Genomic DNA, 144,179 nt, shown 5'->3' on the forward strand with positions numbered 1-144,179 from the left:
CAGCTTTATTGCCAAGTATGCTTACACATACAAGGAATTTGTCTTGGTGACAGGAGCTTCCAGTGTACAACGATACAAAAACAGCAGCAAGACATAGATAATAATACAAAAATAAAAAATAGTTATACACATACATACACACACACACACACACACACATACATACATACACACATACGTAGTGCAATCTTATACAAATCTGTTATCTGTTATGTACAGTGTAAATACAAATCTGTTATGTACAGTGCAAATGTTTTCTTGTTTTTTTCCCAGAGGAATGAAATGGCAGAAGAGGTTGGATGTGTTGGATAAATATATATAAAAAAAAGACTAAACTGTGTATTGCACATAGTTATTGCTCAATGGGGCAATTTAACTGTTCATGAGATGGATAGCCTGAGGGAAAAAACTGTTCCTGTGCCTGACGGTTCTGGTGCTCAGAGCTCTGAAGCGTCAGCCAGAAGGTAACAGTTCAAAAAGGTAATGGGCAGGGTGAGTGGGGTCCAGAGTGATTTTCCAGCCTTTTTCCTCACTCTGGAAGTGTATAGTTCTTTAAGGGGGGGCAGGGGGCAACCAATAATCCTCTCAGCACTCTGAATTGTCCTTTGTAGTCTTCTGATGTCTGATTTTGTAGCTGAACCAAACCAGACAGTTATTGAAGTGCAGAGGACAGACTCAATGACCGCTGTGTAGAACTGTATCAGCAGCACCTGTGGCAGGTTGAACTTCCTCAGCTAGCAAAGGAAGTACAACCTCTGCTGGGCCTTTTTCACAATGGAGTCAATGAGTGTCTCCCACTTCAGGTCCTGTGAGATGGTAGTGCCCAGGAACCTGAATGACTCCACTGCTGCCACAGTGCTGATTAGAATGGTGAGGAGGGGTCAGTGTTGGGGTGTTCCTCCTAAAGTTCACAATCATCTCCACCGTTTTGAGCGTGTTCAGCCCAAGGTTATTTTGACTGCACCAGACAGCCAGCTGTTCAACCTCCCTTCTGTATGCAGACTCATCATCATCTCGGATGAGGCCGATGACAGTGGTGTCGTCTGCAAACTTCAGGAGCTTGACAGAAGGGTCCTTGGCAATGCAGTCATTGGTGTAGAGGGAGAAGAGTAGTGGGGAGAGCACACATCCCTGGGGGGGCACCAGTGCTGATTGTACAGGTGCTGGAAGTGACTTCCCCCTGTCTCACAAGCTGCTGCCTGTTTGTCACAAAGCTGGTAATCCACTGACAGATAGACATGGGAACAGAGAGTTGGTGTAATTTATTCTGGAGTATAGCTGGGATGGTGCTGAAAGCCGAACTGAAGTCCACAAAAAGGATCCTTGCATATGTCCCTGGTCTGTCCAGATGTTGCAGGATATGATGCAATCCCATGTTGACTGCATCATTCACAGACCTGTTTGCTCGATAAGCAAATTGAAGGGGATCTAGAAAGGGTCCAGTGATGTTCTTCAGGTGGGCCAACACCAGTCTCTCAAATGATTTCATGACCACAGACGTCAGGGCGACAGGTCTGTAGTCATTAAGTCCTGTGATTTTTGGTTTTTTTTGGGACAGGAATAATGATTGAGCGTTTGAAGCAGCATGGGACTTCACACTGCTCCAGTGATCTATTGAAGATCTGTGTGAAGATGGGGGCCAGCTGGTTAGCACAGGATCGAAGACACGCTGGTGAGACGCCATCTGGGCCTGAAGATTTCCTCGTCTTTTGTTTCCGAAAGACGTGGCTCACTTCATCTTCACAGATCTTAAGTGCAGGTTGAGTAGCAGGAGGGGGGTTGCAGGGGGTGTTGGTGTTTGTGTGAAGTGAAGGTCAGAGTGGGTGTGGGGTGTGAGATTGGGCCTTTCAAATCTGCAGTAGAACACATTCAGGTTGTCAGCCAGTTGTTGGTCCACCACAGGGTTGGGGGTAGGAGTCCTGTAATTTGTGAGTTTTTTCATGCCACTCCACACTGATGCAGGGTCGTTAGCTGAAAACTTGTTTTTCAGCTTCTCAGAGTATCTTCTTTTAGCCACTCTGATTTCCTTGTTCAGTGTGTTCCTGGCCTGATTGTACAAGACTTTATCCCCACCCCTGTAAGCATCCTCTTTGGTCTGATGAAGCTGCCTGAGCTCTGCTGTAAACCACGGTTTGTCGTTGTTGAACTTTAAATAAGTCCTAGTAGGAGTGCACATATCCTCACAGAAACTGATATATGATGTAACAGTATCTGTGAGCTTGTCCAGGTCTGTGGCTGCAGCCTCAAAAACACTGCAATCCGTGCAACCGAAGCAGGCTTGTAGTTCCCACTCTGCTTCATTGGTCCATCTCTTTACAGTCCTTACTACTGGCTTGGTTGATTTTAATTTCTGCCTGTAGGTTGGAAGAAGATGAACCAGACAATGATCAGAGAGTCCCAAAGCTGCTCTAGGGACAGAGCGATATGCATCCTGTATTGTTGTGTAGCAATAATCCAGTATGTTCCTGTCTCTGGTGGGGCATGTAATGTGCTGTTTGTATTTGGGCAGTTCTTGTGTGAGATTTGCTTTGTTAAAATCCCCAAGAATAATAATAACTGAGTCCGGGTATTGTTGATCTGTGTCTGTGATTTGATCAGTCAGCTGTTGCAGCGGCGCATTCAAACACGCGTTTGGCACGATATACACACTCACCAGAATAAACGAGGAAAACTCCCGTGGCGAGTAGAAAGGCTTACAGTTAATAAAGAGTGCTTCCAAATTAGGACAGCACATCCTCTTTAATGTTGTTACATCTGTACACCAACTTTCACTGATGTAAAAGCATGTTCCACCGCCTCTTGTTTTCCCCATAACCCATTAACTAAGCTGGAAGCCCGGCAGATGTAACGCGCTGTCTGGAATGGCTTCACTCAGCCAGGTTTCTGTGAAGCACAAGGTAGCAGACGTTGAAAAGTCCTTGTTTGTGCAGGTGAGGAGATGTAGTTCATCCGTTTTGTTAGGAAGAGAGCGGAGATTCTCCAGATGAATGCTCGGCAGTGTTGTTCGTAAGCCCTGCCGATGGAGTTTGACCAGCACACCGGCTTGTCTTCCTTGCCTACGTCTCCTGAACAACAAAGCCACACCTCCAACTAAAATGTCTAGCAAAATGTCTGAATATTCAAAAACTGGGAAAAGACTGTCTGGTATAAGCTGTCGAATGTTCAGCAGTTCATCTCTGGTAAAACTGACTGGACAAAAGAATAATAATCAGAGGCACATCAATGTGTCACATGTGTGAATTGTTTACAGACTGATCCGTCAAAAACTAAAGATTTCTAGCATTTGCCTTGTGCCCCTGCGTTACAAACGGGATAAATCTGCCTCCGAATGGCACTTCGAAGGGAGAACAATTTCCAGTAAAAATGAATTAAAAGGTGAGTTCCAAATAAACTTTAAAAAGATGAATTATTGCTTTAATCCGACTGAAATCAGATTTTTGCATGTTGAATGCACTCTTTGTATCACATTTGGCCATTATGTTCTTTGATGTTTGAACAACCTATAGTTTATTTCTCACTGGATACAACTGAAAGACCTTATTCATGCTAGCGCCATATTTGATTTTTAATGGGAACGACATTAAGGCTGTGAGGGATAGACTTACAGTCTGTTTTGTATTACAGTTTAAAGTGTTTTTGGATCTTTCCAGGGACAAAAAATTGTATACTGAATGTTCTTGGACAGATATTTTATCAAAGAACTCCAGACAACATGAGTTGTGGAAAATAAGTTGTGACCTAGGAGCTTTATACAGCTCAATACCATTCGTGCCATTGAAGAGATGGTAAGTCTATCCCTCACAGCCTCGTTGTCCTTCCCATTAAAAAATGGTCAATGGTCCCAGAGCACTCTCTATCATCCATAATAACAATAGTGCAAAAATAAGTTTCACATGATTGCAATTAAGGAATTCTGTAATCCAGTGATGGGAACTGGACCTTGATCCCTGTTTAATGTGGAGATAAAACAGTCTAGTGAAATTCAGCCTATATCAAATGGTCTAAAGTCCTTTGCACACCAAACAATTTCTCACTAAGATGAACATTTTGAAGAGAAGAAGGCCTTGGACGTAGGGTAGGTTTGTTGGGTGGGGGGGGGGGGTGGTGGTATTGAACCCTGGTTGTATGGTATGTCTCAATGGGAACAGAGGAATGTCTTGATAGGAATGCAAGAACAAGAGGCAATCAAAAGGATCCAGTGTCCAACTGCAGGGGGTAGCAGGGAGAAGTCCCTGCCCTCTGCCCCATCACCAGAAGTTCCGGGATTAATGGGGCGAAACATCCATGATAGGTGGCTCCCGGCTGGACAACTGAAGGCACCAGCAGAGGTGCGGCAGGCAGTAATGCCCAGCAGGTTTAGACATCCACCTGTGCATCTGAGTGAATCAAAAGTGAATTCCTATGAAGCCAATTCACACCTGAAGCGAACATTCGCACACTGACCAAGCAAGATTTTTTTTTTTATGGTGATTGTGTCCATTTTTTTTCTTCGCCTGCCAATGAAATACCTTGACCAATAAAATATGAGCTTTTGATCAAGTGTCAGGAGCTGCTGCAGTTACCAAAACTAGTGCAACTGGTGACAGTAAAGCACCGAAAGCTGCTTTGACCACCAACATTAACTGTTGAAGTAACTCAAGATGCTTTTCTCCACCTACCGTACCATGCTAAAATTGCTTGTCGATCAACACTACTTATTGTAAAGGTGTGAATGTGTTAACGCTGATCATTCGCCTCTATGTGAAAAGGTCTATTTGCATAATTGTGTCGCATTTGGTGTGCAAAGGCCTATTGAATATCAAATGGTTTTAGATCTGAATAATTTGTATATGAGAGCCTTCAGCTCATAACTGACGGCCTCTAGCCGTATATTATGTAGGTGGATTTTTGTTAGTTTGAGCAGCCATTTCAAGGAGACCCTTGTATTTGACTGTTACTCTGCACAGGAGGTTAAGGAAAGTTGTGCCTTTGCACAAGACCAGAAGGGTACTATTTTAACACTCATGATATCACAGGACATAGAGACACTGAGGAATCAGGACAAACCATAAATCCAGCAGTGGAGTGTGTGTGAGTGTCTGTGTTGGAGAGATGCTGTAGAATGATAAAGTGCCCACTGGCCAGTCCAGAAACACTCCTGTTCTATTAATGGGAGGGGAAGGCACAGGTATGTCTGAGTTTACACGGTTGTGCTAGACAATGGATGTGTTATCACAACAGATTAAACTCCAGGACTTGTCGTCGGATCCGAACACACAGTCAGGACTCTCTCCTTTCCTGCTGATTCCTTTATACATCACTGCCATATAAACCCTCATCCCTCTCCATTCAGCCTCCCAGTAAGAGCATACACACAGACTCTCTCTGCATAGCAACTGAGGACAGTACTCATCAAATCTCTGGATGATCAGGGTAGGACAGCTACTCACTCATGTACGTCACCTGTCTGTTGTCCTCAGGCAGAGAGAGATGAGTCTGTGCTGTGTTTTGGTGACGAATGATGACTTCAAGGAGGCATGTACGAACTGTGCGGAATAGGCTGAGCTGGTTAAGGTATGTTGTTAAGTGCTGTGACCAGAGGTGAGCATAGAGACCTGTTTGAAAACCATGAAACCCACTCTATAAACATAGCTGAAGTTTACTGCTATTTCAGGAACACATCATTAATCTAGAAGACCAAATCAAGAAAGAATATGATAAGCTGCATCAGTTTCTGTGAGAGAAGGTGTTGAAATAAATATGGGTCTTGTGGAAAGAATTGGAGTGTGAAGATGTGACAATCAAGGACAGAATGGAGGAGTTGTCTAATCAGATATCAGGTCTGTCTGAGAGGATTACAGCTGTCTTTCAGGACATGGAAGATGAAAACATCACATTTGTCCTGGTAAATGCTTACACAGGGTGTAATATTGGATAAGCATGACTCAAGGGGACCAAAGTCAGTAAGTGCTGCAATGAAGAGCAAATGAGTGTGATAATTTCCATGATGTTTGCTGACCCGAAATATTATTGTATTTTGTATTTCTCTTTCATAAATACACTGAAACCTTCTTTTTCCGATTTGTATTAAACCTGTAGTTTTACTTCTTCAGGGATCACAAATGTAACAGAACCAGCTGTGATCTAATTTTATAGTTCTTGTAGCAGAAGAACTCTGAAGTTGGTGGTCTCTTTTTTCAAACATAGAGGTTCAATGAAACCCAAATGTTTCATCATGTTTCATCATGTTTTTGACTCCTACACTTTCCAGTATCATATATGCGTTGAGAAATATCAACATCAGTCATTCCGACAGTGGTCTTCACAACCTGGGCAGAATGCAGAACCTTCTGGAACTGCATAGGTAATATGCAGAATCAGTTGTTTGTGAAGCTCTGAGAGTAACATATATCAACTGCATTTCACACTAAACAATATACAAAATGTTCAGATTGACTTTGCTCAAGTTTGCTGGCAAATAAATTTTCTGATTGGTTTGTTGTGGTTTAGGGCAGACACTAATCAGTAACATCTGAACATAATGAGCTTCAAAGCATCACCAATACATATTCTGGCATTCTCTGACATGGCATTCGATTTTGTTCAGTAATCTATGTTTAAAGTTCCAGTGACTCTAGACCCAAACACAGCCTCCAGTAAGCTGCTGGTGTCAGAGGAACAGGACAGCGTACACTATGTGGATTAGAACCAGGATGTGTCTGATAATCCAGAGAGACTGCATTTAGGACTCCTAGCCTCACAAGGCTTCAGCTCTGGTCTACACTGCTGAGATTTTGAGGAGAGATTCTGGGAGTGGTGGGATAAACAGTTAACCTAAAAGTATTTTCAAACTGGATCCTAAGAAACACTTTTGGTGTTTCTGTTATATGAATGTTGCATACAAGAAATGCAATAAAGAATAGTGAATACGATGAGAAGCCACATATATCATCAGTGTGCAGCTGGACATTGAAGAATGGGAACTGAGATTCATCAATCTCTTCAGAGTTTGTGCACCTTCACTAGTGGATTTCCTGAGAAGGTGTTCCCATATTTTTATACAGGAGATTCGTAAAGACAATGTTATATATTTACTTTGGAAACCCTAACCCTGGGGTGCACCAAGACTGGCTAGGGGTGCTGCAAAATGTTCTGCTCAGTTTAATATTTTAATAGCCACCAGTTAAAAGTACTGGCAGTAACGACTACTGACTCAATTCCGTACCCGTGTGCTGTTTGTCTATAGCCAGAAGCTTTTTAAACACTCACATGTTTAAATGTCGTATGTGTGCGTGCTCTCTATAGAGCGCTTGTTTCTCTTGGTGAATGCAGCTGCGCCCAAATGCACTTCTTGACGCAATATAAATGTAAACACAGACGTTAATGTGTTATGGGAGTGTCAACAGATGGTACAAAAATCCGCGCCATCTTGACATGATATTAATGTACAGTAAGCCATTAATGTGATGTAGACAGGACAAAAATCTCAAAATATCAGATATGTGCAATGTGTAAATACAGCTTAATAGACATGCTACAGCAGTTATAAGCCTATTGTTAATATTAATCAAACAACAATATTGACAAGAAAGAGAGAAAATCACTCACCTGACAGGGTTGTGCAGGGAAGAGACGAGAAAGTGAGGATCCAAATGCAGAACTTTAATAATCAACAACAGAAGAGGAAACAACGATGAAGATAACACAAACTAAACAGCAGTATGCCGGTAAATAACAAACTACATACAATCAAGAATCAACACAGGAGCAAAGAATAAGAGGGTATTTATACACTTGGGATAACAAGGAGAAGAGGAACACCTGAGAACAAGAACACCTGTAAAGAACAGGAAGACAGACATAAGAGGAAGACGCAAAACTTCAAAATAAGAGTCTTTTCAATGTCCTATGTCCTTGGGGAAAAAATAAGAATAATGTAACAGAGCAGAAGCTCAGGGGGCAGAGCCGCAGAAGGCAGAGGCTCAGGGGGCGGAGCCACAGGAGTCTCAGGAGGAGGAGCCGCAAGAGGTGGAAGCTCTGTGGGCGGAGCTGCAAGAGGTGGAGCCACAGGAGGCTCAGGAGATGGAGGTACAGGAGGCAGAACGGGTGGAGTCGCAGTAGGCTCAGGGAATTGAGTCTCAGGAGGCGGAGCCACAGGAGGAGGAGTGGAGCTGCTGGAGTCCCAGAAGGAGGAGCGGGTGGAGCTGCTGGAGAAGGAGCGGACAGAGCCGTTGGAGAAGGAGTGGGCGGAGCCGCTGGAGAAGGAGCGGGCGGAGCCACTGGAGGAGGAGTCTCAGAAGAAGGAGCAAAGAACAAGAGGGTATATATACACTTGGGATAACAAGGAGACGAGGAATGCCTGGGATACAATTGGGTAGAGAACAGGAAGACAGACATAAGAGGAAGACACAAAACTTCAAAATAAGAGTCTTTTCAAACTAAGAGTCCTTGGGGAAAACATAAGAATAATGTGACATCACCATCCTTGGCTAGATAATTTCAGAAGCTTTAAGCCCAATAAATGTCAAGAACAAGTCTGCTTTTCAGTCAAACTCTAAATGTATTGAATCTTTATTAATGTATATTAAGCTTTATCTAATAATCACACAGTAAATTTAGGTTGTTCTATTTTTCATTTAATTACTTTTTTAAAGTTTTATATCACAATTTTTAAATGATTAACTGCTGCTGTTCCTAAAAATACTTAAAGCACTGTTGACTCAGTTCTCTATTTTATTACTAGCTCTTGAATTACTTAAAAAAGTTGAAGCAATGTTTAGGAGAAACACTTGACGGCTACATAACTTTAATTTAATTTGTTAATATTTACAGTATATCAATATTAAACATTTTAAATAATTAAATGGAGTGTTTTCAAACGCATATTTTTTTTTTACTTTGTCACTGGTTGGGGTGCCGTGAGGGAAAAAACACTATAAAGGGGTGCCACAGTTTAAAAAAGTTTGGGAACCACTGCTCTAGACTAAAGACTCATCTTATCAGCCAGGCATACACCTAATTTATCCCTCAACTCATAGTTATGCTGCATTAGTCAGTTCTGCCGGAACCAGAAACACTTCTCATATTCTATAACTTTGCTTTAAAGTGAATGGCATCTATGCTTATATTACATTATTCTATTTGTTTCCCTGTCTCAACCTCGGGATATACATCCCAAGGCAAGGGCGTAGCCAGGAAATTACTTTTGGGTGGGCCTCAATAAAAATTGGATGGGCCAAATTTTTCTCAAATATTTGTTCTCCAACTTTTCTGGAAAAGTTGATAGGTGGCGCATTCAAACAATTCTTTCACACTTTCAGAAAGCAGAATTTATGCATTTTTTAAACTATTTTATAAATGTATATTTGAAGTCAAAAAATAATCACTAATATTCTAGGTGGGCCTGAGTCTAATTTGGGTAGGCCCACCCCGGCCCACACTTGGCTACGCCACTGTCCCAAGGTTACCAAAGTCTGCCAGATCCAGCTTCAGTCCAGACCGATGTCCCACTCCCACTGCTATGTGTGTTGCTGAGTGATGACTACTAAGTGCAGCCTGTGACAACCAGACAGCAAGGGGCGCTTTGATAATCACTGACTGCATTTCAATCTTCCACGATTGACTTCACAGAGGATGAACTGCTACCAACTCTTACATTAAGACCAGGTATACTTCACTTTCCACTGTCTGCACCTCGGGCTTAGGATGGACTTCCAGTCAGACTATGAGGCACACCTCGCTGACCTCCGCCAGCATCTTTTTGGTCATAGGACTAATTACACTCTCTTATAATAGAATACATAGATGATAAATTAATACCAACTAAAGTCTTAAAGGAATAGTTCACCCCCTCAAAAAACTAAAATAAAATTCTCTCATCATTTACTCACCTTATGCCATCCCAGATGTGTATGACTTTCTTTCTTCAGCAGAATACAAATTAAGATTTTTAGAAGAATTTCTCAGCTCTTTTGGTCCATACAATACAAATTAATGGGTGTCAAAATTTTGAAGCTCCAAAAATTAATGTCTCCAGAAGTGATTTGATAGAAGTGTGGGTGAGAATCAGAAAAAATTTTAAGTAAATTTTTCCTATAAATTCTCCTCCCTGGCTCTGTTTTGGCAGCACGAGGGGGACCTACACAATATTAGGCAGATGGTTTTAATGCTGTAGCTGATTGGTGTGTGTGTGTGTGTGTGTGTGTGTGTGTGTATATATATATATATATATATATATATATATGCATTTTCTTCATTTAGAAGATTTAGCTCATACATCGATATACCGGTTAAAATGGTATACATGTAAACGTGTCAACGGGTTACGGGTGCAAATATTTGAGTATTGTTTATGACACGGTTATGCAAAACGTCTGTACCGCATGGTACAAAATGTGCACAGAGGTTGCACTCAAAATAAACATTATTCGACAAGGATGAGTGTGAGTTGTAAAATTTCCGTTTTGGTTATTTTTATCTATCATTAGTTGCTTTTGCATTATTTCTGCATTGAAAAGTACCTGTTCTCATGGTCAAGAAGCTCACTCTCTCTCCCTCTCGTGCACGCACACAAACACTGAAAGAGTGAAGCCATCTTGCATTTTAAACATGCAACTACTGTATATGTAACATTTTCCCCCAAAGGCTACTGTATATCTGAGTTTTGATGATGGATTACAGTGACGAGCTGACCTACAGATTTCTTCAACACAGATACATCAGGTATGTACATGGATTTTATAAGGATATTGTTTGTCTCACCACAAGCGAACCGCTCCAGAGTTAATTTGCAATCAGATCGAGACCGCCTCATCCAGGTCGTCTCGAAGCGATTGTTTTTGTGCGGATCTGAGTGCAATTTCCGTGTTCATGCCTATACGAACCAAACCAAGGTAGAAAACACATCAGGTTCTGAAACTAATGCTCCAATCGAGCCAGGTGTGCGATTGATGAGTAACTTTACCTTGTTAAAGCATGTGATTGTGTATTTCTCCCCTCAAGGCTTGCTGTAGAATGTTTATGTCCAGATACAGCTTTCAGTGAGTGAAGAAATTACGTTAAAAAAAACAGGTCTCAATAAAAACTTTCTGATGTCATTTTAGTGTAGGAAAAATGGCAGGAAAAACGCTTGTGACAGAATCACTATGAATTACAATCAACAGATTTGATGATATGCAGTGTGATGAAAACGTTCAGATCAGCTCGTCGTCTTGTCAGTTCCTCAGTAAAAGAAGAAGCTCATTGGTTACTCATTGATTTATTTCCATTGTTGGAACCATTAACTCAGCAGGAAGTCCTGACAGTCAAGTGATTATAGACCTCCAACTGACAGACGTTAATGCGCACTTCGTCTGGCCAGGGGATTATTTTTATGAAGCTCACACCTGAAAATGATTGGAAAAATCGGCTAGTGTGGCGCTGGCTTAAAATGCCTCCCTGAGGGTCATAACTGAAAGTGACAGTGTAGAGGATGAGTAAGATGCTCTAAAATGACCAAAGATTTTTGTTTTACTTTTGATATTGTTTAGTTGCCTCTGTGTCTTACCGACAATTTTACTTACTACGTTAACAACTTTAGATGACTTTGCTTTGTTACGCTCTGGATTCCGTACCACATGGTCATACTGAAAGACATAATGCTTTCCATGAGATTCTTGAAAACCATTCCTAAAATGTCTTATACTAAAGTGATATAACCTCCTTATAAGATGCAGTCTCGGCATTGCCTTTTTTTTTTTAAAACATAATCTGTATTCTCAGTAAAATTAAGATGACTCTATAAATGTTCCCAGATATTTAAAACTACAAACTATTTCTACAGGGTGCACACCAAGTATTAAGGGTAGCACCTGTTCAGGGATTTCCCACTTATTGCTAGAAAAAAACAATTCTTTGGTTTTATTCACATTAATCTCAAGTGCACTCAACCGACACCAATTCTGGAGGGAATTTACATGGTTACAATAAATATTATTCCTTTCTGTTTCTCCTTTTTGCAAAAGACCGACAAGTGCCATGTCATCTGCATATTTATATAGACTCAAATGTGCATCTTGAATTTTAAATTCATTAGTGTACAATGAGAATAGTAAAGGTGACAGAATGTATACTTGTGGTGCACCTGTGTTGAAAATAGTTGTCTTTGTCAGTTTACCATTAACAAACACTCTTAGTTGATGATTGGAAAGAAAATCTCTGATCCACCAGATGAGACCACCATTAACCATTAGATCAAGTAATGTCTACATTGTTTTGAAGGCTGAACTAAAATCTCTAAATACAATTTTAGCATAGTGTGTGGTCTGCTATATATGTTCAGCAACTGAGTTACTTAAAAGTTAATATTGCACCATTAGTAGTACCTCTTGCTCTTTTATATGCTAATTGGAGGGGGTTCAAATATTTGCCTACAGAGAACATTAAATGTTTTATTAAAACCATGTCCATGCATTTGCATAAAACAGAAGTAAGTTCTATGGGTTTAAAATCATTTAACTGAGTGGTGCCAGGTTTTCAGTAAAGGAACATTTGATAATTTCCATGAGCTGGGAACTGTGCTTTTGTTTAACAAAAGTTGAAACAGCTGGGTAAAAACCCCGGTCAACTGAAAAACGCAGTCCTTTAACACTCACCCCTTCAACCCATCTGGGCCTGGTGCCTTTTTTGGCTTAATACTGGAGAGGCTGGCTCCGATTCCCTGCTCTTTAAGAATAATGGGCTCATATGTTGGAAATTTAAGGCACACCTTATCACATTCAGTAGTGCACTTCCCACTGTTAAACCTGCTGTAGAATATATTCAGATCTTCTGCAGAAGATATCTTTGATTACCTTCCCATGCCTGCTTTGCATTACCCATACAAAACATACTTTCAATCTTGTTCTTATGTTCAAACTTAGCTTTCTTAATTTGTCCCCTGAGTTCCCTTCCTTTTTTTCTCTCTAACCAGATCATTATCACCTTTGAGAAAAGCAGCCTTTTTCTCATTAAGACATATTTTAAGGTCTTTAGTGAGCCACATACTGTTGTTTGGATACATTCGGACTGTTTTTGTTTGAACGCAATTGCTTTCACAAAAACATATATAAGACGTAATGGTGCGAGTGATACCACACTCACAGAGGCATGAGACCCACTTACACAGATAATTACAACATATTTACTGAATTTGTCCCTCATTGTGCCCAGTGGAGCTCAAGTGCCCCCTACTGGATAAAGAGTTTCCTGTTATTGAATCACCATGGCTTTCAGTCCATGTGTGTTTGCTTTGAAGTGTGTTTTTGCAGGGCTTTGATATTTAATACGTCAACACAGTAAAAAAAAAAAACATAATTTATGCATTAAACCAAAGAAATAAGACAAATTTTAACTGATAAGTCTTTATTGGCTTGTTAATTAGTATTTCAACAAATAATTTCTCTCTTAGCAATATTTTTATCCAACACAACAGTTCATTGCCTGAGAGTGATTACGAATGCAGAAGTGTGCTATTGAACAAAAGATACAGCATTTAGCTGGTTTTGTCAGATGTAAGGTGTCAGGGCACCTGACCTGATCTGGTGCAAATGTCTCATTATCATACTGAAGTACTGTTTCATTTTGTATAAGAAGAGTTGCTCCATTTGTCAATCACAGTCATTCTGTCAAATCAATCACTGTGGAGGGATAGAGGAAGGGTTGGACTGTTTTCTATGATGGCGTTAGTCTCCGTTTGACAAATAGATGTCAATTTGTGGTTTATGGAAGAGTAATTACATCTCATAACTGAACACACTGGTTTTTTACCACCGCAGTGGGTAAGGGCCAATCACCGCTGGTGAACGTTGTTATACGGTGGTTGAAGGGCAGGGGAGAGAGTGCCTGCAAATTACATCTTTATTGTGCATTAAACTTAAAAAAGTGCATCACTGGGGGCCTGGGTATCTCAGCAAGTAAAGATGCTGACTACCACACCTGGAGTCGCAAGTTCCAATCCAGGGCGTGATTGAGTGACTCCAGTCAGACTTCCTAAGCAACCAATTGGCCCGGTTGCTAGGGTGGGTAGAGACACGTTGGGTTAACCTCCTCGTGGTCGCTATAATGTGTGGTTCTTGCTCTCGGTGGGGCGCGTGGTGAGTTGTACATGGATGCCGCGGAGAATAGCATGAGCCTCCACATGCGCTAGGTCTCCGCGGTAACGTGCTCAACAAGCCACGTGTTAAGATGTGTGGGTTGATGGTCTCAGATGCGGAGGCAACTGAGATTCGTCCCCCGCCACCCGGATTGAGGCGAGTCACTACACCACCACGAGGACTTAGAGTGCATTGGGAATTGGCCATTCCAAATTGGGGAGAAAAGGAAAAAAAAAAAAAAAAGTGCATCATTGAACACAAAATAAAAATGAAACTCTTTGTAAATATCACAAAATACCCCCAAAAAATAAATACAAAACTTTTTGCATTGGTTTTACATTTCTGTCTGTTATTGGACTATACAGCCGATCTTGTCTGTAACATGTACAAGTCAAGGACTAAAAATATTCCAGATGTCAGATTCTGTTAATATTGTTAAACTGTTAATATCACTAAACTGCAATATATTACCAATGCACTGACAATGTTTTAGAAGAAGAAAAATCTTGTTGAATAAAATCTTGTTTTTAAGCTGCGTGTCAAGAAATGGAAGTGCTGATACCAGTGGAAGCACTTTTATAATCACCTATTTTCAAACGCATCTTATATATACACTGTATATATGAGATAAACAAGCCATCAACAGAATAAATATATTACATAACTTATAACTTATATCTACAATGAAGTGAACGCACAACGGAGCTTGAACAGCTGAACTTGTAGAAAGAGTATGGTGAGGATTGCCCTGTGCGTGAGCCCCGGTAAACTGAAGAGCTTTTTAATAACCTACTTTCAAAAGCATCTTATATATAGCCTATATATGAGCTTAATCAGCTAAATCAACAAGATTACTATAATATTATAACTTAATATGTGATTCAATAAAGGCAGCGAATGCACAACGGAGCTTGAGTTCTAGATAGAGTGCGTAAACGGGTCGCAAGCCCTTTCTTTTAATGTTGTTTGCACAGGAATAAACTCTCCTGTGCGTTAGTTTGTTAAGGAATTTAGGAATTAATCTCAGTAACTGTCCTGTTATTTGACACTTTCATTAATAGATTAAATTAATCATAGCTAATTGTAAAAGGTGAAATTCTACAATGACATCTGAAACTGAAAACTACTGTGTATAAATGATACAGCATCCAGGCCACTAGGTGTCAGTGTAAGTTAATATAAGCCACTTCAACATACTTCAAAAATTACTGAGTGCACCTTTAATTAAAGTGGATGGGGGCTGGGGTTGTCAAGCTCCAAAAATGACAAAAAAGCACCTAGAAAGCATCTTAAAGGGATAGTTCACCCAAAAATTAAAATTCTCTCATCATTTACTCACTCTCATGGCATCCCAGATGTGTATGACCATCACCTTCTTTCTTCTGAAGGACAAAACAAAGATTTTTCAAAGAATATCTCTGTAGATCCATACAATGCATGTGAATGATGACTAAGGCAGCATAAAACTAATTCACATGACTCCAGAGGTTAAATGTACATCTTTAGAATATGATAGCTGTGGGTGAGAAACAGATCAATCTTTTAAGTCCATTTTTACTATAAATCTCCAATTTCACTTCCACAATCTTCTTTTGTTTTTTGAAGATTCACATTCTTTCTGCATATTGCCACCTACTTGTCTGGCTGGTCAAAGGTGGTGATTTACAATAAAAAACATTGAACAGTGTTTCACCCACACATATCACCTCGCTTCTGAAGATATGGATTTAAACACTGGAGTCGTATGGATTACTTTTATGCTGCCTTTATGTGCTTTTTTGGACCATCAAAGTTTTGGACACCATTCACTTGCATCATATGGACCTACAGAGCTGAAATATTCTTCTAAAAATCTTAATTCTGTTCTGCAGAAGAGAGAAAGTCACATCTGGGATGGCATGGTGGTGGGTAAATGCTGAGAATTTTCCTTTTTGGGTGAAATATTCCTTTAAAAGTAGTTAATATGACTCCAAGGAGGTATTCCAAATTTCAGTCATATGATACCTGTGTGAGGAACAGACTGAAATTTAAGCTGTTATTTACCAAAAATCTTCCCCTCTAGTTTAGCACTCAAATCTCATTTGTGTACACCGATCTGCCACAACATTAAAACCACCTAATATTGTGTAGGTCCCCCTCGTGCCACCAAAACAGCGCCAACCCACATCTCAGAATAGCATTCTGTGATTATATCACCACAATTGTACAGAGCGGTTATCTGAGTTACCGTAGACTTTGTCAGTTCGAACCAGTCTGGTCATTCTCTGTTGACCTCTCTCATCAACAAGGCATTTCCGTCCACAGAACTGCCGCTCACTGGATGTTTTTTGTTTCTGGCACCATTCGGAGTAAATTCTAGAGATCAGCTGTTATAGAAATACTCAAACCAGATAACCGCTCTGTACAATTTGTGGTGAGAAGAATATCATCACAGAATGCTATTCTGAGATGCGGGTTGGCGCTGTTTTGGTGGCAGGAGGGGGACCTACACAATATTAGGCAGATGGTTTTAATGTTGTGGCTGATCGGTGTATATAGAAATTAGGCGTTATATTGCATCAATGATAACCAAAAACCAAATACACTTGCAAATTTGAATATGCAAAAGTCCAAAAGAGATAAAGGAGCTACGGTGGATGTTCTTGATTCTTTATGGTGTTTTTTTAGAACCTGACAATATCTGTTGCCATTCACTTTCATTGTATGGAGAAAGAAAAAAAAGCAGTGTGAACATTCTGCAAAATATCTCCTTTTGTGTTCCACAAAAAAAAAAAAAAAAAGAAAAAAAAAAAAGGAAAAAAAAAATGATGTCAGAATTTTTATTTATGGATGAACTAACCCTTTAAATGTAATAAATTAACTGCATTTGCAAAATTACAACAGTGTAACCTCCAAAGCAAGTATTTTTAGCAATTTTGTTCAAAACAGATAATTATCTCATATAATATCATGGCACTGTTAGTCACATTAAACCTGTAACTAACCGCTCATCTAAAAACTGTAACAGATCAACAGAAAAGCACCACAATCTTTTGCTCTTCCACCATGTTCAGGGAAAGGAAGAGTTGTTTTATTTACAGTGAAGGACATGCAGGATCCGTTCATCACACATCCATCCTCATGTGTGTGCTAAGATATCACTCAACATTAGTGCCATTTACCCTGATTTTCACATCAGTAAGTACACAAACACCATAGACAGTGTAAATTCTTATTACGGGAGTGTCTTAAATATCAGTTCAACTGTTAGTTTTGCAAGTTTTCACCCTCCGATTGAAGATTCACAAGACTGGAGATCAGGCCATGGCTGCGGTGACATTTTGTCACAGAAACGAAAGTGAAATTAAAACTAAGTGCCCAAAACTAAACTTCTGCACTCAAAAAGCAAATACTGAATGTGCTCCTACAAAGCGTCACAAATTGTTGCAGTTCACATGTAAAAAAAATTGAACGAATTGAATACTGAACTTGCATTTACAAATATGTGACACGTCAGAGCTGAGCTTGGTTGTGTAGGAAGTAAGTAATGAAAAAACGAGACAGCTGGAGCGACACAATCCACTTCCCTGTCTGACTCGGCCCGCCGGTCTCTGAGGGTGGTTTGTGTGAGTTTGCTGGTGTCTCATTTGGCTGTACTGACACCCTGCGTCTCTTCCTCCACCACTACAATGGGCAGATTGTTGAACTGGCTGTTCGCATCCAACTCAATCTCCCCCTCGTCCTCCTCCGCTTCGCCCTGCACTACCTCCTCGCTGCCTTCCACCACGGTTCTTACAACGTCTCCCTCAAGCTGCAGCTCCATGACGCCCATGTTGTGGTCGGCATCCGCTGGGTTGATCTCGATCAGGGTGGTGTCGGCTTGGTTCTCGTCCTCTTGCACCACCCTAACCACACCCTCTTGCATCACTACCGTACCCGCGACCACCTGACCATCTTGGGCTACACCGTGCGTAGTAGCCTTCTGCGCCAACTGAACTAGCTCTACCGGACTCATCACGGTCCCCAGCTGTCCGTGGTCCTGCACTGCCGTGGCGCCAAATAGCGTGAGCCCAGAGGCAGGGTGGAGCGTGATAGACTCGGTTTTTCCATCAGAAACTGCGCCGATTCGTGTGAAGAGCTGCGAGCCAGCGGGCAGAGCGTGTAGGGTGACGGTGTTGGATGGTTGAGAGAGGCCGGCAATGGTGAATGACTGGCCGATGGAGGAGAGGGTGATCGGGGAGAGGACAGTGAACTGTTGGGGCTGGAGGGCGAGAGGTTGGGCTATGGATGTGCTGAGCACAGTGGTGGAGGCGGGCCGCTGCAGGCGGGGTCGTTTGGGAGCACGTTTGGCTGGAGGGGTGGAGGGGAGAACCAGACCGCTGAGGACCTGTGATGAAGACAACCAGCTGAGAGAATTCTGCCGCTTGTGTTCCTCCACCTGCTGCTCCAATGCTAAATATAAACATTAGAGAGTGCCTGTCAGTAAGTTTAAATGGAGAGTTACAAACCAGCTTCTGTCTAAGTATATGTGAGGAAGGATATCAGCTGAGGACGTGTTAAATGCACATCACACATCACTATACCGAGCAACGCTGGTGCAAGAGATGTAAAGAATATGCTCACCAAAGGAAATTTCTGCAGAGATAAGCAGCTATGATAAATGCATTATACTAAAAGCAACTTACACGTGATATTAGGAAAGATTGCTTTCAAATCAATTGCAAACCATTCTGGAGTTCACATGAAATAAACCCCACACCACCATTTTTCCGGCGGCTTGGGTGCGGTTTCTTGGTGTACACTTAGGTTTGGAAAACAGCGTTTGCTCCAACCAAGGTAACCAATAAAGTTCAAATCAAAAGCTCTAGTGTGAAAACAAACCCGTTTGTCTCCTCACTCACTTGTCAGTGTTCTGAGGACCTGTGTCTGCTCAGGGTCTGTCATTTGCCTTCGAACATTCAGAATGTGTTTGATGGAGTCGAGCAGGTCAAAGACTTGTGCCAGGTTACTCAGAACTGCAATCTCTGGAGGACAGACAAGATTATGACATCTCATGAACACAAACAGCAGTCTACTACATATACAGACTCAAGCATGACATTAAATAGTAGGGTGACCAGATGTCCCGATAAAACCGGGACAGTCCTGATTTTACAAGCCATGCCCCATGTCCCAACGACTCACAGTCAGGACATCTTTTGTACCCAATAATTAGTCTTTGCTTTAGTTTGATTACTTTAAATAAGAGTTTTTGACAAGGCTGCTCTTCGTGCTTATTTTATCATGAGAACAAAAGAATCGACTATTCACAATTTCAAGGGGGTAACTTTCTCCAAGCAGCCCACTGCGCTAAAGTTCCCTCACCTCCGCCCCCTCCCACCACTGTTGTTGTAATCTGTCTGCCCAAGAAAAAAAGTCTCCTCACCTGCTAGAAGCCAAAATAGAGGACGATTGGGTGTTATGTTAATAGTACCGCACAATAGTCTATCAGTGGGCAGGACTGCTTTATGTTACTTATACGAGTGAGTGATGAATTAACATGGCGTAATGCAAAAATACAGAGCGGCATGTGTCCAAACAAGTCAAAATGAAAACAAACAAGTTATATAACCTTATTCATGAAGCGCCATATTTCATTTTTGGCAGGAATGAAAATGGGGCTGTGAGAGACAGACTTACAGTCTCTTCAATGGCGTGCACAATATAAAGCTGTATAAAGCTCCCACATATAATCCCACCCATGTTAAGGCTACACTAAACTGCAGTGGAAAAGCAAGCTCAGAAAAGTAAAGCGAGCAGAGTCGAGTCGAACCGTAACGTGCAGTAGAAACGTGCCGTAAGTCTATCCCTTACAGCCTTGATTTCATTCCCGTCAGAAACAATATATGGTGCTACTGTGAATGAGGTCTATTAAGGGGTGTAACATGAAGCAGAGTAAGACTTTACATTGTAGCAGAGCATCGTTGCAATTTGCCGCAATATTATATAGATTTCAACCAATGTGCAATGTATTGCATTGTATTGGGTGTGCGTGTGTTGGCTTACAACAGCTTTGAATGTGACTCCCCCATGAGTCTTTTGTTTGTAACTTAACTGACTTGAATAATTATGACTTCACATAAATGACTTACTATCTCATTATTATTACTTTTATTTGAATTATTACTTTAAATCTCATAATTATGATGTTGTATCTCACTAATTATTTTTTGATCTCATAATTGACTAATTTCATAAATATGACTTTTTGACCTCATGACTTTCCTCATAATTCAGACTTTAAAAAAATAATGACTTAGTTTTTCAGAATTATGACTTTCTATCTCATAAAAATGACTGTTTTAAATGATTGTTTTAAAGAATTACATATTGTGCAGCTGTTATTCATTTATGAATAATCTTTTCTTATGCGACCGTAAAGTTTAACATAAAGAGAGAATGATCAATTGAGATGAAGTACCTTTCATTTGTAAAGCATTTAATTCACTGAATTGTCCAAAATAGGCATTACAACATTTATTTATTTTAGTTATGTAATATCTATATTTTAATAACAAAACTATTTAATAACAACCCATTTTTTTGTATTTTATTGTTTTTCAGTACATTTTATAAACAATAACTGAAACAGGTTTTATCCTCAGTGCACTCAAAAATCAAAAGACAAACCGATTTTTATATATATATATATATTTCATGCTTTTGGTGGTTCTAGGTACATAACTTGTCCACTCTCTAATTTAACTATAATGTATACTTAATATTATGTGACATTTTTTTAGCTATATATTTCTAATATAAATATCTTAATTATTAAGGGTTTATAAACATTCCTATATATCTCGTGACCTGGGATAAATCAATTTATATTTACTTATTTTCTCAAACATGTACTATTTTACCAATAAGTCATAAATACCATACTTAATATTTCATCTATTGCTGTTTCCTCTGTGTGGTGGTGTTGACTTCAAGCAGTTTTTGGTACTCTGTTTAAGCGCTGTAATGAACAAACAATTTTTTCATTGAATTTCTATCAAAAATAACTATATTGTGATGTATAGCGTTGCCATGATAATTCATACTGCCCACCCCTATCCAAAGTGATTTCAAACTGAAAATTGAGAGGTGACAATGAATTGGCATCTATTGTGTATAATATATTTGGATGTACTGACCTGCGTCCTGTAGTGAGCTCTGGTCAGTGCGCAGCTGAACTCCTCTCAACAGACCCAACAGCTCAGAGCGGATATTAGACACCACCTCCCCCATCAGTCCCACCTCAGCGATGCCCCTCCAGAAACTCAACGTCTCATCTGTTGGACAAACACACAGACATACTCATTAGCCACTTTCACACATGAAACCTGTTAAATTGCAGTAAAATTGACGGTTTACCTTTTATGTGTGCTCACACATCCAACGGCTTCCTTTCTTTTCTTTTATTGCTGCCATTCACACATCGTCACCAAAGTGCCATTACATGACAAATGTGATCTCATTTGCCAGAAATGATGTTTAAGCAGCTGTGTGGAAGAAGGCTAGTTATTATGACCTTTTAATGTCATAAATATGACTTGATATCTCATAATTATGGCTTTTTATCTCATAATTATGACTTTTATCTGAAAATTGACTTTAATAATTATGACCATCTCATAAATGACTTTTTGATCTCATAATTATGTTTTTTTATTATGACTTTAAATCTCATAATTATGACTTTATTTCTCAAAAGTATGACTATTTTCTCAAAATTATGACTTTAAATCTAATAATTATGACTTTGTATCTCATTAATGACATTTTGATCTCATAATTATGACATTAAATCTAATAATTATCACTCTCTCATAAATGACTTAATATCTCATTATTATGACTTTCTCAAAATTATGACTTTAATCTAACAATGCCATTGTATCTCATAAATATGACTTTTCGCCTCATAATTTTGACTTTTTAATTTAAAAAATGTATTTAACTTAGTATTGGTATTTACTATATAACTTAGTATTTCATAATTATGACTTCAATAATTTTGACTATTTATCTCATAAAAATTATGACAGAATCTCATGATTAAGTCTTACCAAAGCACTTTTTTTTTCCGAGTGGCAGAAACAGGCTTCTATACTGAAGTGCTTTCATTTCAGCATCTGTTCATTTAAACATTTCTTTCCAAAACATAGATAATGACATTTTTCAACCATGTCACAGGCTTACAAATAAACAGTGTGGATTAACTGCTTCAGCTCCTTCAGACGTTTGTGATTGGCTCAAACTCTTTGACAGCAGACTTCTTGTGTCAGAGCATCCAATGTTCAAACCATTAATCTTACAGAGCATCATTACGGAACTTTTCCGGCAACATTACAACTTAAAGAAACAGTTCACCCAGAAATTATTATTCTGTCATCATTCACTCCACAATGATGTTCCACACTTCTTTCTGACTTTCTTGCTTCTATTTAAGTATTTCGAAAACAGGTCCTGTTCGCACATAACCTCTAAATGACAAAATTCTGTTAAATGTACAGAAAAGGTTGTATGTGTAGAAGTGCCTATTAATGGAGTGAAATCATGAATAATGTTTGTTGGGCATCACTGACCACATGACCTTCTGAATGTTGTTTTATTGGCCCTGATGCTTACCTGAGATGACAGATGTGATTCTTTTTTCTGGGGTTTCTACAGTAGCTGTGCTCCACTCCACCGTACCCATCACATCTTCTGTCTTCTCCTCCACCACAGTCACCTGACCTCCGTTAGTCACAGAAACATGCCCTACATGACAAACACAATGAAATCATAAAAGCAAATGCAAAAACACCTTCTGACAGCAAACTTCCAGTGCAGATATGCAAGCATGGGTGTGTGTGTGTTTGTGTGTGTGTGTGTGTGTGTGTGTCTAACCCTGAGCTGTGTTGGGTGTGTTGACTCCACTGCTGTCCGGTGGGAAGCGTGTGTTGTTAATGAGCAGGTCAAATTTGGTGCTGCGGCAGGTGTTTGTGCAGAGTGTACTATGCTGATAGAAATCCAGCTGACCCGAGTCCATCATCTTCCTACACAATACACACACACATAGAAACCTTTCAGAGATTTATATGACTAATCCTCAGCTGAAGAATATTTGTTTTCATTGAAAAACTTAAAAGGGGTCATATCATGACAAACTGAATATCACTTGATCTGTAACTTTCATCCTGTAACTTTCAGAACTCAAAACTGACACTCCAGGCCAAAAAGAGCATTTATTGAAATTAAGCTGCAAAAATGACTTCTTCTGAACTCCATAACTTTGTGACATCAGATAGGTTTGAATAGGCTGCAACTGAAGGACAGGGCAGTGCCAACTGTATTGTACCCGAAAGCAAACCAACATCACTTGAGTAAATGCAGCAAAGCATTGTTAGTCATTTCACATGCAAAGAGGCTGTTTACTATGGAGCCGCTTAGAGGACAGTGAGGGAATTTGTTTTCTGAAATAGTTTTACGTTCCCTCATAAAAAGTTTTGCGTTCCCTCGCAATACCTTTATCCATCCCTTACAAATTTACCATGATTTTACTACAGTAATCACATTTTAACCATGATATTCATAGTAAACCCATAATAATAATACAGGAAAACCAAAACTATGGTAATACAAATCATAGTCATTCTGCAAAAATATGGTTCCTACAGTTTTATTATAGCAACACCGTGGTTAAACCATGGCTTTTAAAACTACCAAATAATTTTCCACCAAAAAAATTTTCTGTGTTTGTTTTTGTAAGAACCATTTTAAAAAACCATGTATGAAAAAAAAAAAGTTATTGTGAGGGAACAAAACTTTTGTGAAGGAAACAAAACTTATTGTAAGCGAACTCAAACTATTGCGAGGGAATGGCAACTTTTTGTGAGGGAACACAAAATTATTGGAAGGGAATGCAAAACACTGCCAGGGAACAAAACTTTTTGTGAGTGAACGGAAACTACTGTACGAGAACACAAAACTTATTGTGAAGGAACAAAACTTTTTGTGAGGGAATGCAAACTATTGCAAGGGAACACAAAACACTGTGAAGGAACAAATCTTTTTGTGAGGGAATGCAAACTATTGTGAAGGAAAGTAAAACTTTTGTGAAGGAACACAAACTATTGCAAGGGAACGCAAATACTGAAGGAACAAAACTTTTTGTGAGGGAATGCGAACTATTGCGAGGGAACACAAAACACTAAAGGAACAAAACTTTTTGTGAGGGAACTAAACTTTTGTGAAGGAATGTAAAATATTGTGAGAGAACACAAAACTGACTGTGAGGGAACAAAACTATTGTGAAGGAACGCAAAACATTTTGTGAGGGAATGCAAACTATTGCAAGGGAACACAAAACACTGTGAAGGAACAAATCTTTTTGTGAGGGAATGCAAACTATTGCAAGGGAACACAAAACACTGTGAAGGAACAAATCTTTTTGTGAGGGAATACAAACTATTGCAAGGGAACACAAAACACTGTGAAGGAACAAAACTTTTTGTGAGGGAACTAAACTATTGTAAGAGAACACAAAACTTATTGTGAAGGAACAAAACTTTTTGTGAGGGAATGCAAACTGTGAAGGAAAGTAAAACTTTTGTGAAGGAACAAACTATTGCAAGGGAACACAAAACACTGTGAAGGAACAAATCTTTTTGTGAGGGAATGCAAACTATTGCAAGGGAACACAAAACACTGTGAAGGAACAAAACTTTTTGTGAGGGAATGCAAACTATTGTGAAGGAAAGTAAAACTTTTGTGAAGGAACAAAACTTTCTGTGAGGGAATGCAAACTATTGTCAGGGTTAGAGAAAGGGTAGAAAATGAATTTAAAAAAAAAAAAAGAATATATATATATATATATATATATATATATTTATATGACTGTTTTAGATTATAGGTGGACCTCAGGAGAATAAAATTAAATGATAAGTAAATGTATGATATGACCTCTTTAAAAGCAAAACTTGGTGAAAGTTGGCAATGGTCTCTAGCTTGACCCAGAATGCTCTTTACCTGAGCATAACCCCTCCCATCCTGATCGCTCGCTTCCAGTCCTTCAATGTGGCTTTACCAGACATGTGCACAAACTGCTTTGGACTGATCAACTGATCCTCATACTGAAAAGACATTGAGACAGAGAACGCCAGATTAAACAAAATATCAACTGTTAATCTGCAGCGTTAAACTCTCACACCCCCCAAAGACTCCAACCTTAACACATTTGACATTGATTCCAGGGCAGACAAACTTCTTGAACAGAAGGATGGCTTTACTCTCGCCGCATGTAATGGGATAACCAAGCTCCAAAACCTCGCCTTCAGTAGACGCCTCATCTGAAAATAACACACACACACATACCAATCAACAAGAAATTTTTGTGTAAATATTGCATAAGGTGCAGTTAGTAACATGAACTGAAGCGTAATCCACAGCTTGAAGAGCGCTGACAAATTTGAGCCGACAGACCTTTCAGCATTTACATTTGCATGTAACAGGATAATTGCAAAGAAACTACAGTAGGATTACTGTCTCATACTTATGGTGAGAATTAAAGACTGTTTAAACTAGGTTGTCACATTATTTGAAGAATATGTGAGTGGTGTTTGTCGCCACAATGCTAGCTAGGGTGTTCTGGATAGTTGCTAGGTGGTTACTAGTGCATCCTAAGTGGGTTTAGCAAGTTGCTATGCGGTTGCTCAGGTGTCCTATAGGGTTTTTAACGTGTTGCTATATGCGGTTAACTTGAGTCCCTCCTTCAATGGAAGTCTATGGTTTTTTTTTTTCCTGCCAGGCAGAAAGCCCAATTGCTTTAGAAGTAAGTAATACCACACCACTCCTTGAAAAGCTGCATGATTTGAGGTATTATTCATGTCTGTAGCACAAACTGTCAGGACAAGTTATGCACAGAAGTTTTATACTCAGGCATTTGTTCACTAACCCCAAGTATGAGCACTAGTAATAGTGATACTTGACTTAGCAATCACTAATAAGCATAAGGGCACGTTTACCTTGTGTCTCCACTGCCACAACCGCAGCATCCGTCTCACTGCTTTCATCTGCAAGCCTACAACATAAAACATCAGTCTATGATATGAACCTCCAGCTGTTTACTCACAAGATACTGCCATAGACTTTTATGTCCAATTAAGTGAATGCATGTATGATATAAACAATTTGATGGTAAAGTATTATTATATGGTCTTATCTAACACGTCTATGCTGGGATGTGTTGATGTAAGTTGTCTAGTTTTAGTTTCTATTTGGATAGTTTACCCAGCTGTGATGGGCTGCAACTGCAGAATCACTTGAGTCTTGTTTTGTTCATCAGGCTCAGCATCCTCTTCCTCGTTACTCTTCATCACCACTATGTCCTCCGCAGACACAGTGACCTCTGTCTCTGCCATAGCCCGCTCTCTCCTGCACATTGGGGGGGGGTCATTTCAATTTATAATGAATTGTCAGAAGTACTATAACAAAGAAAAACATAAATAACACTTAAGGTCTATTCACACCAAGAGCGACTAATCACACAATTTAATATAGTAAATAACATACAAATGTACTTGTTTAGCACTATGTTTACTCAATTTCACATTAAACTTGAACTTTGTAAAAAAAGAATCTATAAAAAATATGTTGTATTTTAAATGGTAGATAGCAGTTCCTTCTGATTTCTGCTTTAGTCATGCATGTTTGCACATGAAGAAATTGTTAATATATTAGGAAGAAAGAAATAACAGTACACACAGTAGTCCAGCAACCATGGATGGCATGTCCACATTAGCAAATGCATTTTATCAAAAAAATACAGAATCAAACCAGTTGTACATACAGTGAATAGAGAATAAGACATTTACTTATAGCACACGTGAAGTGCTTTTACTTTGAAGTTGCACTCACGCGCTCGTGCAGATGCAGCGACCAGCAATCTCCTGACAGTTTAAACAGCCTGAATCGCCTGCTTGGATTGTCACGGACTGACCGTCATGATTTGTGAATCAGAAGAACTTTTTATCCTGATCCTGAAGTTTTTTATTCTGGCTGAAAGAATACGTGCTTCAGAGGAAGATATTAGATGAGAGCTTGACGGTAAGAAAACGTTGGATTTTCATGAGGTTCGTGAATTACATCTGTTTAAATGAAATATCTGCATATTTGCAGATGGTATATAATAGAAGTTTTATTGATATTTGCCTTTTATCATTAGAAAAGTTACAGGAAACTGTTGAGGAGAGGCTGATAGAATACGTGCTTCAGAGGAAGATTTATGAGCGTTACACAGGATGCTGGATCTGCTCAAGTTTTGTGAGGTTTGTTTATTGACTGATTGATAACTTTATTGATCCCCCTAGGGGGAAACTCACACATTACAGTAGAAACACAACCCATAATTAATATAATAGATAAAAAACAAGAACAAAGCAAAAACAACAGATAATAAACACTATTGCACCAACCCAAGCATTGCATCATAATAATATTACACCAGTAACAAATCAATCATGTATAATATTAAGTGTACAATCTTATAGCAGATGGCAAAAAATAATTCTGTAACACTCTTTTGAGCAGCGTGGATGAATTAACCTTGCACTGAATGTGCTGCCCAGAGCCTGTCTCGTGGAGGGGATGAGAGTTAGCCATCCTCTCGTCTCCTGTTTGATCTATAAGAGGCAGAGAGCATCCCACAACAGAACTGGCCTTTCTAATTAACTTAAGTTTGTTTTTTTCTTTTTCCAAGATACCTCCCCCTCAACATACCACAGCATACAAAATGACAGATGCTACAGTTTCATAGAAAGTCTTTAACAGTACCTGACACACACCAAAGGATCTCAGTCATCTCAAGAGATTAATGCGACTTTGACCTCTCTTATATAAATAGTTTGTGTTATCAGACCAGTCTAACTTGTTATTTAGATAAACACCCAGGTATTTATATGATTTCACAGTCTCAATGTCCATCCCCTGAATGTTTACTGGTATTATATGATGTGTCTTCCTTTGATAATCCACTACAATTTCCTTTGTCTTACTTATATTAAGCTGGAGGCAGTTCAGCTGGCACCAGTCTACAAAGTTCTAAATCAACTCTCTATATTCACCCTCATTATGTTCAGAAATACATCCACAAACTACGGAGCCATCTGAAAATTTCTGAAAATATTACTTCTGTTTAAATGAGATATGCACATATTTGCAGATGGTACATGATATTATTATTTTTTATTATTTTATCCCCTTTTCTCCCAATATGGAATGCCCAATTCCCACTACTTAGTAGGTCCTCGTGGTGGCGTGGTTACTCACCTCAATCCGGGTGGCGGAGGACAAGTCCCAGTTGCCTCTGCTTCCGATACCGTCAATCTGTGCATCTTATCACATGGCTCGCTGTGCATGACACCTCGGAGACTCATGCTACTCTCCGCGATCCACGCACAACTTACCATGTGCCCCACTGAGAGCGAGAACCACTAATCGCGATCACAAGGAGGTTACCCCATGTGACTCTACCCTCCCTAGCAACCGGGCCAATTTGGTTGCTTAGGAGACCTGGCTGGAGTCACTCAGCATGCCCTGGATTTGAACTCACGACTCCAGGGGTGGTAGTCAGCGCCAATACTCGCTGAGCTACCCAGGCCCGATATTAGTTTTTTTTATATTTGCCTTTTTATCATTAGACAAGACAGTTACAGGGAACTGTTGAGGAGAGAGAGGGAGAATGAAACACACGAGCACTTTAACATTATGAGCTCAAATGCGTCTGCCGTGGGTATCTCTGATATGCGGACCGTTTAAATGACACTGTGTTGCACACCGGTCTATTATTGTAGTAACACGAAGGCATGTAACAACAAACCGGACCGTGACTTATCGTGTACATGTCTCAGTCGCTTCACATGCAAGCAGGCGATTCTCAGCACCTTCAAGAAACAAATCAGCCAAACGGGAAAATGTATAGGCCGATGCCAATAATTATAAAATTACGAATATTGGCCGATTTATCAGCCTCTGCGATATATCGGTCGACCACTAGTTGTGACAATAATATGAATTCATAATAAAAAAAAATAAATAAAAAAAAAAAAAAAAAAAATATATATATATATATATATATATATATATATATATATATATATATATATATATATATATATATATATATATATAAACGTTTTCATACCATTGATGGTCATTTTGAGAACTTTAATTTTTAAATATCAAACCACTCATTATATATTAAATGTATTTGTTTTGTGTATTTGTTGTGTCAACAATAGATATTTAATGCATAATGTGTTTGATATTCTCTGATTAACAATAATAATTTGGGGCACCAAGATGAGCCGTCACTGACAACACCAGGTTATAAATATAGTGCATCCGAAATCTCTTGATAGCAATTCCATAATTGTGTCAGTGAATCCCTTCCACAACTATGCAAATCACAGCAGATGCCCTTTTTAAACCCCTTCTTTCGCAACGGAACAACCTATTAAAAGGGTCAGGTACATTAATGTGGGTAATTTATAGAGTAGAGCCTAGACAATGATAAAAGACAGAGCCAGTAGGCCTCATTGAACTGTATTATTAATTCTCTTCTTTTTTTTCTCCCCAATTTGGAATGCCCAATTCCCAATGCGCTCTAAGTCCTTGTGGTGGCGTAGTGACTCGCCTCAGTCCGGGTGGCAGAGGACAAACCTCAGTTGCCTCTGCGTCTGAGACCATCAATCCGCACAGCTTATCACGTGCCTTGTTGAGTGCGTTACCGCGGAGACATAGTGTGTGTGGAGGCTTCACGCTATTCTCCATGGCATCCATGCACAACACACCACGCGCCCCACCAAGAGCGAGCACCACATTATAGTGACCATGAGGAGGTTATCCCATGTGACTCTACCCTCCCTAGCAACCAGGCCAATTTAGTTGCTTAGGAGACCTGGCTGGAGTCATACAGCACACCCTGGATTCAAACTCGTGAACTCCAGGTGTGGCAGTCAGCGTCTTTACATGCTGAGCTACCCAGGCCCCAAAATTTTAACCGTACATGTGTTGAAGACCACTCAGACCTCTTTCATCTTTGTAAAGAGGAGTGTTAATCTTCTCTCCTATCATACAACACTGTTATTAATTCTCAATTAATTCATTCTTCTTAATGGTGAAAGAATTTAATATTAATTTAGATTTGTACCCAAAGACAATTTTTGACAATCAGTGAATGCTAATTTCCCTGATTAAACTGATCAGGTGAGTACAAATTTTATGAAATTATTAAATATTATTCAATAAAATATTATGAAATAAAAATGTAAGGTTTGGTTCACATTAATTTATAATAAATTAATTCACCCCCCACGGTCATCTAAATATGAAATTAAACAAAATAACATTAAAATAATATTCAAAATCTGTTTAAAGTTGACCCCACATCAATTTAATATGATTTTAGAGTAGAGCCAATAAATATACCAACTATACTAATTTGGTAGAAGATATTCATGGTACATTTTTGAGGAGCTGGACTGTGATATTCTATGGTTGTACCATGGTAGTATCTGACATAATGATACCATCATACCACCACCACCACCACAAAAATGCACAATGCAGAACATGATTTCTGCCAAAACACCATATTTACAACAATACAACTGCGGTAACTTGGCATTACCCCCAACTGTCATCTGAAATTAAACAAAATAACACAAATACCTTCGAACTGTTTAAAGGATATCACACAGATTTATTTAGATTTTAGAGTAGTAGCAATAAATGTAATAACATTGCTATTCTGGTAGAAGCTATGGTTACCATGGTGAATCTGATCTCATTACTGTATCATCAAAGCACCAACACTTACAAAAAAAATCACCATACTAAGCACGATCTCCGTGTAAATCCCATATTATTTACATTAGCACAGAGGCAACTTTATATTAGCCACCACTGTCATCTGAATACATAAAATAAACAAAATGACAAATATTATTAAACCGTTTGAAGGAGAGCCCATATTCATTCGTGATAAAGCAGTAACCATGGTAGTTTGGCAGGAAATCTGGTTACCATGGTAAATGTTAAAGGGGTCTGTGATGTTCGGTGGCAACGGAGTTAGCACATTAGCTCTCCGTGAAGCGCCATTTCACTTCTGTGCTCTATGCTAACACTGCATCACTTCGCAGTCTGTTTGTCTGTGTGAATTACTGTGTTTACAAACAAATATCACATTCGCAAACACCTCACGCGTCTCGTCTAACTGATGATAGTGTTCGGCGAGTCGGGCGGACTGTTTAGAAGTGACGCTCTGGCGTCGCATCGCGTCGCGTCGCGGTGTTCTGTTCTCATGACGTGAGCCCGTGCGGCGGGACGCACACAAACGAGCGGACGCTCCTGCGCCATTCGAGGGGGGCTGTCGATGCTGTCGACGCCTGAACCGCGGAAACTTCAAGCCAACGTTCCGGTGAAGTGCAGCACAGGTGTCCGCGCCTCAGTTACGTTTTAGAGAATGAAAACGAGCTGGATCGGCCTTACCGTTTAGATCTCCGTCGGTGTCATCCGTACATAGTGAGAGGCTTTGATTGAACATGCGCAGTTTGTTGAGCTAGACTTCCTGCTGAAACTCGTCCCTGGTGCAGCTGAAGCCATGAGAGACATGACTGCAACACACAAACACTGAAACTATCAAACACAGGCTCGTGGGAAACCTTGGGGAGTTTTAAATGAAAGTCACGGAAATGTGTAAAATCGTAAAACGTGCTGGACATTTCTATAGTGACATTTAGTATAGGGGTTCTATTCATATAGAAGATCATAAATAGGTTATAGATTAGTCATTTGGAATTGGACATATTTGCACATATAAATGGAAATCTGCCCCAATTTCTACAAAATGATTCAATAAAATACCCAGTATTGAATGATGAACAACTGAAAAAATCATGAAAATTCATTGGTCAGAGTTAATCAGTATATATTTATTTTGTTTTATTATATTTATTTATTTTTACTTAAATCAGTATATATATTTTTATATCATTTGCACTACTAAAAATGTGAAAAATTTCTCAAGGATCTGTCATTCACTACTGTTCAAAACACAGTTACAGATATCTACAATGCATTTCTACTAGTTGAAATTCCAATTCTAAATCGTAAAAACTGCTAGAAATTTATGTGACATTTCTGTAGTGTAGGGCTATTCATACAGTATATATATATATATATATATATATATATATACAGTGTAATTGAGTCAGGTTTGTAGGCCTCCTTGCTCACACACGCTTTTTCAGTTCTGCCCACACATTTTCTATCGGATTGGGGTCAGGGTTTTGTGATGGCCACTCCAGTACCTTGACTTTGTTGTCCTTAAGCCATTTTGCCACAACTTTGGAGGTATGTTTGGGGTCATTGTCCATTTGGAAGACCCATTTGCGACCGAGTTTTAACTTCCTGGCTGATATCTTGAGATGTTGCTTCAATATATCCACATTTTCCTTCCTCATGATGCAATCTATTTTGTGAAGTGCACCAGTTTTGATGGCAGTTTTGGAGCATTGGTTTCTTCCTTGCTGAGCAGCCTTTAAGGTTATGTCGGTATAGGACTCATTTTACTGTGGATATAGATACTTGTCTACCTGTTTCCTCCATCATCTTCACAAGGTCCTTTGCTGTTGTTCTGGGATTGATCTGCACTTTTCGCACCAAACCACATTAATCTCTAGGAGACAGAATGCATCTCCTTCCTGAGAGGTATGATGGCTGCGTGGTCCCATGGTGTTTATACTTGCATACTATTGTTTGTACAGATGAACGTGGTACCTTCAGGAGTTTGGAAATTGCTCCCAAGGATGAACCAGACTTGTGGAGGTCCACATTTGTTTTCTGAGGTCTTGGCTGATTTCTTTTGATTTTCCCATTATGTCAAGCAAAGAGGCACTGAGTTTGATGGTAGGCCTTAAAATACATCCACAAGTACACCTCCAATTGACTCCAATTAGCCAATTAGCCTATCAGAAGCTAACTGGCTAACTGTCTAAAGGCTTGGCATCATTTTCTGGAATTTTCCAAGCTGCTTAAAGGCACAGTCAACTTAGTGTATGTAAACTTCTGACCCACTGGAATTGTGATATAGTCAATTAAAAGTGAAACAATCTGTCGGTAAACAATTGTTGGAAAAATTACTCGTGTCATGCACAAAGTAGATGTACTAAACGACTTGCCAAAACTATAGTATGCTAATATGAAATCTGTGGAGTGGTTAAAAATTTTGTTTTAATGACTTCAACCTAAGTGTATGTAAACTTATGACTTCAACATATACACACTAATTCCAAAGATTGGTAATTTTTGAGCAATCACGGAAAGTCACGGAAATGTGTAAAATCGTAAAAAGTGCTGGACATTTCTATAGTGACATTTAGTATAGGGTTTCTATTCATACACAAACATACACACACACACACATATAAATACAGTTGTGCTCAAACGTTTGCATACCCTGGCAGAAATTGTGAAATTTTGGCATTGATTTTGAAAATATGACTGATCATGCAAAAAAACTGTCTTTTATTTAAGGTTAGTGATCATATGAAGCCATTTATTATCACATAGTTGTTTGGCTCCTTTTTAAATCATAATGATAACAGAAATCACCCAAATGGCCCTGATCAAAAGTTTACATACCCTTGAATGTTTGGCCTTGTTACAGACACACAAGGTGACACACACAGGTTTAAATGGCAATTAAAAAATTAAAGTTTAATTTCCCACACCTGTGGCTTTTAAAATTGCAATTAGTGTCTGTGTATAAATAGTCAATGAGTTTGTTAGCTCTCACGTGGATGCACTGAGCAAGCTAGATACTGAGCCATGGGGAGCAGAAAAAACTGTAAAAAGACCTGCGTAACAAGGTAATGGAACTTTATAAAGATGGAAAAGGATATAAAAAGATATCCAAAGCCTTGAAAATGCCAGTCAGTACTGTTCAATCACTTATTAAGAAGTGGAAAATTCAGGGATCTCTTGATACCAAGCCAAGGTCAGGCAGACCAAGAAAGATTTCAGCCAAATCTGCCAGAAGAATTGTTCAGGATACAATGCCACAAAATGCCCGGTTACAATATGTCTGACAACACCTTGACACGCCTCACAGCTTGTAATTTGGAGTAGCGAGACCAAAACAGAGCTTTATGGTCACAACCATAAACGCTATGTTTGGAGAGGGGTCAACAAGGCCTATAGTGAAAAGAATACCATCCTCACTGTGAAGCATGGTGGTGGCTCACTGATGTTTTGGGGGTGTGTGAGCTCTAAAGGCACGGGGAATCTTGTGAAAATTGATGGCAAGATGAATGCAGCATGTTATCAGAAATTACTGGCAGACAATTTGCATTCTTCTGCTCGAAAGCTGCACATGGGACGCTCTTAGACTTTCCAGCACGACAATGACCCTAAGCACAAGGCCAAGTTGACCCTCCAGTGGTTACAGCAGAAAAAGGTGAAGGTTCTGGAGTGGCCATCACAGTCTCCTGACCTTAATATCATTGAGCCACTCTGGGGAGATCTCAAATGTGTGGTTCATGCAAGACGACCAAAGTCTTTGCATGACCTGGAGGCATTTTGCCAAGACGAATGGGCAGCTATACCACCTGCAAGAATTTGGGGCCTCATAGACAACTATTACAAAAGACTGCACACTGTCATTGATGCTAAAGGGGGCAATACACAGTATTAAGAACTAAGGGTATGCAGACTTTTGAACAGGGGTTATTTCATTTTTTTCTTTGTTGCCATGTTTTGTTTTATGATTGTGCCATTCTGTTATCACCTACAGCTGAATATGAATCCCATAAGAAATAAAAGAAATGTGTTTTGCCTGCTCACTCATGTTTACAATGTAATTACTAATTAAAATTAAAAAATAGAATTAAAACTAAAAATTTGCACTTTGACAAGTCTAAATTTAATTGAGTTGATATCTATAATTAATATGCTGCACGTGATTTAATGCCGAAAGGGTTTGCGATACAAACACATAAAACACAAAAGACTATTCTCAGACGTCCATAATAATACAGTGTTCAGTATATGGGGTTAACAATGGTGATAACTTACAAAACCTAATCCAATGTACATGACTACAAACATCTTGACTCAAACTTCTCCTACCATCAAAAATTCTGCATCTAAAATCTCTTGATAATGATATCAGCGTTGTAACTGTTCCCCTTCCTCAACTATGCCAATTACAACATAACGTTAAATGAAATGACCGGAGACCATATGAAAACAGTCAGAGCATCTCAGTGATGGTGACAAAGCATTTAGGTTTCTTAAATTTATTAAGTTTATTAAAGCTGCGATTTATTTTCATACACTTCACAGTTTCAAAGTTTTTTAAATAGATGATCAGATTGTATTAGATTATTAGCATATTTGTCGATTAATATGGTAAAAAAAAAAAAAATCGCAAAAAATCATTGTCAGTTTGTTTTAAAGTGAAGGATCATGGGATTTGGGCGGTGACGGTAAAGATTGACAAGCACCTGGGCCAATAAAAGTCCCCGACACGCTGTCTGGTGTCTTCTGATTGGCTAGCTGTGAGAAACACGACATGAATTACAAAAGTGATATCATTCAGTACACACCGATTGACATTTATTTAACGATTGTTAAGATAAACTGTTTATAATTATTTATTTATTTATTCTACTGTACTGAAAATTTTGAAACTACAATTTATTCAGTTATAAAGGGTTTATACAGAGTATGATCTCGAAATAAATGTCCAAATCCATCTGTTTACACAGTGGAGGAAATCAGTGTTTGATTCATGTTGCATTGCTGGTCTTTTAAAACATACGAGAACACAGATATAGTCCTAATTTTATTGAAACATAAATGATGAAGATTTTATAACAAATACCAAATCACAATGCAAATATATTGACAGTTTACAATGTACATCATAACTATTGGTTTTAGCATTCATTACCGTTTTGATTCAACATCTAAAATGTGCAATACATCTTCCTTTGCCCATTCAGGTCTGTGATGTCCCTAAACACTTCATATACAGACTATAAATATTCATATGATCTAAATGAACAGTGAGGTGACACAGTGCTAACAGTACTGAAAATCCTACTGTTGAGCTGAAATGTTTTATTCTATTTCTATAATCATATATAATTTACACTGACTGGCTATTTAACATTTTTCCCATTTATTTCCCTGCAGCCCCTTTCCTCAGACTTGGGTCATTCAAACAGTTCTGTGATGACCACAAGGGGGAGTGTAAAATGTTTTATGGCACCTCCATATTAAACAAGTTTTGGGTGGGGAACAAATTCAATTTAAAATGATTATTCAACATAAATAGTATTCAAGGAGCAATGTGCAGTTAAAATATGCCACATTTCTGCATTCAGTGAATGCAGTTACTATAAAAACTGTGATAAAACCCTACAGTGACCAGAACACAACACCAGTGTGGCTGTCATGCCATTTCAATCCAATCTTGAATCTCTTATTGTATAATTATTATTGATTGTCTTAAAACACATGGATCAGGAGGAATATGGTGTGTTACACATTTTACACACATTTCATTTACACATTGGACGTGCTGATTTTAAGGGAAATCCACAGGGCCCCTTACAGGACAGGCAGGGAATTTATTTTCTGAAACAGTTTTGCATTCCTCACAATTATTGTGACCACACACAAAAAAAAGGTTCCTACAGTAATGGTTACAGCTGGATAACTATAGTAAACATATATATATATATATATATATATATATATATATAACCACATATTAACCATGGTGTTACTATAGTAGACCTGCTGAAGTAATCATGTTTTTGACTTTATTGATTAGGATTTTTATTACCATAGTTTTGGTTTTCCTGTACTATTACTATGGTATTACTATGAATATCATGGTTAAAATATGGTTACTGTAGTAAAACCATGGTAAAATTTGTGCTTACTATGGATTAACATCAAATACTGTACCAAAGTTCAACTATGGTTACGGTTCACTAATAAAATGACTAGTAAGATTTATTTGCTAACAGTTTTTCTAAGTAAATTTGAATGGTATAAAATTCAGTTCCCTATCTGTCACTCACTCGACATTGTGTCGATGTAGTGACACTAGGGGTCACTCTTGGGAGCCCGAGACACCTCTGGTCTTTGATAAAAGGCCAATGAAAATTGGCGAGTGGTATTTACATGCAAGAAAGCAAGTAGAGGCTCCCCGCCTCGGTCCTTTTACACACGGGTATGAGGCCAGCGCGGCTAGCACAGGGGGCGATTTGGGGACCCCAATGGGACTGCCTCCGCCGGGTATCCCCCCGCGGACCTCCCATTCACCAGCACGCTCGTCTGCCCCGATCGGGCTTCTGGATGAGTCCGCCGGCTTGTCTCATGGCGAGTTCGACCTCTTACTCGAAGCCCGCGAAAGTGATGAGCTCCCGAGCGCAGCATCGGAGAGCGGGTTCATCCAGTCGGACGCGGAAGCCTCAGCAGGGCTCCTCCCTTCGGGGACGATTGCCCAGTCACAGGCTGACGCGGAGATGATGACATGCTTTCCCGGGCAGCCGTGAGCGTCGGCTAGAGTGGAACCCTCCGCTCTTCCCTGAACCCTCGCTGCTCGATGATTGGCTTCTGGGTTCGCAGTGCAGTTCAAAGCCACGCCCCGCCCCCGTTCCTTTCTTCCCGGAAGTGCATGAAGAGCTGGACAAGGTCGTGGGAGGCACTTTTTTACTGCCCGGTCCCAATCTTTTCAGCTTCCCCGCCCTCACTACCCTCAATGGTGGGGCAGCCAAGGGCTATTCCGCAATCCCCCAGTGGATAAAGGCGCTCGCGGTGCACCTATGCCCGCAGAGCGCCACCACCTGGCGCGGGTGCCCAAAACCCCCTTCCAAAGCCTGTAGGTTTACGTCGTCTCTGACGGCCAAGGCCTATGGTGCCGCTGGACAAGTGCACACTATGGCTCTCCTGCAAGTCCGCCAAGGCGCTAAAGGAACTGCACGAGGATAGTTCCGCCCCGAGATTGATGCAGGAACTGTGTTTGGCGACCGACCTCGCTCTCCGAGCGACGGAGGTCACGGCGCGGTCTCTCGGGTGGACGATGTCCACATTAGTGGTCCAGGAGCGCCACCTTTGGCTCAACCTGGTCGAGATGGGTGAGGCTGACAGGACACGATTTTCTTGCTGCCCCCATCTCCCAGGCTGGCCTATTCGGCGACACCATCAAGGACTTTGCCCAGCAGTTCTTGATGGTGGAGCAGTAGACGGAGGCTATCAGGCATATCCTGCCCCGGCGCGGCTCAAGATCCCGCACCCCGTCTGCTCATCGCCAAGGGCGTCCCCCTGCCGTGACTACACCAGCTCCGCCGCAGCCCGCCCCTTCGGCCAGGCCCCGGCATGGAGCCCACCGCAGGAAGCAGATGCCACCTGTCTTGTGGCTGCCCAGAACCCGTGAAAGGCTTCAAGGCGCCCTTGAGACGGGCGACCCAGGGACGACGAAACTCACTGCTCTGGAGCTGGTAAGCAGATCTCTCCATCTTTTTGTTACCTTTGCATTTAATTGCGCTGCATGCCCAAGTGGCTGCAGTACTCAAGAGTTCAGCAAGAGTGGTTTCCTTGTTCCCTGGGTCACGTATCCGGTGTGCACGGCCATCATCACGACCACCGTCCACCACTCTATTTGGTAGGTTTGGCACTCCAACGGCGGTCTCCCGCCCCTGAGCGCCCAGCTGTGGCACAAATCCGCCCCCGATGTGACAGTCTTCATGGGTCACGAGGACAGGCCTCTTCCTCCCCTGTCCCAGGCTGTTCCGGGGGTGGTCACAAGGAGCCAGGTAAGTGCTTCGATGTCCCTAGCCTCAGCACGGCCACGACATGGTGTGGCACCTTGAGCTCCGCCCCACCGCGAAGCCCCACCTGCCGGTACATCCGACGACGTTGTCCCTTTGGTCCCCCTTGTGCGGAACTTGGACGCGTGGCTTGCGCTTTCCAAACCGTCGCGATGGCTGGTCCGGACCATCTGACTCGGCTAAGCGATTCAGTTCGCCAGGTGTCCGCCCAGGTTCAGCGGTGTCCACTTCACCTTGGTGAAGGACGAAAACGCTGCTACCTTGCGCGGAGATCGCTACCCTCCTACGGAAGGGCACGATAGAACCTGTCCCTCCGGCCGAGATGAAGAAGGGGTTTTACAGCCCCTACTTCATCGTACCGAAAAAAGGCAGTGGGTTGCAGCCAATCTTGGACCTGCGAGTACTGAACCGGGCTTTACACAGACTCCCGTTCAAGATGAGGACGCAAAAACGCATTCTGATGAGTGTCTGGCATCAAGATTGGTTCGCGGCAGTAGACCTGAAGGACATGTACTTGACATGTACACGTCTCGATATTTCCTCGACATAGATCCTTCCTGCGGTTTGCATTCAAGGGTCAGGCATATCAGTACAAGGTCCTCCCTTTCGGCCTGTCCCTGTCTCCTCGCATCTTCACGAAGGTAGCATTTGAGCCTTTGCAGTCAGCCGAGCTTAAGGCACTCTCCTTGAAGACTGCCCTCCTGACTGCGCTCACTTCCATCAAGAGGGTAGGAGACCTGCAAGCGTTCTCTGTCAGCGAAACATGCCTGGAGTTCAGTCCGGGCTACTCTCACGTGATCCTGAGACCCCGACCGGGCTATGTGCTCAAGGTTCCCACGACCCCTTTTAGAGACCAGGTGGTGAACCTGCAAGCGCTGCCCCAGGAGGAGGCAGACCCAGACCTGTCGTTGCTGTGTCCAGTGCATGCTTTACACATCTATTTGGATCGCACACAGAGCTTTAGGATCGCTGAGCAGCTCTTTGTCTGCTTTGGTGCACAGCAAAAAGGAAGCACTGTCTCCAAGCAGAGGATCGCCCACTGGCTCATTGACGCCATAACTATGGCATATCACGCCCAGGACATGCCGCCCCTGGTAGGGCTACAAGCCCAGTCTACCAGGGGTGTAGCGGCCTCCTGGGGCATGGCCAGGGGTGCCTCTCTAACAGACATTTGCAGAGCAGCAGGCTGGGCAACAACCAACACCTTTGCAAGGTTCTACAACCTCCAGGTGGAACCGGTTTCGTCCCAGGTAGTGGCACGCAATACAAGCGGATTAGCCCGGGATAGCCGGCCGGGTGTATCGCTTGCACATAGCGCCTTCCACCTTTTTTTGAGCTGAAGATGTGCACCATTAATTCCCAGTAGTGTTCACAAGTTTTGTTCCCTGGTTGACTTCCTCCGAGCCCTGTGGCAGTCGAGTTTTCGGAGAGACTCTCTGCCAGCCCAGTACACGTGCTAAGAGCCCTGTTCTGGGGTAGGTGCTCCGCATGTGGCGGTTCCCTGTAAGGCTAACCCCATGCAATATATATCTTCCGCTAATGCATTCCTTTTGGCAAACTGCGTCTTCCTTGGGCAGAGCCCCTCTGCCCCAGTCTCCATGTTCGTAGTAACTCCTCCCCATTGGGTAGGATCTACCTTGAAGACTCTCCACATGGTCGGAAAAACCATGTGACGTATTCTTCCACATAAATATCCCCCCCTCTCTTTGGGTGAGGTGTGGTCTCCGCTGCGTCTTCCCCTTGGGAGGGACACCCCCCGACTAGACCTGGCGGCCCAGTCGGATAATCCCCCTTCTTTTTTAGGGAGTGGAAAAAGAGAAGGGGGAAAAGAGGCCACAACTGGGCTAAGCCCGTCTCTATCTCTTGAATAGTCGACTTGTCCCCAAAGGGCTGTTCGACACTCATAACTATTTTGGGGGAGGTTACGTGTCGACCTGGTGTGCTGGCTATGAGGCACACAGTAGTCTGCCCACCACACACCGCCAGTTCACGTAACACAGTTCAGCCAATTGTGGCATTTCGTATAGGGACCCCTAGTGTCACTACATCGACACAATGTCGAGTGAGTGACAGATAGGGAATGTCATGGTTACTTGTGTAACCTCCGTTCCCTGATGGAGGGAATGAGACATTGTGTCCCTCCTGCCACAACGCTGAACTACCAGCTGAAATGGCCGGACCTTATATCGGCTCATCAGCATAAAACCTGAATGAGTGGTTGCATACCAGCTCCTTTTATACCTGTATGTCCGGGGGAGTGGCATGCAAATACCACTCGCCAATTTTCTTTGGCCTTTTATCAAAGACCAGAGGTGTCTCGGGCTCCCAAGAGTGACCTCTAGTGTCACTACATCAACACAACATCCCATTCCCTCCATCAGGGAATGGAGGTTACACAAGTAACCATGATGTAAAATCTGCTTAACCTAATGACATAATATTGATTATAGTGAGTGAATTTAACATAAACATTTCAGTTAATACAGTACAAATCTGATGTACATGGTATTTAAATAAATTAAGCATAATTTCAATTAACATTTTATTAGAACATCTTATATTTTGAACTGTTCTTATAAACATGTTTAATTATGTACCATGTGTCAAAAAGAAACCTTCCACCGGGAAGCTTAATGCTTGCTATGTAATCTACTAGACAACATCACCTTGCATTTTCAGCAGTTGAATTTAGATAGAGCTGCGCACGCTCAACTGAACACTTGGTGCACAAAAACAAGATGACGGTAGCAATCAACCAGTAATTGTTTTGATAATGAATGGGTCATTTTAAGTAGAAAATGAACTTCAGACATCACACAATATGTTACCTAATGTAACAACCAAATCAACAATAAATGCAGTGTAAATAAACATGCAAACAGTGAAACCATGCAAGCTGATTAATTATTCAAGCATGCTGGGTACACCAGCTTCGAAAAGTTAAGTAAAATGTACTTATTTTATTTACCTGTGAAATTTACTCAAATTAGCAAATAAATATGAAAATGTTTTATATTTTAGGGCTGATGCATGATGCATTGTGAAGATAACAAACAATCATAGATAATATTTACTTATAAGCTAGAACATTCATTTTTACATGTTTGAATTGAGAACAAATGTTGAATTTACTTAATATATTCAAGTTCATGTTTTAACTTATTCAATGTAGAAAGTACATAATCTTTTCTGCTACATTTACTTCACAACAAAATATTTATTTTTCAATGTAGTAAAACAATGGTGTGAGTGATGGATAAAGGTATTGCAAGGGAACGCAAAACTATTCAAATAAATACATCGTTTTATTCCCTCCCTGTCCTCTAAGGGCTCCATGCAGAATTCTGCAGAATGGATGTAAATACTCTACCATACTGCACTCATATTGGTAGCTCAAAGCATCATCAAAATATTTAATAAACAAACACACAAGGAGCAGGAGAAGTGGAGAACTTTGTGAGTGACAGCCATTAGAACACACAGGTTCTGTACAGGCCTACAAGTAAATCCTTGAAGCTTTTGGCAGTTTGTACATAAAATGTGAATGATTAACAAAAGATGCATTTGGCTGAATTTTAATTTTGATGTCCTAGAACAAAGAAAGCTTTCCTCTCTTTCATGCTGTCTCAACTTACTCTTCCTTGAATTATGTATGAAAACAAAAGAGACTTTACAACTGTGTTTATAAAGGCTGCTGACCTGCGGTTAATCCATATGAACCATTTGCTTCAACCAAAGCCTCTCCTGTCATGTTTAAGTACATTGTGCCCTGCTGCTATGTACAATATGTTCATCTATACAGAAATATATGCAGTAAAGCCAACAGCACAAGACAAAGCTCAGACACTCAGCTATGCCGGGTGTAAGATCTCTTTATGGTCTGTAATAGTGGCATAACAGGAGAATGCTGGTGTGATGAGATGTCTCCTGTAATGACGATCTTATTCCTGTGACCTCTGACCTGCTCTGAGGAAGCACATGGTCCAGGGTTCATATGCGGTGCCTGAGACACAAAACTACAATGCCGCTACAATACTATGGTGTTGTGGGTGGCTGCCGGGTCATTTCCTATCAGTTGATAAGGTGCTCGGAGCTTCTTCTTTTTTCTTTTTTTTTCTGCTTTAATTAATTATGAGTCAGAATAATTTTATTTTTGAAACAGCCTTTACCCCCCCCCCCCCCAAAAAAAAGATATGATAAAATATTACAAAATATTACCTACTTATACAAAAACAAGATGACATTTTAAAATAGGCTGGATTTACAATTATTATTATTATTATTTTTATTTTTTTTACAGATTATTACATTGTTTTGGTGATTTCTGCAGAACTTGGGCTGCACCAACTAAGTGGTATTAATTAAGTAATAGAGTGGAATTTTATTATTTCTCCTGGCAGGATGAGAAATGTGGGTAAATCAGAGAATATTGTGCTAAATTACATTTGCAGACCCATTTATTAGTCAGAGAGAAGCTTTACTCTTGTCCTTTTCCCCAGAAATTACCAGCCGATAACCAACCTGCTCTTAGGCACGAAACTCTACAAGTTCATGAATGCTAACACTTCTAGCTATGTAAGCTCAATTTTGCAGCCTGATCTCATAAAAATTACGTGACTGTGGCAATATTTTTGCAAAATGAAATTACGAGGTTCATTACATGTATGGCGGCAGTTCCGAGCTGAAATGTCCACTGCGTGGCACTAAAAGTGAGTAAAATGTTCTCCCAAAGGTTAATGCTCTATCAAGATTTGAATCAACAAAACCGACCTCCCTATTCTAATCCTTAAACCTCAAACTAACCGATAGTGTCATGAAAAACAAATGTGAGTGGAAAAACACAACTGCTAAAGCAACTATGTCATTTTGTGGTGCTTCTATGACACTTTCGGCTCATGTGTCGACTCACATGCTCTTTAGGACTCATACCTAAGCTACCTCACAATTTGATTGCACTCAAACAAGCTTGTAAATGTAGTTGGTTATGTAAAGCAAATGTTAAAGTGTATCGCCTTACAAGTCATGCGCTATAGTAAAAGTGTTTAGATATCATAAGATAGCAAAAAGTGTTTATGAACTAAAAATCTGCCATTTTACTAGTGATTTTAGTGAAAATTAATCAAATTTGTTTGCCGCCTCTAGTGTTCATTTCACCAGGAAACTGCCGCTATATGTACAACAGGTTAAAATAACTTTGCAAAATATGTAGGTATAGTAACGTGTTTCTATGAGACCAGGTTGCAAATTTGTGTGTCACTATCTAACTCTGACTCATTTTCATCTCGCTTAAAGGGTAAGACCAGCCTGATCTCATGAACATTACGAGACTGTGGCCACATTTTTGCAAAACAAAATTACGTGCTTCATTACACGTTTTGCTGCAGTGTCCAGCGGGGGGCGCAAAAAGAGAGTGAAATTGTGTCATAATCAGATAAGGTTTTTAAGGTGAATAGTAGATGGAGGTTTTAATGAGTAAAACGTACCTCATTAACTTAAACTTTAACCTAAACCTAAGCGATAGTGTCCAAAAACAAAATGAGATACGAAAAGCCGATTTCTGAAACAACCACGTCATCTCGTGTCGCTTCTATGACACTCTCATCTCAAGGGTCAGCTTGCGTGCTTGACTGATGTTAAACTGCGGATTTCAGAGTTCAAAATACAACGCTCTATCAGGTGAGCTACCGCACAAGCTAATCACATTGAAATAAGTGTGTAAATGTAGGTGAGTCTGTAATACAAATGTTAAAATTTATAGTTTTTCAAATTATGCGTTATAGTAAAAGTAATTTGATATCATAACATAGCAGTGTGAGAATAATAAAGTGAAAAATAAGTATTTATAAAGTCATAATCAGCCATTGTACTCGTGATTTGTGTGAAAGTGAATAAAACGCACAGTTGTTGTAGCGCCTCTAGTGTTCATTTCACCAGGAAACTGTGATGAAACGTAGAACAAGGCACGTTAAAGTCAGTTTGCAAAAATGTAGTTATAGTGACGTTCATTCTATGTGACCAGGTTGCAATAGACAATATAGTTAAGACTGTAGTCACTAGATTCCTTCAAGATATTTTCTCTCAATGTGAATTTGCCACAGTGATCATGGTTAAGTGAAATGGAACAAGCCAAATAAATAATTACAAATTATTGGATGTACGTGTTTCCTAAAATATTAAAATCACTGTGCGTGAGAATGTGGAAAGAAGAGACAGAGCTCAAACTAGACTGAGAAAACCCACTGACAAATGAAAATGTTTAGCCAAACATTACTGTCCACAAGACTGCTGCAAGCTTTTTTAACCACTGGTGACATCTGAACATGGGATGGCCTTCCATAAAATGAAGCAGGGCCAGTCCATTCCAGTCCAAATATACTACACTGATACTTAATCACTTATCACACTGGAAGGAACATCTCTGAGTGGCTTGCGTTGAGAGAACTCATAACCTCATACAGCAACAATAAGGTAAGTGCAATTGGTGAAAATAGACCAGAACCTGAGGCAGTGACCATGACGTGATGCATTCAGGCGCATACACACTAGAAACAAGCTCTGATGGAGCACTTGACAAATAGGAATGCGTAAACTCCATTTTCAGAGAATGGAAAGAACCGGGTCAGTTTGGAATCAAGAGGGAATATGCATTGGATTTCCAAAAGCACAACCGGACCCATCTGTCTGAAATTCTCACTGGTCAATGGCCGCATCACTTCCACAACACTTGCGTTTTTCCTCTACGTCCTTCCGACACACCATCCCCATTGAACTCAATGGATTGGCAACGTTCTCTGACGCAACTCTAGTGTGTAGGCGCCCTTAGTGAAAACCGAGGTGAGCAACAACCGACAGATACACAGGTGAGAGATTACTGGTGGATTGTGGGAGTCAACAGTTGCAGCTCTTCTCTCGCTCTGCCTCCTCCTCAGCTGGGTAAAGAACTTTAGCGGTGAGGCCGCTTTTGACCCCATCCCAGCCGTCACGGGTGGAGATCTCCCCCATATTCATCAGCTCATAGATGTCCCGTGTGAGCAGCTCGAAAGCGCGTTCCACATTGCTGTTGCACTTGGCCGAAGTTTCCACGTAACGGATGCCGAGTTCGGCCGCCAGCAGCTCCGCCTCGTCTCGCGACACCTTGCGGTCGCGGTTCAGGTCGCTCTTGTGGCCAATCAGGATGTAGACCATGTGATGGGGCAGGATGTGCTCGCTGACTTCTCTGTGCCATTCCCGCACGTGATCGAAGGTCTTCCTATTAGTCAGGTCAAAGACTAGGAGGCCGCCCACAGAGTTGCGATAGTATGAAGTGGTGATGGACCTGAGCAGATGAAGAACACAACTTTTAGAATGTTTGGAGTGTTCCGGGTTCAAAACAAGTAAAGCTCTTTGATTACCACAGCAAATAGGGTAACACTTAACAATAATGTTCCCTTTGTTAAGGGTTTATAAAGGGGTTCGTTAATGAATTAGTCATTTACAAATGCATTATAAATCATTTATATGCAGCTATAACAACATGAATAAAAAGGGTGACATTCATGCAATATGCCAAATAGTAAGCATTTTAACTTTTTGTAAATCCTTAATAAATACACTTATTTGAACTTGTTTATACTTATATCAAAAACATAAAATGTCCTAATTCATGATTTATGTCACATTGCAGCCAAAATGTATTATTTTTCCTGTCATGCTGATATCAAAAGAATGGTGCTACTCCAAGTGCTGTCCCAAATTAACTAGTCCTAGTGACCTAAAGTCCTCTGCAGAAACACTTTTCAGATCTTCATTGTCATTCACAGCAGATATCATATAAGAAAGCTTGATGACCATTAAACCATACTGAAATGTATATAAATATGTTACTAATGTCAGGTTTCCAACTGCATAATTAATGCTTCGCAGATGTCCACTTTACATTAAGGTATATTTTCATAGGTTAATAATGATTAATAAGTGTTATTATATCATAATCGCATATCAATGATTTATAAAAACACTTGTAAATAGCTTATTAGTCATTAACAAACATCTTTTTTAAACTCTTATCAAAGAGTACATTAATGTAAAGTGTTACCAATACTTCTGACTCATCCCCTAGTTGGTAAAAACAAGGATAAATTGTGTTTACAGTGATGTACTTATAACGTAAGTCTATGGGGCAAGAAGAGTGTTAGGGTTGCTCCGATACCAAAATTTTGGCTTTGGTACGATACCAGCCCTGGTACTTCGGTATCGATACTAAATCGATACTATAATCAACAAATAAAAAGCCTCAGATTTTTGATGAAATGACACAGAAAATGACGATTAGAAGAACTGCATAAAGTCTCACAGAATTTATGTGTTTTCTGTTTGAATTTTTCTGGATTGCATGTTAAATGTTTTCATTAAATGTCATGATCAAATGGTGTTTAATCAAATTGATACATACAGCTTTAATCAAATAAAAATATCGATATTTTTTGAGTTTTTTTTTTTTTTTACAAAAAATTGCAATTTTATTTTTGGTCAAATAAAATGCTGCAAAACAGAGCTTCACAGTATTTATGAAAACATTAATAAAAGAAATCTGATTACCGTGGCACAAGGCTGCTTGCGTTTGTGATATTGCGTACAGATAATAATACTACTAATAATAATACAACCATTTAATACTACATAATTATTATTATTGCTACTTTTTGAATATTACATGTTTATACAGTAGTTATATTTTTCTGTCTTCAATTTCACGCATCCAGTTGAATAGAGCGTTCGTTTAAGCGGGACTTTGAGTTCTTCCTGTTTTTGATGGGTTAGTTATATCAAGCTTCCCATTAGTGCTGGGATACTCCTGTTGTGACTCTCAAGCTGAAATCTCCGAGCTGCACCGCAGGAGTTCATTTAAGTGTTAACAGCTGTTTATACTGTAAACACACTGCGTGAAAATCAAGCACCAGCAGTGTGTGTTGAGTTTGTGTGTGTGTTTGTGAAGCAGATGACAGAGCGGCACCTCTTGTTCATTCTGTAGCGTGCAGCGCATGTGACTGTATATTATTAAATTACATCCTTCTGCTGTTTAATGATCACACTTGGCCATATCCAGAAGTTTTTTCAAATCGTCATTGATTTCATCTCAAAACTGTCACATCTCATATCATTTTGTTAATGACAGCATACGACGGTAATATGGTACCAAAATTAACAACAAGATGATATCATACTGTTTACATTTTTTTGGTATTGCGATACTTTTTTAGTACTGGTAAACCACGCAACCCTAGAGAGTGTAAAGGAATTTTTTGGGTTCATTACAAGTTAGGCTCCATCGACAGCATTTGTGGCATAATGTTGATTACCAAATTTCTTTCAAAAAAAAAAAAAAAAGGGGGGGAAAAAGCAAATATTGCTGTAAAAGTAAAGCACTTACAATGGAAGTGAATGGGAGCAATTTTTGGAGGGTTTCAAGGCAGAAATGTGAAGCTTATAATTTTATAAATGCACTAACATTAATTCTTCTGTTAAAACTCATGTATTATTTGAGCTGTAAAGTTGTTTAAACCATTGTTTTTATGGTCGTTTTAGGGTTTACAGCATTATGTTGTCATGGCAACAAAGTTGTAAAATTGTCTATAACTTTACACAGAAAAAGTTAGTAAGTGATTTTATCACACTAAAATCATGTTTACATGGATATTGTTTATGTCTTGTGTCTATACTTTTGACTTTTTTTTTAAGTTGTAATGAATTATTGTCGTAATCAACATTATGCCAAAAATGCTTTCAGTGCATGCCCCTTTTTGGTATCCCTAACACAGTTGGTAGATTCAGGAACAGACAGCGGAGGCGACTTCTGTTCATTGCCTGATCAGGCACAGATATTAGCCGAAACGGATGATCTCTTAAAAAAAAATTGAATCCAGAACTTGTATGTCCATTTTAAGTGTGCATGCATAGTGTTCTGTGACATTATAAGAGTAAATCATAGTACATTGGCTGTCTGACTGTATCTGAAACTATATCCAGAAATAGATTTTGGCCTGTCGTGGAGGTTTGTTTCAATATCATGTATGGTCTTTTTCATCTGAAAAGCAATAAGAGGAATGTTTTTTCTAGCCTGAAGGCCAGCAGTTCTTCAGAATATAGGGCAAACAGGTCAGAGACTTCAGGGCCGATGACAATACAGCTAAACACAAGCTAACCACAGAATCCAAACAGGTGATGCATATTAGATGAGCTGGAACAAATCAATGGAAATCAGCTTTTTTTATGTGTGGAACTCATTCATAAACACTCTACAGGCCTGTGTGCATGCATGATTGAACTGAATTACATGAACCCCAGCAGGGAATGATGACAAAGAAATGCAAACACATAAAAAAAGATCTTTGATTCCACTAAAAATAAAGGCTGCCCTACAACACAACCCTACACTACACCATATTACACAACCACTGGCATCAAATGCATGTATGCACACTTGCTATCATATTTTCATTATTATTTCACAGTGCCATTATGAGTTTAATCGTTTGATGCATAGCACTTGGTGCATGGGGATGGTTAACCAAAACAGTCAGCAGATGGGACATATAATAATAATGATAATAATAATAACCTGAATCGCTCTTGTCCGGCTGTATCCCACAGCTGTAGTTTGATTTTCACCCCCGGTTCGATGTCAAGCGAACGGGCGTAGAAATCCACACCGACCGTCGGGTCCGCGACATCGCTGTATATGCCATCCGTGAACCTCTTCAGTAAAGATGATTTGCCCACCGTCGAGTCGCCCAGTAGAATGATCCTGAACTGGTATTGCCATAAAGTATCCATGGCATGGCGAGTGTAGAGCTCCAGACAAAGCGCACGGCACACGGTGTTTACATTGAGTATATGGAAGAGCGAGAGCGAGAGAGAGAGAGGTGGATGTGCTGCTGCAGTCATGTGATGACGGTAAATGTGAACTGATTCTCACATATCAAAGCTCAGTGTCTTTGACTAATGTGTAACTACTGGAAATAAACTCAGTTTCTTCGTTCGACTTGGAGGAAAGCAATCTGTGTTGCAAAATATATGCAATCTGGTACGATTACAATTTACATAACTAAAATTATAGTCAGTAACGTAACATTTTGGATTACAAAGTAATCTAATCTGATTGCTTTTGTATCACTTTTGGATTACTTCTGACAAGTTGTTTATTTTATTTTTATTTATTTATTTTGACGTCACCTGCATTTGATTAGGATAAGTTTGTACCATTTTAAAATAATGTTGCTTAAATGGGTTAAAAAACGTAATGGATCAAAATATGAGAATTGATGTGTGTGTGTTTGTGTGTGTGTGTGTGTGTGTGTGTGTGTGTGTGTGTGTGTGTGTGTGTGTGTGTGTGTGTTTCACTCACTATTTTTCTGTTTCTGAGAGAAAAAATAAAAGACACTTAAAGGAATATTCCGGCTTAAACACAAGTTAAGCTCAGTCGACAGCACTTAATGACATAATGTTGATAACCAAAAAATAATAATTTCGACTCGTCCCTCCTTTTCTTTAAAAAATAAATAAATACTGAGGCATTTACAATGGAAATGAATGGGGCCAATTTTTGGACAATAAAATACTAAATTTTTCAAAAGTATAGCCACAAGACATAAAGGATATGTGTATTAACATGATTTTAGTGTGATGAAATCACTTACTAACCGCATCTGTGTAAAGTTATAACAAATGTACAACTTTGTTGCCATGACAACATAATGCTGTAAATCCTACAACGACTGTAAAAATGACAATTTAAAGAAATTTACAGCTCAAATAATACATGAGTTTTATCAGAAGAATTAATGTAAGTGCTTTTATAAAATTATAAGCTTCACACTTCTGTCTTTAAACCCTCCAAAAATTGACCCCCATTCACTTCCATTGTAAGCGGTGCTGGGTAAGTTACTCTAAAAAAAGTAATTAATTACTAACTACTAATTACATCTTCTACAGTGTAATTAGATTACTGTACTAATTACTCCATCTGAAAAGTAATTGCATTACTTATTACTAATTACTCTCTAAAACCCGTATCAACCTCGACCAGATGAAAAATACAAGGATAGACATGAAACTGTTCTTTTAATTCTTTCAAACAAATCATATACAATCAAATAAATTATTCATGAACTGGCCAAAGAACTTAAGCGTTAAAGTAGAAAACAGATATTTTAACATTAGATGTTAAATTTTGATTTTAAATACACTATTGTTTTATATAGAATTGTTCTAGAGTCTATATAGAATTTAACACAATTACTTCAGAAGTAACTGTAATTCAATTACTGAAAAATTAAGAGCAATCCCTTACTTTACTTTTTTCAATGAAAAAGTAATTTAATTACAGTAATGAATTACTTAGCATTACACCCAACACTGATTGTAAGTGCCTCACTGAAACCTCTATTCTTGCTTTTTTTTTTTTTTTTTTCAAGAAAAGGAGGGACGAATCAAAATACATTTTTGTGGTAATCAATATTATGCCATAAATGCTGTCAATTGAGCTGAACTTGTATTGAACCTGGAATATTCCTCTAAAATGTTCTTAGCAAGCAGCATTTTCGGCATTACAAATCAGACCACACATCAGATCAGTTGTATTTTCGATCAGCGTCTCAAAATGTTGTCACAAATGCAAAAGAGAATTTATTTAAATTTTCGAAGCCGAGTACAAAATACATTTGTGAAACTAAAACTGACTTTACCACATGCAATCGTTTATGTGTGGAGTACTTCAGTATAATATCTTTAGAGTAATTATGGATGGTGATAGTATCAGGTCTGTGTGTGCAATAGCCAACAATAACATTACAGTAATAATTATATCATATGTAAATATTTATACTGTACCTGTGGATTTCCATTGAAAATATGATACAGGTCATTCACATTTAACCATTGCTGAAGTCTAGCTCACAGCTGACTGGTTTGTGATATCTGTACATCATTTAAAATGTTCACTTTGATGCTTCCAGCCCAGCCCAGCAAGCACAGCACATTCCCCTAATATACACATTGTGTGTATGGTTCCCATATGGTTACTTTTTGTTTTATTGTATAATCATAATCAAACATTCTCAGAACTGTATATGGGATTTGAAGGCATTAATAAACCAATTAATTTAAATATTAATACTTTTCACAGTTGAAAATGTTTAGGCTCTATGACATGTTTTTTTTTATTTTTTTTTTTTATGAACTTTTAATAAAAAAAAAAAAAAGGATAATTAATAATCTGTCTATCAATAATGTATCAAAAAGGAATTGTCATTAACCAAAAGCGTGGCAAGCTCTGTCTGACTCTCTTCTAATTTCTAAAATTTCTGAGACTGGCTGGTCTAAGTCAGGGCAAGTCACAGTGCTGTAGTCTGCATTTCCTCTGTCCATGGTGCTGAAATGGATGAACCATTGGGGCAGCAACTGCTTCATCACACTTAACTAAATTTGAGTAGTCAACCCAAGATTTGAAACCACCTGTGATTCACAATACGCTATATATATATATATATATATATATATATATATATATATATATATATATATATATATATACACACACACTACCGGTCAAAAGTTTTGAAACACTTGACTGAAATGTTTCTAATGATCTTAAAAATCTTTTGATCTGAAGGCGTATGCTTAAATGTTTGAAATTAGTTTTGTAGACAAAAATATAATTGTGACACCATATTAATTTATTTCATTATAAAACTAGAATTTAATTATAAAAAAAAACGTTTTTGAAATTGATGACTTGGACCAAATAATAAAGAAAAGCAGCCAATAAGTGCCCAACATAGATGGGAACTCCTTCAATACTGTTTAAAAAGCATCCCAGGGTGATACCTCAAGAAGTTGGTTGAGAAAATGTCAAGATTACATGTCTGCAAATTCTAGGCAAAGGGTGACTACTTTGAAGATGCTAAAATATAACACAGTTTTGATTTATTTGGATTTTGTTTAGTCACAACATAATTCCCATAGTTCCATTTATGTTATTCCATAGTTTTGATGACTTTACTATTATTCTAAAATGTGAAGAAGAAAAAAATTATAATAAAGAATGAGTAAGTGTTTCAAAACTTTTGACCGGTAGTGTGTGTGTGTGTGTGTGTGTGTGTATATATATATATATATATATATATATATATATATATATATATATATATATATATATTTTTTTTTATTTTTTTATTTTTTTTTAAGGAGATAAAGAGCTTAATGGGGCGATCTAAATCAGATGACTAGAACTCCCCCTAATCCCATTAACCGAATCCACACTGTGATTTCCAGTATGGCATTACCTGCAAAAAGATGGAATCTGTGCTCTTTACATCCACACATGGTTTGATTTCTGACTGTATAGTTTATTTGGGCCAAGGTTATGATTTTCAGCCATTGCAAATTGCCTTTGCAAATTTTTTTTAGCAGCATTTTATCTATAGCTAAATAATAGTATCTTACAGTTTCCGCATTTATCAACTAGTCTTGTCAGTTTAAACATTGTAAAAGGATAAATGTAATAGGTTCATTTTAATCTCAAAAAAGCATAATAATAATTTTAAAAAAGCATAATGAGAGCTTTTCAAGTAAGGATTCTGAATAGAAATTAACAATTTCTAAGAAATGAACAAAAACGTAAGAATGTACTTTAATGCTTAACTTTACAAGTCGTGTTAGTTGATAAAAATTAGATATTTATCTGATTGTATAAGATATATATCAGAAAAAAAGAATAATTCTATTTTCAAAATCAGAACTACATATCCCATCAAGCGTTGCGGCCGCGCCACCTCATTCAACCAATCAGCGTCAAGAAGCGCTGTATAAAAGTGACGCGTCACGTTAGCTCGTTCTCCTTCTCAACGCATTTCAATTCGGACAGTTGGGTGAGTGTCTTCACAATCCTTAAACATCGAATTCCGCGTTTTACTTTTAAATGGTCTGTACTCGTAAATTAGCGTATTGGTTGGTTCAGCTTTGTTTTCGATTAACATTATTGACTTACAGAGCAGAATAATATGAATTTTAATCGTGAAATCGCAGCGTGGCCTGGGCTGGGCTCGTCGACTGAAAGAGTCTCTTAACTTATTCTCTCACTAAAATGTGAGTTTTATTACGAACACTTTGGAAATCGTGCTTTAAGCAAGCTACTTTTTGGTCGTTTTTAACTTAATGCAACACTATTTTTAAAGTTTTTTTTTTTTTTTTTAATACTCATAAAAATGTAGTGCAATGTGGCACTTCATTCAGTGCCTGTCATGAAACTACAGAGTGATTTATCCACAAACCAGCCATAGTTCTTATTCCGAGGCTACTGAAGATATACAGTGGCTCCCTTTATAGTAACTTTGCTTCAGTTCCACTCGGTCCCCGAATGTCTTCTCTAGTGACACCCTGAATTCAACTTGTATTTGTTTTTCAGGTGTTTGCAGAAGTAGGAATGGTGTGTCCAACCACAATGACCTTCCATCACCCATTGCTGCATTGGTAATGTATTTCTACACAACTTTACACTTAATTGGTACATTTGAATTTGTTACGTCGCACAAATGTGAAGTAGTTAACCTGCACATGGCACAATTAGGTGTTATTTGAACATGTTGGTTCGCTACCAGTGGTTGACTATAAAACCTGTATCTACTAATCGTAAATATCAGGATTGGTAAATTCACTGGGTGTGGCCCTGATCGAAGTCGTTCCTGTTCATCCATAACCGGCACGGTCAAACAGGAGCCAACAGCAACACTTTTACCGACGGTCGCTGAACAGTTCACCTGTAGCTGTCCCAGCAACATTAAGGAAAAGGACAATCACACCTTAACAGTTTATAATTGTTCCTCTTATGTAGCCCTGTCTGACTGTCACATGCTCCTGCAGGTTTGGCATCACCATTTAGGTCGACAATGTCAGAAGGATGAGTCGCCTCAATTTAGTAAGTTGGAAGTTATTTTAACTTGATTGCTTTGGACTGTTGTGGCGATGGGTTGATTTGGTAACTTTGATTTATCCTGAATCACAGGTGTGATGCCCTGCAGTCAATGCATCCCTTGAAATGGGCTGAATGAAAGAGTATAACATAAGGTTGGTAGTGTTTTTTTGTAGCTCCTTTTGCTTTCAAGCTGGCTGTGATGACAATAACTTGCCCTATCTGAGAGAGTTTCTCTGTAATGAGACCATCATAACCTCATTTCCTGAGCCAGCTGTAATTCTGTAACTTGCTCATTTAACCTAGTCTGTCTTTAACATGTTTAATTTTGCCTCATCAGATGGTGCTCTTCCTCCAAAAAGATGGCCCCTATCACCAGTAGTGAGCCAACTGTTATGATTTGAAGTGTCTTGGCATGGGTACGAAGGACCAGTGCTCTCAGAGGTGCACTGGATTCACAACTACATGCTTAATTAATGGAGAGACTATGACTGCCCTGTTTAGCTGTCTGTGGTGGTCACTCGACTATCCAACAAACACTAACCACTGAAGTTGGCTTGCAGTCTCAATGTGTCCCTCTCATTAAAGGTGCTGGTCACTTCTGATTACCCATGGGACTGGTTGCATGAGCCCAGGTATGTCTACATAAAACATAACCATGTAACTGCTACTTCCTGATCAAAGATGATTATTTGTAATGGTGACTGCTGGATGAAACTTGCGGATATGGGACTGAGATCAGTACTTGTTTAAGTTTGATTACTCTGTGTATGTGTGATTGCTAACTGTAGCTTTTTTTTTTTTAAGTGCCCATCTGCTCCCTGATGGAGTTTTGGTCCTGGTGTGGATGATGCAAGTGAAGATGCACCCATAATCGCCCAGAAGTTAATGTCTTGAGGAAATTGAGTTTGTTTGTGGATCTGTAATTATTCTGTGGTTAAGCCAATAAAAGTTTGCTGCTTTATCAAGCTGAAGTGTGGCACTCAATTTTATCTCTAGGTCTCAATAAGAATGGTACAGAGCATCTCAAATACTTCATTTATATACCAAGTTTACCATATCCCTGACTTCTCAAAACCAACAGTTTTGCATAATGGTAGTTGACAACTATGGAACATTCAGGGGGGGGGGGAGAAATAAACTCTAATACATGGGGTTGTCAATTTGTAACCTGGAATTTAAACCAAAGGGTTCCTACCTGTTGGCCTTTCCATGTGCTTTCTAATACTTCTAGATATGAACACTGGTTCTTGAACCCATTTTGACTAGTCTTTAACCTTTTCCCATAACTGAGAACCCTAACTTCAGTGGAGTTGAAAGTAATTATGGCCAGTTACATCTAGAAAAACACTTTCCCTTAATATACAGCAGAAAAGCATTTCTTTCCCCCCATCAGTTGACCAAACGTGATTTTCATGTAATGGGCAAGCTGACAAGCAGTCAGCATTAATGGTATAAATCTTAATGTACCAATTTAAAAAATGCATTAATCGGTGCATCATTTAAAATAAGGCCCTGAAAGCATAGGCAAACAATACAATTGCTGGAGCGACCACATCTTTAATTACACTGCTTTAATCTTTGGTCATTGAGCAAAGTTTGAAGTCTGCAATCTCAGAGTCTGGAGAACTGCTGCCACTCTGGTCACTGTATGTGTCTCTGTGAAGACAAAATCCAACAAAATCCTTATTTTTCTCCTCTGATACAAAGCTTGCTATACAAAGAAAGAACAATCTACAGGGTCCTTATTTTTCAGAGACATCACCCAGTTTTTATTAGGACGTACTTCTGGCTGAGATATTTGAGCAGGACTTATAAGATAACTGCACATTATGAAGCTCAGGGAACTCTGGTCTGTACCGTGGTGAAAGCCGACAGCCTTTCTGGAGGTAACTTGGAAGTCTCCCAGCAGCAGCCAATAGCAGGCCAAAGTACGGTGGAGAAGGTTTAATGGGTCTGGATGTGAACTCTGGGTGATACTGAACGCCAACAAAATATGGGTGATCTGTCACAAGAAAGACTGGGTGTCAAACTGCGGTTTTAAAATGCAGGCTCAGAACAAAGTTACAGTTTTTAAATTATCCATGTTGGGAAACTGTACTTTTGTATAGCAGAGACAATCAAAAGTCAGAATGTGATATCTTCATTGGGTTACTAGCTGGCAAACTGGCAACTGGGTAATGTTACTCAGTGTTGCTCCACCTGACCTGAGAATATTTCAGCAACCTCGTTCAGTAGTCAGGGCACCGATGAGGCCATTTCTAGGGCAGTCTCAATCGCAAAATCATGTATTTATCAGATTTCCTATTGTATGGCTGTGCTTGGAGTCCATATATCCCTAAGAAACGCATCCACTAACAAATTCAATTGTAAAACATGACCTTTTTTTTGCCTCAGAATGCAAATAATCGTAAAACAGGTTAACTGCGATTTTCTTTCCTCAGACATTAATCTTACCTTGAAAAACTCACACCGTGGCATCCTTTAATCAAGCAGTGCAGTTACTGACTGGTTATTCATGACAATGTGTAGTTAAAGATACAGAAATTTTATTGTAGCAAGTGGAAATTTATGAAAGAATAAGATGTCAGCACTTTTCATGAGATTTTTTTTTATTTAAAATGTACAATATTTAGGATAAATTATTGCATTTATGCCTTTTACAAGAATTGTATTAAATTTATTTCTGATTTATGTCATGTCTGCTCTATAGAAACTAAAAATGATCTTATTGTTAGGCAACAGACTGCTGAGGACAGTATTTATATACAGTTCTTATTTCTAAATTATTCTTCCTCAGAAATACTGAAAAAATCGTAGCGAGGAATCGGAATCGAAACAGTTGTATTCCTTACGTTTCCCATCCTTATAGATGCCTAGTCAACCATCATGACCCATCCCTACACTCCATCAGATCTCAATTGAGTGTTTGTGTTCAATTCTCTCACGTACCATCCAACTCAATGACCTCCATCCTCTCGCCCTCCACATCCTGACCCACAAACCTGAAGCCCTTCTCCTCAAAGTGCTGCTTCAGCTCTGGATTCACCTGAACAGAAGAAAAAACACCTACTTCATGCAAGCTGTTATAGCCATGTGACAAAATTAAGCATGTGCAACCTCCACTGATTGAGAAGTGCATGATATTATTAATTGTAAAAGCTGTGTTTGGAACACTTACTCTATACTGCACATTACACACTTTAAAAAAAAAATAAGGGTAACACTTTACAATTAAGTTCTATTCATTAACATTATCTTACAATACAATAACGTGGAGATCTACCTCAAAACGATGCCTGTGTCTTTCATCTACATAATCTACATCACCGTAAAGCTTTCCTGTGAGATAAAATCAAACATACAATTAGATAACATTACTATTACAACATTTTTGTATTTTTTTTTTTATATTGTTGGTATGGTTAATTTATTTCTCTTACGAAGTATGCTATTTTTGCTCTTGAAAATGGTCCGTCTCTTTCCCAACCGCATAGTTCCCCCCATTTGCCCTGGATTGTGCTCAGGCATGTCAATTACCTGCAACCAATCAAATATATTCAATTACATCCCGTTTCTCCTGATTTATGGATTTGATTCAAAACTGAAATGCAACTTGTAATCTACACTTACATGACCTACTACTTACCACAGGGTGCTTTGATTCTGGGTCAAATTCCGTAGAGTTTGCATCTGCGGTAACACATAACAGTTACACTTTGTTTAACATCAAGGTAAATTTTGTACATTGAATTAATAAAAGGCTTGATATGTACCTGTCCAGCCCAACATGTTCCTGGCAAATTCACACACAGCCAGCTGCATCCCTAAACACACGCCTGAAAGACGAATGGTACCGTTAACGTTTACAGAAGACTTAGGATATTAGGATTTTAAAGAATTAAAATCAATGTGATCATACCCAGGAAAGGTTTCTTCTGTTTTCTGGCCCAGTTGATGGCGTGAATCTTGCCCTCCGTCCCTCTCACTCCAAAACCTCCTGGCACTAATACACCACTGGAGACATCAAATACAACGGCAATAATATTCGCTATACACCAAGAGGAAACATTTATATAATGTACACTATTGGGGTAGAGCATGAGGCATTCATGCAGATTAAAATTGTGATAACGGTGAATAATTTACGTTGAACGGGTTTTGCTCACACCTGTTATGATGTTTAATGACCCATAAAACATTAAGGGATTTAAATCACATTGCAAGTTGTCGGCTGATTAAGCGTAATCATTTTAGATTGTGCATGTAGTGCAAGGGCATTCATTGGGGCCATAAAAATAAAAAAAAACAGTGATACTCACTCTGCACTGCACAGCTTCTGCCAGGCTTCATGATACTTCACTGGCTCTTCCCGTGCTGTGTTAGGCTCCAAATCTGCAGAGTCAATATACTAGAGAATGACAAGAGAGAAAAAGAGGTGTGTTGATTAAAATGGATATATATTGACCGGATTTCTACTTTTGGGTGATCTTTTATTCAAGTTTGTGGCCTTACATGACAATATGGTTATGAAACTCTCTATGCCTACAGCAATGTTTCTGAACTGGTGGGTCACAGGTCTGCTCACAGCAGGGAAAGAATGCAATGGTTCTTCCACCGTTTTGGCCCACTGAGGCAAATTTAATGATATTCATCTTGCATTCTGCACTTTATGTAAGGGATGATGTACAGTCAGCCGGTTGTTATCACAAAATAAACCCTGACAGGGAGATCAGAACCCCGACATGAAGCGGAGGACTTTTGGATCAGCCTGAAAGGGTTTATTTTGCGATAACAACCGGATGACTGTACATTATCCTGCTTGTTACAAGGCTACCAACCAAGTAAATAACTACATGGACATAAAATATTGATTTCTGTTGGTAATGACTCCTCATTTTCCAGCTTATTACAAAATAACTGGCCAAATAAACAAATAAATGGACATAAAATTTTGATTTGAGTTTAAATAATTATGTGAGAAGAAATCGGTGAACAGATAAAATCCACCTTCGGTTTGCGTCAGAGTTCTGTCGGCGTTTATTTAGTAATTAATGAACATCTGACTGCTCATTATGCATCTTATTACAAGACTACTTGCCAAATAAATAAATGCACATGAAACATCGATTCGAGTTGAAATTATTTTATTAGCTTACTTGTGTAGAACACAAAGTGATCCGAGGAGCAGGAACGATGGCTCGCAAATACGAAACCCAGATGAGCGGTCTGATACGTAGATGTGCGGTTGTTACAGAGAAATATCAGACCACAAGATAAAGGCATTGAACAATCAGAATGGAGTATTCCTGAAAGCCATGTAATAAACACTCAATATGCTTCAGCACGAATGAAGCACGGTATTCACGCCAGTCATCACAGAACACTTCTGCCAATGATCTGCTCAGCTTTAAACTACTGTATCTCTGGGGCAAGTGCACGTCTACCGGGCTTCCCTCGATATTGCGGCGCAGACCACAAAACTGATGCAACCCATTTGATATTATTATTTTAGAAAGACTAGCTACAATGACCTAACCAGAGTAACAATGAGCCATCCATGGTCTTTCCTGTGCATAAATGGCTTTGCACTGTAAATACAAGAGCAAGTACATTAAGGGCTTTAAAGTCTAGACCTCCTAAACTTATGAACAAATTTCTTACTACATGTTCTGCTTAAATGATGCTTGATATTAGGAAATAAACTGGATAATAAATATAATAGGCTTATATAAATAAATAGGCTTATAAACTTGAAAAAGGAGGGAAGAGAAAACTTCCTGAATCTTTTGTTGTTGACAGAATAATGTCACTTAATACATGACCTTATACTTGAAGACCATGAACAAAACTATATAAGATAAAAGAAAATGTGATCCAGACAACATTAAATATAGGTTGTTTTTTTTTCTATGTTGGGTCGCTGCTTTTGAGAACTGCTGACATACAAAACAGTCTCCCAATAGCAACACCAACCAAACGAAAACAAAGACAATGAAATATGATATCTTCAAACTGTGCGTTAGAAGTATTAGCTCACCTTGACCTCTAGTTTGTGGCTGATGGCGAGAGCGGAGTGCTCCAGGGCTTTGATCACAGAGGCGTACGAGTCGGAGAACTTGGTGTACTTCCCCACCAGAGCGATAGAGCAATGCTCCAACATCCTGTCTGATCTACAACACAAAACCCAATCCAGACAACAAGTCAAAACACATTCAGAAGGGCACAAAAGTTAACTTAACTTTGTGGGTCAAATATTACCACATTCAATTCCCCGATACAGGCACAAATGAGTTCTTAAAGCTATTCAATTTACAGTGTGGAACTCTGTATCTTCTCCCTGAAGGAAGCAGTTCATAGTGTGAGTACAAGAAGTGAGATGAATCACAAACAATTTTCTTCACCTGGCTAAGTATGCACTGCTCATAAAGACTGGAGCTTATGGTACTCTTTCTGTCCCATCATTTTCATTGCTGTCTGTACTAAATGTAGTAACTTTGATTTCAGCTTTACAGAATGATTCCCAAACCATAAAGTTATTCCATACCTGACTGATATTGTAAACTCAAAATAGCAGTGTCGTCTGAGTATTTAAAAATATAATTCTGCGAGTGCCTGCTTGAGCACTCATTTGTAAAAAGTGTAAAAAGGACTGGTGAACTAACACAGCCTTGTGGAACACCCATACTGATAATGTTTTGTTGTGACAGACTGTGATTTACTTTCACACACTGCTTTCTATTTGTTAAAGAAGAATACCGTTTGATAATTGATGCGTTTACACTCAGCTGCTCCAGTTTTCTGGTCAACAAATGAAGATGAAATGTATTAAAAGCAAAGCTAAAACCAATAAAAAGTAACCGAGCATAAGCTCTAGGATCCTCCAGGTGTTTTAAAATCAAGTGCATAATGCTATTAATGGCATCCTCAGTGCCCCTTCCTTGTATAAAAGCAAACAGTAAAGAATCAAATTTACATCTGCCTTTAACATAGACACCACACACTGCTCAAAACAATTCATTACAATTGACAACTTGACAAATTCAACCAATTGAATTTAGTGCAACAGGTCTAAAGTCATTGTTTTCTGATGGCTTTGCTTTCTTTGGGACTGGTATAATAACTGCCTTTTTCCAAAGGCTAGGAACAGATTGGGTGTCTAAAGATTGTTGAAAAATGGGGCACCATGCCAAGGTCAATTCATCTGCACAACTTTTTAAAATAAAAGCTGAAATTCCATCAGGACCTGAAGATTTCTTAGAGCAGCTGTTTTTAAAAAGGTACTTAACCATAATTTGGGTCAATCAACTCATTATCACTCTTATCCATGTCCAGGATAGAGTCCTTTTCCTTATTGCTGCTCTCTAAAGTAAAATCACAATTAGTTAAATAGCTCATAAATCTGTTCTTACATAAACAGTCTAATTGAATTGAATGGTGACAATTTACACATAAATGGTTCTGCGTACAATAAACTCGTTCTGCTCATATTTCAAGAATAAGGCCCAAAGTTGTGAGTTTTGATCTGATAAACATGAATCCATAACAATTCCAAATCAATGTCTGAACTGATCCTGAATGTGTTTCTATCATTTAAACACATGCTAACCTGTCTGACATCTCTTTCCACTTCACGAGCATTCTTCTGGGTCTGGTTTCGATGGGCAAGTCTAGTCTGCGACAGAAGTATCCCACGACACCCTGGTCCTCTAACAGCAGAGGAACTCTGTAGATGGACGAGACGTCATGGACACAGATCACCTGCAGAAGATAACACTTGTTAGAGAGCTTTTTTTTCCACATGACTGCAAATGTTATTTGTTCTGGGGAATCATTTTATTCCATGGGACTTTAACCCCTCACGTCTACTGAGGAAAGAATGTTTCAAACCAACTCAACAGCTGCTAGTCAAGCGTCTCTCTGGTGGTTTGAAATCAGACATTCCTGTGGGATCCAGACTCACCTGTTCAGGTTCCACATGACAGAACATGGAGATCTTCTCTTTAACGGAGTTATCCAGTGGAGTGGAGCATCGGCACATTATCTGGAACAGCAAGCACAAGAGAACACTCAAGACATACTCATGCTGTTGAATCTGATTACCTTTATTTCCGGGAATAAAGTCACACCTGAATACAGTAAGTTGCACTTGGTCAAAATCACATTGTTGAGAGAAAAAAAAAAAAAAAAAAAAACACAAGTTGCACTGACAGAGATTGCATGCAATAGGCACTAGGACCCAGGAGCAGCCGCTCAGAATCAGATGTCAAGACGCGCTTCGTGAAGATCCCCAGTATTTGGCCTTGTTTTAATCTGGAGCATTTGCTTTATGTAATCATGTGTAACAGTTTTTCATATCCTGTATATGTTTCATGAAAAAAAAAAAAATGCAATACATAAGCCACATCTGTTTATATGTAACTATGCTGTATACAAATAAACAGCTTTTAGTCTGCGTTTAAAACAATATGCCTGCTGTATTCTATTCAATCATTAACATTAGCAAACGTCTATCTGTGGATAATTCTGATATTTGCAAACCACTTTGCTATGCATTATCCGGTTCAGTGACTGAATGTTTTACTGAGAGTGTGATGAAACCTCATTTTGTGGGCATGGGAGGAGTTGCATTTGACAGCAGTCTAGAGTTTGTTAAAACAATAATGATATGATGGGACAGAATTTTCGAATACTCTTTATATGCTTCTTTAAAATGCTGCTACCATCTCGATGACTGATGTTTTCATCGGTTTAGGAGTAAGCATATGTGTTTTGGTGTGCAGCATGTTTGACCAGCCAACATCAATTATGTCTTAATTATGTATATATTGTAAGCTGCTTCAGATAGTAAGTTTCCAGACCTTGCAGAAGATGAAAAATAAAATAAAAATATAAAAACGCAAGTTATAGGGCCTGGGTAGCTCAGCAAGTAAAGACGTTGACTACCACACCTGGAGTCGCAAGTTTGAATCCAAGGAGTGCTGAGTGACTCCAGCCAGGCTTCCTAAGCAACCAATTGGCCGGTTGCTAGGGTGGGTAGAGTCACATGGGGTAACCTCCTCATGGTCCTATAATGTGGTTCTAGCTCTCTGTGGGTTGTGTGGCGAGTTGTGCTAGATATCGCGGAGAATTGCATGAGCCTCCACATGCGCCAAATCTCCGCGGTAACATGCTCAACAAGCTACGTGATAAGGTGTGCGGATTGACGGTCTCAGACGTGGAGGCAACTGAGATTTGTCCTCCGCCACCCGGACTAAGGTGAGTCACTACGCCACCACGAGGACTTAGAGCACATTGGGAATTGGGCATGCCAAATTGGGCACAAATTTGTCCGTTTGTGCTCGATTTGTGCCGTTAAAAGAAACACTGTAACTACTTCCCTTCCTTAGATATAGCAAGAAACCTTTCGGGAGCAGTGACGTCACACTCCATCCCATGTGATCCAAATCACTCCAGACCAGTGTTGTTCATTTGTGGCTTCAAAAGAAACATCATGACATATTCCTTTGTATTTAACAAGATAGCTTTTGGGAGCCGTGAAATCGCACAGCCTAAACACCATGACAATCACTCTCACCTGTCTCTATTGTTTGTGCTGTGTTTGGTATTGTTGAAGCATAAATATTTGGCAAAGAGTTAATTATTCTCCCCATCAAACTCCAAATTCAAAAAAAAAATTTTTTTTTTGTTTGTGCTGCAAATTATGATTTGTTTATAGGCAATGAGTGACACTGCTGAACAAAGCTGTACATAATGTTTATATAGGCTAATTATTCAGAATTTTCTTTCACAAGTAAACAGCCACAGTATTCAGCTCTGAATTTGCTTTTATTTGTTTTCATTCTGCTAGAAGCTGGCGCAACTTGTGTTGACTGTGTTTGTGTAATTGCATAGGCCTATATAGTAGCTAATATTACACACAGCGCAATGTTTGAAAACATGTTAGGTGCCGTTCACATGCTGGAATGCGTTGTTGCGCTAAAATGACACGCAGCGCCACAAAAAAGCAAAACATAGGTGTCCCGACTTGAGACGTACGTTTAACAGTTTAGGTTCTTTTAACACAACATGGCCTCCATAAAAGCAAACAAAGTCAAAGATGTCTATCTAGCACACGTTTACATTGAAATAATTTATAAAACAGCGCGGACGGTGCTCAATGTGAACGGCCCCTCAGTGTAAGACTGGAACTCTGTAGAAAAGTTTGATCACACTTGCCTATTCTTTATTATTTGTTACTGCACATTTTAGATTTTAGTAACATCATCAAAACTAAGAAGTAACACAAAAGTATGGAAGTTATGCAGTGACCAAAACAAATTAAATCAGAAACATCTATCTGAACTTCTTCAGTGTAGCCTTTTGTCTATTCCAGCTCTGCACACAGTTAATTTTCTCAGTAACTTCAGGTGCATCCTGGGATGCTTTTTAAACAGTATTGAATGATTTCATATGCTGGACACTTGTTGGCTACTTTTCTTTAAAAGAAATTATATTAATTAAATAAACAAATGGTTTGTATAGACATCTATAATTAGGCAATTTATTTTTGAGTACAGAAATAATCCCAAGTGTTTGACCATAAGCCTTTAGATCAAAAGGTTTGAACATTATGACAAAGAAACTTAAGTGTTCTTTGGACTGGTTGTGTAGGCTATAATTATTTTACAAGTTTTTACTTGTAAATTTTACCATTTTCTTTTTTTGTTTTTAGTATTGTATCTTGCTAGGTTTTGCTATTGCTGTAGATAAATCGAGGATAACTGAGTTTCAAGTTTTTAGTTTAAGTTTTTAAGATTAAAGTAACATTTTAAAGTGATTTTAGGACAATTTAGAAATTTTACCAAACAATTTGGTCAAATTAGCTACAGAAAAAGTGACTAGCTGAAAGGGGAGTAGTTTGCATCCCTGGTTTAAATATTAGACCAAATCTGATATTTCCTGACAGAGAAAGAGAGATGTGTTTGAGTCTGATGGGGTGAAAACTTAAATCTTTGCCAAAAATATATGCTTCAACGTTACCAAAAACAGCACAAACCAGAAGCAAGCAGGAATGATAGAGACAGGTGAGAGTGATTGACATGGGGTTTAGCCTGCTCCAAAAGCTAATCTGGTTAAATACAAAGAAAAGAATGTGTTATGATGTTTCTTTTAACAGCACAAATCGAGCACAAACAAACGACATCGGTTCGGAGCGATTTGGAGTGACGTCACTGCTCCCGAAAAATGTCATGCTATATCTAAGGAAGATAGTTACAGTGTGTAACAGGTTCAAGGAATGAGGAAGCAGGAGACAGTGAATCCAACTTAAAATGTAAATTTTTTTAATAATAAAAACACGTTCGCTCAATGCGCAATCATCTCAGGTGAAAACCCTTACCGCTTCCTCTCTGCCCAGACTAACGCTAGACCACGCCCTCGCCTCCACACCGTATTTCGTTTAACGACACAAATGAGCACAAATAGAGAACAAACGAACAACACTGGTTTGGAGCGATTTGGACTTCATGGAGTGGAGAGTGACGTCACTGCTCCCGAATACAAGCTGTTAATATTTCACAGAAAGGGAAATAGATACAAGATTAATTTTAACGGCTCAAATAGAGCACAAACGAACGGCACCGGTTTGGAGCGATGTGGACCACATGGGGTGGACAATGAAGTCACACAGCCAAAATAAATTACATCTATTATCTCAAACACTGAACCAGCACAAACATTCATTTTTGTGGCAAAAATCAGCACAAACGAATGGTATAGATTTGGTAATGACTTTATTCTATGGGGTGCCAACTTCACAGAGGTGCCATGCACATCTGTTTTTTCAACATCTCGCACAGGAGCGCTGCGTTTTTAGACACTGTGAATGTGAAGAGTCAACTTTTAAAGTGTGCCTTAAGACAACCGTGTTCTGTTATGCTGTGTTTAGATTATCTAGTGCAAGAACATGGTTGGTATGAATGGCCCCTAAGCAGTGCGTTTAAAAACAGTCAAGTTCAATATAGCAAAGTGCACATCAAGATCCCTGTGGTCTGTTTCTGTCACGCTCCATCTAATGTCCTGTTTGAACAGCCCCTTCTGCAGCACTGGGCCAAAGTTCCTTTCAAGGCAAGTCAGTCCACTCAGCGGGGATCTTTGGAACGTTCTCGGGCAGTCTGGGCAACTATTTTTCCAAGTAAACAAGCAGCATACAAGTACAACTGCTATCTACTTGAATGGGGAAAGACTGAGATCTCCAAAACGATTGGTCAAGATTATGATCAACGAACATATTTCAAATCAGCAATAAAATCTGACTACACTGGTACCATAAATTGTTCTTCTTTATCTCAGACCACACTAAAAAAAAAAAAAAACGTTATTTTCCCACCTTGTCTAGCTAATGAGCATGTGCATTCTAGAGTTGACTGACGGCGATGTCTGTATCTAAAAGGCTCTTTTACCTGTAAGGCAGGACTTCCTTTCTACATTCGCTGCCCTTCTGATCAGTAACCCAGAGCCTTAACCGCTGAGCTACCACTGCTCCAATAAGCACACAAGGGGCTGGCAATGTGTGGAAATCTGTGATGGATGCATGTACAAATTCTTCGGAAACCTGCAGTTTTCTGCAGATTTGTGTCTCAAATGAACACAGTTTTTAGCTTGTTTTGGATGTGCAAGCCTATTCAGTGAATCTGGAATGCAGTTGCCCTAAACATGTTTTTTTTTTTTTTATGTAAATATTAAATTCTCTACATACTGAATGCTATTATTCGAAATAATCGCGATTACAATATCATGGGAAATAATAATTATGATTTTTGTCATATTATTACTTTTTATCAATAATAACTATTTATATATCTTGCTGCTTTGCTTCACAATTATTAAATGTAATTTACAGTGCTGTGAAAAAAGTATTTGCCCCCATCCTGATTTCTTCAATTTGTGTATTTTTTATTCTAAATCGTTTTAGATCTTCAAACGAGATAGAAAAACAAAAGGCAGCCAGTGTAAATAAAATACGGTTTTCAAAAATAGATATTGTTTTTATTGAAGCAAAAAAAGTTAACACCTATACCACCCACGTGAAAAACTAACTGCCCCCTTAAACTTAACAGCTGACTGTGCCACCTTCAGCAGCAACAACTGCAACCAAATGCTTCTGATAACTGGAGATCAGTCTTTCACAATGCTGTGGTGGAATCTTGGCCCACTCTTCTTTGCAGAATTGCTTTAGTTCAGCACACTGGAAAGTACTGAAAAGTATCGAGCATGAACTGCCCATTTAAGGTCCTGCCACAGCATCTCAATCGGGTTCAAGTCAGGACTTTGACTAGGCCTCTCCAAAACTTTAATTTTGCTTCTTTTGAGCCATTCAGAGGTGGACTTACTCTTATGCTTTGGATCATTGTCTTGCTGCATAATCCAGTTGCGCCTGAGCTTCAACTCACGGACTGATGACCGGACGCTCTCCTTTACGATTTTCTGGTAGAGAGCAGAATTCATGTTTCTCTCAATTATTACAAGTCGCCCTGGCCCTGAAGCAGCAACGCATCCCCACACCATCACACTACCAACGCCATGCTTGACCGTAGGTATGATGATCTTTTTGTGGAATTCTGTGTTTGATGTAACGGGACAAACAGTTCCACTTTCGACTCATCAGTCCACAGAACATTCTCACAAAAGGTTTGAGGATCATCAAGGTGTGTTTTAGCAAAATTCAGACGAGCCTTAATGTTCTCCTGGGTGAGCAGTGGTTTTCGACCTTGCCACTCTTCCATGGATGGCAGTTTTGGCCAGTGTTTTTCTAATAGTGGAGTCATGAACAGTGACCTTTATTAATGCGAGAGAGGCCTGCAGTTCTTTACATGTTGTCCTTGTCTTTTTTGTGACTTCCTGGATGAGTCATTGCTGTGCTCTTGGAGGAATTTTGGAACGTCGGCCACTTCAGGGAAGGTTCACTGCTGTTCCAGTTTTCTCCATTTGGAGATAATGGCTCTCACTGTGAGTCCCAGAACCTTTGAAATAGGTTTTTAACCCTTCTCAGATTGATGAATTTCAATCACCTTTTTCCTCATCATTTCTGGAATTTCTTTTGACGTTGGCATAGTGTGCTACTGGCTGAGACCTTTTAGCCAACTTCATGCTGCTAACAAAAATTTATATTTAGGTGTTGGTTTGATTGAACAGGGCTGGCAGTAATCAGGCCTGGGTGTGTCTAGTCCAGCTGAATCCCATTATGAATTCAGTTTCATAGATTTGGGGATTTAGTAACTAAGGGACAAATACTTTCATACAAGCCCAGTTGATATTGGATAACTTTTTTGCTTTAATAAATAACATTATTATTTAAAAACTGTATTTTGTGTTTACTTAGATTGCCTTTGTTTTATGTTAGATTTTGTTTGAATTTTTAAAACAATTTAGTATGAGATATACACCAAAATAGAAGAAATCAGGATGGGGGCAAATACTTTTCACAGCACTGTAAATTTAAGCGGACAAGGCTATCAGTGGCCCACCAACCACTATCTGAGCTTTTGAAAATTCAGTTGTCTAGCCCATATCTGCACTAAAAGCAAAGAGCAAATGAATCAGCACGACAAAAATAAAACACTGCCATTACAACCAACAATGCTGTCTGCACTTAATACACATCACTCAAGCCCAAACAAAGCAGCAGCAACTGAATTCTCGAACAAGTGTGGATTGTGGTTGGCAAATCAAGTTGTGTGGGGCCAAATTTGGCCCCTGGATGGGACTTTGAGTATCCCTGATAAAGTGTCTCACAACTGTAAAAATCCAGAGATAATATTTGAGTGTGGCTGAATTTATTCACGATTTGGAACATGCACAGAAATTGTAACTTCATGCTGATCAGCTCTGAAAAGCATGACTCACCAGGTCAGGTGACAGTCCCAGTCCTCTGAGCTCTCTCACACTGTTCTGAGTGGGTTTGGTTTTCTGTTCTCCCGTCGCACTGGGCTGAACATCAGAGACAAGACCGTATATGTCACTTACATAACCACAGTATGTTTACATATGTGATATATGCTTTATGTGTGTGTTGGTGTGAACACACACCACGCTCACCTGTGGCACCATACTGACGTGAATATTACAGAAATTCTCTCTCTTCACTTTAAACTGGAACTGTCTGAATGCCTCGATGAAAGGCATGCTCTCTATGTCTCCTACTGTACCACCCAGCTACACAAAGACAACCTCAGATTAAAAAAAAAAACATCACAAGTTAAATCAATATTTCATCACCTGAGGTGTCCATTTCTTTTCTTACCTCAATGACACACACTTGTGGCTCAACATCATCATCATCTACAGGAACTTTGGCTTGACGCATCACCCACTCCTGAATAGCATCAGTTATGTGCGGCACCACTAAAACAAATGAATATAAATGAGAAAACAGTGACATGCCAACATCTTTCATGTGCCGGTGCATGTCATGATTTTGTGTACAAGATTTAGTGCATAAAGTGGGGCTTATAAAGGGACAGTTCAAGTGGTCCCTCGTGTGACGTATTCGCATCGCCATGATACAGACACAATCTCACGTTCACCACTCGGATGAGACATCCAGGATAAGCACAAACACACCATTGTGAGTAAAGAAACAGATAAATACAGATCTAAACCAAAAGCAACAAAGCTTCAGTACAGTGTTCCTCCTCACAGCGCTGCTCTTCCGGCTGCGACTCACGTGCGTCAGTTCTCACGTGTTTCAAATGCCATTTCGATTATGGCAATACGCGCATAGCACTGCAGAACAGAAGCATGATTTAGAATAAAAAAATAAATAAAATAAATTTAAAAAAAAAGGAGGACTTAAATATTTAGCATTTTCGCACCAAAAGTGATCTTGTCGCTTAGAAGACATTAATTGAACAGCTGGAGTCCTATCGATGACATTTATGCCGACTGTCTGATTTTTGGTGCTTGAAAAAAAGAGAACTTGCCATCCACTTGCATTTTAAAGGACTTACTGAGCGAGGATATTTTTCTATTTTTCTTCAAATGTGTTCTGGTGAAGAAAGAAAGTCATACACACCTGGGATATCAGGAGGGTGAGTAAATAATGAGAACATTTTCATGTTTGGGTGAATTATCCCTTTAACTGTAAATGGGGAATTATCAGTTATCGGAATCGGCTACAATGATCTGTGAATTATCGTAACGCCTATAAATGAGCTTTGAATTATTGGTCTTCGAATCGGCAGCCTCAATGAGTTGTAAATTATCGATATCAGCCACAATGAGCTTTGAATTATCATATCGGCCACTATTAGGGCTGGGTATTGATACAGATTTCCCAATTCAATTAGATTCAGATTCACAAGCTCCATACTCGATTCACTATCGATTCACATGGGTTTATTTCAGTTATAATGTCCCTTTTGCTTACATATAAAATCTCCCAGCTAATGCTGCTAATTATACAGGGGACCTTTTAACTAGGTACATTAGGAAAATATTAATTTTACTAATTATATTTTATTACTTTTGAATCATTTGTCACATTTTGGCTTTTTAAAAATGAACAAATAAGTGTTCAAATCAATAAGATATTATATTTTATATATTATTTTTGTTACGTTTATTTTTAAATTGCATAATTTGCACCATTTACAAGTATTTACATTGATTTGTTGAACACGTGCTTAAACTGGTACTGTCTCTTTAACAAAATTGCATTTCTGTAAACTATTAGACAGGTTGAATTACATTTGTCTTCAAGTCATAATGCAAAGGTCCCCTTTGGTATGGAAGTACCTTAGAGTCATAGAAAAGATTTATCCAAAAGACACAAGTTCTCTCACTTCGTATCTGAAATATATGCGTTTTTTCAAAATGGCCGCAGACAATACACCAGACCCCATATCTTTGCTTCTGTTATAGCAATAATGACAAAATTGGTGTCAGTGTGTACATTTTTGTGGTCAAGGAATCCAATTATATCGGTTTCAAGGCTAAAAACAAAAAACAAACAAACAATAGTTTTCTCCTTACCATGACAACTGGGGGTCAAATATGCAAATTGCATTCAAATTTAAAGTGTTATCAGGGTGACTTTCCATATCTTTTCCTTTAAAAACTTTACATTGACAATCAAAAAGTTGAGAGAGCAAGAAAAAAGCATGAAGAGTCTGTAAGCCCAGTAAAAACACGACACATGAACAGTGGTGCTAAGTCCACCACACAGGCTTTACCCACACCCTCAACATCATCATGTGAACCAGTCAACACACCGTGTCTCTTCTGTGGTGAAGTGGGCAACAAAAAGGAACTGAGGAGGTCTACCACCCTTGGATAGAAAAGTGAAAGAATGTGCTCAGGTTGTGGGTGACAAGCATCTAATGGCTCAACTAGCTGCTGGTGACATGGTCGCTACTGATGCCGTTTATCATCATGCATGCCTGACTAGGCTCTATAGAAAAGCAGAAACTGCTGGATGTGACATGACTAAAAGTAACACAACTCCAGTCATCAGAGCACATGTCCTCAATGAGTTGCTTGAATTCATCGAAGATTATCGTGGCTCAGGAGAATCACTGTCAATTGCTGACTTGGCAGCCCTCTAAGACAAGCGCATTGCTGGTCTGGGCTTTCCAGACATCAAATGAAACACCACACACCTTCGGGTGGATACTGAATGCCTGATTCCAGACATCAAATCAGTAAGAATGAATTGTGGCTGGTCCCTTGTTTTTGATGATGACCCGAGCAAAGCCCTCCATGGAACATGCATCATCATTCAGCAGCACTTCCTTCAGACAGCCAACAAAGTGAGAATTTCACTGACATCCTACATCCAGCTGAGATGGGGAAGCAGCAGGTGAAATCCTTGCCAGCTTGCTACACAAACATGGATCTGGATGTTTCACTGCCAACTGATGAGGTCTTGTATGTTTCTGCCCTGAATACCAACAGTCATCCTCATCCAGCCTCCCGTCCTCTCAACAACGTCATTGAAGGCTACCAGTGGTTGGAGAGTCAGAAACCTTCTATTGAAAGAGAACCTTGAAGCCGGAGAATGGATCTCATGGGCTGCATATTATGCCAGCATCACAGAACCTACTTCATTCCCCCCAGCCAAATCGTACATGTTGACACTATTCACAGAGTCCCCTGCCAGCCACACTATGGCTTGGTATGCAATGAATGTCTTCCGCCAAGCAATCAACTACCTAAATCCAGGTCAGACACCATCTCATGGTAGCTGATCAACCACTCTTCACACTTGCCAAGAAACTTCAGTGGAAGTACCCCCAGACAGAGCTTGGTGAGGACTCCTTCCTGGTAACACTGGTGCCAATGCATACAGAGAAGATGCTGTGGAGTGTGTCTGGTGACTGGCTGGATGGCAACGGGTGGACCACAGCTCTTACCAATAGTGGTATCTCGACTAGTGGCAAAACTAAGTCTTTCATTGGTGTTCACCACATCTGCAGAACCCGGTAAATGCATCAGGTGTCTGTAGCTGCCCTCTATGTGATCATGAGGCTTACGATCAGTACGTGGAGAAGCCAATAAATGATGATGATGATGAGCTGAGTGACCTCATCCCTCTGCCCTTTGATGAATGGCTCAAGACACTGTGTGCCTCACAACCCCAAGCAGATTTCCGGTTCAAGTCGATGGAGCAGGATCTTCACATTCTTCAAGTAAGACATGTTGTTCAATTCATAGGTCTCATTCACTCCTTTGTCCAACATATATTCTTAACTCAAGAGTAGAGCTCCTCCACATATTCCTAGTTTTTCATATAAAGCGCTTTTGTTTTGTTTTTTCAGTTTGTCCTGTTGCTCAGGAGACTTCTCCTTCTACATGGAGACACTTGATTTTCTGATGCCATGGGTATTTGCACTGGTTCATACCCATTATGCCTGGAACCTGCCCATCCATCTCCGTGATATGGCAGCACTAGAAGAACAACATCCTGCTCTGTTTGTGGTGTTTCAGAGTGGTCTCTTCATGGGGCAGAAGTAAAGGCAAGCATTCTCCAAGGTTCTGCATGACCAGATGCATGAGCAACTCATTGATTGGCTCAAGAATCATGGTGGCATCATAAAGAACCTGGACAACCCAAACTGAGAAGTACACTTTGGCCTTAACTGGAACTTTTCACTATGAACAACCCCAAACACACTGGGGACTCCTTAAAAATAAAATCAAAATTAGATTATAATTATAATATTATCTGTGAACTAATCACCATCAATATTTGCCAAAACCCAATAGTTCCAAAAGCAGATATCAGAGCAGACTAATCTGAAAAACATTAATCGGTTAACCTCCAATGTATACCGTATCGTAAGGTAAACTAGTTGTCAACAGCTGGCCCCACTCTTACCCTGTACGGTTTTGCCCAGGTAATCTCCTCTACGCTCTTTGTTAATAACTGACTGGTAAATCTTGCCAGTGGTCAGGTTGTTGTCTTTGGTGAGCCGGATGTCCAGAAAGCGTTCATAGTTTCCTAGATCCAGATCAACTTCTCCTCCATCATCCAACACAAACACCTCACCTAGACAGAACAAAATGCCAGATTACAATCAGACTACAAATGCTATGCCCCATCATATAACAAAAATAATGGTTAGATACTGAAATACTTCCATTATGGTAAGTTACAATCATAAGACAGATACTAATACCACTCACACGTATGGTATCGTTTAACCATAATATTCTCAGAAGAGATGAAAGGGGTGTATGATCAGTCCTGTGTGAATTTACCATGCTCATAAGGTGAGAAGGTCCCTGCATCTATGTTAATGTATGGGTCGATCTTGATGGCTGTGACATGTAGCCCACAGGACTTGAGAATGGTGCCCACACTGCTGGCTATAATGCCCTTTCCAATGCCAGAAATAACACCACCCGTCACTAGAATATACTTCATACTGCCTTTCAAATGCTGCAAGAACAAATGAGATGAGATTGATAGAATGTTTTTAATATTACTGGACAAAACACACTTTCATTATATGGAAAAGAGTGGCCATTCCTCAAAAAAAGGGAGGCCACATTCACAGGTTTTTGTTTGAACAAACAAACACATTTCGTTAACACATTTATTTTGCTGCGTGTTAGCCTTCTGTCAAAAACGCTCCAAGTGGATGCATTTGAAAACACAGTCTTCGCATTGTAGAGTGGACAGGGAAAATTGAGATATTTGAAAAACAATGAAGTATTTGTTGTCATGTGCCACAGTCATGTGATCCATTCAACCCAAATCAATCAAGATGGCGGCCCATGTTGTAGCGCCATTGTTGTGCTTACTATCTACTTTGATAGCGCTGTTAATGTAACTTAGTACAACCTTCGCATTAAATTCCTGCAAAGGTGACGTGAAGTGTTCTCGTAACTGCTGTCTGGCAGTGGAACACAAGGGAAAATGATGCAGGGCCATGCTTCTAAGGTTTTTTTTTTCCCGTAAGGGGATTTACATTTAAACTCAGTTTTTCACAATTTTTCAACATTTAATAGTAGAAAACAATCCCTGTCTTAGGTCGGGTAGGATCATTATTTTTGGAATGTGAAATGTCAGAAAAATAGTAGAGAGAATTATTTATTTCAGCTTTTATTTCTTTCATCACATTCCCAGTGGGTCAGAAGTTTACATCCACTTTGTTAGTATTTGGCAGCATTGCCTTTGAATTGTTTAACTTGGCTCAAACATTTTGGTTAATCTTCCACAAGCTTCTCACAATAAGTTGCTGGAATTTTGGCCCATTCCTCCAGACAGAACTGGTGTAACAGAGTCAGGTTTGTAGGCCTCCTTGCTCGCACACACTTTTTCAGTTCTGCCAACACATTTTCTATCAGATTGAGGTCAGGGGCCTTGTATTGGAGTGGCAATTACCTTGACTTTGTTGCCCATTTTGCTACAGTTTTGGAGGTATGCTTGGAGTCATTGTCCATTTGAAAGACCCATTTGCAACCAAGCTTTCTTCATGGCTGATGTCTTGAAATGTTGCTTCAGTATATCCGCATAATTTTCCTTCATGATGTCATCTATTTTGTGAAGTGCACCATTCCCTCCTGCAGCAAAGCACCCCCACAACATGATGCAGTCACCCCCATGCTTCATGGTTGGGATGGTGTTCTTTGGCTTGCAAGACTCACCCTTTTCCTCAAAATATAACGATGGTCAGTATAGCTAAAAAGTTCCATTTTTGTTTCATCAAACCAGAGGAAATTTCTCCAAAAAGTATGATCCATATGTACTTGCAAACTGTATGTCTGGCTTTTTTATGGTGGTTTTGAAGCACTGGCTTCTTCCTTGCTGAGTTGCCTTTCAGGTTATGTCGATATAGGACTCGTTTTACTGTGGATCTTCACAAGGTCCTTTGCTGTTGTTCTGGGATTGATTTTCAATTTTGCACAAAGTACATTCATCTCTAGGAGACAGAATGCATCTCATTCCTGAGTGGTATGATGGCTGTGTTGTCCCATGGTGTTTATACTTGCGTACTATTGTTTGTACAGATGAACGTGGTACCTTCAGGTGTTTGGAAATTGCTCCCAAGGATGAACCAGACTTGTGGAGGGCCACAATTTTTTTTTTTTCTGAGGTCTTCAATGATTTATTTTGATTTTCCCATGATGTCAAGCAAAGAAGCACTGAGTTTGAAGGTAGGCCTTAAAGAGGCCCCATTATGCTTTTTGGAATTTTACCTTTCCTTTAGTTTGTAATATAGCTGTTTGTGCATGTAAAAGGTTTGCAAAGTTTACAAAATTAGTACCAAATTATATTTTTTTATGGTATTTTAGTAACGTATATGGTATATTGCTATAAACTATGGAATTCAATAACACTAACATCAAAATGTACCTTTTAACATACGTAGTCATCATTTTAGATTCAGACATCATATTCATGCATCTGATCCATATACAGGAGTGCACATGTGCAAACAAAGGCAACGTTTACATACTATACATCTATAAATGCTACAAACACAGCAAAGAAAACGCTCGCTTTATTTATTTGTCATATAGTTTAAATACTCTTTTTGTGTTTTTATATGGTCCACACACAGACCACAGACTTGTTGATCTTCCCAAAGCAAAGCTAAAAAATGATACGAGGAGCAGACTTTAACTTACCTGATTAGTTGACGTTTAGTTGTCTGTGCGCGGTGTATAAATACTTTACTGGCCTGTTAAAACAGATAACAGCACTAGTCTCTAAAAAAACAAACGCGTTATTGTAAAGCGATAATAACAATGTTTTAAATCATACTTATGCTCCTGCATCAACACGTGGTGCTCCCACGTACGCCAGCGCAACCGGATACGCGCGCTCAGAGCGACATCATGATGAATATTAATTATGTGACGTAAGGTTCGACCAATAGGCAGGCGCTTTTCACACGATTGCAGGGCGTTATTTATTTTTTTCCCACCCATATTCCGGCAACTCCCGCCAACGAAAGTTGTCTGACGACACCAGCTTGACGACACCTTCTGATTGGATGGTTATCGATTCTATAACTTCTGGCACTTTGTCGTTTTGACAGTAGAACAACTATTTGTATTTTTCTTTTTATTAAAAGTAAATGGCTGAATAAATGTACTGGAAAGAAAATAGTTAGTTAAATGTGACATATAACTTTGTCCTGAACAATGAGTGAGTTGAATCAGATTTATTTATTTATTTTTTGGCAAACCGATTTTGCCTGGCTCCCACATCTACAGTATGGTTTCATTGTATGCCAAATATAAGAATATAAAATATCAAGGTAACCACCACTTCCCATGAGAGGATATGTATTTTTTTGTAATTAACTATTTCAGACTTTTCTGAGAATGCTGTGGAAAAGAAATACATTATTGTGAAGAGATGGAATGTGAAGTATTTCAGGTTTAGATAGAAAGAAGACTGTATGGAAATGTTTATTTTTATAAGGGGAAAAAATCAGATCAAGTGCCTATAGTTACAGAATCACCCATTTATCTAAATTTGAAGCCAGGCAGCAGTAATGTCACCCACATCTATCATATCACTTCTGAAGACATGGATTAAACCGCTGCAGTCTTGTGGATTACTTTTATGCTGCCTTTATGTGCTTTTTGGAGCTATAAAGGTCTGATCACCATTCACTTGCATTTTATGGACCTACAGAGCTGAAATATTCTTCTAAAAATCTTCATTTGTGTTCTGCAGAAGAAAGTCATACACATCTGGGATGGCATGAGGGTGAGTAAATAATGAGAGAATCTTCATTTTTGGGTGAATTTGTTCTAACTATTAATTTTAAATATTATTCTTTTTAATAAGCATGTAATTGACATGACTTTATTTGCAGAATTATTTAATGATAAGAAGTTAAATAAAAGAAGTGACAAAGGATGTCACATATTGTATATTGTGCTGTATGGAATATACTGTATTGTAAATAGGTCTATCAGTTGTATAGGACAGAAGAGAGTAAACACACACACAAACACACACACACACACACACACACATGTTCATACACTGGAATCTGCGATATTACATTGTCCACTTTATAATATTAAACGACAAAACTGTAAACAGCTGATTTAAATGCACGTGATAGTTTTGTCTAGTCTAATATTAGCCATTTAAAATTCGCACTGAACGGGGGCCTGGTTCAGCAAGCAAAGAAGCTGACTACCACGGAGTCACAAGTTTGAATCCATTGCGTGCTGAGTGACTCCAGTCAGGCTTCCTAAGCAATCAGATTGGTTGCTAGGGTGGGTAGAGTCACGTTGGGTTAACCTCCTCGTGGTTGCTAAAATGTGGTTCGCTCTCGGTGGGGCGCGTGATGAGTTGTTCGTGGATGCCGAGGAGAATAGCATGAAGCCTCCACACGCACTAGGTCTCTGTGGTAATGCACTCAACAAGCCACTGAGAAGATGCACGGATTAATGGTCTCAGACGTGGAGGCAACTGAGATTTTTCCTCTGCCACACGGATTCAGGCGAGTCACTACACCACCACAAGGACCTAGAGCACATTGGGAATTGGGCATTCCAAAATTGGGAAAATTTTTATTTTATAAAAAATAAGAATTTGCACTGATCTTCGAACTTAGTGGCTGTTTGTTTTTTCTGCTACTTATATGATATAATGTCCCTCTGTTTATGGTTATTAAGGCGATATGAATGACTTCTCAACTGGCCAATCACAGACCGCTTGTAAGTAGCTCTTAGTAGCCAATCCAAACGCAGGAGGCAGGAACAACTAGAATACGGGTGGGGAAAAAATAACACGATTACAGGTAACCTCCATGGCTCTTTCATTGGAGAGAGCGTAATGTGAAAAATGTATCTTTGTTTAATACTTTTGATATATGTTTGTGATGCCCTTTTAATAATTTGTTTTAGTATGTATTTGTCCTGTTTATGTTGAAAGTCTATTTGAAAGTTTGAATTGTTGTAATAAATGTTCGGAATATTCAATACAAAAATTAAAAACAAGGAGTGAGCGTTACGGCAAGGTTCTTTTATTCCTTTAATAACAACCTCGGCGACTCTATGATAGGACAGAGCATAATGGTCAACTAGCGTGTTACCACGGGGTACTAGGCTTGTTCGAGATACCAAATGCCTCGCCTTGAAAGTAGAGGAGTCAAGTACGTGCTGTCAAGTCGGATATGGCGTCCGATTAAGCTAAAAATTACGACTTTACATCACGCACTCGTCTCACTGAATGCAACTTCTGCGTTTGCCTTCACCTCATTTCACTCACTCATCTGAATGAACGGGTTTTCTGCACCTCCTCTGTTGCGTTTGAGGAATCTACGGCAAGTCTGATGTCTTGCCAGGACATGGATTTCACTGTTTAAACTTGCTTATGCTGAATATGAATCAGAACACACCACTACATTCATAGGATGGATTCCTTCCACCCATTTAAGAGGGATTATAATTGCTGTCATTTAAATGCCAGCATTGAAAAGTGAGGCCCATGTGTGTAAGATATGGGCTTGAAGTATGGACCCCAAATGGGTTTGTCCACGGATTCTACGTTGGCTCTATCTTGGTTTGCCCATGTGGATCTCATGGAGAATCTGAGTGGGCTTATTGTAGTGCCCAGCTGGGCAACCTACATCAATACCATTTTGACAGAAGCCTGGCCCCCCTATGTGCCCCTCCACTCATAGCCCCCCACCCCGTGTTGGACAATATAACACTCACTGCTGGTGGAAACAGTTCAGTGAAATTAGGTCATGGTACAACTCCAAGGTTTGTTTTAGAAAGAGGTATCAGGCAAGGTTGCCCGGTCTCTGTGTATCTCTTCCGTATTGTTGCTCAAGCTTTTTGTCATTTTATTAAAGATAGCGGACTGGAAGGAATTTGTGTTGCTGGTAGAGGTATACTGATTAGTCAACTCACGGATGACACAGCCTTGTTCTTAAAAAAACTCTGGTCAGGTTCAACTTGCAATTAAAACGATTCAATTATTTTCTAAAGCTTAATGTTTGTACCTTCGTCTTCATCTATTGATAGTATTCCTGTTAAAGAAACTGTTAACTATTTGGGTATTATTATTTCCAAAAGCGAACAGAATAGATTTTCTTTTAACTTTAATCCCGGCATTGAAAATATAAAAAACAAATGTAATCTCTGGATGCTATAAGAGACTTGTCCCTTAGCGGTCGAGTTCTTCTGTCAAAAGCAGAAGGCATTTCAAGACTCACTTACATTGCTTCTTCAATACATTTAGACAACAAAACAGCTAGAGTTATTGACCAGCTACTATTAAATTTTTTATGGAAAAACCGTGTGCACTATATTCATAAATCTGTGGTCTTAACTCTTATAAAAATGGTGGCATTGATTTATTAGATTTTTACATTTGGAATAAAACCTTCAAAATTATTTGGCTAAAATACTGCTTAAAAAAATACATCCTCTATGTGGAACTTAGCACAACAGTATTTAAAAAAAAAAAAAAAATTGGTTTGACAAAGGGATATTTTTGGTTCGTCAGCTCTTAAACTCTCAGGGATATCTCATGACTTAAGATCAATTTATTTTGCACTTGAAGTTTCCTGTGACCCCCCAAGGAATTTTCTCTTGTAGTTTGTGCCATTCATTCAGGAGTTATTTCTTTATTCAGAGGTGTAACAAATCTACCTGACTTGCCCTTAATCAACCCAGCTGATACTGTGTTTGGTAAAATCAGTTTTTTACAAGTCAGAAACAAAAACAAAGCAATTCGCTCTTTGATTCAAAGGAAGGTGGCCACTAAATCATATACTATTGTTTATTGGACCAAATTTGTTAGTGACATTAATTGGGAAAATGTTTGGTTATTACCTCAAAAGTTTTTTGTCATAAAGTAAAATAAATGTATTTTAGTATAATACACAAATTTAATCCTGTTAAACATTTTCTTTGTAAGTTTAAGAAGGATATTGATGTAAATTGTTATTTTTGCTCTTTGCAACTGGAAACTGTGCCCCACCTTTTCTGGCATTGTAGCTATACGAAATGCTTGTGGAAAGAGATATCTATGCTTATAATTAAAAGACTTTGTTTTGCTCTTTGAAAATGGGGTGTGGGGGAAAACAGGTACTTCAGGGGGGCACAAGGGGCAAGGGGAGCAGAGGAACAAGGTAAAGTCAGGGAGGCTTGGAACCAAGGCGGAGCCGGAGGGATGGAGAGCCAGGGCGACGCTGCAGGCTCGGAGGACCAAGTAGACCAGAGCAGATCAGGCGGACGGCCAGGAGACCAGAGCAGATCAGGCGGACAGCCAGGAGACCAGAGCAGATCAGGCGGACAGCCAGGAGACCAGGGAGACCAGAGCAGATCAGGCGGACGGCCAGGAGACCAAGGAGACCAGAGCAGATCAGGCGGATGGCCAGGAGACCAAGGAGATGACATCAAGGTGGGGACTGGGTCAGAAGTCCTGAGAGGCGGCCGCAGGGCTGAGACAGGGTCAGGCGGCGGAGCCGCTGTAGGAGGAGTCTCTGGGAGGACAGGCGGATCCGCAGGAAGAATAGTCTCTGGGGGAGCGGGCGGAGCTGCAGGAAGAATAGTCTCTGGGGGAGCGGGCAGAGCCGCAGGAGGAATAGTCTCTGGGGGAACGGGCGGAGCCACAGGAGGAATAGTCTCTGGGGGAACGGGCGGAGCCACAGGAGGAATAGTCTCTGGGGGAGCGGGCGGAGATGCAGGAGGAATAGTCTCTGGGGGAGCAGGTGGAGCCGCAGGAGGAATAGTCTCTGGGGGAATGGGCAGAGCCACAGGAGGAATAGTCTCTGGGGGAACGGGCGGAGCCACAGGAGGAATAGTCTCTGGGGGAGCGGGTGGAGACGCAGGAGGAATAGTCTCTGAGGGAGCAGGCGGAGCCGCAGGAATAATAGTCTCTGGGGGAGCGTGCAGAGCTGTGGAAGACTCTGGGGGTGGAGCCATGAAAGACTCTGGGTGCGGTGCCGTGGGAACAACCTCCATGGTCGTGTACACGGGATGAGACTTAGGAACAGAAACTTTTCTTCTCCTTCTCCTCCTCCGGATGGCCGAAGTTGACAACGCTGGCTCTGGGATGGCCGAAGTTGACAATGCTGGCTCTGGGATGGACAAGGCTGGCAACGCTGGCTCTGGGACGGACGAGGCTGGCTGGCAACGCTGGCTCTGGGACGGACGAGGCTGGCTGGCAACGCTGGCTCTGGGATGGACAAGGCTGGTTGGCAACGCTGGCTCTGGGAAGGACGAGGCTGGCAACGCAGGCTCTGGGACGGACAAGGCTTCTAGCTCGTTGGCCATGTCAGGCGTGGGCTCGTTGGCCTTGGCAGGCGTGGGTGTTGGCTCATTGGCCATGGCAGGCATGGGCGTGGGCTTTGGCTCATTGGCCGTGGCAGGCGTGGGCTTGTTGGCCGTGGAAGGTGTGGCCGTTGGCCATGGCAGGCATGGGCATTGGCCGTGGCAGGCATGGACGCAGACAATTTTTGAGGTAGGGTCTTCATGGACCAATGCACCGACATCAGTGGCAGATCATACAACTTGGAGACAGGGGCCGTGGAAGGCTTCGAGACAGGGGCCGTGGAAGGCTTCAAGACAGGGGCCGTGGAAGGCTTCGAGACAGGGGCCGTGGAAGGCTTCGAGAAGGGAGCCGAAGACGAAGGTTTTGGCCTGGGGTTCCTGCCATAATCCACTGTATAATGGGAATCGCAAAGTTCCAGAGCCTTCTCCACATATTCGCCGAGCATCCAGTGAGGATCAGCTGGAGGCATCAGTTCCCTCAGTGCTCTATTCAGACCGGCCCGGAAATAAACCACCAGAGAGCGGTTTGGATAGTGCACTTCATTTGCCAGCTCTAAAAACTCACGGACATGATCCTCAACTGGACGGTCCCCTTGTTGAAGGAGTAGAATACTGACAGCCACTTGATCCATTCCTTGGTCAGTCTTTCTGTGAGGAGGCAGGTGAGGAATGAGAATCTAAATGCAGCTTTTTATGGAAACCATAGATAAACAAAGTACTCAGAATAAAACTAAACAAAACACGGGAAACACAGAATGTGACAACATGTGTAGACTGACAAAGAAACCAGGGGAAACAAGGGCTTAAATACAAATGGGCAAACAAGGAAACGAGGAACACCTGGAAAAACAATCAGGGGAAAACCAATCATGAAAAGAAACTACAAAGGACTACAAAATTAACAGGAAACAGGAACGGGGAACTAAACAAGAATTTCAAAATAAAAGTCAAAGCAAAAACACAGGGAATACGTGACAAGGTAACGTTATCTTAGAGATGGAATCCAGCAAACGGCCGACTCCCAGCACAACACCGACTCCTACACAAACTCAGAGTAAGCCAAAAAATCAAATAAAAAATGTACTGAATCCCGTCTGGCTAAGCGGGAACATGATCGTGGTCGAGCGAAAACTAGAGTGAACATCAGCAGGACATTTGATTCCTGGAGGGACCTTCGTTCGGTTTTGGGGATCAGAACCAACCTTGAATTGGCGTTCTTCTTATTGGACAGGTAAGCTTACATAACTGCAAAGCATGTGAAATATAGTGCCATAAGGATTGATCTGTGTAATTTTAGCTAACTTGACCTTGCCTGCTAATGCTGACGAATTGCAAGCTATCTTGCTTCGTAACTTTCAAATAATTTCAACAATCTTCTCTTTATACTAAAAGTCAGGTTAATGTCAATGTTAATCTGTAATTATTCAGCAAGATAAACTACAATAACACATGAAATTAAGGCTAGACAATGTTCAAGATAATGCAAAAAGACCCATTCATTAGTGGAACGTAACTTGGTTATACAGAAAATATATACATTCTATTATTATAATACAATAGCACATCGATATATCAAAATGACAGTTGTGATGGAATCACATCAATTCTGAATTGTGTCAACATATTTATAATGTACAGTCTATTTTACAAACAGCTACTGTCATCATCCACCAAATTTAGCTAACAGCTATTGATAAAGCTGTCTTGCTAGCTAAAGCCGACATAGGCTATCATATAAATGCAGTCAATGTATCATGCAAAGAAAAGTGATTACTTCAAACTACAGTCTCGCATAGTCAGACCTATATCCACACATTGTTTTAGCCCTGTTCCAGCACTGGAGAGTCAAATATAATATACAGTCTCAAAGTTTGTAGTAAAACAGTGTCATTTTAATTATTTACATTTACATTTTTTCATTTGGCAGACGCTTTTATCCAAAGCGACTTACAAAAGAGGAAAACATAAGCGAATCATCTTAGGAGACAGTGGTATAAAAAGTGCCATATTACAAAGTTTCACTAGCATCATAATAGTATTAAAAACAGAATAAAGTGCAACAGGAATTTCTTTTTTTTAATGACTGGTTAAGTGCTCATGGAAAAGATGTGTTTTTAGTCGTTTTTTGAAGACAGAGAGTGAGTCAGCTTCACGGATGGAGTTGGGAAGGTCGTTCCACCAACGTGGTATGATGAAGTGGAAAGTCCGGGAAAGTTTTTTGGTGCCTCTTTGTGTTGGTACAACAAGGTGATGTTCCTTTGCCGACCGCAGGCTTCTAGTGGACGCGTAGCTCTGCAGAAATGATTTTAGGTATGCTGGAGCAGACCCAGTGACTGTTCTGTATGCCAGCATCAGAGCCTTGAATTATGCTACCTCATCTGTCATCATGACGCCGATGAATCACGTTCAGTCTCTTTGTTTTGGTCGATGCTTGCCCGCGTTCCTATGGAGTGTGTGCGCGTGATCACGAGCAACAGGCTGCAGTTCACTTAACGGCCACAGGTGTCATTAATAACAAGGGTTTCTGAATCTTACATACGGTACCTTTAGTAAAGAAACGTATTTTAGATATTTCATAATTATGATAAAAATCACATATCCAATATAGACATCACACATTCAGAGTGTTGGGAATATTCACATATAATTTGTATGCATGAAACATGATATTAGAGATAAAAAATCAAACATTTTAGAAGAGAAAGAAATATCACAGTTGTTGAAGCCAATTGAGCATTAAGCAGTGTCATCAGCAAGTCGTTTCCCATCTTGCCTTTATTCAGCGAAGTCGAGAGCAACTGTGCTTGACTGATCCACCTGGCCGGCCGCCTCGGCATCACAAGAGTTTCTTGGCATACGTCAGCATGACATCAGAGCAAGTCGGACCACACTCAGACACATTTATAACTGACATGCACATAAATTTAACTTAGGCTCCGTTCACAGTCTGTGTTTGGGATTGACAACCATATTTCCTTACAGGTGTGAGTCTTGAAATGTCCTGTTCATACAACAGCTTTCCATAGCAGTTCAAGCACCTCACTCATCTCTGCCTGCATCACACTCCTGAAATGGAATACACAGACTTTCAATTAATTGCCAACAAAAGACTTCATCAGCCAACTAACAAAGAACAAAGCATCTATGTAAACTTCTGCAGTTAATCCAGGATGGACGTCAAATACATTAGTCATTAATCTTACAGTTCATTCAAAATCTTTGTTTAAACACTGGCCCTTAACACTTACTTAGTTAAACCATGACCTGCACTGGACATAAATAACAAATATTGGCACTCATGCTGTTAGCCAGAGGGGAACTGGCTCCCACAGTGGGCCTGGTTTCTCCCAAGGTTATTTTTCTCCATTAACCAACATTTTAAGGACTTTTGTGTTCCTTGCCACAGTCACCTTCGGCTTGCTCACTGAGGTTCTAAATACAATTATTATTTAATTTTTTTTTTTTTTTTTTTACAAAATGTACAATCATATTTAATCAAACTACACAATTCACCCCTGGAGTCGTGTAATCGAATCCAGAGCATGCTGAGTGACTCCAGCCAGGTCTCCTAAGCAACCAAACTGGCCCGGTTGCTAGGGAGGGTAGAGTCACATGGGGTAACCTGCTCGTCGTCACCATAATGTGGTTCTCGCTCTCGGTGGGGCACGTGGTGAGGTGTGCGTGGATGCCACGGAGAATAGTGTGAAGCCTCCACATGTGCTATGTCTCCACGGTAACGCATTCAACAAGCCATGTGATGAGATGCACAGATTGACGGTCTCAGACGCGGAGGCAACTGAGATTCATCCTCCACCACCCGGATTGAGGCGAGTCACTACACCACCACAAGGACTTAGAGCGCATTGGGAATTGGGCATTCCAAATTAGGGAGAAAAAGGGATAATAAATAATTAAAAATCTAACTGCAAGATGACTCTAAGACTTTATAGATATTACAGTTTCATTTTCTGTTAATGCATGATTTTCTGTAAAGCTGCTTTGAAAGGATGTGTGTTGTGAAAAGTGCTATACAAATAAAAATGACTTGACAACTGTATTCTGCTGCTGTGTGAATGTGGGCGTAGTGTAATGTTGAAGATTAGCGGGCAGGCAGTGTAAGCGATTTTTTTTTTTTCATGGAAAAGTATGCAAAAAATAGATATGAATGAAATAAGTGTCCTGAGATCTCTCACCGGTCTCTGTGACAGCTGTAGACTTTGTAAACAGCAAACAAAAATGTGTCCACGGACACTGATGCTTTTCACCGGTCAATCATTTTGCTCGTTCTCGTAGTGTTGTATTTGAAGCAGATCATTGAGGCTATGATTCATAATCTTTTGTCAGTTTAGGGTTCTATTGTGCCACTGTTGAATTTGACAGCCACAGGAACAAACAATGCTGCTCTTTTGCTCGGTTTTAGTCTCAAAATTATCTTTGGAGAGTGGGGATTTGGAGTGAGGGGGCGTGGCTAATCCAGCAGCAGTCATGTAAAAGCTTCAGAACGCTAAAATCGCCTTACTAAAGCAGTTTATTCAGCACACTGTGGCATATCCTCCATAGACATCCATTCAAAATGTATAGCTTCATGTTTCCTCGCCAGCGTAATGCTAATAGAATGTCTACTGGAGTGCCGCATTTTGCTATTTTAGGCTAACCTTGTAGGCTCCGCTATTAAAAGGGCTCTGGTTAACTTCGATATTGGTGAATGGGAGACTAGGCTAAATATAATTGTTGCTTACACATTTGCTCCAACATCAAATTAAAAAGGCCACTATTACATTTCTACAATTTTCCAAATGAAGAAAGAACAGAGCGCGCTGGATTACTGTGTGTTTGTGTGTGTGTTTTTGTTGTGTGTGAGTGTGTGCCGCTGTTTTCTCATTTCTTTTGTCCCAGTCACAGAAATGCACAAGTTATCACTTGTTCTTTCCTGTCTGTTTAAAGCACTGTGTCCAAGTTACTATAAGGTAGTTACCAGTAAAATGTGAGCCGATTTCATAGCACAGTAATGTACATATTAATTTTAAATAAATGATAAGTTTCGGTGAGAAACAAACCAAAATCCAATGTATTATTTAGTGAAACTGTTGACTGACCGTTGCTCTCCTCTGTACGTTCCTGAGACTGCATGAGACCAGTAGTTCATTCAGAATGCTGGCGAAATGGGGCGTTCATGCGAAAACATGCTTTGTTTATCTAAAAACAGGACCGCCATAGCGATAGCCTACTAAAGAACAGAACACAGTTGCACACAAACCAGAGAACTGAACTTATAAAACATGTCTGGAGAGTTTGTACTGAAGTCAAAGAATAGATGCATTTATATGCCCAGCTTTTTTTTTTAGCTGGAGTACTCAATCAAACTGAGAGAGATAGGCTGCGTCAGAAAACATAATCAGTTAACGGCTTAACTGACAGCGTTTATGAATGAATGGAACTCTTAAGGGAACAGGTCTTAGGACAATTTGAAGAGCACCTTATTTTCATCATACCTCTGTATACAAGCCTCCGAAGGCAGCATTTTCCAATTTTTGGATGCAGCCATAGACAGAGGAGGCTGAAGGAAGCCACAGTCACACCGTTTCCTAACCTGACGGCAAACGCCGCGTGATAAAAGGTATTTTTCTATCATCAGAGTTTTTGTCCTAAACAGCCGTGACAAGTGATGATACATTCTGTCGTTCGCTTGGTTTCTATTTTCGGCATCACTGACGCTATGGGAACTGGGTTACCCTAATGATGTGCTACTGATGCCAACGCACCACAACAATGCCACCAGCCTGTAAGGATATTGATTACACTGAGAAATCAACCCTCTTTTGCATTTAGAACATGGGAAGAGAGGGAGGAAATGTCCGGGTAACAAAACCTGGCAGAAGAATGTTGGGAAGCCCAGCCTGTAGCCAGCAAATGTCTTCTAAAGCTTCTAATGCTTGGAGGTGGTCAAACCCTTGAGGTGGCCTCTGAAGCAAACAAAAAGCTTTTCAGACAGCCTAAATTGAGTCATATGGTCAATGTAAGAGTGCAGTGCCCTCACCGGACAAAGTCTCAGCCTCATCCGACCCAAATGGAGGAGAGAAAGCTTGCAGGGTGACAACCTGAGCCCTGAAAGGAGTGGCCAATAGCTCGAGCATGTGAAAAAAAATTATGTTTATTCTGATCAGCATTTTTGCAAATTAGCAAAAAAGGGTTACAGCTGTCCTTGGCATACCCTACTATTTACTATTTCTAGGCAACAGACAGTATATACCATGCAGTATTCAGTAAGCCGCAGTACTCAAAAAATCCTTGAACAAGGTTGTTCTCTTATTCTAAATATCTGTAGTTTCTGTTTCTACCAGCAGAGGTCGACTCAATTTAAGCTTTTACGATGACAGAATTATCTAAATTTTCATCTTGAAAGTGGTAAGAAGAAAAGAGTGTGCCATGCTGTAAGAATTGGAACTGTATGAATTGATATTGATCACTGTAAACCCCAACGCTCAAAATACTTAACTGTTTTGAGTAGGGAAAAATTTAATCATGAGATCAACAATGTACGTCAAGTTACAGATACACTGATTCTGATTGGTTGAAACATAGATAAGTTTAGTATATCTCCAAACATGGTGTCCTGTTCCTAACATTTCTCACAGACTACAAGTCTGGTAGATACAGTTCTAAATTAACTACTAGATGACCTAGCCGGGTCACAAGTCAGAATTCCTATATGGAGAATCTTCTTATAGATGGGCCATCTACATCCTCCTCCTCGGGTGCCACATTGTCTCCTTTCTTCTTGCTCATGAAAAAAAGAAATAATAAAGAACACACATCTTCCTAGCTCAAGGTTGCAAGCTGAAAGCTTCATCAGATTTGGCTTTTCTCCAAAACATATAGATAAGATTTACTTTCATCTAGTGGAACTTAACAATATCTTCCCTAAGCTCAGAGTGTCACAAATGTATACCTGAGTTAGGAATAGTATGCTGATGACCTGTGTTAGGCCTAAGCAGAGTTGGTGAACAACAGAGAGAGAGAGAAAAAAAAATATATATATATAGATCTATCATCAAGATAAATTTTTCATGCAACTATATTGTAATGAAACAATTCTACTTAAATCACAAAGGAAAAATGCTGATTAATAGTTGAGTAAAACTTAGTCAAAAGGATATCAGGAAGAAGGTGAAGGTAAATATACACCCCTTCAACTGAAACTGGGCAGGGGATTTCTATTTCCCAGCATGCTATGCATGACACTCGAAACAGAGAATAAATGTTAAAATTAAGTGTTATATAATATGTCTTCGTGCAAGATTAACGTAAAGGTTTTGCTGTGTTATTTAGAAGAGTTTCTGTTATGTTGGAGTTTTAGTGGTTACTATTATGGTGAATAGTGGAGCTTGAGTGTAGTGTGAGGACAAGTACAAATTAAGTACTGCATGCAGTACTTTACTCACTGAACAATTGCTATGCTAATTAAAACAAATAAGCATGCATTCAGTATACCTGAAGCCATTGTGCTAGCTAGTACTTGCTAGCTATTTTCAGTAGGTTTCCTCTACTTGTAGAATTTAAATTGAGATTACATGGTAATCTTAGGTTCTGCCAAAGAGTGCCATCAAAATGTATGAGTTATCTTACTCAGTAATTCAAGTTAAGAGCAATTAAGTTCTAATAGCGAAGCGGAGTAGCCCAGAACAGAGTAGCCTTTTTATGGAGACAGTATATTGAAACTCGACGGCTCTTGAAGTTTTCTACGTTTGCATATTCTGGGATGGAATTTATATATATATATATAATTTTATTTATTTTCCAGATCCTTGCCTGATGGAAGATTATTTTCAATAGCTGAAGAACGCTGACTGCCACTGTGAATCAATACGGTGGACTTTTTTTTTATTATTATTTTTTTTTAAATTATTATTTCTGTAGTCCATCCATGAGTCTGATTCTGATTCAGAAACTAAATGTTTAATTCAGGTAGGCTATTGCAATTCTTGCTGGTCCGTACGGGGAATTCAACTATTCTTTGTTTTGGTGGAACCTAGAGTAATTGTGTAAGAGTTTTGTTTCCTTTTAATACCAATATCATTGTCAAATTTTTCTATGCAAACTTGAAATTATTGTTTATTCTGTCTACTGTTTGAATCGACAGTTTCTATTTGATATTCGGGTAAATTGCCATAACATGTAAGGTATAAAGAGAGCGATTGTTTGTTATGATACTAGTGTTTTTTTTTTCTTAATTTCGCAACCTTGTAGCATTCCTACCACTAGCATGCGTAACTAGTTCAAGTCAAAGAAGAGGGAAGGGTGTTTGCTGTGCATTTATCTATTTTTAATGCACAAGCCAGGGATATTTCTTTCTTTCTTTTTTTTTTTTTTAGAAGATGTTCGCATTCTGGTTCATGTGTGTTTCTTTTTATTATTTATGTTGTATATATCTATACGTTTGAACTTTTTGGTACATCTCATTACACGTCTGTACGGCTATAATGGGAGTTTATTAGAACAGACTGTTATAATGTTTGAACTGTCAAAAGTACACAAGTTAATCCTTGTGTTTGGGGGTTCTGTAGTATTAATAAACTGAAACAAGTGATGAATAGAGCTAAATATCTTCACTCTAAAATATTATTTCTTCAGGAAATACATTTATTGACCGACGAAGTTATTAAACTACGTAGAAGATGGCCAGGCCAAGTCATAGCAGCATCATATGGTTCACACTCAAGAGGGGTAGCTGAATATTGCAATCTTGTTAGCGTATACGGCCCTAATACGGATGAACCAAATATTTTTCACAACCTTTTTTTGACTTTGGCCTCATAACAGGGGAGCTTAATAATCGCCAGTGACTTTAATTGTACTTTGGATACTAATATAGACTGCTCCACAGGTATCAACACTTCGTTTTTGAAATCCAGGACCATAATTAATCAATATATTAAGGACCTCAATTTAAGCGATGTCTGGAGGCTTCAAAACCCAACAACAACAACAACAACAAAAAAATGTTCTTGTTATTCTTTGTCTTTTCAAAAATATTCCAGAATAGACTATTTTCTTATTTCAAAGGGCTTGGTTGATTGTGTGTCTAATTGTAGATATAGTAGCATTGTCTTATCCGATCATGCGTCATTATCAATTAATTATATTTTAAGAAGCGTAACCAAAAGCCCACCTAGATTTAAACATAAAATGGTTACATAATCCAGAGTTTGCCAATTTTATTGGCAATGATTTTAGACGAATACAAACCAGATGTCGGCCTCAATAAAATGGGAGGCATTTAAAGCCTATATTAGGGGGCAAATGATCAGCTTTACCAGCTCTAAGACAAATAAATTTACCCTAAAAATTATTGAACTGGAACAGAATATCAAGGAAGTAGAAGAAGAAATTTTCAAACAAGATACCCCTGAACTGAGACACAAACTCTTGCTACTCAAAGCAGAATTCAATAATATCTCTATAATAAAGCTATGTCAAGTATACCTAGGCTTAAACAAATATATTATGACCAAGAAGAAAAACTGGGGGATTATTGGCATGGCGAATAAAGGCACAACAAAATGAAAGAGTAATTAATGAAACTGAAACTTTAGATGGACAATGGACCACATCCCCAATGGAAATTAACAATATTTTTAAGAAGTACTTTGAAGATCTTTATAAATCAACTCCGCCTTTGAACCCCATTCACCTAAAAACATTCATGGATGAGATTCAAATTCACCCACTAACAGAAGAAGCTACCAAGCTGTTGGATCAACCAATTGAGGAATCCAAACTTTGTGCAGCCATTAAGTGTATGAGTAGTGGAAAAGCATCTGGTCCTGATGGTCTTCCTATAGACATCTATAAGATCTTTTATAATAAATTGATAACTCCAATGTTGGACATGAATGAATCATTCGACAGTGAAGAACTCCCCATATCCTTGCATTCAACCCATATAACCTTAATCCCTAAACCAGGGAAAGAACCTACGGAGAGCGGTTCATATAGACCCATAAGTCTCTTGAACTCAGACACCAAGATCAGTGCAAAAGTCTTGGCCAGCAGACTTGATAAGTATTTGCCAATATTAATCGATTCTGATCAAAATGGCTTGTTAACGATAGACAAGCTTTTCACAATATATATAGGGTTTTAAATGTCATACATATTAAGAGAGAAGTCTCAGATACAGCTTTGCTTTTCCTCGATGCGGAAAAAGCTTTTGACAGAGTGGAAGTGGGGCTACCTTTTTGATATGCTCAATTTGATATTGGCCCTTACTTTAGAAAATGGGTTAAAATTTTATATTCGAACCCCACGGCAGAGATCTTGACTAATAATATAATTTCTAAGCCATTTAAACTTTCTTGTGGTACGTGCCAGGGTTGCCCCCTTCCGCCTCTACTTTTTACATTGGCCATTAATCCTCTGGCTATGGCTATACGAAGACATGTCTTGAAAACAAATTAGATTTATATGCTGACGACATTGTATTATTTCTGTCTAATTTGAATATATCAATACCCTCTTTTTTGAGTTGAATAAAAACATTTGGAAGTTTTTCAGGTAATAATGTGAATGAGACAAAATTTTTGATCTTATTTTTAAAGAATCAGAACTACTTATTCCCCCTGTCCAGACCCCCTTTAAAAATGCTCATCAAGGTTTTAAATATCTCTGCATTAATATCACCCCAGACCTGAAGAACTTGGTTCCCAGCAATTACAATTGCATAACTAATTCAATCATAGAATCAATTAATAAATGGTCATCCCTACCAATTCCTAAGATTGGACGCATCAATATATTAAAAATGAATGTTCTTCCCAAATTTTTATACTTATTTCAATCAATTCCCCTACCCCTACCTCATAACTTTTTTTGTAAAATGAGGAAGCTTTTTACTCATTTTATTTGGGCAAATAGACGTCCCAGGCTGAGTCTTATACTTTTGTAATTACATTATAAAAGAGGAGGGTTACAGTTGCCTAACCTTAAGTGGAATTATAGCAGCTTAATTAAGAGCAGCAATGTTTTGGTTTTCAAACAAAAGTTCTACCCCTTGGTTAAGGATTGTGGCAAGTACAACTAGACAATTGCCTTTGAATCTGTATCCGTATTCTGCACCATTGCCCAAACTGAAAAAAGCCACTTCTAATCCCTTTGTCAAGAACACTATTGTGGTATGGTATGAAGTTTTAAAACATCTTGGTGAGACTCCATAATTATCACGATTTACCCCTATAAGGGGTAACACATAGCTCCAATGCCATCATTAAGTTTGCTGATGACACGACGGTGGTAGGTCTGATCACTAACAATGATGAAACAGCCTACAGAGAGGAGGTACACACTCTGACACACTGGTGTCAGGAGCACAACCTTTCCCTCAGTGTCAGTAAGACAAAGGAGCTTGTGGTGGACTTCAGAAGAAAAGACAGAGAACACAGTCCTATCACCATCAATGGAGCACCAGTGGAGAGAGTCAGCAGCTTCAAGTTCCTGGGTGTCCACATCACTGAGGAACTCACATGGTCCATCCACACTGAAGTCGTTGTGAAGAAGGCTCATCAGTGCCTCTTCTTCCTGAGACGGCTGAGGAAGTTTGGAATGAACCGCCACATCCTCACACGGTTCTACACCTGCACTGTAGAGAGCATCCTGACTGGTCGTATCTCCGCCTGGTACGGCAATAGCACACCCCACAACCGCAAAGCACTGCAAAGGGTGGTGCGAACTGCCAGACACATCATCGGAGGTGAGCTTCCCTCCCTCCAGGAAATATATACAAGGCGGTGTGTGAAAAAAGCTCGGAGGATCATCAGAGACTCCAGCCACCTGAGCCATGGGCTGTTCTCACTGCTACCATCAGGTAGGCGGTATCGCAGCATCAGGAACCGCGCCAGCCGACTCCATGACAGCTTCTTCCCCCAAGCAATCAGACTTTTGAAATCTTGATCTCCCACGATCAAAATACATCAGCACTGCACTTTATTACTCTTACTGTTATATCTTACACCGGACTGTCATAAATTATATTATTATTATATTATATTCTCTCTTAACAACTGACTATCAACCGACAGCCTGAATGTCAATACAGTACAATACAATCTACTGTACATTCTATATATACTACTATATATACCTTTTGTTTTTTTTTATTGAATAATGTGTATCTATATAGTGCGTATTGTATACTGTACAGTGTATGTTATTATTTGTATATTGTTGAGTGTAATTATGTGTATAACAGATGTTTAAATTGTGTTGTGTTAATTTGATGTTATTGTAAATTGGTATATGTCTCATCACTGTCACGACTGCTATGTTGATCGGAACTGCACCCAAGAATTTCACACACCATTGCACTTGTGTATATGGCTGTGTGACAATAAAGTGATTTGATTGATTTGAGGGGAAACACTAATTTCACCCCAGGGACGCATGATCAAAGTTTTAAAATTTGGGCAACAAACGGTTTAAGTAAGGTGGCAGATTTATACAGTAATGATACTCTGCTTAGATTTCAGGAATTAAGGCAAAAGTATGATTTACCTAAAACCCACTTTTTTAAATATCTTCAAATTAGAAATTTTATTAATAAGGTACAGCATTATTCACTTCTCTTGCTGGATCTGTCTAACATAGAAAAAATCATAATACACCACTTTAATGATGGTGGACAAATCTCCTTATTCTACAGACTAATTACCAATTACAGCAAGGAAACAACTGAAACTAAGCGTCTGGCATGGTGTCAAGATTTAAAAGAGGATATAACAGTAGATGAATGGCAGAGTACCTCTTTAAATGCCCAGATCCAGACCATTAATACAAGGTTTAAGCTTGTACAAATGCAATACAAATAGATTATGAGAGTATATATAACTCCAGAAATACTGCATAAATGTAACCCCACTATTCCCGACCAATGTATTAAATGTAACTCAGAGAAAGGAACTTTATATCATTGCTTATGGAACTGTCCTCAAATCCATCTTTTTTTTTTTGGAAAAAGTTCTAGATTTTTTGTCTCTGGTGGTGAAACAAAACATCCCCAAATGTCCTAAACTTTGTATTCTTAATATTTGTCCTGCAACATGTACTTAAACTAGCTCTGGAAAGAAAATTTTGATCTTTTGTTTATTACAAGCAAAACTCTTAATCTCTAGACTATGGAAAAACTCACGTATATTGTTATGGGAAAACCTGAAAATTTCAACAACGTATGGAATCCCTTGATAGAATTTTTGAAAGAATCTAATTCTAACAGTCTATTACCTGTGTAACTGGCTTAACACCCATTAGAAGTTTTTAATAATGATGTACCGGCAAGTTTTGTGTGTGTGTGGGGGGGTTAAACTGGTAATTACAAGGGTATTATGCTATAAATGTGGTTTATGAGGCCATTTCTAGTGTCCCCATAATTCAAATAGCTTAAAAAACATTCTAAACGATGTATATATATATATATATATATATATATTTTTTTTTTGTTGAAAATGTAAAAATGCAGAAAGTTTTTTGTGAGGTTTAGGGGTAGGGTTAGGGTTAGGGGATAGAATCTATAGTTCATACAGTATAAAAATCATTTTGTCTATGGAGAGTCTTCATAAGGATAGCCGCACCAACATGTGTGTGTGTGTGTGTGCGTGTGTGTGTGTGTTTATCTTATTTAGTGGTTATTTAAATAAAAATTAATAAAGACAGTGTTAAAAAAAGACAGTTCTGTTAGCTTAAACTTGGGAGTTTATTAACTTTAAAAAGATTTATGTAACTTAATGCCTCATTTTGTTGAGTTCTGCTTACTTATTAGGGTTAACATATAGTGCAGATAATTGTTGATTTGTAATCATGTATTCCAGTGTTTATAGGCAGATGGCAGTGTTCCCCACATTAATCCACAATTCATCAATACCACTGACCTTCAAACATGCTGCCTGCACAGTATTAGTACTCTTCTGAGTTGTATTCACCCCAGTCCAGCTAAGTAGGCCTGGCTTGACAATCAGAAAACTTGTCTTTTTGTAAGCTGACTGTTTCAAGATTGTGAGCAACCATTCAATTCATAGACAAATTAGATCTTAGAGATAACTTATAGATCCACTATTAAAACTGACATTAACCATCACTGGTTCTTCAAGGCATGTTGTAGAATTGCAACATCTTGAGACGCTAGACAAAGTAAATAGTGACTGAGGTCACCTTTTGTGTTCCACTGAAGAAAGAAAATGGTTACGTGGTTTTGGAGCAACAGAAGGGTGAGTAAATGATGACAAACGTTTCATCTTTGGATTAACATCCTTAACTTACCTCTGCACAAACATGTTCATAGAGCTCAACACAGCAGGAAGAAGTTCACTGGAGGACACAGAGAGATCATCTTCAGTCATATAAAACAGTTCGACTGTACTCGACCTACTGCCGTAGAGCTTGTTTTTCAGTAGTTTTCTCAGAGAACACATTGTCCTGGTTAACCCCAGTCAGATGGTTCTCTGATCTCCCATGGTGTCTCATTAAATATGTTCTATCTTGTGAGGGATAGATGGGGACAGACAGAACAAGCAGTGCCTGCTAGTAGTGAGAATTTTGATTCAAGGTGACATTGAGTGACTTGCAGATAACCGTAACCCTAAAAATGAAAAGACACTTAGCTCATGATTGAATGAAAAATTAACCCAATTATAATGCTAAAAAAACACAAACTAGTGTAAAAATGAAATACAAGGGACAATTATTTATTTAATTATTTTTTAATTTTTCACAAGTTTATTATGTATTAAAAGATTTATTTAAATATTAACATATTTATTTAAAGATTTAATTTTGAGTAATATGGCCTTCCATCAAGGGCGTAGATTTGGCTTGAACATTTGGGGGGGGGGGGGGGCAGGTTACAGTGTGAAGACTGCAGTTGTACTTGCTCGTTATTATTATTGGGGGGGTAATAACCCTCGCACCCCATCCCCCCTGGAATCTACACCCCTGCCAACCATACAGAACTAGTTTTATTATCTTTATTAAATTTAGCATGTCTACAAATCTACCATACAAGCTCCAGTGTTTAAGCATCATAAGGATTTTCTCTACCAATTACAACTAAGTAGATCTATTGTCTCCCCAGCAAACAATAGAAAAAAAGACAACAATAGCCTGAATAAAAATGACCTGCTCCATAATTCATTTTGTCCTAGAAACTCTGTAGCAAGGACGCTGAGGCAGGTGTGTTAAGATCCATGTGCAGTTTTAATAACAGAATAAATAGTAAAACAAAGTAGCAAAATAAGGAAAAACAAAAAGGCAGGCAATAGTAATCAAAAAGGCAGGCCAGGGTTTTGGTACACAGACAGAGAGTCCAGAAAGGCAAACTAAGTAAATCCGATAGGCAGAGGGATAATCCAATAAACAGGCAATACATCCACAAAACTCACAAGCAGGCTGGGGAATACGAGGAACTTGCAGGAGTCAAAACACAGGGAAAACAGGATAGGTAAATAACGCTTAGAAATGTTGAAAAGGCAAACAAGACTTCGCACTGAATGCGAGAAAACAGGGAACTTAAATAACCAGAGTTAATGTGAACCAGATGTGAGAGTAGAGGATTATGGGAAATGTAGTTCGTGAGATGTTAATATTCAGGGGATGGCGACCTCTGGCGGCGTACAGGAGAGGTAGCAGGCGCCGCAGGTGTAACAGAGCTCCCCCCCCGCGAACGGCTCCTGACGTGAGGAGGTTGTCTGCGTCGGGGTCTACCTTGACCTCTGGGAGCGGGACGATTAGGAAAATTATGGTGGAATTCAGCGATGAGAGCCGGGTCTAGAATGTCCTCAGAATTAGCCCTCCCAGTCCATCAAGTATTGAAGCGTCCGACCCCGGCATCGAGAGTCCAGGAGCTTGTGTACCCGAAAGGCTTCCTCTCCATCAGTGATGAATGGAAGGGGTCTCTGGGGTTCTTGAGGGCCCTTCTCTCTCAGAGGTGCCGCGGGTTTAAGCAGGGAAACATGAAAGGTGGGGGAAACACAGTAATTAGCAGGGAGCTGAAGTTTGAATGATACAGGATTGATTTGACAAATAATTTTGAAAGGGCCAACATACTTGGGACTTAATTTCTTGCATGGGAGTCGCAGACGAAGATCTCGGGTGGATAGCCAAACCCATTGTCCAGAAGCATAGTTAGGGCCAGGGTGCCGATGGAGATTGGCCTGTTCACTCTGTCAGCGAATGGCATTCTGTAAGTGGACGGGAGCTTGATCCCAGATAGCCTCGCTGTGTTGCATCCAGTCGTCGACGGCTCCCTGGACCAGGGAAAGAGTGGGGGTTGAAAATTATAATACATACAATATTTTTTATAGTGGGCTCGGTCCCACAAATGACACAGAGTGTGAATGCAAAAAGGACTGAGACCCTGTAACTGGTAAAGTGGGCCAAAAAGAGATCTGAGCCCACTTTCAAGGTCTCAGACAGTGTGAACTCAAAGAGAACTGGGTCCTTATTCACTCAGTCCACTTTTTGGTCCACTTAAAGGGGTCTGACTTTGGCTCTTTTAAAGAGGACTCAAGTGTGAAAACATGCTAAGAAACCCCGTACAGACATAAAAGTTCCGTTTAATTTCACTGGTGCAAGACTTGGTTTTTGCAATCTTTTTGTTTCCTTTTATTTTATTGGATGTTAATTGTTTAAGACCTGCCCTCACACTATTATGCGGGTTGTTATTGGAATTTAGAAAGTCAGTCCATTGAGAGCGTCTAGAGTGGCAGATCGTAAAGAGATGCAATAACGGTCCGATACTGAGAACGGGTGAATTAACTGCTCAAACAAGCAAGTTATTACACTTTGCGTCATTATAAAAGTGTTTACATTTTGTTTATGTGTTAGAGTGAATGTTTGTAAGTGGCAGACTTCGTTGTTTATCTGAGTATTTTTCTTCACGGTGTTCGAGTGACATCGCTGCTTAAAGCATAATCACAAACATTTACTGCTCTTTAACGGACAATTTATAAGCTGTGAGAACGGATCGCTGTGCAAATCAGTGTGTATGGTAGTTAACTGCTTATTTTCGCTCCACGAGAGGCGAAGAGTGACGCGACGCTCCAGATAGCACTACGAGTCCACGAGCGGTTCCTCTGGCAGCGAGAGAAAGGGTGAAATTCGCTGAGTGATCGCACACCGGAACCGGACTGGTTCGTGAATGCTTTACAGACAGTGAACTGTTTCAGAAGGAGATCAGTTTCTTTCAAAAAGCGCATTCAGATTTCAGGTACCTCCAGCCATGTTTTATTTTGCTCAGTCGAGTGAAGAGGCCAGTTTTCTGTTTCTAAGGCCACAATGCACACAAGCAACAGCACAGGCCTGCATCAGGGGCTGTGAGTGCGTGTGTGTGAGGGCCCACTTTTAATTAAGAGTGTACTGTTATACTTTCATACTTGAAGTTGTGAAAAAAGGTTGCCTTATAATATTTCATATCCATTAGTACAGGGGTCGGCAACCTATGGCACGCGTGCCAGCATTGGCACGTGGAGGGGTAATCACTGGCACGCCAGCAATGGCGAGAGAGGAATAGACAATTTTATTTATATAAATTCCACACCTGCATTCCAATCTACATCTTGATGTAATCCCTCCTCATGATCACGCAGCGTGTTTTTATGAGCTGAATGGGAGGCTAAACAAAAAGTTAAAATGTGACGAGACTGCAGTATACCCAGCAGACTCGTGCAGCACGTTCAAGTCATTCCCGCATCACAAGCCGGCAACGCTTCACTTTCGGTTAATCATGCGAGTAAACGCGTCTGCTTTGCTTTGGTCAGACTGCGTGGATGACAGCCTACATTCCCTGTTTCATTGGTTTCTTTTTGCTTTCAGAACAACACGTGATGCATTAAGAAAAACACAACTATTAATCCTTGAGATTTCCAACCCAGCATACAGGTACACCATCCTTAAACCATGGTATAGGAGTGGTGGTGGCGTAGTGGACTAAAGCACTGAACTGGTGAGCAAAATGTTGTTGGTTCAATTCCCACACCCACCACCACTGTGTCCTTGAGCAAGGCACTTAACTCCAGGTTGCTCCAGGGGGATTGTCCCTGTAATAAAGGCACTGTAAGTCACTTTGGATAAAAGTGTCTGCCAAATGCATAAATGTAAATGTGGTCACACACAATATTACATTAAACGATTAAAATAGAAAACATAAACTCACATAATGGGGTTCAATGTGTTGACACAGCCATTGACCAGGAAAATAAAAAATGGCATTCCATGTCAAAAATGTTGCCGACCCCTGCATTAGTTAAATAATATACATTGAGTTCATTGTTTATTGCACTTTGCAATAAATCAACACCTGAATATAACTTTTTCAGCAGCATGAAATTGGCTAAAAGGTCTCACCCAGTAGCACACTATGCTAAGGTTGAAAGAAATTCCAGAAATGATGAGGAAAAAGGTGATTGAAATACATCAGTCTGGGAAGGGTTACAAAGCTATTTCAAAGTCTCTGGAACACCAAAGAACCACAGTGAGAGCCATTATATCCAAATGAAGAAAACTTGGCACAGTAGTGAACCTTCCCAGAAGTGGCCGACCTTCCAAAATTCCTCCAAGAGCACAGCGACGACTCATCCAGGAAGTCACAAAAAAGCCAAGGACAACATCTAAGGAACTGCAGGCCTCTCTCGCATCAATAAAGGTCAATGTTCATGACTCCACTATCAGAAAGGCACTGGCCAAAAATGTCATCCATGGAAGAGTGACGAGGCAAAAACCACTGCTCACCCAGGAGAACATTAAGGCTCGTCAGAATTTTGCCAAAACACACCTTGATGACCCTCAAACCTTTTGTGAGAATGTTCTGTGGACTGATGAGTCGAAAGTGGAACTGTTTGGAAGACAAGGGTCCCGTTACATCTGGTGTAAATCAAACACAGAATTCCACAAAAACAACATTATACCTACGGTCAAACGTGGTGTGATGGTGTGGGGATGCTTTGCTGCTACAGGGCCAATGCGACTTGCAATAATTGAGAGAAACATGAATTCTGCTCTCTACCAGAAAATCCTAAAGGAGAATGTCCAGTCATCAGTCCGTGAGTTGAAGCTCAAGCACAACTGGATTATGCAGCAAGAAAATGATCCAAAGCATAGGAGTAAGTCCACCTCTGAATGGCTCAAAAGAAGCAAAATTAAAGTTTTGGAGTGGCCTAGTCAAAGTCCTGACTTGAACCTGATTGAGATACTGTGGCTGGAATTAAACGGGCAGTTCAATCTCGAAAATCCTCCAGTGTGGCTGAACTAAAGCAGTTCTGCAAAGAAGAGTGGGCCAAAATTCTACCACAGTGTTGTGAAAGACTGATCTCCCATTATCGGAAGCATTTGTTTGCAGTTGTTGCTGCTAAAGGTGGCCCAACCAACTATTACGTTTAAGGGGGCAGTTAGTTTTTCACATGGGTGATATAATAATAATAATAATAATAATAATAATAATAATATGTTTAATTTATATAGCGCCTTTCCAGAGCTCAAGGATGCTGCACAATAAAGAACAGTAACATAACAATCGTATAGACAAGCATATGGACAGTGGACAGTTGCCCAGTCCGGAACAAAAACAAATGCAGTTGCATATAGCAGATATTAGATTGTGCAATCAATTAGACATTTCAATCCAGTACAAAAGAACACATAACATCGTGTAGACAGTATAGAAAGTGTATGCAGTGTAGGCAGTGGCCCAATCAGAATACAGATCCACATACAAATACAATGAAAAGTACATGAAGCATATACACATTATGACTGATAATATTGGGAGAACAAATGAGATTTTAATTCAGAGATAGAGGTAGTAGTTCGGAGAGCCAGGGGGATTGAGTTCCATAGTTTAGGTGCCACAACAGAAAAAGACCTGCCACCCATTGACAAAAGGCGGAATCTAGGAACAAGAAGAAGTTCTCGCCCGGAAGATCGGAATGAGAGAATAGGAATATAGGGGGAAAGTAAATCAGAAAGGTAAGGAGGTAGACTGTGGAGTGAATTAAATGTAAGCAGGAGAATTTATATACAGATGTAGGTGCTGGATAAATTTTTTGCTTAAATAAAACAATATATATATTTGAAAACTGTATTTTGTGTTTACTCAGGTTGCCTTTGTTTTATGTTATATCTCGTTTGAAGATCTAAAACACTTTAGTATGAATAATACACAAAAAATCAGGATTGGGGCAAATACTTTCCCACAGCACTGTATACAAGGGAAGAGTTTTATACAGCACAAATCAGAATTTGCACTTACTGTAAAATTCCTAAATCTAACATGAGGGTATTTTATACTGAGCATCCAGTTAAGTGTTTCCATTGAGACATATCTGAGTTTATTCAGTAAAACTTGCAATTAAGTATTCAGTGTAAGTGTATGTTTTGAAGCACATTTGAATATATTCACTAAGTAACAGCATTTAATAACCTATTGTGAAAATATATTTATTGTTTATATATTAAATATTATATTGTTTATTATTTTATATCTTCCCTATACTCTTATTCTAAATAAATCCTTTGGATTATTGCTTTTTTTCTTTTTCTTTTCTAAATCAGTCTGCGCTATTTTCTTCATATGTCTGTGGGAATCAGGGGCGATTCTAGGACTTTGATCTTGGGGGCTCAGCCCCAATGACACTATTAGATGTGCACATTTAATGTATTCCACTCTTTAGCATAGATAGTGTTTTTATTTATTTATTTATTTATTGTTTTTTACTCTGTTTACATCATTCAAGCTAATGTACATTCAGAATATTGTCTTTTTTTCTTTTTATAAAAACACTAGTGCCCAACCGATATATCGGTCGACCGATATTAGCCTTTCACCGATATATCGGTATCGCCGTATATGTTTACCGATATGAGCAGATTTGAAAACTTTCAGAACATATAATGCAGAAAACAATGCTTTATAATTGGTGTCATTATGTAGTTTGTCCAGCAGAGCGCACTCCGACTCCGTTGTTTACAGAGCTTACTCTGAGCTGACGGTGGCTCTGCAGACAGCACGGAGTTATGCGGTGTGGAGTTGAGCGGTATCTTCGCGGTAAGTTGCTAACTAGTTTGTGAAATACATACTGGAATGTTAAACAATGACCCCATCATTTTCCCTTTTCAATGTAACTAATATAATGTTAACACTGTCCCTGACAAACATGTCACTCATGTTTATCATATCGGTTTGCTATGTTAACCAGCTATAGTTTGTTAGTGCAGTCAGTAATGTAGCAGATTGAAAAGTAAACATCAGAGCACCTTTTTGCAGCTCAGCAGACAACGGTGCGGTGGTGGATTGTGTCTGATAAGTGCTGATTTCACGCTACGTTGTTACCTAGTTGGCGAGATGCAGTGCTGGAAATTAAATAAACAATGTCCATCTTTTACTCTCCGTGACAATGAGCTTATAGCTAACTAGCTAATCACGTAGCTACTGTCATTGCTTGTCAGCTGAATGGAAGCTAATGTGTAAACATGTATTCACCAAACTGTTTTGTTCAGGATTCACAGTTTGGTACCCCCTTCAAACGAACAATTCCAGTCGTTGCATTTATAAAATATAATATTTAAAAGTCTGGTTCCCTATCTGTCACTCACTCGACGTTGTGTCGATGTAGTGACACAAGGGGTCACTCTTGGGAGCCCGAAACACCTCTGGTCTTTGATAAAAGGCCAATGAAAATTGCTGAGTGGTATTTGCATGCCACTCCCCCGGACATACGGGTATAAAAGGAGCTGGTATGCAACCACTCATTCAGATTTTCTCTTCAGAGCTGAACGGTCATGCTCATTGAGCTGAATTCTCACGACTGTTCATTCACCTCTGCTGGATCTGACGGCGCATTTCAGAGGCTTCTCCCTCCTCTGCACTGGTGCACTGCAGAGAACGCCCCTGGGCGCTTCGGCAGAAAAAAGAGAGTATATTTTCTGAAGAGTTTATTTCTCTAAAAGAGTATATTTCTCTAAAAGAGCGGCACACACGGAACGTCTTTTTAAAGATGCGTCTTTTTAAAGATGCCTTTCCGATTGTGTGTTATTCCTGGTTGCGGTCGTTACCTCTCAACTTCAGACGGTCATGATCGTTGTCTTTCGTGTCTGGGCGTGACCCACACGGAGGCAGCGTTCGTGGATGATTCATGTTCTCACTGCGAGAACATGACCATGGCAACGTTGTGGTCGTGGCTCCCCTCCTTGGTCCTTCTACCTACGGGTTTTAGGCCAGCGCGGCTAGCACTGGGGGACGATTTGGCAACTCTAATGGGATCGCCTCCGCCGGGTATCCCCCCGCGGACCTCCCATTCCCCAGCATGCTCATCTGCCCCGATCGGGCTTCCGGATGAGTCCGCCGGCCTCTTGTTCGGAGCCCGTGAAGCTGATGAGCTCTCGAGCGCAGCATCGGAGAGCGGGCTTGTCCAGTCAGACGCAGAAGCCTCAGTTGGGCTCCCCCCTTCGGGGTCGATTGCCCAGTCACAGGCTGATGCAGAGATGACGGACATGCTTTCCCGGGCAGCCGCGACCATCGGGCTAGAGTGGAACCCTCTGCTCTCCCTTGAACCCTCGTGGCTCGATGATTGGTTCCTGGGCTTGCGGCGCCGCTCAAAGCAGCCATGCCCCGCTCCAGTGCCTTTCTTCCCAGAAGTGCACGAGGTCGTCAAAGTGCCCCTGAGACGGGCGACCCAGGGTCAACGAAACCCACTCAACTGGAGCTGGTAGGAAGACCACTCCATCCCCCGGTGGAGGGCCAGGTGGAGAATCTTTTGTTGCCTTTTTGTTTAATTTTGCTGCATGCCCAGGCAGACGCCTGGCAAACTGAATCATGTAGCTGAGTCGGACGGTCCGGATCAGCCATCACGGCGGATTGGAAAGCGCAAGCCACGCGTCCCAGCTCCAGGCGAGGGGGACCAAGGGGAGCCCAGGAACCAATCATCGAGCTGCGAGGGTTCAGGGGAGAGCAGAGTGTTCCACTCTAGCCCAACGCTCGCGGCCGCCCGGGAAAGCATGTCCATCATTTCCGCATCAGCCTGTGACTGGGCGAGCGTACCCGAGGGGGGGAGCCCAACTGAGGCTTCCGCATCCGACTGGATGAGCCCGCTTTCCGATGCTGCACTCAAGAGCTCATCAGCTTCGCGGGCTCTGAACAAGAGGTCGAACTCGAAGTGAGACGAGCTGGCGGACTCATCCAGAAGACTGATCGGGGCAGACGAGCGTGCTGGGGAATGAGAGATCCGTGGGGAGATACCCGGCGGAGGTGGTCCCATTGGGGTCCCCATATCGCCCCCAGTGCTAGCCGCGCTGGCCTCATACCCGTAGGTAGAAGGACCGAGGCGGAGAGCCGCTTTTCTTACGAAAGCAAGCCGTGACCGCAACGTTGCCATGGTCATGTTCTCGAAATGAGTACATGATCCATCCACGAATGCTGTCTCCGCATGGGTCGCGCCCAGACACGAAAGACAGCGATCGTGACCATCAGAGGTTGAGAGATAACGACCACAACCAGGAATAACACACAAACGGAAAGACATCTTTAAAAAGACGCGTCTTTAAAAAGACGTTCCGTGTGTGCCGCTCTTTTAGAGAAATATACTCTTTTAGAGAAATATACTCTCTTATTTCTGCCAAAGCGCCCAGGGGCGTTCTCTGCAGTGCACCAGTGCAGAGGAGGGAGAAGCCGCTGAAATGCGCTGTCAGATCCAGCAGAGGTGAATGAACAGTCAGCTCAGTAAACATCGACCGTTTGGCTCCAAAGAGAAAATCTGAATGAGTGGTTGCATACCAGCTCCTTTTATACCCGTATGTCTGGGGGAGTGATATTTTATGACCACTCGCCAATTTTCATTGGCCTTTTATCAAACACCAGAGGTGTCTCGGGCTCCCAAGAGTGACCCCTAGTGTCACTACATCGACACAACCTCGAGTGAGTGACAGATAGGGAACTGGTGTTGAGCGGGTGGAATTCAATGAAGCTGTCAGCTGAAGGACATGTGAGGCGTCTATTTCTCAAACTAGAGACTCAGATGTACTTATCCTCTTGTTTAGTTGTATATCTGGCCTTCCTCATCTCTTTCTGTCCTTGTTAGAGCCAGTTGTCCTTTGTCTTTGAAGACTATAGTGTACATCTTTGTATGAAATCTTCAGTTTTTTTGGCAATTTTTGTATAGCCTTCATTCCTCAAATCAATGATTGACTGATGAGTTTCTAGAGAAAGCTGTTTCTTTTTTGACCTAATATTGACCTTAAGACATGCCAGTCTATTGCATACTGTGGCAACTCAAAAACAAACACAAAGACAATGTTAAGCTTCATTTAATGAACCAAATAACTTTCAACTGTGTTTGATATAATGGCAACTGATTTTCTAGTACCAAATTAGCAATTTTGCATGATTACTTAAGGATAAGGTGATGGTGCTGTTTTTTACATCAGTAATGCCCTGACTATACTTTCTGATCAGTTGAATGCCACTTTGGTGAATTAAAGTACCAATTTCCTTCCGAAACAGCAAAATCTGTACATTATTCATATATATACATACACACAGTATATACAGTATACTGTATACATTTTTATCATTAAACCATTGATAAAGCACAGAAAGGTTCACGACCGAAAGAAGTCTATTTATACTGTATTAAAATCAGCGTGTCTACTAAGACACTTCAGCAGTGTTTAAATATCATAAGCAAATGACAACAAAGCATATAATTTTGTGAACTGCTGTGCATGACCATCAAGGTCTACAAAGAGGACAACATAGCCTGTAAATTATGCTGCGTTCCATTCAACTTGCAAAGTCGGATTTTCCAACTTCCTAGTAGGAAAAGTGCAATGGAATGCCACTTTAAGTCGGAATTCCAACTGGGAAACACGTGTGGAAATTTTCAACTCAGATTTCTCCGAGATGCAGGTGCGTGACAACACACAAACGTCTCGGCACTCAGAGAGATATACAAAGTATAGTAATAAACATTCACTTTTATAAAATAATATATGGATAAACGAGTCAAAGTTCCTACATTACATGATATTAAAGCTTGTTTAACAAACCTTTGTTGAGATGTATAAAAAAACAGTAAATTATACTCTCTTTTAATAATCGTACACCTGTAGCACAAATGCTAACGTTGCAGCACTGTTTATCAGTTGGGTTGCTAGGAGATGTCTCTGGTTACAGTCAAACACCTGCTAAGCTGAAGCCACCCTAAATAGGGTCTAGTTACTCATATGGTGGGAATATAATAATAGTGGTATCAGAGTAGGATTTTATATATAGTCGGGAGACACAAAGTAATTGAACCCAGTTCTCCACCCTAACAGAGCTTATGCAAGACACACCTAAGAGGGTAGTGGGCGCTACACATAGGAAATGGGTTTTCTTTACATAAAATTAGACTTGTAACCTCTATACTGACTTCTATATTAGAAACCAATGTGAATTAATTAGACCAGAATAAAATCAGACATATCAAACCAATTCAACGCTAGTTGTAGCACACATTAAAATGCAAATTATAACTTGTTACAATATTTGTAATATATGGTAACAGTAAAATGCAGCAATAAGAGAATTATGATCACACCACTTGGCTTTCAACCTCAATTACCATCAAGGCTGTTACTACCTTAATAAAAGGTACCAGTTAGAGGCCTGCACTCCCGCAGGACTACCGCGGCACCCGACGCAACAGAGTGCGGCACAGGACAAGTTTTGCTTGGTGAGTGCGGGGGCGGGCGGTAAGACACTCATAATCAGTTCATACATATGATATTTGTAATTAACATTAAGTGGATGGAGTTTAGAGTTTTAGGAGTTTTAAAGAGCATTTTAACATCCAAAGTTATTTAATTCTGCATCTTATGTCAACTCAATCTGGTTTTGATCAACACGTCAGAATTTATTTAAATATATAGCCTAATTAATACAATTCTTGACAAAGCTTGAAATCATGATCGGGCCTAGAGACAAGATGTACAGTGACAAAGTTACATTTTCACAGGTGTGCATATATCAGATGTTTATGAAAGGCTGTAAGTGCGGCTCACCCAATCAGAATTTAGTCAAAACTATCTATCCAAACTATCCATGTAAAATTAGTTTTAATGTGGAGCTCAAGATTTTTGTGCATTTGTATCACACTTTCATCTTTTCACTTAGATTTTCTGTTCATTATGCTAATGAATGTGGCATGATTAGTTTTGATGCATATCCCTGGTGAATGTCTCTCTCTCCTCCCTCTTTCCCTCAGCTCTTTCTCTCTCTCCCCTTCGCTGATTGCAGGTGAAATATGATTAAAGCGCAGGCACAGCTGTTCAGAGTCGCACTGAGGAAACAGGAAACATAATCATCTGTCTCGCTCTCTGAACATTATTATCACTCCACTGCCTGAGCCAAAAGCCTGAGGAGTTAATTTTTTATTCACTTTCATTTAGTCTCTTTTCTATTTCAACCAATGAGCTTCTTTCATTGTCTCTATAGAGCAAAGTAAGTTTCCTCAAGAAAAATACCATTCAGAATACTAAAACTGATTTTAGTGATAATAAACCTTTCAAGACAGACCCATCATGAGCTCTGAAGTGATTATATATGCTTCTGTAGATGCCACAAGTCAGTGTTCATTTATAAATATTGTTTAATTGCAGCATTCAGGGAAGTACTACACTACCCATAATCCTAAATAAGAGAGCCACTATTCAGACAAGTGTTACCATAGAAACTGGAATCGTGGCAATCTTCACAGATTTTTTTGTATTAATCACAACTGTTTGTGAACAAGACCAATGAACTTCTGTCATGATTCTTTAACTGACATGCCCCCCAGTTTCGAAAATCAGGGCTGCAATAAAATCCAGACTTCACCACTGCTAATTACAACATTGTATTACAAAGACAATGTTGTAGTACAAAATTTATGTGCTCTCATCTCGAAAATGTGAGTATCATTCTGCCTGCTCTGGGATGTGTAGTTTATGACTGTTATATAAACTGGTGCAGTCAGAGCTGGTCAACCCAGTAAGCGACACAGGCGACCCCCTAGGGTGGCATTGCTTTGGGGGAGCCGATCTACTGAGCCAGTTTTAGCATGTGTCCAATCTGTGTTAAACAAAACGTGCCCTGTGCGTTCCTATAATGTATCGTGTCGCCCTCAACGGAACAAATAGACCATGTACTAAATGCCTTACTACCATACTCCTCTTACTGATTCTGTTATATCTGTGTTTGGCAAAAACAGTGAGAGAAATATGGATAGTATGCCATTGTGAACATGGCCATAGACTCACGAGCGCGGGGCTCATGAATCGGAGCGATGCCCGATATGCGTGAAATAATCACTCTTTTGAGTCGGCTCTTCTCAATGAATTTGTCTAACGTGTGGGCTGAATCGTTTGAAGCTCTTTGTCACACAGTAAAACAGTTACGGGATGCTTTAGAAGACAGAGAACAAAAACAATGCTGAATGAAGTGAATATTTACTTACAGTTCATTGAAACAAAACCTGCAGTTGCATTCAATCGTTTGCCAGTGATGAAGATCATGTGCGAGTGCAGCCTGTGAACAATTGTTTCCTGCAGGTTTTCTAACTAAAGGTGTATCAAAACACTTACATTACATGAAAGCACTTAAAAGTACCAAAAATTACCAAGCCAATACCATGTTTATTGGACATGTTCCTTGGAGCAGCCTAGCCATATAAATACCAAATACCATTTTTAACATATTGTACAACTCTGTACCATGATACTGCCACAGCAGGCTTTTAGAAAGATAACTTTGATAAACTTCATCTTGTGCTGTGTAATGTGAAAAGGTGTCAGTATGTTTTTAGTCCATAGTTTCATGAATGCCACACAATATACTGTATACACCGATCAGCCACAACATTAAAACCACCTGCCAAATATCGTGTATGTCCCCCTTGTGCCGCCAAAACAGCTCTGACCCGTTGAGGCATGGACTCCACAAGACCTCTGAAGGTGTCCTGTGGTATTTGGCACCAAGACGTTAGCAGAAGAACCTTTATGTCCTGTAAGTTGCAAGGTGGGCCCTCCATGGATCTGACTTGTTGGTCCAGCACATCCCATAGATGCACAATCAGACTGAGATCTGGGGAATTTGGAGGCCAAGTCAACACCCTGAACTCTTTGTAATGTTCCTCAAACCATTCCTGAACAATTTTTGCAGTGTGGTGGGGCGCATTATCCTGCTGAAAGAGGCCAATGCCATCAGGGAATACCGTTGCCATGAAGGGGTGTACGTGGTCTGAAACAATCTTTAGGTAGGTGGTATGTGTCGAAGTAACATCCACATGAATGCCAGGACCCAATGTTTTCCAGCAGAACATTGCCCAGAACATCACACTGCCTCTGCCACCCTGCCTTCTTCCCATAGTGCATCCTGCTGCCATCTCTTCCCCGGGTAAATGATGTACACGCACCCGGCTGTCCACATGAAACATGATTCATCAGACCAGACCACCTTCTTCATTGCTCCATGATCCAGTTCTGATGCTTACGTGCCCATTGTAGGTGCTTTCGACGGTGGACAGAGGTCAACATGGGCAGTTTGACCGGTCTGCGGCTATGCAGCCCCATATGCAGCAAGCTGCGATGCACTGTGTGTTCTGACACCTTTCTGTCATGACCAGCAATACGTTTTTCAGCAAATTGACTACAGTAGCTCTTCTGTGGGATCGGACTAGACAGGCTAGTCTTCGCTCCTCATGCGCATCAATGAGACTTGGGCGCCCATGACCCTGTTGCCGGTTCACCGGTTGTCCTTCCTTGGACCAATTTTGTTAGGTACTAACCACTGCATACTGGGAACACCCCACAAGACCTGCCATTTTGGAGATACTCTGACCCAGTCATCACATCTTAAACCACTTGACTTGGTTTACCTGCACTTTACATTAAGTTTATTCCTATATATGGTGATACCCATTTAAGATGCCTACTTAAGAAACCATAACATGCACTTACTTATTTCTCCCCAACATAGTTCTGATTAATGTTTTGATAGTTTGAGTTTATACACATTGGTATGTCAATTCAGAAAGTTAATAATGCTTTGATGTTTAATCATCTTAAAGTGCTAGAGATGAAATGTGTACATTTTTGACAGCACATTTTATTGAAGACAGAGAGAGAGAGAGAGAGAGAGAGAGAGAGAGAGAGAGAGAGAGAGAGAGAGAGATAGCGGCAGCTCTCATGAAACTAATTATTTCACCTGAAAACACATTCTTCAGTAAATATTGTGACTGTGCATTGACATTGCTGAGGTAAGAGGTTTGACTGTGCTGAAGTATGGTTTTCATTAAAGCTAATATGAAACAGCATTCACAACCCATTTGAAGTTATGAAATATGACGTACTTCCTAATAAAACAATATTCAATGAGAAAAAAATGTAGGATAGAACTAACTTGATTGTATCCAATGCGACTTGAGTGGATGGTGAAAAGTGGAGGGTCAGATCTGAATGTGAGTTTGCAGTGGATTGTTGAGGACTACTGCTCTCCTGAAACACCTCCAGCACCCACACTCAAAAAAAAAAAAAAACTGTTGGATTTACTTAAAAACACAGTGTCAAGTGGTTCCACGCAAAAGGGTTGGGTAGTTCCGATAACTAAAGAATTTCAAGTAAATTGGACAAAAGCTCTTTTGAGTAAATGCAAACCATTTGGGTTTGTAAGTGTTATGTATTATTTGTTTGTCTTACTTGATAATAAGTGCTACATTTTGATAAGTTCCAATTTAATCTTTTACCTAATGACTGGTCAGCACAGTTTGCGTGGACATAGTCAGTGTACGGCAACAGGCGATTCTTACCACTCTACAGTGAGTGGCACAGAAATTGATAATTGTGTAAAGTAATACACAAATGTTAACGTCCTGGTTACTTTCGTAACCTCCGTTCCCTGATGGAGGGAACGAGATGTTGTGTCGATGTAGTGACACTAGGGGTCACTCTTGGGAGCCCCAAACACCTCTGCTTTTTGAAAAAAGGCCAATGGGAATTGGCGAGTGGAATTTGCATGCCACTCCCCCGGACATACGGGTATAAAAGGAGCTGGTATGCAACCACTCATTAACTCATCTGCTGAGGAGCAGAGACAAGGTCCCGCCATTTCCGTGGGTAGTTCAGCATTGTGGCAAGAGGAACACAATGTCTCGTTCCCTCCATCAGGGGACCAGGATGTTCCCTATCTGTCACTCACTTGACGTTGTGTCGATGTAGTGACACTAGAGGTCCCTATACAAAATGCCACAACTAGCTGAACTGTGTTATGTGGACTGGCGGTGCGAGACGGGCAGACCGCTGTGTGCCTCGTAGCCAGTGCACCAGGCCGTCACGTAACCTTCCCCAACATTCTTATGAGCGTTGAACGGTCCTTCGGGAACAAGTCGACTGCCCAACAAATAGGTATAGGCTAGCCCAGCCGTGGCCTCTTTTCCTCTTATTTCTCCCCAAAAAGAGTGGAATTTGTTAACCAACAGGGGCTGTAAATGTCTACGTCGGGGGGTTGTCACTCCCAAGGGGAAGACACTGCGGAGACCACACCCCACCCAGAAAAAGGGGGGGGGGGTAATTTGAGTGGAAATATGTCACATGGTCTTACCAAGTCTTGTCGGAAGTATGTCATGTGGAGAAGTCCCATGGTAGGTCCTACCCAAGGGGGGGAGGAGTTTCTACAATCATGGTGACTGTATGCAACGGGCCCCAGCCTGTGCAAGTAGGCTCACTGAGGGAAACGCGTATTTGCATAGTCCAGGGGTCAGCTGTGTGCCAGCGCATCTATACTGAGGGGTGGCTTGGTCCGGGCGTACCAAAGCGGGCAGTGAGAGGATTCCCAGGAAGCAAACAGGTCTACCTGTGCTCGACCAAATCGACTCCAAATCAGCTGGACCACCTGGGGGTGGAGTCTCCACTCTCCCCTGAGCATAACCTGTTGTGACAATGCATCCGCTGTGGTGTTGAGGTCGCCCGGGATGTGAGTGGCTCGTAGCGACTTGAGGCGCTGCTGACTCCAGAGGAGGAGACGGCGGGTGATTTGTGACATGCAACGGGAGCGTAGACCACCTTGACGGTTGATGTATGCTACCATTGTCGTGTTGTCTGTCCGGACCAACACGTGCTTGCCCTGGATCAATGGATGGAACCTCTGCAGGGCGAGCAGTACTGCCAACAACTCGAGGCAGTTGATGAGCCAACGCAGCCGCGGGCCAGTCCAGGAGCCGGCAGCTGTGTACCCATTGCATACGGTGCCCCAGCCCATCTTGGAGGCATCTGTCATAACCACGACGCGCCTAGAGACCTGCTCTAGGGGAACCCCTGCCCGTAGAAATGCAAGGTCAGTCCAAGGGCTGAAGAGGTGGCGTCAGATTTCCCGCGGTGCTATGCCTATCTCGGGACTCGAGTCTGAAGCCAGTGCTAAAGTGGTCTCATATGCATAAATCCAAGCGGTGTGGCAACCGCTGAGGATACCATATGCCCCAGGAGCCTCTGAAAAAGTTTCAGAGGTTCAGTACTCGTAGATCCATGATTGGCCGCAACCCACCACCTTTGTTCGGTACGATGAAGTAGGGACTGTAAAACCCTTTCTTCATCTCGGCCGGAGGGACAGGCTCTATCGCACCCTTCCGTAGAAGGGTAGCGATCTCCACATGCAAGGTAGCAGCGTTCTCACCCTTCACCGAGGTGAAGCGGACACCGCTGAACCTGGGCGGGCGCCTTGCAAACTGAATTGCGTAGCCGAGTCGGACAGTCCGGGTCAGTCAACGCGACGGGTTGGAAAGTGTGAGCCACACGTCCAAACTCCTGGCGAGGGGGACCAAGGGGACAATCACGTCAGACATACCGGTGGGTGGGGCCCCGCAGCGGGGTGGAGTCTGAGGCACCACGTCGAGGGGGCTCGAACTCTGTGGCCGTACTGTGTCCAGAGACATCGAAGCACTTACCTGGCTCCTCACACCCACCATAAGATTGGTTTAGGAGGGGGGAGGAGGAACATTCTGCCCGCAGTCAGTCAGAACCAACCTGGTGAGGGCATGTTTGTGCCACAGCTGGTTGCACAGGGGTGGAGGGTCCGCCGCTGGAGTGCCAAACCTGCCAAAATGGGACGGTGGACGGCGGTCATGACGATGGCCGTGCGCACCTGACATGTGACCCAGAGAACAAGGAAACCACTCTTTTGTTAAAGTTTTGGGTACCGCAGCCTCTTTGGCATGCGGCGAAAAATCCAGCAGGGGATGGAGTGGTCTGTATACCAGCTCCGTAGAAGCGGGTCTCTTCGTCCCTGGGTCGCCCATCTCAGGGGCACTTTGAAGCCTTCCTAGGGTTCTTGGTGGCCGGCCATGAGACGGGTGGCGTCTGCTTCCTGCAGTGGGCTCCACGCCGGGGCCGGGCCACGGGGGCAGGCTGCGGCGGAGCCAGTGCTGTTGCTGCAGGAGGACACCCTTGGCGACGACCAGACTGGGTGCGGGGTCTTGAGCCGCATCGGGGCAGGATGTGTTGAATGGCCTCCATCTGCTGCTTCACTGCCGAGAACTGCTGGGCAAAGTCCTCGACGGTGTCGCTGAACAGGCCAACCTGGGAGATGGGGGTGTCAAGGAACTGTGCCTTGTCAGCCTCTCTCTTGTCGACCAGGTTGAGCCAAAGGTGCCGTTCCTGGACCACCAGGGTGGACATCACCTGCCCGAGAGACCGCGCCATGACCTTCGTCACCCGGAGAGCGAGGTTGGTCGCCGAACACAGGTCCTGCATCAGTCCCGGGTCAGAACTACCCTCGTGCAGCTCTTTTAGCACCTTGGCTTGGTGTACCTGCAGGAGAGCCATGGCGTGCAGGGCGGAGACGGCTTGTCCAGCGGCACCATGGGCCTTAGCCGTCAGAGATGACGTAAACCTACCGGCCCTGGATGAGAGCTTCGGGCGCCCGTGCCAGGTGGTGGCGCTCTGCGGGCACAAGTGCACCACGAGCGCCTTATCCACCTGGGGGATCACCGAATACCCCGTGGCCGCCCCACCATCGAGGTAGTGAGAGCGGTGGAGCTGAAAGATCGGGACCGGGTAGTAAAAGGTGCCCCCCACGATCTTGTCAGCTCCTCATGCACTTCCGGGAAGAAAGGAACCGGGGCGGGGCACGGCCGTGAGTGGCGCTCTGGGCCCAGAAACCAATCATCGAGCCGCGAGGGTTCAGGGAAGAGTGGAGGGTTCCACTCTAGCCTGACGCTCACGGCTGCCCGGGAAAGCATGTCCATCATCTCCGCGTCGGCCTGAGACTGGGTGACCACACCCAAAGGGGGAAGCCCAGCCAAAGCCTCTGCATCAGAGTGGACGAGCCCACTCTCCGATACTGCGCTCGATAGCTCATCGTCTTCCCGGGTCCCGAATAAGAGGTTGAACTCCCCCTGAAACGAGCCGGCGGTCTCATCCGAGAGACCGACATGCAAGCAAGCATGCTGAGGAATGGGAGGTCCGTGGTGGGTTACCCGGCGGAGGTGGTCCCATTGGAGTCCCCAAATCGGCCCCAGTGCTAACCGATGCGGCCTCATAACCGTAGGTAGAAGGACCGAGGCGGGGAGCCACTGGGGTGGCTTGCTTTCTTACGAAGGCAAGCCGCGACCGCAACATTGCCATGGTCATGTTCTCGCAATGAGGACAAGACCCATCCACGAAAGAAGTCTCCGCGTGGGCAGTGCCCAGACACGTAAGACAGTGATCGTGGCCATCAGAAGCGAAGAGATAACGACCGCAACCAGGAATAACACACAAGAGGAAAGTCATCTTTAAAAAGACGTTCCGTGTGTGCCGCTCTTTTAGAAGTGAAAATATACCCTTTTTTAGAATATACTCTTTATTTTTTTTTATTTTATTTTTTTTGCCGAAGCACCCAGGGGCGTTCTCTGCACTCCACGGGTGCAGAGGGGGAGAAGCCGCTGAAATGTGCCGTAAATCCAGCAGATGAGGTGAATGAACTCGGTGGATAAATTCAGCTCAATGAATAGAACCGATCAGCTCCGAAGAGAAAATCTGAATGAGTGGTTGCATACCAGCTCCTTTTATACCCGTATGTCCAGGGGAGTGGTCTTTTTTCAAAAAGCAGAGGTGTTTGGGGCTCCCAAGAGTGACCCCTAGTGTCACTACATCGACACAACGATGAGTGAGTGACAGATAGGGAAAGGAATATTTCACCCAAAAATGAAAATTCTCTCATCCTTTACTCACCCTTATGCCATCCCAGATGTGTATGATTTTCTCTCTTCTGCAGAACACATCTGAAGATTTTTAGAAAGATATTTCAGCTCTGTTGGTCCATACAATATAAGTGAATGGTGATCAGACCTTTGTAGCTCCAAAAAGCACATAAAGGCAGCATAAAAGTAATCCATAAGACTCCAGTGGTTAAATCCATGTCTTCCGAAGTGTTATAATAGGTGTGGGTGAGAAATTGATCAAAAGTAATTTTTCCTGCTAAATCTCCACTTTCACTTTTACATCTGAAAGTGAAAGTTAAACTGGAGATTTAGAGTATAAAAATACTTAATTTTTGATCTGTTTCTTATCCACACCTATAATATCGCTTCTGAAGATATGGATTTAAACACTGGAGTCTTATGACTTATTACTTATAACTTTTATGCTCCCTTTATGTGATTTTTGGAGCTTCAATGGTCTGATCAACATTCACTTGCATTGTGTGGACCTACAGAGCTGAGATATTCTTCTATAAATCATAATTTGTGTTCTGCAGAAGAGAGAAAGTATCTGGGATGACTTGAGGGTGAGTAAATGATGAGAGAATTGTCATTTTTAGGTGAACTATTCCTTAAAGAAATTGTCCTCCTCAAACTATGCACAAGCTCCAATCTTCACCACAGTGGTAACCCCCAACAATTCCAACAACTCCTCTAAATCACAACATAATTTACATTAAATACTAACTATTCACCCCTTGTATTAATCTTGCTTAAAAAAAAAAAAAAAAAAAAAAACATTTAAACGTTTACTTCCTTCTTCCAGCTAAGTGCAAAGCATGCTAGGAACTAGAAATGCCTGCGATTTCAGTTAAAGCCAACAAAAATATTCTTGTTGTCCCAACACAAATGGATTTAGGCTGACAAGACACAGTTTTTCATTGAAACAACTCAGTTAAAATTAAGTTCACTTGGTTACATGCTTTTGTTGAGTTATATGAACAAGAGGGGATTCAGTAAAACTGATGATAGTGAAAGTTCATTTTTTAGTGCACTTTTGAGGAGGCTTTTGACTTATTTATTGTTTTTTTGTTTTTGCATAATTTTCTAATATATCGCAATTTTTGCTATTATTATTATATTACTCTTAATATGCACAATGACATGACTTTGTTGAGCAGATGGATGAATTTCCTTTAAAATTCACGATTAATATTCACTTAATAATTATTACTACTATTATTAGTATTCTTATACAGTTAGTGCTGTTTTTATATGATTAATTAATATATGATAATTTCATGACAAAAAGAATAATAAAAAGAACAACAATAATAATAATAATAATAATAATAATAATTCAGGGAGTAGGGAGTTAAAATAGGGATGTCGAAATTTATATGAATTAAATATATGAATGTTTTGCATGTGCAGATATAAATGACACATACACATTTAATCACACATCTAATTGCAATTGCCTTTTGTGACACATTTGCTACAGGGTGAATTTGTAAGGGAACCGCTCAAATTTTCTTGAGAAAATGTAAAAGTGGTAGAAATACATGTTTTCCACTTTCAGTTTCAGCTTAATAATAAATCTATCTATCAGTAAATAATCTGTCATTGCACTGCATACAAATATGACAGATTTTAGCGGTTGCACAGTCCTTGTTCATCTTCCTTGTTCTTTTTCTGGTGACTTTATTTTTTATTTATTTTTTTACATCATCTGATAAAGAAAGAACGCCATTTTGTGCCTGTGGTTTAAATGCAGTAAGTGCTCTTTTCACTCCAGCAGCTGGCAGAGACAGGCGGCTCTGTTGTCATCAGACACATGCAGCAGCTTGTGGTGGCAGCACCAGAACACGACTAGACAGGGTCATGACCCATCACAGAAATCAAACCTGCATTCAGACACATGCAGCGCTTTAGACTGCAGTGTTTTTCAATGCAAGCTTTGAGCAATGATACTGTCCCCCCAAAAAAAGTCCCCAGTTATCAAACATGTGTCTCTTTCTAGTTGCAGAGGCGAACTCAATGTCTCAAACTGTGCTCAGTCCTCTATGGTCTTATAATATATCAACAATTGTCTCGTTTCTGTATCTTTTTACTTTTCCAAGAAGTTTTAAGAGGAGCAATGAACCTCTGATCGATAACAATTTCTTCAGGAAAATGGACCAAAATATTGACTGACTCATCTTGCACTCCATAGATTTTTGTCCAATCAAGTGCTCTCTAGAATGAGAATGTCCCTCCTCCTAAAACCACCTGCAACTGACCAGCAAGTATTAAATCTTGTAATGATTGTAATGCAAAAGATTCTAAGCTTTATAGCTCACCCCGTTTGTGTATTGGACATGAATAATAGGCTTCCTCAAATCACGTGGCATGGCTTTTACATTTCTAAGTGATTTAACGATTTTCATCTGGTGTATGAAAAACAGGCAAAAACAAAAAATTCCTGTAGACTAACATTGCCTTGAGAGTGGGCTCTTTTAACTTGAGCAACCACCTAGTAACGACTAGGGGACTTTTGCATGAGGAATGCTACACATTTTCTTCAGGAAATGTAAAAATCTAGTCTCTTTAAAATAGCAAATTTGAGTGATAGACTATCAGGTCTTTGCCTTGTTTTTGTCTCTTCAGTCTTCAGGCTTCCACTGAGAGAATTTGGATGCATTTTCATTCATTTCTTGAGGAAATCCTGGAACAAGACAAAGAAAGAACTGTGGCAGGCAAATCATAGGTGGAAAGGGAATTCCAGTGCAGGTTCCTAAGTCAAACCAGGTTGGAAAAGACTGACTGCATCCTTCCATTACACCCATTTAAACACACACAAATGTAGTCAAATAATGGTTGCTCCCACTTGGGAGCAGCCTGCTTATGTAATGTCACGGTAACACTGCTCTTCCTATGAAATCCACACTGAATTACAGGTATCCAGCACAATGTTACTGATGATTCTAAAACCAAATCAAACATGTACTGTACTTTTTAATATGATTAAACCACAACATGGGATGACAAATAAATTGTTACGTCCTGGTAAAACTGGAGCATCACAGGGATTTTGGTCTTGTGGTCATGCTAGTTAAGACTAGCTTATACCAGTCTGAGATGATTTTGTTTTTTTTCCAGCAGGGACATCAGGTACAACATTCTAAATTAATTCATGTTATGTAGCTAGCTAATGTTAGATATTGTTACCCAGTTAGCCTCCGCTAGCCTGTATATCTCATGTGCTCCAATCAAAGTCGGATCTGGGATATTCTTACTTGATATCTCCAGCTTAGGACCATAGAGGCGTTCCATTGGCCATCGTTCAGCTGATGATGTATAATGAAATAATGCCAATGGCACAGTTAAGTGTCAACAAAAAACTCTACTAGCAACTAAATTGTGGAGCACAAACAATACTAGGATTTCTTCTAAAGATGTACGATTATAAGCAGAGAGGATATTTTACAAAGTTTTATTATTATACAATAAACTTTGACTTTGTTTTTGTGCTTAAAAGTTCATGTTTCTTTACATTGTTATCATTAACTGTGTTCATCTCCCTGCATGGTGCCATGCATGTTCGTGTGAAGTAATACCTCTGTATTTTGGAAAAGGTGTGGATTTCTAAGATGGAATTCTAACTTCAGTTCCGTTCTGTTGCACTTTTCCAAGTAGGAAGTTGGAAATTCCAGCTTTCTAAAAATGTAATGCGGCATCACTTGCCATGTTGCCATCCAAGTTGTGAATTGAATTTATGAAAAAAAAAAAAAAAAGGAATAAAACAATTTGCGAGTAAAGCAGCATTTACATTCTATGAGTTTAAGAGAAAAAAATGGTCTTTTACTGGTGTGAAATTGCACAAAATTGACGCAAAATAGAACTGATAATGAACGTTGAAGCCACTGTTGCTCTTTTATTAAATGTATGTAATAAATGACTTCCGGTTTAGAGTGCGCAGACAAAACATACAAAATTCCTGTTTGCTAGCGTTCAGCTGTCTGGGAGTGAAAGCGCATCACACAGTTCTTTGAGGTAACAGCAGACAATCATTTTAAAGACAGACTTTGGCATTTCAGAATAACCAGAGCAATGATTATTGATGATGTTCTCTGAGCGAATTACTGTATGTATTCACATGGCTTGTTGAAGTAAAGTCACAAGATTTTTTTGATGTGCATCTCTATTCCTATAAATTCTGTAGGAATACATTCAGTAAATGTGTTTCCATCATAGTTTATACATGTCTTTAAAAAAAAAAAAAAATGAATCCACGTCATGTGAGCATATATGTTTTTTATGCAATATTCAAATTGTGGAGCCACAGTTACTTATTTCATGGTAACAGTGAATTCTGATTGGTTGATCTTGTTTATGGATTATGGGTATTGTAGTTCTTCACAATAAATTGGCAATAAACATATATATATTATAAATAAGTCTAATAAGTTGAAAGCAAAAATCATCATTTAATAATAATCTTGGAGCTCATGTTGGGTCTGTCTCGAAAGATTTACATGCTATTAATAAAAATATATTTATCTATGTAAATTTTAAATGCCATTTTATCTTCCTACTTCCTTTACCTCACCTACCGCTGAACTCTATTGAGTACCAAGCTTTTCTGTTACACAAAACTGCCTGTGTGTGTGTTATTCTCTATTATTGCCTCATTAGGACTAGAACAGCAGGTGAGCAGAGCTCAGCCACTGAGAGCTTTAATCAATCAGCTGTTAATAATGTGTGCTGGGAAAGCACTAGTGTGAGGTGAGGGATGCAGATCTTTGGCATTGGTTAAGTAGGACTCGAGTGTTCAGTTTTTTTCTTTTTTTTTTTTTGGGGTGAACACTGTGTTGTACATCTTAGGGAGGATCATTCGCATTTAGAAGTAGTCAAAAGAGTTGCACAGAGAAAAGCTGAAGGTGCAGATGGCCCTTGTGTTCAAGCAAAGCAATATTACATAAGTGGATTGTGTGTAGAAGCCTTAGCCTGCCAGATCTCGATGGTGCATCCTGGGAAACTGTGTGCATATGTGTGTGCGAGTAAGTGGACAGATAGAAGGTGTGTAGGAATAGACTGCCACAAAGAAAAAATTCTGCGTCTCTGTATGCTGTTTTTTATTTATTTATTTTACTTTTTGTTTCTATGAAAATATGCACCAGACCAGTGGTTCCCAACCTTTTTACCTTGAAGCCCCCTCTACTTATATATCCACATTTTTCCTGAATGTGGAAGTGTTCCACGATTCGACTGTTTTCAATTTCCAGTCTCTAGTGTTTTCACTCGCATCGGCGTATATTCTTAGTGAGTAATGTAATGTTTATGGTATTATATTTGTAAATTTTGTCAAAAAACATGCAGATACTTCACAGAGTCGAGATGACCATTTTTTTATAGACAGTGCCTCACCTGAGTGTGTAGATGACACAAAGCGATGATCCGAGGTTAGTTATGATGATATCATTAATTTTAAATTTCATATTCTGAGTAATGACAGCCAGCAATGCACAAGTTGAGCCTGAAATTAATTTTTACACCAAGTGACACTTAAATGGTTGTCTGTCTGACATTTCATTATTTTTTTATTTTATTTATTTTTTTATGTTTGAGGTTTTGCTTATCACGTTGAGATGGACGAGGATGCTGACAAGCTGTTTACTGTTATCGCGCATTTTATGGATTCGCACATTTTTATTTGACTCGCTATTTTTCTCAGAATCTTGCGTGTGAACGCGACATTAATCCATCATTATTCAAAGTGCTGTCCATCATTTTGACACATAAAAAACAAGCGAGAAACTCCTCTTAACCCATCTTCACGTGGTATATCTCTCCCTCGGTCTCTGTGTGCACGTGAAAGAAAGAGATGTAGGGAGAGGACAGCGCTCGCAGCCATGTGAGAGTGAAAAAAACGGCGCTTTTGATGCAAAAATAACTAACGCGCTTCTTTTTTTTTTCTCCCCTTTTCTCCCCAATTTGGAATGCCCAATGCACTCTAAATCCTCGTGGTGGCGTAGTGACTCAATCTGGGTGGTGGGGGACGAATCTCAGTTTCCTCCGCATCTGAGACCGTCAATCCACGCATCTTATCACGTGGCTTGTTGAGCGCGTTACCGCGGAGATATAGTGCGTGTGGAGGCCCATGCTATTCTCAGCGGCATCCATGCACAACTCACCACACATTATTATCTTTACTAAAATACAGATATTTGGAGACATAATGCCTTATGGGGGGTCCCGGCCCCCCAGCATGAAAATCAAAACATATTGTTTCTGTGACTTACTATCAACAACTTTAAGTCAATAGTTTAATATTTGTTTTATCGCTTTTAATTGGATTACACCATTTGCAAAGCTTCATGCACTGTTTTCTTCAAATCAAAGTTTGTAATGTTGTGATTAGTGCTTGAAGTGGGCGGGTACTCACCGGTACGCAGTACCTGCACTTCTCTAATTTAGTCTACTGAGTACTGGCAGTTTTTCTTGCATACCACCACATCTCAGAGTCTCCTGGTATGATGTATTGTCTTTATTTAATGTAAAGAAGATTTGATGAGACCCACCAATCACTTTTATCTGACCGTACAAATATCCGAGCACACTCTGTGCAAAATTCAGCGTTAGTGGTCTTCAAGCGATCCGTGGTCCAGTTCCGAAGGAGCGTGCATGTTTAAGCTTGTCTGGGCATAGTTCAGTTACACTCCTCTCCAAAACATAAACCAGCTATTTTTGATGAGCACATTTTATCGCGTTTTATTCACTCAAATGTATTTATACAAATTGTTTAGGCGCTGGGTGCAGTCAAAACTACAGACTTAAAAAAAAAAATGTCAAAGCAGTTACAGAAATGTTTTCAGCTTATATGCACAACCCAAAACTCACAAGCCCAGAATCTGAATGAAATCTTAGTACATTAAGCCAAGATAAGTGTTTTCTTTATAACGCTTTTCTATGTGGGGAAAATGCTTAACGTGCAACTTTGTGTTCAGATTCTGGGCTCATCTGCCTACCTGTATATAGTACATTTACATTTATGCATTTGGCAGATGCTTTTATCCAAAGCAACTTACAGTGACCTTATTACAGGGACAATCCCCCTGGAGCAACCTGGAGTTAAGTGCCTTGCTCAAGGACACATTGGTGGTGGCTGTGGGGATTGAACCAACAACCTTCTGATTACCAGTTCAGTGCTTTAGTCCAATACACCACCACCACCACTATATAGTATGTGTAATCAATAAGACACATACTGAATTTGGTCTTCAAATATCACTGTTTTAGTACTTTGAGCCACATTAAGCGTTTTTCATGTTAAGCATTATAGAATGTCCCAGATTATGTGAAGTGTCACTGAACCTGCGTATGCATAAATCCTGACAGTGTTTCGTTCTACATACAGATGCGTGTCAGCGTTCACAATCCTGAACATCATCAAATCAGTTTGTTCACCATTTCTAATGATTATTATCTGCACAAGTATCTGGCTCCTGTGTGCAAATTCATCATATATGCAAGACAAGGAAAGGCTAATTTCCTTGTCATTGAATGGGAGGATTATATAGAAAAAGAGGGAACAGACATAATGCTCTTTTTTTAAGTTTTAGGCTACATTTATTTTGTGTAAAAAGACAGTTCTACATTAGATTGCCATTGTTCTCTTATGTGTGTTGATATTGTCAAAGATACTGACTTTAGCAGATCTAAATGGTCCTCCTCAGTTTTCATAAACAATGACCCTACATTGTATGTTTTTATTTCAAAGTAAAGTTAATCAAAACCTATTTGTTATTTGAGGGTGTGAGGTCATGTTTCTTCTTCAGCCAGATTTTAATGTAATTACATACTATTTTAATGTAAATAAACACACATTATTAACAGTGTTTTGTTTTTCATATTATCATGTTAGTTACAATAAAAGTGTTAGTTAAGATAAATACGGGAAAAAAAGTTTGGCCCCAGCTGAGTGTTCTGGCCCCTGCAAGAAAGTAGTTGAAGAGCCCTTCTGTATAGTATAAAACCCCAAGTTTATTCATTTATTTATAAATAAACATAAGCTGTTAGCAAAAGCAGTCTCACAGTATCATTTATTTACCAAAAAAAAAAAAAAAAAAAAAAAAAATATATATATATATATATATATATATATATATATATATATATATATATATATATATATATATATAACAAGGATAGTACCTGCACTTTTTTCTTCCACTTCAAGCACTGGTTGTGATTCCCCTCAGAGCTGGTTGGTTTGGTTCATTGCTTACAACTCTTTTATGAAGGATTTTATGAAATCCTTATGAAAAAAAAAAAAATAACAACAAGTAAATACTTCCGGAACCAGGATGGCTGAAAAAGAGGGTGGGCATTGTTGCACTTATGCACACATTTTAATGTAGCAACCTGGGAAGTTGCTCAGCAACCATAAACAACTAAGTCGTTTTTGCTAACAAACACCCTTGATAAATGTTTTCCTTGTCTCGACTTGTTAAGAACATATCTCACTCTGTATTTTTGCATTCCCCCATGTTTCTTTGTTCCTTTCACATGCAAATAAAGTAAAACAGCCATGTCCACTGATAGCCACACAAAAATATCAAATATATCTACTAGGTACAAATGGAACAAATGGTACTATAGCACAATCTCTACAGGTTAACACATATCTACCAGTGTATTATATTTACAGTATATTATTCCCTTGTATTCACTTTTTAAACGTCTGATTAATTTTTTTTCCTTTACTCCAAGGAACTTCCTATTGTTCTACACTTCTTTTGGCATTGTAATGATGGACATATCTTAGAAAGAGTGTGTGTGCGTGTGTGTGTTTGTGTGTGTGTGTGACAATACTGCATTGTCTCCTGCAGAGTGCTGCAGCTCACAAAAGCTCTTTTTATGCGGTGAGTGTTGTGTTACCAGGCTGCAGTCTGCCTCTTCAAGTCAAAAGTGTGACAGCTTACAGTGCCTTAACCCTTCATTGATAAACCTGCACACACACAGTTCCATGCTTTTGTTTCTTCCACATAGGCATTGATACTCATGTTGTTGCATCACTCTTCTAAACTCACATACCCATTCCTCACATCCCACAACAACAATGAGCTCTCCATATCTCTGTGAAAAAGAATATTCCAGGTTACTGTAAATAAGTTACAGGCATGTTGCCGATTGTCACAGAAAATAATGTAGTTTATGTTAGAGCCATAATACAATATGTAAATATGACAATATAAAGTACTGTTAAATAATTAATTATTACATTTGTATTTGTTATACTGTAAATAAGAAGAATGTTTTTTCTATTATTATGTACGATTCTGCTGTGTTTGATGATGCATCACTAAGACATCAAATCCTTTAGTAGTTTTGCTACAAGCAAGAGATGGAGCATTACAGTGTTTGACCACCATATATTGATGATGTTATATATATAAAAAGTTGTTCCTTTTTGAAAATTCTAATTAAAGAGGAATCAAAAGGAATACAAAGATTTGGATGAGTTTGTTGCGTCACATCTGAGTTTGAGTTTGTTGCGATGAGTTTGTTGCTTTTATGTGGATTCTACAGTTTCTTGCTTGGAATACATAGTGTCACGGTGTCCTCCGAGTGTTTGATCGCTCGGCTCAAGGTTGGGAGGTGGCGAGGATTTTGTCTGGACTCTCCCAATGAGATCGACGTGTTGCGTATTACGCAATCGAGTTTCGCACTCTTGCTGCTTCTTGTGAATGGAATGATCACGCTATTAGAGATCGCTCTCTCCACAAGCTTTCTGATGACATTTTGGATGAGATTTATTCATTGGATTTACCTCCACGCTTTGACGATTTGGTGGATTTGTCTATTCGAGTCGATCAACTCTCGCTCTACGTCGCCATCACTGCCGACGCCGCTTTCCACCTGCTATGGTGGTAGATCATCCTACCCGCTCTGCCTCGCCAGCCTACTCACCTTAACCTCGACCTGATCATGAACCCATGCAAGTCGCCAGGACTTAAATCTCCCGTAGGGAGAAAAAGCGGCGCCTTATTAATGGACTGTGTCTGTATTGTGCTGCCCCGGGTCACCTTGCTGCCACCTGTCCGTTAAAAGACATCGCTCGTTGGTAGGAGAGGGGTTACTGATGAGCGCAACACCTTTGGATAAATCTCCTGGACTTCGGCACTTCTTCCGACTCGACTGCAGTTTGGATCACTCATTCCACTGAGCTGGTCATGTTTATCTCCGGGAATCATACGGAACTGTTGTCATTCCTCCTTAACAGTCTCCTTCAGCTCCGGTAGTGTTGGGGCATCCTTGGTTGGTAAAGCACAACCCACACATTGATTGGTCAACCAATACTGTTCTTGCTCAGAGTCCTTATTGTCTGTCTTAACTCTGCTGTTTCCCTTGTCCAGTCTTGTGTTTCATTGCAGGATGAACCAGAGGACTTATCCGGAGTGCCGTCGACATACCTTGATCTGAGGGCGGTGTTCAGCAAGTCCCATGCCGCGACCCTTCCTGTGTTATCGAATTGCTCCCTGGCACTTCTCTGCCTCGGGGACGGCTGTATTCGCTCTTGGCTCCTGAGGGGGAGGCCATAAAAAGGTGCATCAATGATTCCCTGGCAGCCAGTCTCATTCATCCTTCCTCCTCGCTGGCAGGGGCGGGGTTCTTCTTCATGGAGAAGAAGGATTATCAGGGGCTGAATGACATTATGGCAAAGAATCGTTATAATTTTCCATTGATGTCCTCAGACTTCGAACTCTTGTAGGGGGCATCTGTCTTTACGAAGTTGGACCTACGCAATGCTTATCATCTTATCCGAATTAGGGAGGGGGATGAGTGGAAGATGGCATTTAACACCCATAGGGGGCACTTTGAATATTTGGTTATGCCTTTCGTATTGGTCAATGCCCCCCGCCGTCTTCCAGGGGCTTGTGAATGATGTGTTTCGAGACATGGTCAATCGGTTTGTGTTCGTTTATCTAGATGATATTCTGATCTTCTCCCAGAATATCCAGGACCATGTACAGCATGGTAGGCGGGTGCTCCAGCGACTGTTAGAGAATCGGCTTTTCGTCAAGGCAAGAAGCATGCTTTTCATGTATAGTCGGTTGCATTTCTGGGGTTCATCGTTTCATCCGAGGGAGTGCGCATGGACCCAACTAAGGTAAAGGCTGTTTCCGATTGGCCAACCCCAGACTCTTGCAAGGCCTTGCAGAGGATTCTGGGGTTCACAAATTTTTATCGGATGTTACAGTCATCTCATCGCACCTTTGACGGATCTCACCTCCACACACACTGATTGCTGAGGACGCTTTTTCAAAATTAAAGAAGCAGTTTTCTACTGCACCTATTCTAATTACTCCCGATCCCGCAAATCAGCTTGTGGTGGAGGTGGATGCGTCCAAGGTTGCTGTAGGAGCAGGACAGAAAGATCCGTGTGCTTTTTTACCACATCGTTTAACCCCAACTGAACGGAATTACGATGTTGGCAACCGAGAATTATTGGCTGTCACTGGTTAGAGGGTTCAGGGGTACCTTTCGTGGTCTGGACAGATCAAAAGAACCTAGAATATATTCATAGGGCCAAACGTCTCAACTCTAGGCAGGATCGCTGGGCATTATTTTACACACGCTTTAATTGCGTGCTGTCAGTATCACCTGTGCTCTAAAAACATCAAGCCCAACTCTCTCTCTTGATGTTTTGAAGTCAAGACCTCCACTGTCCCACCGGATACCATTCTACCCTCCACTTGCACAGTGGCCATAGTATCCTGGGAGGTGGAGGCCAAAGCCCATGCTACACATCACCGGGTCTCCAGCCGCATGCCCAGCAGGCCGGTTATTTGTTCCGCGATCTGTCCGGACGCATGTCCTACAGTGGAGTCACTCATCTAATGTCACTTGTCATCCTGGGGTGACTCATACCGGGATGCTTATTAGACAACGATTCTGGTGGCCATCACTAGCACAGGATATATGTCGTTTCGTTGCAGCTTGCCCCATTTGCGTAACTAACAATACATCCTGTGATACATCCGGGCTCCTCCAACCACTGCCGGTCCCTTCGAGACCATGGTCGCACATAGCCCCCCCATGGCAACACAGTCATTTTGACTGTTATGGACTGGTTCTCGAAGGTGGCTCACTTTATTCCCCTCCCCAAATTACCTTCAGCGAGGGAGACAGTGGTAGCAGTCATTAATCACGTCTTCCGCATTCATGGCCTCCCGGTTGATGTGGTTTCAAACAGAGGCCCCCAATTTGTGTCAGATTTTTGGGCAGATTTCTGCCGACAGCTGGGGGCTACAGTGAGTTTGTCCTCTGGGTTCCATCCCCAAACAAATGGGCAAGATGAGCTGGCAAATCAAGATCTGGAGAAAGCTCTGCGTTGTATGGCCTCTCGTAATCCGTGTTATTGGAGCGATTATTTAATCTGGGTCGAGTATGCCCATAACTCCTTGCAGTCGTCATCTACAGGGTTATCGCCTTTCCAGTGCAGCCTCAGTTACCAGCCCCCTCTGTTCCCCACACAAGAAACTGACGTCCAGGTACTGTCATGGTTCTGGTAAGCCTGTAGGTTTGTTTTGTTTGTTTTGTCATTTTCTCTTCCTCGTGTTTCACAGGTGCGCTCGACTGGCATGGTCAGCGTTTCCATGGGAACGTTCATTGTTCTCTGGGTGGTGTCAATCATGCCACTGATTGCTTGTCGAGCAATACCTGTTCCAGCCTGATTGCACTCCCTACATATGCCCTCATGTTTCTCTTTCTTTGCCAGATTATTATGCTAAATTGAGTACTAACCTTGCTCTCCTTGTCTAGCTGGTCCTCTCTTGTCACTCTGTTGGTTTGCCTGCATTGTTCGGGTTGTGGTTTGCCTTCCAGTCTTCGCTGAGTTCAGCCTGGCAATCCACAAAGGAATTCTGCTTAATGCCCGCATGCTGGGGATCAACACTTCTGCTGTTGCTCGCATTGTCCGCTGGACATCTCTCTCATTGCCAAGCTTCTATGGAGGATTCTGCCAAGCTCCTCCTGACTTCCACGATGCACAAACTCCACTGACGAACACACTACTCTCTACTCTGCAGAGTGGCGCATTACTGACTTTATTAATAAATATTTTTGGAACTGTTACCTCTGCTCCTGCATCATTCTGTCTAGCACTAACATGTCACACATAGTGCCATTGCAGTTTGTAAAAAGGTTAATGCATGATTTGTCCGTTAACATTTATGCAAGCAAATTAATTATTTAAAAAATATCTATATATATATACAGTACTGTGCAAAAGTCTTAGGCACATAAGATGTTTCACAAAAGCATTTGTCTTAAGATGGTTATTTATATATTCAGCTTTAGTGTGTCAATAGGAAACATAAATGTTAGTTTTGCAAATAGAAAAGATTAGAATAGAAGAACAGGGAGCCCTGCAACAGATGTCATGGCCCCCACAAAGCCCCCCACTGAACATTGTGTCTGTCTGAGTTTACATTTAGGCTATATTCAGACTGCAGGCAAATCAGATTTTTTTTCTCAAATCAGATCTTTTCAGGCAGACTGTCCACACTATTAATTGCAAGTGATCAAATCAGATTTGCGCATTCAGACATAACCAACCTATCTGCATGGGTTGCTTTGTTTACGATGTAGGCGTACCCACGTGACGATGCTTTCAAAACAGATGCGGGAAAAATGGAGGTGCATCATCTCGCTCTCCAAATAAGCACTCTGTCCAGTCGCAGTGCAGAACTCCTCTGTCGCACAAGAAAAATTCAGCGACGGAGGAGACTGGTAAATATCGTGATGTTCCGTGCTGCAGTCACGGCCGGCTTATGAATACTTCCGGCATTTCCGTCACCGATTTTTGACGTCTTTGTTGTGTTTCGCATTAAGAGTGATGCAAAAGACCATTTGAAATCCAATTTGAGCAGCCAGAGCGTCCGGACTGAGACGCATCTGAAAAAATTAGATTTAAATCGTATTTGAAACCACCTGTGTGGTTTGAATCAGATTTGGAAAAATCAGATTTCATGTGGTTTTTTGCTGTCCAGACTATCAAAACTCATCTGGATACAATCTGGATATGCAAAAAATCTGATTTTTAGTGGCAGTCTGAACATAGCCATTGAGACAGAAGCAATTGAGGCAGCTTAAATAGATAGAATAACTGTGGCGAATTCTCCAAGAAGCTTGGAACATCCTATCTGCCAACAACCAAGAAAAACTGTGTCCAGGTGTACCTAGGAGAATTGTTGATGTTTTAAAGGCAAAGGTGGTCACACCAAATATTAACTCAGTTTTTTTATGTTTACTGGACTTTGTATGACATTAAGTGATAAATGAAAACTATTTATTTCATTATTTTTGAAGACATCCTCACTATGCAACATTTTTCACAAGTGCCTAATACGTTTGCACAGTACTGTCTACATATATGTATATATATATATATATATATAGCCAAGTGGAGAAATTTCATATAATTTAACTCATTGATCGGTCATTAATTGGACGTGGCCCCTTTAAGAGTTTTGCGACGCCCGCTGTGCAACACATGTGCTGCTTAGTACATGAGACCATACATTGTGCAAGAGAGCTTTTGTTCATTGTTTGAAAATTCTTTGGGTAAACATTACATTTTACACAAAATGCTTATAAATTGCATTAAATATGTGTTCAGAAAGGTTGTATATTAAAATTGAGTGTTTGCTATGGATAATTTTTGAAGGATGCATTTGGAATGCATGTGTGAAGTTTGACCATGTTTGTGCACACATGTAGGACTGGGTATGTAAATTTAGTATTAATCATATCTAATTTATTGATTTATTGAGTGATTTATGCATGTGTTAAATGCATAAAATACTGTGAGTGTTTAAGCATGCTGAAGCATGTGGGTAGGCTAATGCCCTGTTTGTATTTTCTTTTGACATTAGCCTCTACCGTATTTCATTGTAACTTATTTCATTCCCGTATGTCATTTTTTGTATTTTCTTTATTCCTTATTTATTTATTTATTTATTTATTTTATACACTGCCGGTCAAAAGTTTGGAATAAAGTACAGATTTTGCTCTTATGGAAAGAAATTGGTACTTTTATTCACCAAAGTGGCATTCAACTGATCACAATGTATAGTCAGGACATTAATAATGTGAATAATTACTATTACAATTTGAAAAAAATGTTCAGAACTTCTTAAACTACTTCAAAGAGTTCTCATCAAAAAATCCTCCACGTGCAGCAATGACAACTTTGCAGATCCTTGGCATTCTACCTGTCAGTTTTTCCAGATACTCAGGTGACTTTTCACCCCACACTTCCTGTAGCACTTGCTATAGATGTGGCTGTCTTGTCGGGCACTTCTCACGCACCTTACAGTCTAGCTGATCCCACAAAAGCTCAATGGGGTTAAGATCCATAACACTCTTTTCCAATTATCTGTTGTCCAATGTCTGTGTTTCTTTGCCCACTCTAAACTTTTCTTTTTGTTTTTCTGTTTCAAAAGTGGCTTTTTCTTTGCAATTCTTCCCATAAGGCCTGCACCCCTGAGTCTTCTCTTTACTGTTGTACATGAAACTGGTGTTGAGCGGGTAGAATTCAATGAAGCTGTCAGCTGAGGACATGTGAGGTGTCTATTTCTCAAACTAGAGACTCTGATGTACTTATCCTCTTGTTTAGTTGTCCATCTGGCCTTCCACATCTGTTTCTGTCCTTGTTAGAGCCAGTCGTCCTTTGTCTTTGAAGACTGTAGTGTACACCTTTGTATGAAATCTTCAGTTTTTTTGGCAATTTCAAGCATTCAAGCAAGATTGAAATAGTATTTACACCGCATTTAGCAGCCTGGGCGAAAAATGGCACATGATGTTTTTATACAAACCATCTTGGAAAGAAAAACATGGAAAAAGACTTACGAAGGGCTAACAGAAGTTAAAGGGATAGTTCACCCAAAAATGAAAATTCGGTCATAAACTGACAAATTTTAGCTTTTGGGTAAACTCTCTTAAAAACGATTGAACAAATGGTAGAAATAAACAGAAATGGAATATAAAAGTGCCTTCATTCCTCAAAACAATGATTGACTGATGAGTTTCTAGAGAAAGCTGTTTATTTATTTTTTTACAATTTATGACCTAATATTGACCTTAAGACATGCCAGTCTATTGCATACTGTGGCAACTCAAAAACAAACACAAAGACAATGTTAAGCTTCATTTAATGAACCAAATAACTTTCAACTGTGTTTGATATAATGGCAAGTGATTTTCTAGTACAAAATGATCAATTTAGCATGATTACTGTTGGGCCTCATGTATTCAGATAGAAGACAAAGGCAGGCCTAACAGTCAAAAACATTCCTCAAGCCCCCTCCTTCTAAGTCGTAAATCTTACTGGTAAAAATCGCGCCAAAATCAAACAAAGGGAGTCCAAAACAGACTACAGATCCATGAAGCCTTGCCCTCTAAAGGATCGAGCTCTCAACTCCTATTGGATGAGGCACACAACAGAACGTCCCTCAAACATGACATCATCCGGACTTCAAATAATTCTGAAAATGCTTCCAAAGTTGCTTCCGGCGACTTCGTTCACCGAATACGGACGTAGCTTTTTGCTGCTCTCCGGTGTAACCTCGTGGCATAAGGAAGTAATGTCCGACTTGAAACTGTAGCCATATAATCTCCATCTCGCTGGACGAGTTGAGATTACTCTGTGTTCAACCGAACACTCTAACGGATCTGAAGGAGACCACCGAGCAATTCGCATCTTCATCCGTTGGCCTACAGAAGTGAAGAGATTAAAGATTTCTCTTCAATCTTCAATCAAATCGACATTTCTGAGTTCTCCGCCAGCCCGCCGAGAATCAACAGCCGTACCGCCCTCTGAGAATCAACAGCCGTACCGGCCGCCGACAGCGCGAGGAAACGGCTCTCGTCATCACACGAGCCTCAAGACACCGGGTCAAATTAAAGGATGGAGGAAAACACATTCTACCTGTGTCCTCATGCGATTCAAGTAAGAGGTTTACGTCTGGGCAGAGATAGAATATTATAGCGTGTTATTCTTGTGTTTCAAGGTTTTTGCTTGTACAGTTTACGGACCGCCATGTCCGCTAATTATTAATACTCAGGGTATTAATTATCACGAATTTGTTTTGCTGTATTGTAGTCCAACCAAATTGGACTGTTGTGCATTTTTGCCATCGCGGGTGAGACAGCAACTGAGTTCATCCATTAAAGAGTCAAATAACAAGGGACTTTTACGAGCCCCGCTCGTAAAACTGCGTCTCTGAGTGATGAACACGGCTGCTTCATCTCCAGCTATCGCGAAATCAGCTTTCGGGCTGTCGCTTAATCATCTCTCTCTCTCTCTCTCTCTCTCTCTCTCTCTCACTAACGTCATGGTTACTGGTGTAACCTCCGTTCCCTGATGGAGGGAACGAGACGTTGGTGTCGATGTAGTGACACTAGGGGTCACTCTTGGGAGCCCGAGACACCTCTGGTCGTTGATAAAAGGCCAATGAAAATTGGCGAGTGGTATTTGCATGCCACTCCCCCGAACATACGGGTATAAAAGGAGCTGGTATGCAACCACTCATTCAGGTTTTACGCTGAGGAGCCGATATAAGGTCCGGCCATTTCAGCGGGTAGTTCAGCGTTGTGGCAGGAGGGACCAACGTCTCGTTCCCTCCATCAGGGAACGGAGGTTACACCAGTAACCATGACGTTCCCTATCTGTCACTCACTCGACGTTGGTGTCGATGTAGTGACACTAGGGGTCCCTATACAAAACGCCACAAGGCTGAACTGTGTTACGTGAACTGGCGGTGTGTGGTGGGCAGACTTGCTGTGTGCCTCATAGCCAGCACACCAGGTCGACACGTAACCTCCCCCAACACAGTTATGAGTGTCGAACGGCCCTTTTTGGGGATAAGTCGACTACCCAGAGATAGAGACAGGCTTAACCCAGTCATGGCCTCTTTCCCCTTCTCTTTTTCCACTCCCTAAAAAAGAAGGGGGATTATCTGACTGGGCCGCCAGGTCTAGTCGGGGGGTGTCCCTCCCAAGGGGAGGACACCGTGGAGACCACACCTCGCCCCAAGAGAGGGGGGGGATATTTAAGTGGAAGAATACATCACATGGTCTTTCCAACCATGTGGAGAGCCTTCAAGGTAGATCCTACCCAATGGGGGAGGAGTTACTACAACATGGAGACTGAGGGGCTCTGCCCAAGGAAGACGCAGTTTGCCAGTAGGGAAACGAACTAGCGGAAGATATAGATCGCATGGGGTTAGCCTTACAGGGAACCGCCACATGCGGAGCACCTACCCCAGAACCGGGCTCTTAGTTAGCGCGTGTACTGGGCCGGCAGCGAGTCTCTCCGAAAACTCGACTGCCACAGGGCTCGGAGGAAGTCAACCAGGGAACAACCTTTGTGAACACTACTGGGAATTAACAGCGCATGTCTTCAGCTCAAAAGGAGGTGGAAGGCGCTATGTGCAAGCGATACACCCGGCCGGCTATCCCGGGCTTATCCGCTTGTGTTGCGTGCCACTACCTGGGACGAAACCGGTTCCACCCGGAGGTTGTAGAACCTTGCAAAGGTGTTGGGTGTTGCCCAGCCCACTGCTCTGCAATGTCTGTTAGAGAGGCACCTCTGGCCAGGGCCCAAGAAGCCGCTACACCACGAGTAGAATGGGCTCGTAGCCCTACCGGGGGTGGCATGTTTTGGGCGAGACATGCCATAGTTATGGCGTCAATGAGCCAGTGGGCGATCCTCTGCTTGGAGACAGCGCTTCCTTTCCGCTGTGCACCGAAGCAGACAAAGAGCTGCTCAGAGAGTCTAAAGCTCTGCGTGCGATCCAAATAGATGCGCAAAGCGCGCACCGGACACAGCAACGCCAGGGCTGGGTCTGCCTCCTCCTGGGGCAGCGCTTGCAGGTTCACCACCTGGTCTCTAAAAGGAGTGGTGGGAACCTTGGGCACATAGCCCGGTCGGGGGTCTCAGGATCACGTGAGAATAGCCCGGACCGAACTCCAGGCACGTTTCGCTGACAGAGAACGCTTGCAGGTCACCTACCCTCTTGATGGAAGTGAGCGCAGTCAGGAGGGCAGTCTTCAAGGAGAGTGCCTTAAGCCCGGCTGACTGCAAAACTCAAAGGTGGCTCTCTGTAGACCCTGAAAAACTACAGAGGTCCGATGAGGGAACAAGGCGTGGCCTGGAGGGATTCAGCCTCCTGGCGCCTCTTAGGAACCTGATGATCAGATCATGCTTCCCTAAGGACTCACCGTCGACTGCGTCATGGTGTGCTGCTATGGCAGCAATGTACACCTTCAAGGTGGAAGGGGACAGCCTCCCTTCCAACCTCTCTTGCAGGAAGGAAAGCACTGATCTGACTGCGCACCTCTGGGGGTCTTCCTGATGGGAAGAACACTACTTAGCGAACAGACACCACTTAAAGGCATACAGGCGCCTCGTAGAGGGAGCCCTAGCCTGAGTGAATGTGTCTACCAACGCAGGTGGGAGACAGCTTAGGTCTTCCGCGTCCCATCCAGGGGCCAGACATGGAGATTCCAGAGGTCTGGGCGCGGGTGCCGGATGGTGCCCCTTCCCTGAGAAAGAAGGGCCTTTCTCAGGGGAATTTGCCCGGGGGAGCTGTCACGAGGAGCGTGAGGTCCGAGCACCACGTCTGGGCGGGCCAGTAGGGTGCTTACCAGGACGACCTTCTCCTCGTCCTCCCTGACCTTGCACAGGGTCTGTGCGAGGAGGCTCACTGGGGAAAACGCATATTTGCGAATGCCAGGGGACCAGCTGTGTGCCAGCGCGTCTATGCCGAGGAAGGCCTCGGTGAGGGCGTACCAGAGCGGGCAGTGGGAGGATTCTTGGGAGGCGAACAGGTGCACCTGTGCCTGACTGAATCGACTCCAAATCAGCTGGACCACCTGAAGGTGGAGTCTCCACTCTCCCTTGAGGGTAACCTGTTGTTACGGCGCGTCCGCCGAAGTGTTGAGGTTGCCCGGGATGTGAGTGGCTTGCAGCGACTTGGTGCTGCTAACTCCGTTGGAGGAGATGGCGGGCGAGTTATGACATACAGCGGGAGCGCAGACCGCCTTGGCGGTTGACATATGCTACCGCTGCCGTGCTGTCTGTCCGAACTAGCACGTGCTTGCCCTGGATCAACGGCCGGAACCTCCGCAGGGCGAGCAGAATTGCCAGTAACTCGAGGCAGTTGATGTGCCAACGCAGCTGCGGACCCGTCTAGAGGCCGGCAGCTGCGTGCCCATTGCCAACAGCGCCCCAGCCCATTTTGGAGGCGTCTGTCGTGACCACGACGCGCCTGGAGACCAGTTCTAGCGGAACACCTGCTCGTGGAAACGAGAGGTCGGTCCAAGGGCTGAAAAGACGGTGACAGACCGACGTAATGGCCACGCGGTGTGTCCCGTGGCGCCATGCCCGTCTCGGGACTCGAGTCTGGAGCCAGTGCTGAAGCGGCCTCATATGCATCAACCCGAGCGGGATGGCCACCGCCGAGGACGCCATACGCCCCAGGAGCCTCTGAAAATGTTTCAGTGGAACCGCTGTTTTCTGTTTGAACGCCTTCAAACAGGCCAGCACCGACTGGGCGCGCTCGTTCGTAAGGTGCGCCGTCAAGGAGACTGAGTCCAACTCCAAACCGAGAAAAGAGAGGCTCTGAACCGGGAGAAGCTTGCTCTTTTCCCAGCTGACCCGAAGCCCTAGTCGGCTGAGGTGTGAGAGCCCCAGGTCCCTGTGTGCGCATAACCCGTCTCGAGAGTGAGCTAGGATTAGCCAGTCGTCGAGATAGTTGAGAATGCGAATGCCCACCTCCCTTAACGGGGCAAGGGCAGCCTCTGTGATCTTTGTAAAGACGCGAGGAGACAGGGACAGGCCGAAAGGGAGGACTTTTACCGATACGCCTGACCCTCGAACGCAAACCGCAGGAAGGGTCTGTGTCGAGGAAGGATCGAGACGTGAAAGTACGCATCCTTCGGGTCTACCGCCGCGAACCAATCTTGATGCCGGACGCTCGCTAGAATGCGTCTTTGCGTCAGCATCTTGAACGGGAGTCTGTGTAAGGCCCGGTTCAGTACTCGCAGGTCCAAGATTGGCCGCAACCCACCGCCTTTTTCCGGTACAGTGAAGTAGGGGCTGTAAAACCCCCTCTTCATCTCGGCTGGAGGGACAGGTTCTATCGCGTTCTTCCGTAGGAGGGTAGCGATCTCCGCGCAAGGTAGCAGCGTTTCCATCTTTCACCAAGGTGAAGTGGACACCGCTGGACCTGGGCGGATGCCCAGCGAAGTGAATCGTGCAGCCGAGTCAGACGGTCCGGACCAGCCATCGCGACGGACTGGAAAGCGCAAGCCATGCACCCGAGTTCCGCGCAAGGGGGACCAAAGGGACAACGTCATCGGATGTACCGGCGGGTGGGGCCTCGCGGCGGGGCGGAGCTTGAGGTGCCACACCACATCGTGGCCGTGCTGAGTCCGAGGACATCGAAGCACTTACCTGGCTCCTTGTGACCACCCCCGGAACAGCCTGGGACGGGGGAGGAAGAGGCCTGTCCTCATGACCCGTGGAGACTGTCACATCGGGGGCGGATTTGTGCCACAGCTGGGCGCTCAGGGCGGGAGACCGCCGCTGGAGCGCCAACCTGCCAAATGGAGTGGTGGATGGTGGTCGTGATGCCAGCCATACACACCGAATATGTGACCCAGGGAACAAGGAAACCACTCTTGCGGAGCTCTTGAGTACTGCAGCCACTTGGGCATGCAGCACAATTAAATGCAAAAGGTAACAAAAAGAAGATCTGCTTACCAGCTCCAGAGCAGCGGGTTTCGTTGTCCCTGGGTCGCCCGTCTCAGGGGCGCTTCGAAGACCTCCGTGGGTTCTTCAGTGCCGGCTGTGAGACGGGTGGCGTCGGCTTCCTGCGGTGGGCTCCACGCCGGGGCCGGGCCGGAGGGGCGGGCTGCGGCGGAGCCGGTGCAGTCACCGCAGGGGGACGCCCTCGGCGATGAGTAGATGGGGGGATCTTGAGCCACGCCGGGGCAGGACAAGCCAGCTAACATCCATCTACTGCTCTACCATCGAGAACTGCTGGGCAAAGTCCTCGACAGTGTCGCCGAATAGGCCCGCCTGGAAAATGGGGGCAGCAAGGAATCGTGTCCTGTCGGCCTCACCCATCTCGACCAGGTTGAGCCAAAGGTGGCGCTCCTGGACCACTAGTGTGGCCATCGTCCGCCCGGGAGACCGCGCCGTGACCTCCGTCGCTCGGAGAGCGAGGTCGGTCGCCGAGCGCAGTTCCTGCATCAATCCCGGGGCGGAACTACCCTCGTGCAGTTCCTTTAGCGCCTTGGCGGACTTGCAGGAGAGCCATGGCGTGCAGGGCGGAGGCGGCTTGTCCAGCAGCGCCGTAGGCTTTGACCGTCAGAGACGACGTAAACCTACAGGCCTTGGACGGGGGCTCTGGGCACCCACGCCAGGTGGCGGCGCTCTGCGGGCATAGGTGCACCGCGAGCGCCTTTATCCACCGGGGGATTGCCGAATAACCCTTGAGCGGGGAAGCTGAAAAGATCGGGACCGGGCAGTAAAAGGTGCCTCCCGCGATCTTGTCAGCTCTTCATGCACTTCCGGGAAGAAAGGAACGGGGCGGGGCGTGGCTTTGAGCGGCGCCGCGAGCCCAGGAACCAATCACAGAGCCGCGAGGGTTCAGGGAAGAGCGGTGAAATCCACTCTAACCGACGCTCGCGGCTGTCCGGGAAAGCATGTCGTCACCTCCGCGTCAGCCTGTGACTGGGCGATCGACCCCGAAGGGAGGAGCCCAGCCGAGGCTTCCGACTGGACGAGCCCGCTCTCCGATGCAGCGCTCGAGAGCTCATCACTTTCGCGGGCTCCGAATAAGAGGTCGAACTCGCCGTGAGACGAGCCGGCGGACTCACCCGGAAGCCCGATCGGGGCAGACGAGCGTGCTGGGGAATGGGAGTTCCGCGGGGGGATACCCGGCGGAGGTGGTCCCATTGGGGTCCCCAAATCGCCCCCAGTGCTAGCCGCGCTGGCCTCAAACCCGTGGGTAAAAGGACCGAGGCGGGAGCCTCTGGGGTGGCTCGCTTCCTTACGAAGGCGAGCCGCGACCGCAACGTTGCCATGGACACATTCTCGCAATGAGAATGTGACCATCCACGAACGCTGTCTCCGCGTGAGCAGTGCCCAGACACGAAAGACAGTGATCGTGACCGTTAGAAGGCGAGAGATAACGAGCACAACCAGGAATAACACACAATCGGAAAAGCATCTTTAAAAAGACGCGTCTTTAAAAAGACGTTCCGTGTGTGCGCTCTTTTAGAGAAATATACTTTTTTAGAGGGGAAAAATGCTCTTTCAGAAAATATACTCTCTAGTTTTTCTGCCGAAGCGCCCAGGGGCGTTCTCTGCAGTGCACCAGTGCAGAGGAGGGAGAAGCCGCTGAAATGCGCCGTCAGATCCAGCAGGTGAATGAACAGTAGTATTCAGCTCAATGAGCATGACCGTTCGGCTCCGAAGAGAAAATCTGAATGAGTGGTTGCATACCAGCTCCTTTTATACCCGTATGTTCGGGGGAGTGGCATGCAAATACCACTCGCCAATTTTCATTGGCCTTTTATCAAAGACCAGAGGTGTCTCGGGCTCCCAAGAGTGACCCCTAGTGTCACTACATCGACACCAACGTCGAGTGAGTGACAGATAGGGAACCACACTGACACACACACACACACTGTCACACACACACCTTATGTGTTATAGGATTATTTTTATTTCCATATCTAATCATATCACTGTTTAGTTTGTAGTTGTAAGTCGGAAGTTTATTGACTGCATTGTATTAATTATTAATTGATATTACTGCATAAATAAACTTTGTTTATATTACAAAGAGAAGTGTTTTGGTTTGTTTTGCATACGTCTGTGTCGTGCTGACGGGATGTCAGTGCTCGGATTCAAACCTTCATTCATTGTTTTTTTTATTCGAAAATCGATATTCTTCGGATGTCGATTTTCCTAAGAAAACAATCTAATATTGAGACTGTTTTAATATTCGGTTATTAGTCCCTGATTTCAGGGTGGTGCCCCGTCAATGTTAATCCTTATTAATATTCTATTGATTTTTGATAATTGATAATTATCTTTGATTGAATTAGAATGATCAATAAGCTAGTGTTAATTTTAATGTTTCATCGATGTTAACAATTGATAAGTGTTGATTTTAAAGGATTAAAAAAAAGCTAACATTGATTCTCATCAATGTTCTATTGATTTTAATAATTAATAATTATCTTTGATAATTATTAATTATTGCTAATAACCAAACTTGCTCCTAAACGTAGCACACTACATTTACTGGAGTCCTATATGAGATTTTAATGAGTTAGATCCAATTAATTAATTTAAATATTGATTAATAACTACAGAAATAATTATTAATTATTTCTGATAGTAACACTGATCTAAACAACCAGTAAAGCCCTACATTACTCAAGGATAAGGTGTTGGAGTGATGGCTGCTGAAAATGGGGCTTGTCTAGATTTGATCAAAAATGACTTTTTTCGAATAGTGATGGTGCTGTTTATTACATCAGTAATGTCCTGACTATACTTTGTGATCAGCTGAATGCCACTTTGGTGAATTAAAGTACCAATGTCCTTCTGAAACAGCGAAATCTGTACATTATTCCAAACTTTTGGCCGCCAGTGTATACTATACGGCCCCAACGACCGCTGTTTTCTCTTTTTTATAACAGCCATCAGAATAAAACCCCAAAAGATATTTTTGTATCCCGTGTTGTTTCTTTAGAACCACCAGCTACATATATAATGCAAAATAAAATAGTTTTCTATGAAGTATGGCATATAAACCACCCAAACAAAACAAATGTGTGTACAGAAATATACTTACACTGGAAGTCTATGAGGCAACCAGCACTGTCAAGAAGTTTTGTTTGTTTGTTTTGACAAACCAATGTACAGATTAAAATGATTTTCTGTGGTAATCAAAATCTTAACTTGTATTAACCTCCTTTAAGCTTAATAGGAACAGAGCACCTCTGCTCCTTAAACTTCATATGCAGTTCATGATTTTACAAATGCTCATAACTGCATCAAGGCCAATAACTGAACACATAGCGATGTGCCATATTACCGTAGAATTGTGTGTGTGTGTGTGTGTTTGTGTGTATGTGTATAGACCCTTTACAGACAGATCACAAGAAACAGTAAATATAATTATGGAATGAGGGTTGTGCACGGATAGTTGACATTTGGTTAACTGTTCGACACGCTACTATTCGAATACCAAAATCACTATTCGGTTATTCTACACGTGCAATAGATGTCTTGAACTCGACGAGTTCCGACAAACCTTCTGGTTTTCCGGCTGGGTTTGGGTCAGTTTTTCAAGTTTTGGGCGAGTTAGGGGCTGCGCTGTCTTTCTATATACTGTTTACACGTGCTGGACGGACGCCTTTGACTGTTGCGCTGAATTAAAGTTAAAAAGAACTTTTTATAAACGCATCACGAAACACCTGCATTGTATTTCATTGTTTGTGCTACATCCTGAAGAAGTTCAGATTGCAAAAAGGGACTTCATTCAACTTCTACACCATTAAAGGAATAGTTCACCCAAAAATGAAAATTCTCTCATGTTTACTCGCCATCATGCCATCTCAGATGTGTATGACTTTTATTCTTCTGCAGAACATAAATTAAGATTTTTAGAAAAAATAGCTCTGTAGGTCTATACAATGCAGTGAATGGGTACCAAAAATTTCAAGCTCCAAAATGCATATAAAGGCAGCATAAAATTAATCCATACGACTCCAGTGGTTTAATCTATAACTTCCGAATTTTACTATAAATTCTCTCTGCCCACTAGGTGGCGATATGCACAAAGAATATGAATCGCCAAAACAAAAGGATAAGAATCTGAAAGTGAAAGTGGAGATTGATAGTAAAAAAGGACTTAAATATTGATCTGTTTCTCATCCACACATATCATATCACTTGTGAAGATATGGATTTAACCACTGGAGTCATCTGGAGTACATTTATGCTCCCTCTATGTGATTTTTGGAGCTTTAAAACTTTGGTACCGATAAACTTGCATTGTATGGACCTATAGACCTGAAATATTCTTCTAAAAATCTTCATTTGTGTTCTGCAGAAGAAAGTCATACACATCTGGAATGGCATGAGGGTGAGTAAATGATTCATATTTGGGTGAAGTACCCCTTTAAACATGATTCCAGGTTGTTTTTCACAGAGTAAAGTGTCTATGCTTGATAAACGGTAAGACAGTGATCTTTTTTTTCTTTCTCTTTGGACCTCATGGTAGGTCTGTCTTTAAAGATTTATTAGTTATTGTTAATAGTCAGTTCCTCTATGGAAAAAATATATTGCTTTTATACATCCGGAATCTGACAGTTGCGCTCTATAGTGATGCTTGCCTTAACAAACACTACAAATGAACAGGAAAATAAAAATACAAAACATTCAAATGAAAGAATAATCTGTGTGCCTCAATAGCTGCTCTGTGGTTTACTCCAGCTGAGCAGCCTTTTGGATTTCTTACCGTCTCTCTCTCTCTCTCTCTCTCTGTTTCTCTCTCACAACAGCAGATGGTTAATGATTCATGGACAGGGTTGGTCATGTGTTTTTGTGAGTGTAGCATTTCTGAGGACGTTCCAAGGTGTGTTTTGTGTGTGTGTACGTGTGAATACACTATATGGGGGATGGTAGGTTGAAATCACTTAACTCAAAAACATGTTTTCTTGTTTCTCGTGTCTGAACGCGGACTTTTCTGGAATCATTGTCAGAAACACGCACCCTTGCATACACCCTGCAGTGGCTTTTTCACTTATTTTAATGATCTGTCCATTCACGCACCCCTCCATCCATTCACATTTATGTTACACTTTGAGGAATAGTGCACCCCAAAATTATAATTCATTTACTCACCTCAAATGGGGAGTTAGAGTTTTTCACCATATTTGTAATTATCTTAGGCCTAATTTTCTTTTATTTATTTTTTTCCTTGATTTTTAATAGTTTTCATATTCATATTGATGTTTAATACATTTACAACACTTCTGTGTGTCTGTAAAAATCATTGCTCATGTATTGCTCATATTTTATGGGCTTTGTTATGTAATATATGTACATCATTTTTTTATTCTTGTAATATTAGATATATGTTTTGCAATTTATATATATGATTTTGAAAATATATAAATATGGAAGTACATGTATGTGTATATGTTA

General features: G+C 40.9%; 3 protein-coding genes, 1 long non-coding RNA gene and 5 other non-coding genes across 15 annotated transcripts; 4 read left to right on the top strand and 5 right to left on the bottom strand.

Annotated features, from left to right (window-relative positions):
• Positions 1-17,117: 17,117 nt before the first annotated feature.
• Positions 17,118-31,775, bottom strand: LOC127420700 (glucocorticoid modulatory element-binding protein 1-like). Of its 4 annotated transcripts, none has more exons than XM_051663183.1 (10): positions 31,626-31,775; positions 26,367-26,510; positions 26,102-26,157; positions 25,305-25,426; positions 25,107-25,210; positions 22,986-23,134; positions 22,725-22,856; positions 21,248-21,385; positions 18,971-19,093; positions 17,118-18,521 (listed from the first exon to the last, which is right to left on the bottom strand). In XM_051663183.1, exons 2-10 carry the CDS (start codon positions 26,495-26,497, stop codon positions 17,713-17,715), a joined length of 1,764 nt encoding a protein of 587 aa, XP_051519143.1. In that variant the 5' UTR covers positions 26,498-26,510; positions 31,626-31,775; the 3' UTR covers positions 17,118-17,712. The 4 variants fall into 4 exon arrangements, with proteins under 4 accessions (XP_051519143.1, XP_051519145.1, XP_051519142.1 ...); XM_051663185.1 differs by lacking the exon at positions 31,626-31,775 and adding an exon at positions 31,161-31,602; XM_051663182.1 differs by lacking the exon at positions 31,626-31,775 and adding an exon at positions 28,404-29,073.
• LOC127421690 (U11 spliceosomal RNA) lies at positions 29,424-29,559 on the bottom strand. The gene has a single exon (XR_007894055.1). It is a non-coding gene; the product is annotated as a U11 spliceosomal RNA (small nuclear RNA).
• Positions 30,124-30,216, bottom strand: LOC127421693 (U6atac minor spliceosomal RNA). The gene has a single exon (XR_007894058.1). It is a non-coding gene; the product is annotated as a U6atac minor spliceosomal RNA (small nuclear RNA).
• Positions 31,776-43,210: 11,435 nt separating the features above from the next.
• On the bottom strand, positions 43,211-49,823 carry LOC127420769 (ras-related protein Rab-39B-like). The gene is made up of 2 exons (XM_051663303.1): positions 49,581-49,823; positions 43,211-46,298 (listed from the first exon to the last, which is right to left on the bottom strand). Exons 1-2 carry the CDS (start codon positions 49,793-49,795, stop codon positions 45,872-45,874), a joined length of 642 nt encoding a protein of 213 aa, XP_051519263.1. The 5' UTR covers positions 49,796-49,823; the 3' UTR covers positions 43,211-45,871.
• A 4,019-nt stretch (positions 49,824-53,842) lies between these two features.
• LOC127420790 (uncharacterized) lies at positions 53,843-55,897 on the top strand. 3 transcript variants are annotated; one of them, XR_007893874.1, is made up of 6 exons: positions 53,843-53,889; positions 54,426-54,490; positions 54,881-54,935; positions 55,023-55,084; positions 55,270-55,564; positions 55,737-55,897. It is a non-coding gene; the product is annotated as an uncharacterized LOC127420790 (long non-coding RNA). The 3 variants fall into 3 exon arrangements; XR_007893875.1 differs by having other exon boundaries at positions 53,861-53,889; positions 54,661-54,935; XR_007893873.1 differs by having other exon boundaries at positions 53,848-53,889; positions 54,426-54,935.
• On the top strand, positions 54,680-54,815 carry LOC127421676 (small nucleolar RNA SNORA16B/SNORA16A family). The gene has a single exon (XR_007894041.1). It is a non-coding gene; the product is annotated as a small nucleolar RNA SNORA16B/SNORA16A family (small nucleolar RNA).
• LOC127421674 (small nucleolar RNA SNORD103/SNORD85) lies at positions 55,122-55,204 on the top strand. Its single transcript, XR_007894040.1, has one exon. It is a non-coding gene; the product is annotated as a small nucleolar RNA SNORD103/SNORD85 (small nucleolar RNA).
• LOC127421692 (small nucleolar RNA SNORD99) lies at positions 55,603-55,673 on the top strand. The gene has a single exon (XR_007894057.1). It is a non-coding gene; the product is annotated as a small nucleolar RNA SNORD99 (small nucleolar RNA).
• A 576-nt stretch (positions 55,898-56,473) lies between the features above and the next one.
• Positions 56,474-77,253, bottom strand: LOC127420705 (CTP synthase 1). Of its 2 annotated transcripts, XM_051663194.1 has the most exons (19): positions 77,182-77,253; positions 77,046-77,098; positions 74,670-74,850; positions 74,287-74,457; positions 70,213-70,313; positions 70,008-70,124; positions 69,816-69,899; positions 62,893-62,973; positions 62,539-62,690; positions 60,970-61,102; positions 59,252-59,340; positions 58,852-58,946; positions 58,706-58,768; positions 58,579-58,622; positions 58,373-58,469; positions 58,216-58,271; positions 57,882-57,978; positions 56,790-56,934; positions 56,474-56,588 (listed from the first exon to the last, which is right to left on the bottom strand). In XM_051663194.1, exons 3-19 carry the CDS (start codon positions 74,833-74,835, stop codon positions 56,504-56,506), a joined length of 1,776 nt encoding a protein of 591 aa, XP_051519154.1. In that variant the 5' UTR covers positions 74,836-74,850; positions 77,046-77,098; positions 77,182-77,253; the 3' UTR covers positions 56,474-56,503. The 2 variants fall into 2 exon arrangements, with proteins under 2 accessions (XP_051519154.1, XP_051519155.1); XM_051663195.1 differs by lacking the exon at positions 74,670-74,850 and having other exon boundaries at positions 77,046-77,240.
• Between the last annotated feature and the right edge of the window lie 66,926 nt (positions 77,254-144,179).

Source organism: Myxocyprinus asiaticus, chromosome 30, assembly GCF_019703515.2.
Source record: "Myxocyprinus asiaticus isolate MX2 ecotype Aquarium Trade chromosome 30, UBuf_Myxa_2, whole genome shotgun sequence".
NCBI lineage: Eukaryota > Metazoa > Chordata > Actinopteri > Cypriniformes > Catostomidae > Myxocyprinus > Myxocyprinus asiaticus.

What these genes read in the sequence shown, in the direction of transcription:
- LOC127420700 (XM_051663182.1), bottom strand. Translation starts at nt 28,543, where the DNA reads ATGGTAAGTTGTGCGTGGATCGCGGAGAGTAGCATGAGTCTCCGAGGT. An exon ending in CCTCCGCCACCCGGATTGAG is followed by an intron (nt 26,511 to 28,403) that starts GTGAGTAACCAC and finishes CCCAATGTGCAG; the next exon opens with GAGAGAGCGGGCTATGGCAG. An exon ending in GAGCTCACTACAGGACGCAG is followed by an intron (nt 19,094 to 21,247) that starts GTCAGTACATCC and finishes TCTGTCCTCCAG; the next exon opens with AGATTGCAGTTCTGAGTAAC.
- LOC127420769 (XM_051663303.1), bottom strand. Translation starts at nt 49,795, where the DNA reads ATGGATACTTTATGGCAATACCAGTTCAGGATCATTCTACTGGGCGAC. An exon ending in GCCGGACAAGAGCGATTCAG is followed by an intron (nt 46,299 to 49,580) that starts GTTATTATTATT and finishes TCATCTGCTCAG; the next exon opens with GTCCATCACCACTTCATACT.
- LOC127420705 (XM_051663194.1), bottom strand. Translation starts at nt 74,835, where the DNA reads ATGAAGTATATTCTAGTGACGGGTGGTGTTATTTCTGGCATTGGAAAG. An exon ending in CCTGGGCAAAACCGTACAGG is followed by an intron (nt 70,314 to 74,286) that starts GTAAGAGTGGGG and finishes CATTTGTTTTAG; the next exon opens with TGGTGCCGCACATAACTGAT. An exon ending in GAACATGTTGGGCTGGACAG is followed by an intron (nt 58,623 to 58,705) that starts GTACATATCAAG and finishes GTGTTACCGCAG; the next exon opens with ATGCAAACTCTACGGAATTT.